The following is a 114,699-nucleotide window of genomic DNA, read 5'->3' on the forward strand; positions in this document are numbered from 1 at the left end:
TTATTTGATATAAATTCAGATTATAAAGTGTCTAGAAAATTTTGAACCAATGGCTTATTGGTTTTATTGGGAACATTCGACCAAATTTAACTTTGACATTTTGTATAAGTAATGATAGCCAGAAACACCCTAACCAGAAATTTTGGCTGTATTTAGAGCCCTGAAGGGAAATTAAAATATTATAATTAATATCAGGTGACGAATATGGAAGATTTCATATTGGATAGTTGTTTTATTACTAACAATAATATACATATAATTATTATAAATTATCATAATTACAAAAAAATATTATAATAATAAAATTGCATAAATTTATATTGATTTTTATAATAATTTATTTGTAATTTTGTAAGAATTCTGATTTGGCTTTCGTTTTTGAGGGGAACAAATAGATCTGCGAAAAATAAAAATATTTTGAATTTCGAAATAAGTCATAATTGAGTTTTTAAATAAAAGAAAGTAATATTAAAGTCGATAAAAACTATCGTCTCACCTAATTTTTCGCAAAAATTGGTTGACATTAAAAAAATAAATATTTGTAGAATTTAGTAGAGGCTTAAATTTGATATGATAGTTTGAAAACATTACTAAAAAAGTATTTTCTACCGTTATACTAAAGATAGGCACTAAGAGTTCTATAATATACTTGTTCTTTGTCTTTGTCGTGTAGGCTAGTCAACACTTTAAAGCCTATTATTACGTCGGAGGAGCTAACGATAGGCCCTATCGGGGATTTCTGGGAACTCATCCTGTTATCGTCACATATCGCGCAACACAAAAAGACAAAAAGTTGTCGAGATTCGGTACAATAAAAACTGTTAGTTGTAACACCTTTTTAATTAAAAAAATAAACCGACAAATTAAGTCTCCTTACTAATTTATAGAAAACGGAACTCTTCTAAAAACTCCAGGAACCGTTTCTATCAAAAGTACAAATTTTTTATACTTATTTTCTTGAATTTAAAAATCAAAAATAATAACTAGAAAATATAATTTTTAAGAAAATTATAAATACAAAAACCATTAATTTATAGAAAACGAAACTCTTCTAAAAACTCCAGGAACCGTTTCTATCAAAAGTACAATAATTTTTTTAACTTACTTTCTTGAATTTAAAAATCAAAAACAATAACTGAAAATTATAAATACATAAAAATAAATATTATTTATGTAAAAATAATTTTGGGGTTTTTTCAGATTTTCTCCCCCTCTACCAAGAGTTATTATACCGAATGTTTAATTTTTTATAGAATGCTTACACAATGTTGAAACAGGAACAAATAGAAAAATTAAACTCCAATTAAATTCGAACATATTTGGTAGATTTCCTCGTATTTAACTCAACTGGTAAAAAAAAATTCTTATCTTATGATTTCGGTTCTATAATAAGTCTAAAATCAGTCAATGCGATCAATCATTTGCAATAAAAATCAAGACATTTATTAATAAACCAAGATAATATCTCTTTCTACGGCAAAAAATGAAAATGCAAATTGATGTTCAAATATGCTCCTTTGTGAGTGAGAACCCAACAAAATAATAGTTGGCTATGATATTTTATCCGTTAATTATAAAATTTAAATATTATGTTTGATTTTTATATTAATATTATGTTTTTAAAGCAGATACTATTTTATACAAATTTTAATGTTATAAAACAGGAAAATGTCCTTGATAAAATGAATCCCTCATAAATCAATTTATGTTTGTTCAAGATCCTTTTTAATATAATATTTCGAGTAAGTAAAGTAGTAGCAGTGATTTTATTTCGAAGTAGTTTGGAGACAGCAGATTTTAATAAATGATTTTTTAAAATTAAAATGATTTTAGAAAATCAAATTAATTATGACAAAAACAGGGATGCGAATCCTTCAAAAAAAAGGATAAGGAAATAAAATTTTGGGAAAGAGTTCGGACCCAGGGTCCGGGTGAACATAAAGAAATATTGACTCAAAATATTTTTTTATACAAACATAATTTACAAGTAAGAAATTTAAAAATTATTTTATAATTTAAATGTTTTATTTAATCGCATAGCCTTAATATCATTTATAATAAAATATTATTAACTAAACTACAAAATATAGGCGTATCCAGGATTTTGCTAAAGGGGGGGCACTAATAGGTGTTTTCCTCCATAAATTTTATTGGAGATCTATAGATCAATTTATAGTAAGCCTTATATAAGATTTTTATAAAAATAATTTTGGTTTTCACTTTTAATTTTTATAAAAATTTTGAATTATAGTTGTTATTTTGAAAAGTTATTAACTTTTACTAATTTTTCTTATGGGGGAGGGTTCCCACCTTTGGTTCAAGATAAACGTATTCCTATAATAAAATATTATTACTACACCATAAAATTTGAAATATTTCACCTTCGATATAATAGATTAAAATAAGTATTAAATGGAAAATCAAAATTTGAGAAATGCGAAGAGAAAAAAAAATGACTCCTAAAAAAAATTTTAATTATTTTTCATGGATTTTATTTTAAAACATTATATTATTTTAAAAAAATTTAAATATCTTTTTTGACACCTAGAACCCTCCATTTTTAAGAAAGACCGTGTCCAGAGTTGAGTCTAACAAAAACACGAGGGTTCAGGGTCCGGGTACCCCTGAGAAAAAAAGTATAAAATAATTGTTAAATTTATATATTATGTTATTTTATATTTTTTTTACTTTTGGTAACATTTAAATCCATTTATAAATAAATAAAATATTTCAAAACATAAATAATGAGAAACAACAGACTTCCGTTACACACCCCGTAAAATTTTCAAAAAATAGTGAGAATGATTTGGCCGATAAAGTAACTCGATTTCATTTTGTTTTTAAATTCATTATAAATGCAGTAGACCATTAAAAATTCGGATTGTGAGTAAATAAAATATTTAAAAAAACCAGTTGTAGAAGAATCGCTGCCAGGGTAGTTAAATAGTGGACACTTTAGCCGATCGTTAGAAACAAGCCGAAAAAGGTGATCATCGTTTGCGAACAAGGAATCGTTGTTTCTAACAAAATTTACGAAGCATTCCAAATCGAACGTAGTCAAAATGTCTAAATAAATGATTAACTCATTAAATTGTTACAAGCTTATTAAAATTGCTAGAATCAAGCAATCGTTCTAGGGGCAAAATATATTCACCCCTTTCATTTTAGAGGACATATCCTTTTCCTTCGTTATCTAGGCGAGAAATAAATGAAACTATTAAATCCTATCTCATGACATGATTGTTATTTCTAATTGATATAATAACGTTTAGGCGTTATTCTAAAAACGCAACCAAAGATCTTTATTGATATTAACAATTTATTTTATCTCCTAAATTAAAAATTATTTTGACTATATTATATATTTGGCATGAATATTAGTGAAATTATTAAGCTACATATGGTTAATAAATGATACAAAATTTACGAATAAAATTTAGAACAAATTATTTTTTAAACATCTTATTAAATCTTTTATTATCTTCTTTTACGTTAAAAATTATTAAGTATATTTATATTTTGTACAAAAATAAAAAGTATAATTATAATGATCTTTTACGGTTAAAAGTAACTTTTTATAAAATTTAAGTTAACTAAAAAATTACATTTTGAATAACCTTTTTTAAAAATGATTGCAGAAAATATAAAGGATATTTACAAAAATATAAGGATATTTTTAAGGTAAAAAAAATCAAAAATAATTAATTTAAGTTTAAAAAAATATACACTTAAATAACCTTAAAATATATTCTTTCAATTTTTTATATTATAATTTCATTTAAAATTTTATTTGACTATTTAACATTTCCCTCTTTTTTAAAAGTTTTTCCTCTCGTTTGTTCCAATTTTTCATTATTCATCCATTGCTATCATTAATCGATCAGATTTCCATTTCAAATATTTCGTCAATTTCAAAAAAATCTTTACATTTATATTTTATGTAATCAAAAAATTTTTTATTTTGTATTTATTTATAATTGAAAATATTTTTAGATCTTTTTTTAAAAATATTTTTTAATTATAATTTAGGTAATATTAATAATTCACTAATATATTATAATAATATTACAAGGTAAGTTATAATAATAGTAAAAAAATATATAATATTAGTAAATCACAATTATATAAAATTATTAATTCTTGCTATTTTTTATTGATTGAGATCCAAGTTCCCTTTTAGCATTAACCTTATAATAGGCAGCAAAATGGCCAAAGTCTATCCTATGATAGTATTCAATTAGGGGGTTTCGGATATTGAAAAAATAAAGCTGAGATAATTATATTTTAAGATGTTTATGGATAATCTTTGGCGTAGGTAAAATCCCTCTTTGGGATCCTCGGTCCTAGGAGAGATCCGTTTTCCCAAACTCTTTAAAGAAGGCCAGGGCATGAGAGCCGAACGACGTTAGAGTCGTGACGATTAATGGTAGGAATGTATAATTGGCAGGAAGAGATGGCGAATATTTAGCTAGTTTATTCGCTTCGGCATCTAGTATGACATCTCTATTTATATTGGAAGGGGCAAGAGGATCGATTAATCAGAAATCCCAGGTTAGGAATTCCTCCCTCTTCCAAGGGATCATAGTCGAACCATCGGGCCGCTTACTATCGGAATTGTAAAGGCCAGTGTTACATTTGAATATTTATTATTGTAAGATATATTTAAAGGTCACCTTATATTTGTATATTATATTATTCCGACATGTAATATTATATTATCGAGGTTAATCAAATTGCATATTATTAGAAGTTAAATTGGATAATTATATAAATGTATATATACCAAAAGAATTACAAATTTATTATCGTTTTTTTTTAAAAACTTTAATCGATATAATATTTGGCGACGAGGTAAAAGGTCGCGCGGTTTTCGGTCAAGTTAAATATTATATAGAATTATAATTTTTTTTTTGTTAAAATAAATAAATAAATTGATTTAGCAATTATGGATAAAAGATAAATGGGCTAAATTTTCTATTGATAGAGGAGAAATTGATTTCATTAGATTAAGTTGCGGCCCTACTGAATCCATAATAAAGAATTAAGAATTCGCGATCAATTAATCGCCGGAGAACTATGTTTACGATACCCAGATACTAAAGACGAAGACCAACCGTGAAACTTAAACAAAATTATAGAATTTATGATAAAGGCACGATGCAGCCTATTTAGATTTCCATGGATTATAGAATTTATGATAAAAAAGGCACTATCAAAATATTGATACAGCCTATTTGGATTTCCGTGATAAAATTTGACACAGCAGGAATTATAGAATTTGACTTATCGTTACCAACATATGTAGAAATTAACATGATCAACAATATAATGATAATGGTAATGTGAATATTGATAAACTATATAGAGTAACCTGGAGTACTCCAATGGTAGTGGTACGTAAAACTTCAGGTGAACTACGATTGAGAATAATTCTACCAACGAATCGCAAAAATCGCTATAGATCTACAAATAAATGATGATAAAATAACAAGCGAAAATAAAACAGTGATAGTGGGAACAATTGGTCGAAAAATTAGAATCGCCATCACAATCCTGGAAAAGGGAAAAAGAAAAAGGAAAAAAAAATAAACGTACAAAACCATATTAAAACACCCCGACCAACTACGCGAAATCAAATCAATAATAACAATTGAACCAAGTCAAAAAGGAAGGCAAACGGGTTATCCAACAAGGGAACTAAAGCCAACAAAAAGATTAATAGACGATCTTTGTTACATTTGAATATTTATTATTGTAAGATATATTTAAAGGTCACCTTATATTTGTATATTATATTATAGCGACATGTAATATTATATTATCGAGGTTAATCAAATTGCATATTATTAGAAGTTAAATTGGATAATTATATAAATGTATATATACCAAAAGAATTACAAATAAAATTATTATCGTTTTTTTTTTAAACTTTAATCGATATAATAGCCAGTAGGTTCGAGAGTTGATGGGATGCCGGCGGATTTTAAGGCCCTGGCAATGGTATCATTACATTTTGAATGCCTAATGAATCTAACTCTACAACGCTTGCAGTGTAGAGAGTGACGGCCTTTGGAGTTGACCGACGTTTGACAAGGGATACAGTGATAAGGCATTACCATATCGCAATTAAGTCTTAGACCTATGGCGTGACGTAGTTTGTCATTGCTTAGGAGCTGGTCAAGGTTTCGCGATGGGAAAGCCTCAAGAAATTCGTATCCACTACCTGCGGAAATGGAGAAGAGTAGAGAATGGTCCTCTGGTGGGCTCCTCGATTTAAGGAATGCAATGGAGTTGCCAACTAGAGGTTTATGCCAATCCTTCTATAGTGCCGACGATGGAGGATCGACTAATGAGAGGGACTTCCATAGATCAATTGTGTAGGAGTAAGGGGAAAGGATGTTTGGTGAGTGTTTGTATGATGGGCTCGCAGGATAGGCGAGAGGATATGAACGCACTAATGGAAAGTAGTGAAAGTGATCTTATGCCAATGCCGCCGGATTTGGTTGGTAAGGTAGCCTGTAATATTTTCGATCTTGATCTGTTCTCCATTTCTTCCTCCTCTAAAAACTTGTGTATTTGTTGTAGAATTTTCATTTCGATATTTTTCGATTTAATACCTTTTTCTTCCAGCGGTTTAATCAAATCACATTTGGTCCTAATTGTTCTTGAAAACATCAATTTGCTTGGTATCATGTTCGTTGTTGGGTGTTTCGATAATTAAACAAAAAAATTTCCAAAGCTGTATAGTCTATTTTCGTGTTGTTTTTAATATTTCTTTTCATATTCATCTTCATAGATATTACCATACGTTTACATTGACCATTGATTGTTGGTGAGAGGAGCAGTGAGTATGTGTTTTATACCATGATCTTCACAAATTTTTTTAAATAGGTAGCTAGTGAAGTTAGTTCCATTATCAATCACTATATTGGTATTCCGAATAAGCTAATCATTAATTATTTTACAGTTGATTCTGTTGTTATATTCTTCATTTTTTAATTATTGGGAATTTGCTATATGCGTCGACAAATACCATACAATTGTTATCTTCGAATTGTGCAAAATCTATGTGTAAACGTTCAAATATTTCTGTTGATGTTCTCCATGGATTTTGTATATTAGGTGGATTATCCGCCCATTTGTTGCATGCATCACAATTTTTCACCTTTTTATCAATTTCTGTGTTAATACTAGGCCACCATAGATAATCTTTAGCTAATAGTTTGGTTTTTCCTGCCCCTAGATGTCCCTTGTATAACTCTTGTAACATCTCGTTTTTCATTTTCCGTGGTAATATGATTATATTATCTTTGAAAAGACAATCTTTCATCAAGTTCAATTTTACCTCCATATTTTTGTACGCTTTGTTTTTTATTATTTCACCACTCCTAATATTATTAATAATTCATTATCAGCACTTGTTTCTTTCATTATTCTTTTTAAATTTATTGGTATCTCCCATAAATCATTATCAACTTTTTCATTATCTATATTTAGTATCATATCTTCTGTATTCATCTGTGGTAATCTTGATAAGCAATCTGGTACGATATTACGTTTACCCGGTCTATGAATTATTGTAGTGTGCTGCCATTGCCAAAATATATATGAGTTGTTTATGGTCTGTGTAGTGTCTTTTTAATAATTATGGAAATATAGAAATCTTTTGTATTGTATTTTTTGTAGTAATAGAATTCTCGCAACTTTATTCTATCTCAAAAATAATCTAATTTTTTGTTATTCAAATTCATATGATAATATATAATAATGAAAATAAACATTTTACAAAAAATACAAAAATAACAAAACAATTCAATACATATCATTTGTCACCAATTTATTGGGTTTCGTTCGTATTCTTTTCGGATAACGATCTTGACTTGTAATTTCTACCTCCCTCTCCTTTAGATTCATCTCATCGTTTTTGCTTATATCCTATTTGTTTACTCTCTCTTCGGTTCTCTCTTCTACTTCGGGTCTCTCTTCTACGTATTCATCAGTTAATATATTTTCGGCTCTTTTCCTTAATTGATCAATATGAGGTATAATCGTTTTACCCTCTATACTTACTTCATATCGTAGTGATCCGAGTATGCTTTTAATAGCTTTTTCCCATTTTTTTCTTTATTATTCTAAATGCGCAACCACACTTAATCATTTATCTCGAATTTTTGAGTGTAGTATTCTAACTTCTTCTTTTTGTTCCCCCGTTCGAATATTTGGTCTAACAATCCTCTAGGTTTAATTTTTAGTAGTATTTCAGTGGGAATTTGTTTAGTTTCTGCCTTGTAGAGAAAAATAACTAGACTGGTTTCTAAATCCCCCTCGTTTCTTTTATTCATGTTCTGTATAAAAGTTCGAACTATACATTCGGTCATGCCGTTTGTCTGATGGTAAGAACTTCCGTGCACTAATTGTATTCCGTTTCTTTCGCAGAAATAATAGATTCTTTTTTGCTGAATTGTAGTCCGTTATCAGAAACGATTATCTTAAGAAATCCGAATCTGGCAAAAATATTTCTTAATATTTTTATCGTGCTTTCGGTTGTAGTACTAGTCATGGGAACTATTTCTGGCCAGCGACTGCTAGCATCTATCACTACCAATCAATAATGATTTTGAAATGTTCCGGCATAATCAATATGTATTTAAGTGTTGCCATATATATCCATGCGCTCGAGGCCTTGAATTTGTACAAAATGTATTTATACTTTAAAATTTTAACGTAAAAGAAGATAATGATTTAATAAAATGTTCAAAAAATATTTTATTAGTAAATTTTGTATCGTCTATTATTGCCTTCCATAAATTTTATGATGGCAGTACAATTTATTCAATTATGACATATACTTGATTATTGCCAAATTTCTGACAAAATATGAGGTAAGACAAGCTTACGACAAGCAAGGACATAAATACGTTCCTCAAATGCATGAAACAAAATACAAACATAATATTATTATAATAATGATAATAAACAATATAACGAATCAAGATTCATGCCAAGATATAACTATAATTAAATTTCAATCAATCATATAGCAAACGCTATCAAAGCAATGATAATAACGAACGTCGATATTCGAACAAAGTGAATACAGTTAATATAGAGGAAATAAAAGAGGAAAATAATGATAAAATAGAAAAAAAGGAATACAATTTATTTAACGTGGATGTAAACAACATGGATGAAGATGATAACACGGCCAATGATGATTACAAAGTTACGGTGTACCTAAATGATGTGCCGACGGTAATGCAAATAGATACAGGGTGAAGATTTACGATAATACCGATTGATATAGCAAGAAAGTGGAAGAAAGATCTTAAATAAATCGGATACAAAATTAATTGGTTATGAATAATAAAAGTAATGAGTACTGTACAAATCAAAGCAAAATCCGAAGAAAATACCAAAATTTTAATTCTTATGTTGCCCAAAGTGACAAGATAGCACTTCTGGGAAGGACCTGTTTTTCGGAATATACTAAACAAATTTATAAATCTAACTGAAAAAGATAATAATGATACGATACAAAATTTGATAAAACAATAAAGAGAAAATCAACAAGAAACCTATAAGTCGTAGCTACGTCAAATTACACTTGAAACAAAATGCAACACCAAAAATCATACCACCAAGGCGTGTTCCGTATAAAAGATTTGATTTAATAACAAAAGAATTGCAAAAATGGATTTATGATAAAATAATTGAACCAGTTGAAGATGTTCGCTGGGCAAGTCTACTTACATCTGTTTTTAAAAATGACGATTAACTTAGATTTTGCGCATATTTTAAAAATAATATAAATCCAGCTTTGGAAGATTTTAAATATCCGATACCATGTTTTAATGATTTAATTTCAAAATTGTCATAAGGCAAGAAATTTACGAAAATTGTTTCAAAAACGCATTCCTGCAAGTACCAATACATTAAGATTCTTGAGATCTACTCACAATGTCTACGCACAAGGGTTACTACAGATTTACAAGAATCCCTTTTGGATTAAAAACTTCGTCAGCTATTTTTCAACAAACCATTGACAATATTTACGGGGATATGAAGGATGTCATATTTTACATCGATGAACTGGTGATGATGATGAGGCTCATTTGAACAATATAAAAAAAGTCTTCGACAAGATATTAAAACATGGAGTTATACCCAATTTTGACAAAAGTATATTTTTTTAAAAAGAAATACGATTCCTAGGGCACGTCATAGATCATAACATCCAAACGGAGACAAAATCAAAGCTATTACAAACATGCCAGAACCGACAACAAAAGAGGAATTAACACTATATTTTTGGGCATGGCTAGTTATTATCGAAAATTTTATGTAACTTTGCAGACTTAGCAGATCCTTTTTATAAAATAGTTAACAAATAAAAATGGGTATGGAAAGATACACATCAGAAAAGCTTTGATGATTTGAAGAAGTTAATAAGTAGTCCGCCAACGCTAAATTTTTACAACTCAGATTTACCTATAAGAATTGCAACTGAAGCGTCGAAAAAATGCCGTATTATTTCATATTGAAGGTGATGATAAAGAAAAACCTATTGCGTTCGCGTCAAGAATTTTATTAAAAGCAGAGACAAATTACACGAATATTGAAAGAGAAGCCTTGTCTATAGTATATGCAATTAAAAAATTTCAAGAATATCTTATTGGAACAAAATTTACAATAATTACAGACCATAAACCACTCGTATATATTTATACAAAAGGACTAAAGGATAACACTTTTGTATCGATGCGACTTTAAAAATGGAATTTGGCAATGGGAGCACACTATTTCACAATAATTCATAGACCGGGTAAACGTAATATAGTACCAGATTGCTTATCAAGATTACCACAGAAGAATACAGAAGATATGATACTAAATAAAGATAATGAAAAAGTTAATAATGATTTATGGGATATACCAATAAATTTAAAAAGAATAATGAAAGAAACAAGTGCTGATGAATTGATGGAAATTATTAATAATAATAGGAGTGGTTAAGCAATAAAAAACAAAACGTACAAAAATATAGAGGTAAAATTGAGCTTGATGAAAGATTGTCTTTTCAAAGATAATATAATCATATTACCACGGAAAATGAGAAACGAGATGTTACAAGAGTTATACAAGGGACATCTAGGGGCAGGAAAAATAAAACTATTAGCTAAAGATTATCTATGGTGGCCTAGTATTAACACAGAAATTTATAAAAAGGTGAAAAATTGTGATGCATGCAACAAATGGGCGGATAATCCACCTAATATACAAAATCCATGGAGAACAGCAACAAAAATATTTGAACGTTTACACATAGATTTTGCACAATTCGAAGATAACAATTGTATGGTATTTGTCGACGCATATAGCAAATTCCCGATAATTAAAAAATGAAGAATATAACAACAGAATCAACTGTAAAAGAATTAATGATTAGCTTATTCGGAATACCAATATAGTGATAGATAATGGAACTAACTTCACTAGCTACCTATTTAAAAAAATTTGTGAAGATCATGGTATAAAACACATACTCACTGCTCCTCTCACCAACAATCTAATGGTCAATGTAAACGTATGGTAATATCTATGAAGATGAATATGAAAAGAAATATTAAAAACAACACGAAAATAGACTATACAGCTTTGAAATTTTTTTTGTTCAATTATCGAAACACCCAACAACGAACATGATACCAAGCAAATTGATGTTTTCAAGAACAATTAGGACCAAATGGGATTTGATTAAACCGCTGGAAGAAAAAGGTATTAAATTGAAAAATATCGATAAATAGAGACATAGAAGTAGGAGATAAAATTTGGTACAAAACGTTCAAAGAAAATATATAAGACAAAGGAATCGTGATACATAAAGATGGGAATTTGTCATACTGGACACAACACTATTATAAGACATTTAGATCAGATAAAGAAAAGATCAACGAACATAATCTCAAATGAAAATTCTACAACAAATACACAAGTTTTTAGAGGAGGAAGAAATGGAGAACAGATCAAGATCGAAAATATTATCAAGATCTAAAAATATTTTCAATTATAAATAAATACAAAATAAAAATTTTTTTGATTACATAAAATATAAATGTAAAGATTTTTTTGAAATTGACGAAATATTTGAAATGGAAATGATCGATTAATGATAGCAATAGACGAATAATGAAAAATTGAAACAAACGAGAGGAAAAACTTTTAAAAAAGAGGGAAATGTTAAATAGAAATTTTAAATGAAATTATAATATAAAAAATTGAAAGAATATATTTTTTTTATTTTAAGGTTATTCAAGTGTATATTTTTTTAAACTTAAATTAATTATTTTTGATTTTTTTTACCTTAAATTTATTCAATTATGACATTTAGATACTTGATTATTGTCAAATTTCCGTCAAAATATGAAGTAAGACAAGCTTACGACAAGCAAAGACAATGAAACAGGATATAAACATTATTTCTATTATGATAACTTAAAGGAAATGATGGCAGCAATAACCTTAAAATATAAAAAATATATTCTTTCAATTTTTTATATTTTAATTTAATTTAAAATTTTATTTGACTATTTAACAAAAATAACAAGTTTTTTAAAAGTAAATTTTTAAAAGGTATGGGAATAGTTTATAAAATATAATACCACCTATGTAAAAAAGTGTTAAACGGGGCTGAGGTTAGGTTATGGTTATAAAAGACAATGTTATACCCAATCATAATAATACTAACCAACCTTGATTATAATCGCTAACTATGACATTTTCGCAAAATAAACATTTGATCACGGTATTATCTTCGATTCGAACTAAGGGATTGTCGGTATCAGTCTTTATTTAAAAAAAATATTTAATATGTTAAGTATAATAATTGAAATAAAGAATTCAAACTAATTATAAGTAGGGATAAAAAAAATTTCTTATTATTTATAATTACTACTACAATTTCAATATCAACACAATAAAATCTTTCTGTTTCTATTTAAAATGATATTTTAAGCATATTTTGTTCTATTTTTATTTCGCTGTTTTTTCCCTTAGTTTTTTAAAAAACCTAATATTGAATATAGACACAATCATAGGCGTAGCCAAGGGCAAAAGAAAATTTCCCATCTCCCTTTCCGAAATATGTCCTTCTTGGCCCCTCCACACCCCTGTTTCCCAAAAATGTATACATATATCTTAGATAATAATTTGAAAGAAAGAATGTAAAAATTAACAATTTTTATAAAACTAATTTATAATTCATACTTTTTTGAAAAAAATCATTTATATATTAAAAAAAGTGATAAACCAAAAATATAAGCCGATTTAATTATATAATATATAAAATTTAATTTTTTATAAATAATGATAAGTTGTTTTTATTAAAATTACCTCCTATCCTATAAAATATTTTCTAGCTATATAGGAGGAAACCAGGCCGAAGGCGGTGCAAAGGATGGCCTAAGGCCTGCCAAAAGGGGGTAGGGAAGTGAAACCCCTCTGAAATTTATTAACCCTCCCCCCTTCCTAGGAAATTTCCGGTTACGCCTATGGGCCTGATAATGATCAATAAATAATATCGATAATTGGCAGGGGCTCTTGTCTTTAAAATGAAAAATTTAGAAATAGCCAAAAAATCTGCTATGCCTTGAAGCGTGAGTTAATTTGCCTTATTTCGCAAGGGAATCAGTGAAAATAAATTATCTATCAACATTAAACAAAAAATAGATGTATATTACCAGATGGTGTTCGATATCCATTTTTTTCCCAAAATGCAATTTTTTTAATATTAACAATAAAAATGTCAAAAAATTTAAATTAAATTATCCTTTATTTGCAAAAGAAAGAATTACTTTTTAACAGTGGCCCCTACACTTTTTGAGCGATGTAGGCAGAATACCCACCTGAAATGTACCCCCCCCCCCCCCCACTTGAAAAAATGATAAACTATTTTAGTAAACCCATAGTCCAATATATTATCTTCCTGATGATCAATTTCATGACAAAAAAATCTTCCAAATTAATTTATATTTAAAAGATTTTTTACTTTTAGATGCTTTTTTAGATTGAAGCTGCTCACTTTTGAAAATTAAATAGTTTTATTTAAACACAAAAGACATTTTGCCCGTAATTTGTTTGATCATTTGGATCAACATTTTTTAGAAGTTTAAAATATTTCTTGTATGATGGAAATGGAAATTCAATTTCTTCATCTATGATATCTAAATCCATAATATCTAAAACTATTTTTTATTATATATCTATAAAACGAATATTAATATGACTTACAAGATTTTCCAAAAAATTTCCAATATAAAAAGGAAAACTTGATGTTTATATTTAAAATGATTAAATGAAAAACCAATATAAACTCGGCTAAATATTTAATAATGGATAAATTTAAATTAAATAAAATTTCATTTTTATTGAATTTTAATTAATAAATATTATTAATATTCAAAAAATAATTTAATTTGTACATTAAATTTAAAGGAGCGGTGGAGCAACGCTTCTCCACTCCAGCCCTAAAAGGAGCTAGCTCCCGCTCCCCAATTTTAAAAAGGAGGGGGGCTCCAGGTGTTTTTGAGAAAATGTGACAACTGATTTTTTTTTTAATGTTATTTTTCTTATGTTATTTTTTTTATGTTATATTTTTTATTATTTTTTTTTCCGGTCATGGGTTACTTTATTTGAATATTTACTGATATGATATGATGTCAAAATGTATTAGCAAATAATTAATTTTTTAAAAATATGTTAATTTTTTTAAAATTAATATATCAATTTTTTATTTTAGATATTTAAAAAAAGTTTTTTCTGCAAAATTTTGTATAAAATATCAACTAAAAAGGCATAAATACGTATTTACAATAGAGAGTAAAAAGACTCAATTAACAATTGATAGCCATTTTGGTACTGATCCCAAAAAACTCATAAGTTGTGCCAAACAGTGGCCCCTACACTTTTTGAGCGATGGAAGCAGAACAACCCCCTGAAAAGTACCCCCCCCCCTCCAATATTTTTTGACCCCCATAAATTTCAAAAATAACTTTTATTGCATAAATTTTTAATATATTAACAACACCAGTGATAAAATAGTGGCAAAATGTAAAAAATATATACTTTAAAAATATTATTTTTAAATTAATAATTTATAAATTAGGGGAAGAGAAAGCGAAAGAATTTAAAATTTCATCAATATTTAATTGTTTAAATAAATTTTTTTCCAGGTAAAATGGTTAAATTATTGAGAAATGGATCTTTCATGTTTTAATTAATTTAATTTTACTCATGACCCTTTCGGCAGTTCTTGAGGTAGTAGGAATGGCTAATAAATATCTATAAAATTGTTAAATTAGAGAAAGCAGAAAAATTTTAAAGTAGACGATATGGTAAAAAAACAAATAGATTCTCCACTGATCAAAATTATCATCAGAAGAAGCTAAATAATGTATTAGTAAAAATATTTTAATTAAATTTATTTACAATTCTCGGAATCTGACAAATTTTTAGATTCTTTAACCTCCAGATCACGTGCAACTATTACATCCCCCGTTTTAACCATCTTATAAATATTTCAAAACTTCAACATTTCTTCAAAAATTTGACTTGAATTTAAATGGTAAAATACACAGATATCCTGGATATCATCTTTAACAATTGACTTTTCCGCTATTCCCTGTAAAAAATGATGCTTAATTTAAAATTTTCATCGATTCATCATTAAATCTTTCATTATATTGCATAATAATCAAATCAAGTGCAGCATAACACTAGTTTTAAAGCTAAAAAAAATATTATATTTAATGATGAAAGTATATATATATTTTGGATTGTAATGTTTGAAGTCTGGAACTTTCAAAATCAAAAGGTAGATTTCTCTCCTTCATAAAATCTTATGTCTTCTTTGAAAAAACATCCAAAAATTCAGTGTTATTATCTATTAGGATTAAAAATAAATTAAAGACAACAATTTAAATTATACTTCTCAAATTTATCAAGCAATCTTTTGCCAATTGAATTTGATTTATTGCAAACCCTATCCTTGGAAATGGTTTGCAATTTTGTACAAGCCAAACTTGTTATCAGCAATATTTTATCCAAAACACAAAGTGTAAAATTTTTCTATTCTAAAGACTATAGCACTAGCCATAGTGGAAGAGGCAGGATCTTCAGAATCCTTTAAATTTGTTAAAGCTGCCCTCAAGGCATCATAAAATAGAAAAAAATTTACAATAGCTTTATAAGACGATAGCCAACTTCTAAAAATATAAAATAAACATTTTAAATCTAAAAAATAAGATAATATTACAGAGTGCCATTCTTGATGCGTAAAAATCGTTGCGATTTTGTCAGAACATTACTCTGACATGATTTGAGCAGCTCATATCTTTTAACACCATTAAAATAAATATAAATCTTGTCTAATATTCCTAAAACATTACGCAGTCCTTTTATTGATTGACATAATTGAACAATGATAAATTTAATCGATGACAATATCACCAAAAAAAGCTGCCTTTGAGGCCTCCTCTATAATCACCTGCACTCCATTGATTCTTCCACTCATGTTTGAGGCGCCATCATAGCTTTGCCCAATTCAAGGTGTAAATTCATGAAGCCAAGTTTGAATATTATATTCTTTTTAATATCGAGACCAGTTGTATTTCCCGTACAATATATGTTCAGTCTTTCAACGGGATTAGGCGTCTCACTATTTCTAACGATAATAGATTTGAATATAAAGCGTTTTTAATCCCTTATTTTTTTTCTCCCATCTTCTTTCTTTATTTTATTGTATATACATTTTGAGTAAGTTCAGAATCTGCAATGAATTTAATAAGGCATTACTTTGCTATTTATTTCAAAGCTTTTCTTTATATTGTTAAAATTAAGCCCACCATGTCTTTTTATAATGTGATCTGTCCATTTATCATCTCTTATATTATGCGATGTGCAATTTTTAATTAAACATTTGTATTTTTTTTAGTTAATATTTTTGGGCATATTTTGAAATTGGAAAAATAATTTATGACAAGAAATCTCGGTTAACAACCTAATTTACTAAACATCGACCAAAATTTTCTAAATTAAATAATAAGTGAGAGGGGGGGGGTCTTATTATTACATTCATAAACCAGAAATCCCTTGTTTATGGATGGATGTACAAAACAATAAAAGAATTAAATTTAAAAATTTTTTTAGAAGTAGTTGCTTCGGACTTCCCCCCCCCCCCGTTGTAGGGTCATTACTTTTTAAAGTGCTCTCATGAATCTAAAAAAATAAATAGATATAGAACACTAAATACTCACGCTTGAAATTTATAAAAAAATTGCCTTTTTGCTTGCATTATCATTGAAAGAGAAAATTCATCATAATTAAATGTGACACAAAGCTTACAAACTTCTTCGGTTTCCACAATAATATCGGGAGAATTTTCTTTCTTTATGAAACGATTGACGGAAACTAGAATTTACATAAACATGCATAATTTAAGGTTGGAATTAGTATTAAGGAAGCTTTTCTTTCTTTCTTTCATTATATTATGTTTTTCTATTCTTTTCTCATTTTATTCGTGATTTGATAACTTTTAAAAAAAAATTACACAATAGGTTGATCCTAGTTGTATATGATAAATGTGATTTCGGAGATCTTAATAATTAAATTATTCTATCTTTTCTTAAATAAAATTGTATTTAATAGAAGTTAAATATTCTAAAGTTGATCAAATTTTGCTTTTTTTTTAGTTTAAAGAATCGTCAAATTGACTCTCATTCTATATCTTATATTTTTTGTGGTGTTATATTCATCATTTGATACCGTCGCAAACGAAGAAATTTTACAATTTTACCCATATCACTGGTGTACCGACATCAATTTATTCCTGCAAAACAACAATTCAGAGTTTTTTAAAATATAAAATTTTGTTCTAATAGCCCCATCTCCGTTTGTGTCTAAATATTTCTAATCAATTTTCATAGTAAGATAAAAAAAATATCTCTAGCCTAAGTGAAGATATACCAAATCGGTTCAGATGGCTATACAAATAGAATTAAAAAAATAATAACAGGCGCTTAGGACCTAAGCAGATTAACTAGATTCAATTAAGTTTCTAAACTTGGTTTGAATAGGTTCGTGTGACTTTCATTATCTAGCCTCGTTGGTTAAAGAGTTGATTTTGAAGTTTAGGGGTTTTAAAAAAGAATAATATAAAATTGTTTTTCATTTAATTAAATAAATGTCGCGAACATGGCCAGTGGTATATATCAGTAAAGATTAAAAATAAAGTTTCATTAGTTTAAAGTACCTGAGCGTATAAATCTTTCACATTCCATGCCTTCGTAGTTCTCCATTTTACAACACAAATCCTTCTCATTCAGTGTCAAATCAATTATAACATCCGTATCATCTTCGGTATGGTTAAGTACTAATGTATATATTTTTTTTAATTAAAAACTATCATAAATAAGTTTGGCAAATTAAAGAGCAGCAATTTTTCTAAAAAATAAAATTGAGCATATCATTTTAAAAAGGTCTCGATTAGTCCCATCCACTTTGACATATGACAATTCTTTTATTTTATGATTTATAATTGAAAAAGGAATGTAGCTTGTCTAGTCACATCTTTCTCATTCTGAAAATAATAAATTTGGAATTTATTTTATCATGTTTATAAACTTTAATATTGTCACTTTTTCCCTATATAAATAATACTAAATAAATTTTACTTTACATAAATTTTTAATTGCAAAAAAGTATTTATCTTTCTTAACACTCAAACAATAAACGATATTTCTATGAAAAGTTAGCTTCAGAAGTATTAAGTTCTTGATGATACATGACAAAATAATTAGATGTTCCCATTCTCAAACATTGGTAGAATGTGAATCTATATTTATAACGTGCATTCTAATTATTATATTAAAAAAAATAATTAAATGACAATTATACAATGAAAGGAAAAACAAATTGATGTATTCAAGTTTCTATAACATATTATCTATCTTTTCAAGTAGAACACCTCTTCTCTATATGTATATCAAGTTACATGGTCTTGAAATAAAACATAGGTGTCAACCCTATCGCACAATCAAAGCGCGATTAAGAGCATCAATATCACATATAATAATTTTAAAAAATTGTCATATTCTTTTGACAATGAGACTAATTTAAGAAAGCGTTGAGATAGCTCAAAACAGCAACAATTTAAACAGGGGAGTAATTTCCCTAGTGAATGGAAGAGTTTATTAGCCTATAGCTAACATGATTATTTTTTCCTTACTAATTTTAGAATTTCTTATTCTACTTTTGTCTAAATTCTTATTTTAATTGAATTTTTGCAATTCCTTGAGAAAGGTAAATAATATGTTATCAAAACGTTAAAATTTATAAATTTGTTTTTATTTTTTCTTCAAGTGCAAAATTGCTATTAAATTATGATTTTTAAATATAATACCATAATGCACATTATAAATATTCTAAATTCACAATTTTGATATTTGATTAAATGTTTATACTAGTTGTATTAATAATAATATTTAAAAAAAAAAAAATTTTTTAAATCTAAACCAGCGAAAAATATATTATGCCTAGTTTATAGTAAGTGCGATTTCCCCAAATGATGTTTGCGTAATTTACAAAAGCAAGAAAATAATAGATATAATTTATAAATACGGGACGAAATGATAAAATTGAGAAAGCTTGTTTAGGTACATTTTTATTAAAGCACTGACGAATCCGCCGTGATTTCTCTAGCGATTATTTCGCATAGCTTTTGCAATTATTATAATGTAGCATTACGCAGAGAAAGCGGGTAATAGTTTGAAAAGTGAAAAAATATAAATTCTTCTATCTTTCAAAAGCGCTATTAATTAATTTAAAGTTAGGATTATAGAAAATAATATTTTAAGCGCGTTTTTAAATCAGGAAGATCTGATTTTGTCAAATATTTGAATTCCATTAAAAATAACTATCTTATCAATTTAGTAATAAACATTTGAGCGCACATTGACAATAACATGAGAGTTATAGGACACATTTCTAGACCTAGACCATAGATACACTATAAGTATTTTAAAAAATGTTTGATTAAACCTATATAAAAGCAAGGTGAGCTCATTTTAGAAAATAAATTCAAATCAGTTTCATATTCTTCTCATGGTGATTCGTGATTACCTTAATGATGGGAATAAGAATATATAAAAATCAAAAGTTGGTTTCACCATAATTCCCCGGAACATCAACGATGGGGAAAGAGGCCCCTACTTTATCTTCGTTATTTTTATAGTGGTTCGAGGACGAATTTGTAGACATTTTGGCTAGAAAAGTAGATAAATCGTCGATAACGAAAGAACATTCGGAATTACTGCTGGAAGAGCAATTTTTCAAGTTATCCCGTACCCACCTAGAAAGCTTTTGAGCATGAAGGTTGTGGGTTTGTAGGTTTTGTCTATAAATGTTATAAAAAAAATAAAATATTCCTTATTATTTTTATTCGTTTTAATTTCTCAATTCCATATAATTATTTATTTTCTTATGAAAAAAAAGGAAAAGTAATAGGGAGGGAGGTTAAACATTCCAGATTCGAATCAAACCTGTCTTAGGCCTAATGGTTATTTACGGGTTTGCTTCGACCGTGCTCTGTGCCTCTCCTACCAGCTGGGTTAAGGCTATTTATGAAATAGATGAATAGGTAAATCGACATGAAAAAAAATGGGTATTACCAATGGCGAAGCTCAAGAATGCGGAATATGGAGAAATGGGTAAGTGGCATTGTCCAGATAAAAATGGAAAGAGGTTATTAAATGAAGAAAATCGATAATAAAAAATATTCAAAAAGTAACGCATTACAGTTACCCTTGTTATATTTTTTACGATAATTTTTTGAGGATATCTTATATTTAAAAGGATTGCAAGCTAAGAGTAACTGTAGGGTTAGGGTTATTAATATAGAAGCTATTTCGACCAAAGTTTTACCGACGGACTGTTTAATAACAGGGTTAAATAATGTCCAATTGCTCACATTTTTTAAATTTAATTTTAAAAAATAAAATATAAACCTTTGACAAGGGGATTGCGAGCTAATGTGAGCTGCGTTGTTCAAGCTATATGAGTTTTGATTGGCAAAACGCTCGTCCAATAAGAGAAGCGCGCCCCAGTCATCTTTGTGCCTTATGGTCAGCCATAAAATCAAAAATCAAGGTTAAAATTTTTTTTTTTAAATATTATATCACATGCAAATTTTAAGCCCCCCCCCCCCCAAGTTTTATTAAATGTAGCATTTAATAAAAATTGCAATCGTTTTAAAATAAAAAGACCTTAGACATCGGCCTAGGGCCTGATTGAGAGCTCTGAAAGCTTGAATTTCCAACCATTCGCTGCCAGTCAGGGATCTGTTCTGTAAAATATAGATTAGAAGAATCAAAGAAAGCATTCGTAAAAATGAGCCAACATTCCATACGCATAAAAAAATTATAACTTTTTTAAAGGCAGAATTGTTGTAATCCTTTACAATATAAAGTATAACAAAAATCTAGAAATAAATCTATGATTAAAGCAAAAGAGAAATAACCAGCCATAATCACAATATATATGAAAAGAACACCAATTATATTATAAGAATTAGAAGAAGAAGGATAAACTGGTGTCTTGACTGAGCATACTTTATTGCCAATTTTGGATTTAAAAAAAGATATCTAATCAAAATAAATCTACGAGTATTTGACATATAACAAAACTTTTGATGTTTATTTAATTCGTTTATTCAATATTTATTAAAGAGAAAAAAAATAAGCCTTTATTAATAATCTATGATATTGTCACAAGAGGAGAGCAAATAGCCTCATATTGAAATTAGTATTTAAACTTGGCTACTTATGTTATAACATAAGTAATCTCATATGGGCAAAGGCATGATGTTAGCTGAGATTTTGCTCTAAAATAATAATGCTAAATTTCACAATTTTCAAGGGCATAGATAAAAAGAGTATACGGCTCTAAAAATTTCTTTATAACCAACTACGCGCATGTAACAATAATCGAGTACTTCTACCACAAACTTATCAGATAAAATGCAAAGTAATCTAAAAAATTATAAAGTTGGACCTACAATTTTGGATTTCTGATGTTTTATCTATTGAGAGAATTTGTACTGTTTTCATTTCGATTTGTACCATCGTCGTTTTTCAGTTATTCAGAGAATACAAATGCAGGGCCAACTTCATGGCACCCCCGCAATATTTAAATTCACAAATAAAAAGTATATAGGTCGACAGAGAATTTTGTATCGCCTTCGTTTCGATTTGTTCCATTATTGTTTTCTAGATATTGACCGTTAAAATTATGAGCAAAAATATAAAATCCAAATTTAAAATTAAGCGATAGAGAATTTTTCCTTCTAAAATATTATTTTTAAAGATAAAAATGAATTTTTTATCGAACTATACACTTTTTATTTGTAAATTCAAATATTGCGGGGCGCTACCGTGAATATCTCAAAAACGATGGTATAAATCGAATTGAAAACGATATAAATCCGCTATCCTATTGATTAACAATCAAAAATTGAGGGGCATATTTCGAGGACCTGATTATGAGGATGTCAAGAAGAAAAGCTAGTAAAATACATTTCATTTCGGTTAAGATTATTAATTTTATATAAATTTCATTGCTTCTTTTTCTTTAATAATTATTTTTTTACAATGATCTATTTGGGCTAAAATTTTGGTATTTTTTAATATAGGATGCTTGGAATATGACTAAAAATGCTTAGAAATTCTCTTTTCTAGCCATTTCCCACTTGATCGGCAATGATGATCGCGTTACGTCAGGTTCGATCGGCTCCATGTTGTGTGTGGATTCGTTAAAATGTGGGCCAAATTTAAGAAACACGTGTAAAAAAAATTATGTATAGGACATTATATAAAAATATGTTTTTTAGGACAGATGCGTTTAGATCGCTATAGAATTTATGGACGATAACAAATATTATCATTTTTAACGCTATTTTCTCCTCTCCCGTTTGTGAGTCTTGTGGAGTGAGATAGGCCATCATTGTATTTGCGCTTCAAAACGACCTTCTTTTCCCTCACGTTGGGGTAAGGAAGACCTATGGAGATGACAAGCCTTGCTAAATGGTCGGCGAAATCGATGCCTTCGCTCACTTTTCCTCGGTATACAGCGAGCAACACGCCACCTTTTTTTTATATAATTATAAATAAAATTACTCTTCTATCCTTCCTTTTATTTTGCCTGTTATTTATTTATGTTTTTTCTTTCATTCTTATTTCTTTTTAATCCCTTTATATATATATTCTATTTTTTTAAACCGAAACATAAAACATCGTATTTTTTTTTATTACGGGGTTATTTTTTGCAAATGTATTTCATTTGTTTATTATTTTTTTTCAATCATTTATTTATTTTTTACTTACTTTTTGAAAATTTCCTAAATACTCTTTCTCCCTCCTTCTGTCCTTTTTCTTACTTTCTTTGATATATTATTTCTTTCTTTTCTCTCTTCCCTTTCTCTATTTTAATGTTAAATATAAAAAAAATTATATAAATTATACCTTGAACTGCTGCTTTTGGTTCAAAATTGATTTTCTGATTACAAGACAACTCTATATATTTTTTTAAACAAGAATTATATATTATTAGTTATAATACTATGATTCTCTTTATTTACAAGCACACATAAAATTCCACATCTTTAACCATTATCCTATTAATCGTCCCGACCCAGGCCCGGATTTTTGTTTTATGTCCGAGCCTATTTTTAACATTTTTTTTGGTTCAGCCTGACTTTGGATCGACTTGCAAGGTTATAACTAGGCCTAAAACGAATTATTTGTTATTTGATATTCGATTCGTATTTTACGAATACGAATAACACAATTATTCGATTCGAAAGGAAAATTATTCGTATTATTCGAAATTATTTATATATAAATATTCGTAATTATTCGCAAATATTTTATTGCAAGTAAAATAAAAAGAAGTAATTAAATTTTTCTAGTGGATATCATTTCGTTTTATTTTATTTCCTATTATCAAATATCAAATCATAACAAGTTATATTTGCTGAAAAAGTTTAATGGAAGAAAAGGAAAAGTTTCAAAGTAAAATATAATCATTTTATTTTGATTGTTTCTCTTTAATCTATGTTATGAACAAGTCAAAACATTTTTATAGAGTGTGCCTCTTTCCCATATTCTCGAGCTCCTGGCAGATAAATAACTAAATTTTTTTGACTAGTTCTTATTATATTAGGAAAATCCTTTTCCCATTTAGTAACCTTATTTTTGGCAAATTTTATGGACAATCTAATTCAGATAGTGCATTATAATATCTTCATCCTCTATTACATTGTCATAATCACCTCTAAAAATTACATTAATAATTAAATAAAGGAAATTTATGCTACTAAAGTATTTTTATATATTAAATAAAATCTATAATGAAATACTTTCTAAAATTTTGTTTTATTTTATATGCAAATATTTAAAATGTAGATATTTTAAATAGATTATAATTTTAAAAATATTTTGTCATAATCACCTTCACCTCTAATTAATAAAATGATATTAATAATAAAAATAAATACATGATTAAATAAAGGAAATTTATGCTACTAAAGTATTTTTAATAAATAAAATCTATAATGAAATACTTTCTAAAATTTTGTTATATTTTATATGCAAATATTTAAAATGTAGATATTTTAAATAGATTATAATTTAAAAAATTTTATTTTGTCATAATCACCTTCACCTCTAACTAATAAAATGATATTAATAATAAAAATAAATACATGATTAAATAAAGGAAATTTATGCTACTAAAGTATTTTTAATAAATAAAATCTATAATGAAATACTTTCTAAAATTTTGTTATATTTTATATGCAAATATTTAAAATGTAGATATTTAAAATAGATTATAATTTTAAAAATTTTATTTTGTCATAATTACCTTCACCTCTAATAAAATGATATTAATAATAAAAATAAATACATGATTAAATAAAAGAAATTTATGCTACTAAAGTATTTTTAATAAATAAAATCTATAATGAAATACTTTCTAAAATTTTGTTCTATTTTATATGCAAATATTTAAAATGTAGATATTTTATATAGATTATAATTTAAAAAATTTTATTTTGTCATAATCCCTTCACCTCTAATAAAATATTAATAATAAAAATCAATACATTATTAAATAAAGAAAATTTATGCTACTAAAATATTTTTAATAAATAAAATCTATAATGAAATATTTTCTAAAATTTTGTTATATTTTATATGTAAATATTTAAAATAAATTTTAAAATGTAGATATTTTATATAGATTATAATTTTAAAAATTTTATTTTGTCATAATCACCTTCACTTCTAATAAAATGATATTAATAATAAAAATAAATACATGATTAAATAAAGGAAATTTATGCTACTAAAGTATTTTTATATAATAAATAAAATCTATAATGAAATACTCTCTAAAATTTGTTATATATTATGCAAATATTTAAAATAAATTTTAAAATGTAGATTATTTTAAAATTTTTATTATATAAAAACTATTTTAAAAAATGTAATTTAACAATTAACATAAAATATAAATTTAAAAAAATATATAAATAATACACTGTACTTTGATTAAAATAGTATTTCCATAAATTTTAAGAATTAATACAAAAATTATATAAATGTTATAACTAAGAATTTATTTTACAAAAATAAATATTATTTAAAACTAATATTATCATATTGCTATTTTTGATTTGAATTTATAAAGTAAGGTCTAATTTTCTCTAAGGTTTTGCTAATTCATAATAGGAATAAAAATAGTAAATTAAAATAATTTTATTTTTTAAAAAAAGACCCCCCCCCCATGCCTATGCCACTGTTTAATTAATTTACTGTTTTTTTCTTTCAGCTTCTAATGTGTCATTAATCTGGAATTTCAGGAAGGATGGTAAACTTGGATTTTATATGATATAATGTTAAAATATATTCAAAGATCAATTAGAAAATCTTGATGGAAGAAGATGTGGTGAAGGACATAGTCAATCCTCAAATAGTTGAAGATCTACATCAATCTCTGATCAAACTGAACATTTTAATGCTAGGAGGAAAAATTCTTTAATATGGAATCATTATCTCCATGATGCTAAAAAAGAAACAGCTAAATGTAAAATATGCAATGTGGAGATAATGTGCAAGAAAAAAACTACGTCAGCACTAATTAATCATAACAAAAGATTTCATCAAAATCAAAATAATACTATTAGAAACTATTTAAATGATATACCCAAAACAAATGCTGATGATGTTAAGCATTATTTATTAAAATTTTTGCTAAAGTCAAATATACCTTTTAAAATTCTCGCCACTCAGGAATTCAAGTCTTTCGTTAGAGCTTTAAATCCTGAAATAAAAAAATGCTCAATACCGTCAATTAAACTATATATGAATGAAATTTTTAATAAAGAATTCAATAAAGTTAAAATAATTTAAAATGCCAAATTAACTTTACAACTGATATATGGACAAGCCCTACTAATATACCATTTTTAGGGTTGACCTGCCACTTTATTGATGAAAAATGGGAGATTAAATCATTGTTATTGGATATAGTTCCATTTACTGATTCGCATTCTGGTGAAAATATTTATAGAGTTTTCTCAAATTATAATATCGACATAAGTAAGATAGCAATTACTTGCGATAATGCTAGCTCTAATTCTACTTTCATAAAAATTCTTCGCATAAAACACCCAAATTGTGAAATTTTACATGTGCGATGTTTTGCATATGAACTCAATTTAGTAGTACAGGAAATAGTTAAGAAAGTAGATAGGCAAGTATCAAAATTAAGAACAATCATAAAGATTATTCGCAATTCTTTTACAAAGACAAATATTATGCAAAATGTGTGCTCCTCCCTACTTCCCCCTATGAAACATTTAAAATTAAAATTAGACACATCCATCAGATGGAATAGCTCTTATTTAATGGTGGAAAGAGCTATTAAAATGAAAAGGGCTATTGATGAAGTTGTGACTCAGATATATGATGATATATCTGATATCGAAGAAAGAAAGAGCGAAGTAATTTAATTTTATTTACTAATTATTATTTTTTATCAGGATGATTGGACTACTTTAATAAACATACAAAACAAATTAAAGACTTTTTTTGATTTTACCGAAGATATATGTGGTGACACATATCCTACCCTAAATCTTGTCATCCCTTTCTATGTTTCTTTAATCGAACATTTAAATTCATTTGATCTCGATTTTATAAACTCTATCAGTGCGATTGAGAAAATAGAAACTTATTATAACAACAAATATTCACACTATAATATCAACAATACTGGATCCTTGACTAAAAATGGAATTTTTTGAGCAACTACGAACTACATATAACATAGACACAAATCTATTAGAAAAATTTAAAGATGTATATAATGATTACAAAATAAAATATAATATCAAATCAACATCAGTTAACCCAATAGTAAGTCGAACATGGATAGAATTTTTAAACAAAATAACATCGCATCAGTATGTGAGGTGGAGACATATCTTAACGAAATAAGAATCAGTTCAAATAAGAGTCCCTTAGAATGGTGAAGATTGCATGGGGTTGTCGAAAATGGCAACTGATATATTGTCAATTCAGGGGTCTTCGGCTTCATGTGAGCGGTTGTTCTCAATAGGAACAAATATGATAATGAAAAATAGAATGTCTTTGAAGGAGGAAACTATTAGAAAGACTTTATGCTTAAAAAATTGGATATTATCAAATTCGGATTTACTATAATTTTATATTTTTGTGTATTATTTTCTATTTTTATAAAATGAGATTATTGTACATTTTTAGAAAATTTTAATAAAATTTGAATATTAGATTGAAGAAATAGTTTAAATATTTTTTTATAAGCAATTCTAATTCTAAAAATCGGATATTTTCGTCAATTTGTTTGGTTAACGTTATATGAAATCATTGGGTTGGTTTTATTTCGTTTATTTTCTATAAATTTTCATATTGTAATGACAATTAGTTTAGAGAATCCTTAAAAGTGTCATCTTTTAACATCTGTAAAATTTTTTTTGCAAAATATTTTATAAGCTTTAGAAAAATTTTCGAATCGAATATTCGACGAATCGAAACGAATAATGATTTTATTATTCGTACGAATACGAATAGAGCAATTATTCGATTCGTTTTTTTGTAGGCCTAGTTATAACTAGGGTTAGCGAAATTTTTTGAAAAAATCAAGTTTAGATTTACATTAAAAAATATCATACATCATAAAAAAATTTTTACCTTACCATAAATCTTGGCAAGTAAAAAGTTAATGCTTCAGGAGACCCGGTCAGGAAATAGTGAAAAAATATATATTGATAAGCCATGAGCTAATTATTTTACCAAATGAAAAGCAGACTGCCAATCAAAAATTCGATGAGATGTGCAACTGTTTTAAAAAAATCTCAGTGAGTCGAAAAGAAAATAATTCATTATTTTATAAAACTAATACTTATATGAATGTCCTCGAATAAAAATGTTAAACCAATTTTAAAATTGTATTTTTTTTTGATTAATAAAATAATTGGTGGTTTTATTATTTTTAATTTTAGCTACTGTTATTTCCCAATTGGGTGTCCTGATGCATTAGCCTAATTAATCGTCGTTCATTCATTAACACATTTAATTTAATATAATCTGTAATTTGTTTAGTATGTCCCAAATATCAAGCATTTTTAAAACTCTCTCTCCTCCTTTTTTATATTTAGTTATTAAATTATATTATAATTATCTTTTAATTACTTTTTCTGCGGATAAATAAATTTTTCATAATAAAATATTATACAAATCAAATAAGCATGATAATCATTTTTAAAATGTTTGGTTATTTGACATAATTTAAAAAAATGATTTATTATGTATATCTAAATTAGTTTATTTAATTATTAAATGGATGCCTACCTGGGTAAACCTGGAAATCGCCATAAAACGGAGAAGAAGAAATTATTATAAGGATATTTATGTGACCCCCATACAGAAAATCAACATTATTATAATACTTTCAATAATATATTTCTTATCCTTTCTTCTAACCCCGTATGTCTCAAATTTAACAAACAATGAGACCGAGTTTAATTTCATGTCTTAACACTAATCTCTTATCTATCATGGTAAAATTCTAAGCTACTTATAACCCTTAATAGAATTATGTTTTCAGGTGAAATAGTTAAAAAAAATGAATGATGGTTTGCAGGACCATTAAATTCAGAGTAGAATCATAGGTAAACAATCAACAGCTTCAGTAGAGAGTATTTTCATCATTTGGAGTGTACTCAAAACTTAGGAATCGTGTGGGAAAATTCTTTCAAACAATTAAATTGAAATACCAATATCGAGGACATGAATAATCCTTGATTGTTAAACTATTATTATTAAAATGATTTTTTACAAACTATTTTTTTTTTAGTGTAAAGACAAACAGATGGCATTACATTAACAACATAATAAAAAAAATTAAATGTTAAATTAAGTTTAATATTTGTATAGGCTTTATATTTAGAATTATACAATAAAATTAACAATTATTTTATACATCATGTAAAAAATTGAAACAATGAAAATCAAAATAAATCAAGTAATTTTTTTTTATCTAATAAGTACCGATAAGAAGTACAATTTAGTATTTTTCATATAAAAATTAAAAATGATTATTAATACATATTTAGTGAATACTTTTTTTAAAAATATTTAAGCTTTTCCCCCCAATTAGTGTTGTTAAAAATCCCGATTTGGGTCTATTTTTAAAAACGGCCCGATTAAGATTTTAGCCAAAATAATATTATTAAGCCTCGAGATCTGGCAAATAGAGGTATAAACCTTGTTGCCACATCTATGAGAAAAATATCCAAGCTTACATAATATTATTTTGGCTAAAATTTTAATCGAGTGGTTTTTATAAATCGAGTTGAATCGGGCTTTTAAGAACACTAGCCCCGATTTATAAATAAGTTGTCACTTCTCTGAAAGAATCTCTTTTATTAATTATAAATTTATCGGAATAATAATACTATCATTCATGATATAAAATGCTTTAATTTTAAAATAGCCGGTCATGCCATTAAAATACTGGAATTGAGGTTAATTTTATTTTGATTGCGAGAAGGGAGTCGAGAGGAAGATTTCCGACTTCATCCTATCATATAAAAGTTATCAATTTTAAATTCCAGTAGACTATAGTGGCTAGAAAATTTCTTCTTTCTTTCTAGCTATTACTGTAATTTAAACTAAAGTTAATGTTACTACCCTATAACAAAACAGTATAGGGTATCAATTCCGCCTTTCAAGAACGAACCAGATGTATTAAAATTGTATGCACTCTTACTAGTATTCTTTAGGGTGCATTCACAGTAGAGCAACAGAGACACGACAAAATACAAATATGTGTAAATACCAATGTCTATTCATAGTGATCTTTTACGACGCGACACGACAATCCCGTTTAGTTTGTCGCATTAAACATAGAAATCAAATTACAAAACCGTTTGTTTTTTCAAAGCGATATAACTACAATATGGCCGAAATAGAAAATTTGCAAGTTTATTTTTGAAATGTTAAAATAATAATGATATATATATATATATATTTTAGAATATTATAAATAAATATTATGTTATTGATATATTTTAAATTTTGTTATGGCTAATAAAGAAGCTTAATCAATTCAATAATGATGCATAGGGTATAAAAATACTTATTTATAGTGGAAATCCATTGCTGCGAAAAATAATATTGAAACAGGTAGAGTACATTAATAAGAAGTATTTTTCTTTTGCAGTAAAGATGGCCAAATCAACATGAAAAAATCTGAGAGATGCTTTATGAGGGAGCATAAACAATCAAAATCTCTCAAGAGTGGGTTAGGGGCTAATCACATTCCCACTTGGCAATTATACGATAACTTGACTTTTCTAATTCCAACCATACAGCTAAGGAAACAGTATACAAACTTGAAAAAAATAAATCCTGTTTTAACTATATTGATGAAGCAAATATTGCTAGGGCAATGTTTGAGCAGATGAGTGGAAATGAAAATTATGAATATGAAGATGGTAAATATACTAATTTTTGTTAAGATATTAATTACATAGATGTTGAAATTATATGTAAAGATTAGTCAAAGTGAATCCACAATTTTAAGGAATGATTGTAATTATATTTTATATAAATAATATTATATATATTTAGCATCACCATCACCTAGCATAGGATCATATATATCTTGCGAGAAATTAAGGGATATTGATCATTCTTACGTTTGAATTAATTCTTTAGTTTTTCCCGAACATTAGGAATATTTTCTTTGTCATCCAACACTTTACCGTATGATAAAAGTCTAGTGATTTTATTGGTTGAATCTCTTTTATGTTTGCTAAATGAAATGGCAAGTTTATTATTATTATTAATTCAAGGAAATTTCTTCAGCTTGGTTGATAGATTTGGTAAATTTAAATCGATTAAAATTTGATTGCATCTTATGATTATTAAATTATTTCAAATGATTTATAATTTTTTATTTTGTCAGGATCATAAACTTTGATATAATAAATATCAGTTTTGCACATTAAACGTGGAATTTTTGATTGTTGCATTGTGTGCTTAGTTCAATTTCAGATCTAATCTAATTTCTATTGGATAATTTATAGGATAGATCAAAATTCTTTTAAAAGTCACTAGAACCAAAAAATGATAACTTTTATATGAAATATGGATCAAGTCCTAAATTTTCTTCCCGACTTCTTTCTCGCAATAGAGATAAATATAAATCAAACTAATTCTAGCATATTACTGGCAATAGCAAGATTAAAGTATCTTATAACATGATAATTTTAATATTCAGATAATTAAAATTAAAAAAAAGAGATATTTTCAAAGAATGGCAACCGACATCTTATACAAAATCGGGGCAAAAATTTTCATGATGTTTTTTTAAAAGAATATAAATTGATAATGTTGAAAAATATATTCTTAAATGACAGTATATTTTTTAAAAAGTATTTGATTATCAAAATATAATATAGGTTTTATATTTAGAATATTAAATAATTTCTCACTAAATTGAGATTTTATACAATTAACAATTATTTTATATATCATGTCAAAAATTCAAATAATGAAAATCAAAATAAATCAAGTAATTTTTTTTATCTAATAAGTAATGATTACAAGTACAATTTAGAATTTTCATATAAAAATTGTCGGTTAAGTATTATAGTGTTCTATTTTGCAGAACGCATTTTTCTGATAAATCAATTCTTAAGTACTATACACTTCCAAACTACAATAGAAATGTTAAAATATAATTTAGAATAATTTATTTGCATTATTACACTGCGATTCTCCTATTTAAAATAAAATAAATATTATTTTTTAATGCTCTCTTAGAAAACTTAAAAAAAATGAATATAAACACTCAGCTCGAGTTATATGAAATGAATAAAGAAATAAACCATCATTGTCCCAGGGTAATCTTTTTCTTCTCCTCCGTTTCTTGGCCCGATCTTCTTCCGGCGGGTAAATTACACCTATTTTGGCGCTACCGGGAAAGCTATCCAAACCGCAGCTAACTGCATACTTATTCAAAATAGAGTCCAAGCTTTGAGGACTGGCTTTAAGATTCCTATAAGAACCAGATGATTTTTGACCTGTATGCATATAGCCGTCGATTTTCATGTCGCTTAAAAAATGAAAAAAAAAAATTATTTCATATTTTAACCAAAAAAAATGATGATATAATTTTAATTAAAAAGAGACAAAATAAAATAAAGAAAAATAAAATTTTTATTGCATTTTTAGAGAAATTTAAAATCAATAAAAAAAAATATATACCTCTCTTATAAAATGATATAAAGGTACAAGTAAAAAACCTAAAATGATATAAAGGTACAAGTAAAAAACCTATTATTGTCATTAGTGTCACTGACCAAATCTGAAAAGGTGTCTCTTGGTTCCACAAAAATAGATTTAACTTTTGTGAGTTCGGTCCACAACCCAGTGTTTTTCCATCTATCTATCAACTTATCCAGGAGTGCATAGGAAGGGAAAAAACACAATATACCGCCTTGCGTCATCTTGGAATGGTCTAAATAATTTTAAATTATAATGTACCTGTCAATAATATTTTCTACAAATTTAATTTTTTTTATCAAGAAAGAGATTTTTAATAAATTATATATTTTTGAGAGAATAAATAGATACCTAGAGTTCCTTCAAATATTCTGAGCAGTAACTGCCCCAATTCGTCTTGAAATACTAGGCTTTGACAGGCCTTGTATACTACCTTCAGTGATTTCCCAGTTAAGGTGGAGCCCAAGCTCCTTATCCATATCCTTTCGGCTGGGATCACGTGGCAAGCCTCGTAGGTATAATCGAAAGCGAGCCCCAGCTCGGTCGTGAAGCTGTGGATGGGAGATAGGGTTCCTTTTTAAATATTAAATACTATTTTTTAGATTATGATTTTAACGGATATCCAAAAATTATATTTTTTCTGCCTACGTTAAGCTATGAATTCTTTTTTAAAAATTGATCCATATTTAAATAAAAACAAAGATTATGTTAATTTTTTTTCTATATCTTTTGGTTTGTTTTAATTTTTTACAAATTTTATATATTAATTATAAATAGATAATAATAATAATTGATAAATGAAATCTCTGATTTTTTTTCGATAGAGAAAGTGATATATCAAAATGGTGGGGTATAAAAAAGGTTATTTAATTAAGATAATAATAATATATCTAATTTGAATCATAGAAAATTTCAAAAAAAATATACAACATATTTTTTTAAATTTTTTATATGGTAATTTTATATTAATTTATTTTACAAAGTGATATTTTTATAACTATTCTTTCATTAATAAGACATGATCATAAACATTAAAATTAATGGAGCATCTTCTAACGGCTAATTGAGGTTTAAAGGATCCCTGTGGTCTGGGTTTAAAATATGACCACCGCTCGACAGGTTTAAAGGTCACCTAGAGAAGGAAGGGCATCCGATTATAAAAAATATCGCTCCAAAATCCCTAATGATTACCAGGTGTGGAAGGGGGGGGGATAACCCAAAATATCCCGTGGACCCTTCAACCGTCTACAACAAAAAGGATGAAAAACCTGGCGGAACCACGATCACTAAAACAAGACATATGAAGGCCATAAACGACAGAGTAGTGTTGTTAATTTGCTTGGTCGTAAAATTTACGACCCTTTTATGTGCTCAGGCCGACCCGGGGTCCAGACTCGGGGTTCAGACCCGGGGTCGTGTCGTGTAACGATTTAATAAACAAGTTGATAATTAAATATTTTTTTATTGTAATAATAATAATCACTGATAGAGGGCGGGTCTAAGGTCTTAGGGGGTCAGGAATAATTTATCAAAACAATATGGGTAAAATATAATCTAAATATTTTTAGATTGAAAGTAATCATTTTTTATCTTGATGGGTATGACTTGGTTTTGGAGGTGGATGGAGGGGGGTGGGAGGAAGGGGGGGGGGTGTGAAAAATAATATTTTTTGATATGGAAAAAAAAATATTTTTTTGTAATAATAATAATGATCACTCATACAGGGCGGGTATAGGTCTTGGGGGGTCAGGTATATTTTTATTAACACAAAATATCGATATGGGTAGTGTTGTTTAATTGGTTGGTTATGTAAATCCCAAACCCGAGGTTTGGGTCTAATAAAATCACTGCGATCTACATTAGCAATATTTATATAAGAAATAAGCCAGCATTAACTCGAACCTTATAAATAATGTTGTTTCAAATATTTTAATTAAAAATTATTTATCAATAATATCGAACTTAAATAGGAAAATCCTGCAAGCAACTCAGCTTATGACTAAAAAATTTTTAATCGGGGCCACTTACTTAGGGCTTGGAAATAATTAAAATGAATTATTATGTAGGTTTGCTCATAGATTATTTCTATACCATCCTGATCTTAGTTCAGAATTAGATACGAACTTTCTGACCGGATTTATTTAATTTCATCAACTAGAATATGAATATTTAATAATATATTTAATTAAAATATAATTTTTATTTTCGGGTTTTTAATAATAAAATTAAGTATCTGTAGCTAATTATTTTAATAAAATACCCTATTTTCTTATGTGATAAAAAAAGTAAATTATATATAAAAACATATTTGTTTTCAATTATAATTTTATTCGTATTCGTAAATATCATCATCATTGTCATCGCTTTTCTTATTAAGTATAATATAATTATAATAACCATATTAAAACTGAAACAGAAAATAAATTATAAAAATGAAATCAGATAATTACTAATTATCTATTAAATTAGTTTTTCAAACTTCAAAGATATGTATGATATAGATCGAATTTCCTTTTCGATATGTCATATAGTATGTGAGTTAAACCCCGGGTCTGTGCTCGGGGTTCGTGCTCAGAGCTGGTTTGGTCGATTATTTAGACCCAAACCCCGGGTCTGGGTTTTACACAACCAACCAATTAACAACACTACGTATGTGAGTTAAAGAGGCTGTGAAATATATTAATCAAAAAACTAGTAATTGCCTCAATTATATATGGATCTTGTTTTGTGTTGTAAATGTTAGATTTAATTTGCATTGGATTTTGTTGTACTTTATATTTAATTTGCATAAAGAATTCTTGTGGATTTATTGTTATAACGCGTGATAAAAATATTATATTTGAATAGTTATGATTATTAGTTATAAGAAGATTGAAAAAGAGTATAAAAAGGCCAATTTTTACCATACAAAGGATCTTTTTTTAATTATTAACTTTTTTGTATTTTATGTTTATTTTACTTTATTTTCTTTTTTTATGATTTTTACTATTATAATTTTGTTAATTTGATGATGTTATAATTTTGAATAAAGAATTAAAGTGGATTTTATGATTTCGTGATTCCTAATTATTATTAATTTCCTTTTTATATATATATTTGTTTTCTATTTTTATATTTAGGTTTTGATGCACAATGACAATCGCCTCATTGTGACAATGGTGTTGGAGAGCGGAGGAGACCGGCCCTTTACAACTTTCAGTCTAATGCAAATCACGCATTGTGACCGGTGGGACAACAAGGAGATGTGTCAAACTGTATTCAAATACAAAAAAAAAATTCCAGAAGAACGTAAGAAAAATATGTAAATAAAGGTGAAAAGGAAAAATTATGTTGTTAAGATTATGTTTAGGTAGAATATAAAATCTAAAATTAAAAACAAAGAATTATATAGGTAACATTCATAGTAGATATGATATAAAGAAGTTTGTGTTTAGTTATTTAAAGGTGATAATTAGGAATTTTATATTTAGAAGTTACTGGTAAACTAAAACCATTTGAATTTTGAAACTAATAGAGACTATGATATTTTAGATTTTAGAATTATTATCAATTGATCACTAGAAATAACTTTGACAAAGAAATAGAAACATAAATTGCGAAAGTTAATATTTAACTAATAGGTTGCTGAGATATAATAATTAAAAAATTCGGTGAATAAGATTAGAATATAACTTTATTGTTAGGAAATAGTTGATTAAATTCTTATTGAAGATTTACGTTTAACTTTTATTTTAAGGGCTGCGAGAGATAAAACAGCCGCAAGGATTAATGTGAATGTAGTATATTAGGTTGTAGATTAACCAAAAATCTTCATAAAGAGAAACGGCTTTCATCATTAGAAAATTTATGCCGCAATCGAGCTCAATTAGAGATCGGATTTTTATTTTTTTTGAATCATAAATAAGATTTGAGATCAATTATGCAACATTATTATAATAATAACAGAAAGAAAAACATGCTTTAGAAATATACATATCAGTTTTCAACAACGGTTGTGCGAAAAATTGTAATGATTAGAGTTCATAAGTTCTTCAAAGACGTGGGGTGAAAACCATAGTGATTAGAGTTAATAGGTTGTTCATAAACGTTAGTATGAAAACTTTTATGATTAGATGTCATTGATTTCTCGACAACGTATGTATGAAAAGAGATTTATATATTTCAGCAGTTTTTTTTTTAAAGACTTGAGTGTCAAAGAGTACATGAGGAAATAATTTTTTTAAAAGATAGATTTTGATATATATTTTAGAATAGAATTTTTAGATATAAATTTAGTATAGACATAGCTGAAAAGAAGATGAGGATCAATAGCTAAAGGATGAGTACAAGTAAATTTTTCAATGAAAATATGGGTCTAGGCTTCATTAAGGGGAGAGGGGTGATAGAATTTGATATATTTATATAATTTATTATAGATATTTTTGCTACGTTTTATAAATTTAAGATTTAGTATAATTTAAGCCAGTTATTAAAGGCAGAATAATGTAGACATTAGGATGAAGTTGGTATATTTATATATTTTATTAGTATATTTGTATTAGGTAGTTTATATTTGAGAATAAATATAAAAAAGTGATAAAATATTTCAGAAGTTATTTAAATAGATTATTTTAGGTAGAAGTAGATTAGAGGTGATTACCCGATATCTCAGCAAGGGCAAACTGTTGTAGAAGACCCGGAAGTCTAAAAGATAGATACGATTACAAGAATTAGAGGCAACAATCAATCGATTACCAGAGAAAGTAGAAAACAAGCGAAGTGATAAAAAGAGGGCCAAGACGTTATGCTGCAATCGTTAATCGCGGACCAATAATAGCCAATTATTACCGAGACTTGAGTCTAAGATACGGAAATCGACAATCATAGGAACAAGAATTCGTGAAAACCATAGTTTATCGTAGACCAATCAATTGTTTATAGAGATAAAGAGCTAATCGTGGATTACCAGAGAATGATAGAAAACAAGCTACGATGAAACTGGATGTCATCGATAATCGTTCATCAAGCGTGGATCGTGGAAAACAGGCGTGTATCAAGTTCGTCAGTGGTCTACAGACATAAAAAGCTGATCATTTCCCAGGGTGACAAGCGACAGAAGATAGAATCCAAAAATTTCAAGCGACAATCGGATACAAACGGTCGTTCGAAACTAAGAATACTAGACAAGAGTCAGCCTTCGTTAGAACTTAGAAGACAGCAAAGATTAAGAAGAATAAGTCGAGATCGAAAGAAGATAGATCATTTGCAGAATGTTGGGTCTAATTTAAGTAGGGAGGTGTTGTAAATGTTAGATTTAATTTGCATAAAGAATTCTTTTGGATTTTGTTGTACTTTATATTTAATTTGCATAAATTCTTGTGGATTTATTGTTATAACTAAAAATATTATATTTGAATAGTTATGATTATTAGTTATAAGAAGATTGAAAAAGAGTATAAAAAGGCCAATTTTTACCATACAAAGGATCTTTTTTTAATTATTAACTTTTTTGTATTTTATGTTTATTTTATTTTATTTTCTTTTTTTATGATTTTTACTATTATAATTTTGTTAATTTGATAATGTTATAATTTTGAATAAAGAATTAAAGTGGATTTTATGATTTCGTGATTCCTAATTATTATTAATTTCCTTTTTATATATATATTTGTTTTCTATTTTTATATTAAGGTTTTGATAATCGCCTCATTGTGACAATTTATTTGGTTTGAAGAACGCTTTGAAAAATAATTATTTAAGTTAAATTACAGGAAGTTTTTAAAAAATAACAATTAATAGTAAATTTTATTTTATTTTTGCAATAAAAATTTTTATATTTGAAGGGGTTTTATTTTTGATAAAATCGTCAACATATTTTTTTAATATTAATAATAAATTAATAAACATTCATTGTTATTTTTTTGCGCATTCTGTTTATAAAAGTGTGCGATAATCTCTTAAGAATCTGTTTTTAGTGAATTTGGTGATATTGACTTGACAGTTAACATCGCCGTAAACGTAAACTGATTTCTGATAAATAAGTAAATTTTAGTATTTCTAATAAGAAATCTTCGATTTATTAATGTTAAATATTGTTTAAAATATTTAAATTTCATAATATATTTGTTTATTATTTATTACATATATAGATTAATGTTACATTTTACTATAAAAATATTTTATATACTTTTAGAATTGCAATAGAATTGAATATAAACTATAACTGATCATTATAATATATTTAAATAAATGACATAAAAATTAGATATGATATCGAATCGGTAATCGGTCGATAACAATTTAATATCGGGAATATCGGATCGGATAGGCCTCCAAAAAGTGATATCGGTACACACCTACTTAAAACCCAAATTTATTAGTTATACCTTTAAAACCCGTGGTGATCTTGGATAGTTGACATCCCTTTAAAAATTATGACATATATAATATTGGGAATATAACTTTAATATAATAAAGAAAAACTTTTTATTGGCCATTTCATCACAAATTATAAATTTACATTTCTTTTTATTATTTATACATGCATGAATGACGTTGAATTTTTATATTGGTCCACATTTAATTACAATATCAATATGTGTTAAAATAAAATTTTACTTTTTTCCGCCATGCATGGGTTACTCTTTTTGAATATTTACTGATATTTTTATTTTACCATAAAAATTTTTGATCAAAAGAAAGTCCCCAAAAATGGTAATTTAGAATGAATAAGATAAGAATAAGATTTAATTTAAGATTAGAAAATGGAATTTTTTTTTTACTTTTCATTTATCCGAGCCCCAGGTGTAATTCATAGGTGGGTCTGAACCCCGGGTCTGTGCTCGGGGTTCGTGCTCAGAGCTGGTTTGGTCGATTATTTAGACCCAAACCCCGGGTCTGGGTTTTACACAACCAACCAATTAACAACACTAGGTAAGAGTTGCGAAGTGAAATGCAGGGAGTATGAAGAGAAGAGAGTAAGAAGTGGTTGATGCACCGCATAGAAAGCATATAGATGTGTGTTGAAGAGACTAGATGGAAAGGTATTGGCGAAAAGAATGATTGACAAGACAAATGATATGTATACATTTTTCTGGCAAGGGTATAATAATGGTAAAGCGGATGTTGGCATATTTGTTGGAGAGAATTGTGTAAACAAAGTAATAGAAGTAGGAAAGCTAGGTAGCCAGATAATGAGGGCTCTGAGGGGTGCATGGAGAAAGTTTCGGCAAGAGAAATCAGGAAGGGGAGAGGATTTTGGTTATGCTATGGATATGATTGGTAATACAATGCTTAAGAAGGAAGCAGAGAAGCTGGTGACTTGCAAATCAAGTAGTGCTAAAAGTGCGGTTGATTATTTGTTAGTGAGATGTAATAGGTGTATAGTAAAAAATGTGAAAGTGATACCAGGGGAGGAATGTGTTTAGCAGCACTGACGATTTTACTTTCAAAGGCGTCAGAATCGCTAAAAGAAAGTTTGCGTCAAGCTGAAGGTTTGGAAATTGAAGTAGGAGAGTGCTAGACGTTAATTCAATATGACGTTGGCGATAAGAAAAGCGAAGCTTGCACAAGCATCTGGGGTAAATGACAAATGGGAAGCTAAGAGGGCCTGGTTGAAGATAACTGAGTGTAATAGAATCAATTAACCTCAAAGGGAATGATTCATTGTATTCAAATATATTGTTAATTGTGATGATGATTAATTGATGTATTTAGATTTATTTGTAAAAGATATATAAACTCAAGTACAAAATATATCAAGACAGTTAAAAATATAATAAATTGTACATGTCACTGAGGACGTACGTTGATGGACAAAAGGCCCGTCTAGATAAAAGGAGACATAGTGATGGAATTCGGAGGTAGCGAAAGCTGTGGGCGAGAAACGGAGGCGTTACAAAACAGAATAATAGGAAAGAGAATAGTGATAAGATATACAAGGAGGCGAAGGGAAATTAAAAGAAATTAATAGCGAAAATGCAAGAAGATCAAGGCTGGGATTTTCTAAAGATATGGAGTGCACGGAAGGGAGAAGAAATATGTTCAACATTGAAAAGTAGATGGCAAAAAGGAGACAGGGCGTTGTAGACGTTAAATGTCTGTAAAATGGTGATCGATAGTAGCTGAATTAAGCACATCTGAAAGACCTACATGGAAAAATTTTTGAATGTAGAGAATGAGTGAGATAACGAATTTAGTTGTGCAAAGGTAGAAGGTCCAGGCTGAAGGTTTGGCAAGGATAAAATTACTAACGTTTAAAAAAGATGAAAAAAGGTAAAGTAGTGGGTTTAAAGAAAATGTTTAGGGGGGTTCTGATGACCTGGAGATCGAATGGCTAATAAATTAATGCAATCTAATTGTCATATAAAGAACTGTTCTTGAGGATTGGCGAAGAAGTGTGTAATTATACCAGTATACAAAGGGAAAGGTGATCCATTAGATTTGGGTCTTATAGAGCTATTAAACTCTTGTAACATGCTATGAAGGCATTTGAGAGAATGCTAGAGAAGCGGTTAAGGGAACAAACGAAATTGATGAAATGCAGTTTGGTTTTGTTTTTCGCAGACACAACAGAAATTTTTGTGAAGGGTAAAATACAAGAGGAATATCTTGCAGGAATATCTTGCAAGGGAAAAAAAACTGTATTCTTTACTGACTTAGAGAAAGAATTTGACAGGGTGCCGCTTGAAGTTACTTGATAGGCCTTGAGAAAATCATGTATGAAAGAATTTTTGGTTATGGGAGTGATGGCAATGTATTTAGAAATACAAATTGCGGTGCGGACGGATGATGAAGATAGTGAAAGCTTTGAAGTTGAGATCCGGGATCCATGATGAGTCCATTAATATTTAGCTTAGTAATTGATGCGATGGCTAGAGAGATGCGTGAAGGACTTCCGTGGGAGATCTTATATGCGGATAACTTTGTATTGTTGGCAAATAACAAGAAAGAATTGAGGGATAAAATTATTGGATGGAAGATGGCTATGGAAACAAAGGGTCTGAAAATGAATGTAGAAAAAACAAATTGATAATTGGTGAGGACAAATTGCAGGTGGAGGAATCCGATTAGTAAAAAGAGTTGCAAGAAATTTAATACTACCAGATGCCAGAAATGGGTCCATAAAAGATATAGTGAGGGAAAAGGAAACCTGATGATAGCAAGTGAGACTTTTATTTGTAGAACATGCGTGAAAGGGGTACATAATAATAATAATGTAGAAACTGGTGGTTTAGATATTGGCAACGGGTCAACCCTAAGAAAAGTGGAAAGGTTTTGTTATTTGGATGGCATGCTAAACACAGATGGAAGTGTATATTCTGTTTCTATTGCAAGAGTTAGACAAATGTGGAAGAAGTTCAGAGTTGTCATCTATTCTAACAAATAAAAATGTCCCTCTGAAGTTAAAGGGAAAAGTTTAAGTAAGCTCTATGAGGAGTTGTATAGTTAAGCAATGGAAGTGGCTTCCTAGGCCAAATTGGAAAGAACAGAAATAAGGGCGATTAGATGGATGTGTGGGGTATTTCTGAGCGCGGGCAAGGGATTGCGAACAAAGATGGGAATAAAAGTGATTGGAGAGGTAATGAGAAGAAATAGACTGACATGGTTTGATCAGGTGGACTGGATAAAGGGAGCCACTTGATAAAAGTATCGGGATCAAAACCTAGAGGAAGGCCTAAGATGACGTTAAAGGTGATAGCGGCGGATATGAGAAATGGGATTTCATCTTGAAAGATTTTTCATCATGAAAATTATCTTATAAAAGGTTTTTTACAAAAAATTATTAGATAAAATTTAATCAAAAATCTTTCTTCTTTAAATAAAATCTTCAGATTTTTGCTCGAAAAATTTTTGAAGATTTTTTTCAAACTCTTATTATTTTATTATAAAATAGAATATTATGCTAAAAAATAAAATAGCCCATAATTTTATTTTAAAATAAGTTTATATAATTAATTAACACGTTCTAGCAGAATATTATCTTCATGAAAAACAGAAATAGATTAAAGGCTTCTACAGCAGGAAAATTAGTAAGAGTGTATCATAATTTATGATTGATTAAAAATATTAAAGAAAATAATGATATTGAATATGAATCGGAACAAGACTCTGCCACGGAGGGTGAAACATGTGTGAATATTGCCCCAAACAGACCAATTTCTTTCAGAAGAAGAAGTCGAACTAGGAAATGTTAGTAAAATATTAGCGACTTCTCTTAATGGGCAAGGTGGGCAAAATGCATTCCACCAACTTGAGGTCGAAATTTGATTGTTTCTTATGGAAGTTACAACTTTCCACATATTATGGCTATTAAATATACCGCTTTTGTTTCTGAAATTTACTATATTACTCAAAATATTTTGATTATCACCACCTTATAAAATACCCAATTCTTGTATTATATTACATGCTTCATCAAATTCAGTATTAGTAAGATGCTCCCCTTGATATTGGGGGTCCAATAAATAAGCAGCATTGTGAGCACATGTATTTAGATCAGTTTTTCTCTTTTCAAACATAACCTTAATTTTTTTTCTTGAGATGGAGAAAATATAGAATCATGGCATGATTGTATTATGTGTTTTTCCAAATTAAGCATCTCGTTTTTTACTTGGGCCAAAGTACATTTATCCCCTTGCACTTTCAACAATGAGGTAGCTAAAAATTTTAAATTTTTCGTTCAAAATTCTTCGTTTAATATATTATTGGTAATTCTATGGGACAAATATCACAAACAGCTTCTTCAACAACTGATGCTTTTAGAGCTTTCTTGCATATTTGAATTTGCTCCATACATTTTATTGACGATGCCCATCTTGTTATTGTACTTAATGTAGATGGTATGCCATGAAGATTCTTATTACGGGAAAATACTGCAGCTGGTATGTGTTTATTCTTGAAAAATTTAACAATTTTTTTAATTATTGAAATATGGTCACTGAAGGCGTTCAATCGTTCAAAATCGTGAAAGAATAACTGCAATGTATGCGCTGCACAACCATAACATTGTATATGATTATAAAAATTCAGATTTTAGAATTCTCCAGGCTGCTTTCATGTTAGCGGCATTATCAGTAACTAAAGAATAGACTTTTACCGGATTCAATTCATGAATTACATTTTTAAATTCCTGGGCAATATAATCTGCCGTATGGCGATTTTCCTCAGTATTTAGAAATTTGTAGAACACTGGAACAGGCGTCATCACCATAAAATTAATAATACTCTCGTTTCTAATGTTGCTCAAGCCATCTGATACAATTGATAAGTAAGGAGCTTTATCTATTATATCTGCAACTCTCACCTCCATATCACCTGACGCTTTGTCTAGAAGATATCCAGCCAGCTGCCTTCTCCTGGGTAATGTGTAAATAGGACGTATTTTTTTTAAAAAATTCTTGGATGTAGGGATTTTCAGTGATGTGGAAAGGTAAATTGCTCGCATATACAGCCTTTGCAAACAATTGATCCAGCTCATTTTTTTCTTTGGGATTAATTCTATCTATGAAACCGGTTATACAAGATTGAGATTTATATTTAATCGCCTTGCTTGTAGATTGATTAGAAATAATGGAATCAAATTCTCCTGAGTCACAAGACAAAATATTGTTCATTTGATAATCATTCTCACTAATTTCACCCAATTCTTCATTAGAGTTAGACTTAGATAGAAGTATTACAAATTACATTTGTGATATTTTTTGTAGAGGTTGATATTTTGGAATTTGAATAAAATTTTTCCTTAATTATAACAGGGCACATAGTACAGCTGCTTAATAAATGTTTGACCATTCTATCAACGTGGGTGATATAGGACATCTTGCAAAACTTGAACACCGCTTTAACTGATTTACCATCGCGTACTTCTTGAAAATGTTTCCAAACATGATGCTTTGGTTTGACCATAATCCCTAATATATTAAAATTTAACAAAAAATGATTTTGATTATTGTAAAGTTAATCAATCTTAACTATTTTATAATTATCGACCAATTATTCCAATAATTTCTTAATATTATAAATATAATATAATATATATAACTTTTTACCAGAATTGAATAATATTCCGTAAATCTGACCAGAACAATTAAAATGAAAATTAATTTTAAAAACCAAATATAGCAAGTGTAAGTAAAACAAATGAGAATTAATTTAATTTATGCTCGGCTAAATATTAATTAAAATTTAAATTTATTAAAAAATAAGAATGAAAAAATTATATTATGATTATAATAAATCGGGTATTTTTATTTTTTTTAAGAAAAATGAATTGAAAAAAATAAAGAAGGCGAGAAACGGCAATGATTAGGCAAAAAAATAACTAAAAATATTACTATATTTAGAAAAATTACATATTTTTATTTTAACAATAAAAAAATTCTTTTGTTTTTAACAATTCATGATACAAATAATTTTTTAAATAATTGTAACCTAATAAGATTGATAAACATGCTTTTAATGCATACTAGTTAATTATATCAAAATATTTATTCGCCATTAATATTTTAGAGTATTTGACCGTATTTGACCGGTCAAATACTCTTCCGGTCAATTGACCGAATTTGACCGGTCAATTGACCGACATGCCAACCCTGGAAAAAAGTAATCATGAATAAGATTATTTTGATCCCAAAATTTAAACATGTAAACAAAAGTAAATCCTTGCATGTGGCCAAAAAAAGTTTAAATAAAACCAGAAGTGATTATGATGGAATGAACGTTGGGAACAAGGTCAGACATGGCCACCGCAGGGTTCATGCACCACAGATTGAAAGTGTATAACCAATTGGCAGTCGTTTTGGCTCGATTTTTGTTCATTCTCAATGGAAGCATTTCTTTACTTAGGACTAATCTAAATGGCCATTTATAATATTTATTTATTTTTTTTAAATAAAAGATTATTAATGAATTAAAAAATTTCTGTCGTTCTTTTTTGTGAAATTTTTTTATATAGGTATATGGTAATTAATTTAAAGAAGGTTAAAGATTCCGTTAATTGATAATTTTGATTCTTCTTCAAAATCGTTTCTAACACAAACCCTTTTTTTTTCTTCTTTTTTTCTTTCGGGCATTTTATTGTCTTAATTCCCGTTAAAAACGGACATGTTTTCATAAGATCCCAGAAAATTTTGAAACATGCTCTGGAATTACGGATCCTGCTTTTTAGAGATATCTTTGTTAAGGGGATAGCAGAAAATGGTCAACTTTCTAAACATTTTGAATCAAATCTTCTTTCTAAAAATAATATTTCCAGGACTCAGGATTAGTTGATCTTTTTTAAGTTTATCGGACAATGTCAGATGCCTGAAAAAAATAATAAGGCTCTAATATAGTGGCAGCATAATTTACCGTAAAACTTTCCATTTGTTTGTGACAACTTTCTTATTGTTTAACAATTTTATCAAAATATTTTTACAATAATTACGGTAAGCTAAAATTTTATAAGAAATCTGTTACAAATATTTGGAAATGTTTTACAACAAATCCTTTTAATACTTTGGATAGTATACTTAAGATTCTTATCATGTCTACCAAATAAAGAAGAAGAAAATGTGAAAAAAATTTTAAATGATTAAAGATAAAAATAAATAAATAAACATAAAGTAGGAAATAAATTAAAAAATACCTATAATCTTCGAAATATTTCATGTGATCTTTGTACAAGTATTGCAGCGTTATAATCAAATTTTCAAATAATTTCAGGTATTTCGGTTCACCGCCACCTATAGCGTCGTCATTACCATATTCTTCAAGATTTTTTGTTTCGTCATTTTGCATTGGCTCGGGTTCAGCCGAGGCGGGAGCTTTCTTTTCCGTTTGTTCCTTAATTTTGGCGAAGCTGGACTGAAATTTACAACAAACAGTAAATATATTAATCTGATAATTTTAAAAGTTTTAAGACCCTTTAAAAAAATAATCTAGAAATGGAAACCAAAATTGGGCGCGTGCTAAATTGAATGACATAAATAATATAAAATAGTTAGTCAAATTGAAGGCCATTTGATTGTGGCATATTAATAAACTTCTTATTTCGTTTTTTTTTGCATTGGATATATTATTATTTAATACTTGAATGAAGTTATATAAAATAGTATATTTTTAATGAAAAAGATTTTTTGAAGAGAAAATTTATTTAAAATAGATGAAACTATTAAGATATTTCAATATAATAATATTGTATTGTTTATAATAATAAACTTATTTATAAATACAAATTATAAATAAAAAAGATTTGATGGGGTATAATCCCCATATAGCTTCCTAATTTTATGGTGATATTTTTAATTATTTCTTTTAAATATTAATTTCGGTTAAATTTTAAAGATTTGTTTAAAATGAAAACTGTTTATAAAGCGACCAGCTCAAGAAGATTAAATAATAAAATTAAAGATGTTATAAAAAAAAGATATTTAAAAATTTGAAATAATAACAAAATTATAACCATAATAACAAATTCAAAAAATAAAAGCTCTAAGGCCGCGTCCTAGTGGCATAATACTAAATAGGAGGTTATTAAATATCGATTAAATAGTCCCAAAAGCAAAAGAAAATATTTAAAATAAAAAAAACGAAAAAAAAAAAATTAATAAAATATAAAACAATAAAATATGAAAAATAACAATGCCATCAAATACTTAAAACAAGCCAAAATAGTGTGTCCTTATTGAAAAACTTTTTAGCTTATACTAAAAAACAATTAAATATTCAAATTAACTCAACATAGAACACAGCCTAAATACTTGTAAAAGAAATCCAATAATTATTATATAAATTGTTAAAAATTTATTTAAATTTGATTAGATATCGATTGGTATATTAATAGTTTCATAATTTGGTAAATATATAATTTTAGTTGAAGGGTCATTCCACGTCAAATCGACCAAAAAAACGAGATTTTCGGACGACTATCTTTAAAATGAACGAAACTTGGCATGATAGTTATCTATTTTGTATATTTTAGTAAATTCAAAATTTTAGAATGCTAGTTCAACCAGATCCAAGGATATACGCCTTCAAAGTCGAAAATCGCGCAATGTGTGATTTCATAAAATCTTGTTTCTTTAAAAAAATACTTAAGATAGTGTTATAAACTATTTGATAAAAAATCTCTATAGTCATTTTTGTTTTTTTAATTTTATTTAAATTTTTATTATTTATATAAATAAAAAAAGGTAATATAGCTGGCGTTATATTCATAAATCATTATAATATAATATTTTTAATTAAAATGTTAATTGTATTGGGATTAAAATTAAAAAATCAATTATGATGTTCTGGGGCGATATGTAAGCAGGCAGCCCATAATATGATTATTATTAGGAGGCAATATTGTAAAATAAACATATTTTAAAATTTTATATTCAAACTATTATAAAAACATATTTCTTATTTATATCGTATTCCATTTTATGCTTATTAATATAAATTCCCGAGGAGATAATTTGTAGGTATATCCTTTCACAGTTGTGGATCTACTAACGTTATTTTTTTGACCAATCAATTTAACAAAAAGCCAAGTAAAATATATTAATGCTCTGACAGATCAGCTGCGCAATATAAAAACAGAAAAAAATAATAAATCTGTGTTATCATGAATCAGATTTTGGTGTAGCAACTGATTGGCATTTTTCAGCTACATCCCATGTAAAAGGTCCATGTGATGGCCTTGGTGGAACATTAAAAAGATTAGCAGCACGTTCAAACCTTCAGCGCACCAGTTCTGGCACATTTTAACACCAATTGATTTATATCAATTTGCAAAACAAAACATGCCATCAGTAAATTTTATATATATAACCAATGAATAATAAAATTTGGAAGAGATTAAACTACGAGAAAGATTTAATTTAGCTCGCCCCATTCCAGGAACTTGGGAAATACATTCTGTATTTCCTTTGAGTTTAAGCAAACTTAAATCAAAAATATATTCATGTGCAGAAGACTTTCAAATTAACAATATCTCAAATGCCGATAATTTGTCATTTGCCGATATTAAAGATTTGTAACATGTTTGACGATTTTTGGTGGTTAGTTACAGTACATAAAAAGAATAAAATTACTAAGGAGATATATATATTTCCTTTTTACACCCCCATCCATCCTTCTTTTACCCCACAATTGAGGAAAAGATATGGTTGCCCCTTAATCAAATAATACCGTTAGTAGATCGACGACCTACAAATTATCGCCTCAGGAAATTCTATTTATAAACGTAAAATGGGATAATATTAAAACAAGAGATATTTTTTTTTATATAAAAAATTTTAAAATGTTTATTTTAAAATATAGCGTCCTAACAAATAACCATATTATGGGTTGTTTCCTTACTTATTGCCCCAGGGCATCTTATTGGTTATATTCAATCGATTTTTAAAATTTTAATACCAATATAATACATATATTTATTAAATATATTATATTATAAAAAAAATTTTAACAAAAGGCCATCTATATTATCTTTTTTATTTATAAAAATACTAAAAATTTTAATAAAATTAAAACAAAAATGGCTGAGATTTTTTATTAAATAGTTTTATATAAAAATAAACATTTTTAGAGAATATCAACACCCCACCCTTCCTAACAATGTTAATTTTTTATTTTTACCGGTTAATTTTTTTTGATATTTTCCAATGAAGGGCTATAAAATAATATATAATTTGTAACTCGATCTTAAGTATTTAAAAAAAAAAACAAGATTTAATGAAATCACGCATTGCGAGATTTTCGACTTTGAAGGTGTATATTTTTAGATCTGGTTAAGCTGGCGCTTCAAAATTTGAATTTTATTAACATTTACAACATAAATAACTAACATGTCAAGTTTCACTCATTTTTGAGATGGTCGGCCGAAATCACTGGTCGATTTGTTATGGAAATCCAGACATGTAAATTAACATTTTTATTTCTATTATAATTATTATAATTTGAAAATTATTTAGTCAATCATTATGTTGATCATACATATGTCGACTGTAGTAACCGTTTGGCATTATCCTTAAATTAATGATAATTAATCAGCTGATTCAGTTCTATCTACAAGCGCGTGCTGAAGAAAATCAGCTAGGCATTGAGGCGCGAATTAATTTGTTTTCCGTTCTCTCCAAGATTGAGATATAGTTTCAAAAAAAAACCCCGAGACTGAAATGATAATTTTGGTTAATAACTCGGTTTCATCGTTTTTAAATTCGGCTAAAAATAGAACTACCAACAATAATAAATACAGACTTTGAGGGGTAATGAAAATGTTATATTGTTTAGTTCTTGGATTAGCTAATTACTAAGCAAGTACCATATTTTATCTAGCGCTCTTTTAAAATATATATTAATACCGCATATATGGAAACCCTTTTAACCTTAACCCTAACACAATGGCTTCATTAAAATATTGTTGGGGTAGTTAATATCAAAAAACATCTAAAATATAATATTCGAATTGTAAGAAACAGTGAACTTATTATCGTCCATATATCCAAACTCTCTGAGCTACAGCAGCTATTTAAGAAAATTATTTTTGTAGCATTAATTTACCAAATAAAATATAATTTTCATTTAAATGAGTTCATCTTTTGTCAAATCAGACTATCTATATCACTAAATTTCTGAATTTTAAGATTACATGTAGCAATTTTAAAAAACCATAATCGTGCTGAAAGTTTCTGGTCCTATATTGATATGATTTAAGACGGCCAGCATGGGTTGACCTGAGTAACTTTGGGCTGCTGAATCAAAATTTCGCTCTAAAAAATATATAATTTGAATTATGAGCATAAATTACTATTTCTCAATTTAAATTTTTCGTGGTATTATTATAATGAATATACTTCAAATAAGTGGGAGGAGGAGAGGGGGGGTTGACGAAAATTTTAACTATGGTAGTAAAAATCTGACCGATTTAAATTAGTCGGACCCTTACAAAATCTCTTTTAATGTCTGGACTGAAATTGGCAGATAAAATTACTAACCTCTAGATAATTTCTAAACTCAATCTGAATAGTCAGCCATTGATTATGGAGCGGTCTAAACCGGTTCAGTTGCATCTTACATTTTCTTATGTTGTATCAATTCTAAGAGCACCAAAAAAAAACAAACCGTTTTTCTTGTCAATAAATGGCACCTCTCTCCATTTTTCTCCGCTACCCATTTCCTTAGCGCTTTCGACGTCCTCGTCCAAATGGTCTTTCATATCGGACATCCATTCGTAAACTGTACGTAACTTATAAATATTTGTGAGAAAATTCAAAATATAGGATTTAATACAAAATGAAATCAAACTTTATTTGTGCCTATTTTTCCACAAAACGTAATTGGGATTATCAATGGTTCGTGTAAGATTTAGATAAAAACTTTTATATAAAAAAAAAGATATGAACTCTTGATTCACAGTTTTTACAAATTGGCTCGCCTAAACAACAAGAGTGAGCAGTGCCATTAGTATAGATTTAGTAATTATGTTTCTACCGTCACCGTTCAAGCAAAATCTTTGATTGTGATTTGCCAATGACAAACATTATATGAGTATTATAAGCAACAACCATTCAGGTGACCATAAATAAAATAGTAGGCACTTTAATTACTTACCGTGGAAGCTAAAAGTTGGCACTCCTTTTCACAGTCTTTCCATCTTACATCTAAATATATTTAAAAAATTAATTTTTTTTAAATAAAAATATATAAAATTTGAACAAGATGAACTGAACAAAAAATTTAAATAAATAAATTTTGTCATTATTAAACAAGTTTATATTATATTATAGATGATGAGTAAGGCTATACGTTGATCAGATGATATTTGATCATAAGTAACTTGATCTGTCACGTGATAAAGTTACATAAGACTTGGGGTAAATAATTTTTTTTGCTTAGTGGCGCAAGTGAACATCTGCATATTAAGAATCACTGCCTTTCAAAATGGGGATTTTTAGGAATAAGTCAATCGATTTACGATAAAAGTGGTTCATAAAATTAAAACCCTACTTTAAATTTTAAAAGGTATATGAAATGAGTTATTTAAATGAACCTCGTAAGAATTCACAGACTTGGTAAATACTTTCGTGTTCCCATGTCAGGCTGGCTGACTCCCTAGCTACGTCTTCAATATTATGGGCTTCGTCAAAAATAAGAATTTGGTTTTTGAGGTTTAAGGATGGAATCTGATTTATTGATTTGTTTTGATTTTTTATCTTTTCTCCATTTCTGATTTCTCTCTCTCTTTTTCTTATTATTACATTCTTTTTATTATTCCCATAAATAGCGTATTTTGAGACTAATTAAAATGTAAGGAGTCTAAACTTGTATGATAGTATTAGAATGGAAACTTAATTTTTTTCTTCCTTCCTTTCTTTCTAGATATTATAAAAATCAATGTGCATATTGTGTACCGAATTTCTGACACCTTTATCCAAAATGTAATTGTAGGGGCAAAATATGATATCCGAATCCTCGATGAGACTTCTAGTGGCGAAATACGGGCATAACTTTATGTATGATAGATTTTTATAAAAAAATACATACACTTAAAATGAAACAAATATGAAAAAAAAGGATTAATATAATCAAGTGAACCTTAATTGTTTTTAAAAAAAATGTAAGTAAAAGGGCTGGGCCACACAACTTTTTTAAAATGTATTTATAAGCTAGGCCTGAAGTTTGAAAAACCTTTAAAGCATATAACATAAAAATTATCAAGCCGGGCTAGACAATTTGTACAATATTAAAAATTAATGAGCCAGGCCAAATAACCCCGATCAAGAATTTCAAAGTGCCAGGCTTAGGGCCAACGGAGAGAAGAAATCCCCCCCCCGTAGTATAATTTTTCCAAAAAATATAAAAGGGTTTAGGCGCCAAGCCAGCGGTGGGGGAGAAGGTAGAAAATCTCCCTCACCTACCCTGTAGCAAAATTTTTGAAAAAAATATAAAAGGGCTTCATGAATTTTGAATTGCTAAGCATTCTATTTCAAATATGTTATATTCTTTTCTAACTATTAGCAAAAAGTTAAAATTAATTTAATATTTATTTCTTTCTTTTATATTAATATTTATTCTCGGGAAAATTTAAAATTTATTTTCTTACACTTTTTAAACATCAACCAAAATAAATTATAATTAATTTACTTCTATTAATAACTATAATTAAAATTTTCCTAGAGTATATGAATTCAAATATCCAATCAGACAGAATAAGCTGAATATAATTATTTTTGAGACTTCTTGTATTATAGGGAAAAAAACTGCAAAGCCTGCACGAAAAGATGGAGCCTTCGACATCAAGTCGTTATAGCATTTTTTGGATCTAGAAAAGCCTAAATGCCCTTGGAGAAATATCAGAATCACCTGAAACAGATATTTTACCTGAAGCTGATACATTTTTAGATTTATATAACTACCGATTTTTTTTTTTGGAATTTATTAATAATTTATTACACAACAATTTTATGCAATATTTTTCAAAAAAATGTATTTGGCTGAAATTATGAGAATCGAGAATATTATTATATTAGATTAGAAAATGAGATAATATCGACCATGAATTTCTCGAGATCTATGTGATTGTTGAGGTCAAAGAGAAATTATATGATTTTGAGATTCACAGCCTCGACTATACCGACAAACAAATCGTTCCAATATTTACGTGGACTCAATTAAGGATTACTATAAAATAATCGTTTTTACTCCATTTTTGGATTTAATTTTGATTCAAATAAATAAACGATTTGTGATTTATCAAATGACTCTACCAAATTTACAAATACTATATCTTATAACTCCTTTAACAAATCTTGATATTGAAAAATTTAATTTTATTCATAGGATATAAATGTAAAGGCCGATTAATTTCAGAATTTAAATGGTAAGAAAGATTCATTTTTGTAGATAATTCTCCGAGAAATACAGTGGAAACATTGCATACTTTAAAATATATTTTATAAGTTTTCCAAATATATTAAAATTACTGTATATTTTAACAATGATAACAATTAGTACAAGTACAAATGAGTGAACCTTTTCTTCATTACAGAAAATAGAAACCTATGTCAAAGTAAGACATCTTAAAATTGACTGAATAGACTAGCTTGACTCATCTAAATCTAATCCCCAGCACAGAATAAATTAATAAAAAATTGACGCAATTGCAAAGAAAATTAAATTTTTATTTATGAATGATATTTTGATCAGGGACCCAAGAAACGAATATCGGTTCGGTTCAGGATCGAATAAAAATAACGGTTAGGTTTAAGTTCGGTTCGTAAAAAATAAAAATATCGGTTCGGTTCAAACTATAAAAACCGGTTTGAACACTTTTAGATTTAAGCCTACATCTGAATTATGTATAGGAAAGAATATATTTTATTTATTTTATCATTTAAATAAAAAACACATACATAAAACATTCATTTTTATTAGCACCCATTAAAATAAAATTTAATTTATAAATATAACAAATAAATATCAATAATTAATATTATTATGAACAATATTTTTCACTTTATTTACTTAAAATTTTTTTATTAAGCCGCACAATAATATATTTTCAAGATTCGTATCACTCATATTACATATATAATGAGATTGTATAAATTTAATTGTTGATATAAGATATTTTTAAAACATACCTTAAATCTAGATATAGGCATTACAAAAAGGCATTGTTGTTTAAAAGTTGTCCTTTTTAAGTTTAATTTTTTTAGTATGATTGATATCGGTTTTGTCCTTAGCTTCTTGCAGGCTGTACAAGCTTTAATAATATTAGAAACTGAGAATTTTTTTATTGCATGATCTACCACATAAGGTATGAGAAGCACATCTTATATTCATAATATTATATTAAGAAGCATTAAGATTGATTGTTAATTCATCAGGTACATTTGTGAAACTAGTAAAACATCATTCAAATTATCTATATTTTGTATTTGTTCTTCTTCATCATTTTCAAACATTTGATTGTCATCATCACTATTCTCCATAAATAATTTTACCATCTTAATAAGATTTACCCCATTGTAAATTGTTATAGAGTATATTTGTGATGTTTTGATTTTTTTAATCATTTAATATTTTTATTAAAAGGATTTATAAATTTTCTGCAGTGGGCCATTCAAAAATTAATTTCATTACTAGTGTTCTCAGAACAATTTTTGTTTTTTGAATATACTGAAGATTAATCCCAATAATGGACCTGTCTAGACGAGTAACACATTCAATTTTTAGAGATAACTTACCATTTATTTCTTTTATTATATTTTGCAGAGTATTTGAGGCTAATTAGGCAACATTATATTGAATATTTTGAGATTAATTTTAATATTACCCATGCCTTCTAATTAATGTTGTTAAATTACCTTAAGCCTCTAAATTGAGTCTCAACTTAAAGATTGATTGGAATATTTTTAGTTAAAAACATGTCTATGCTGTTTTATGGTTGACTAAAGTTAGGTCGTTTAACAACACGACTTCAAATATAGGATCAAGAATTTTTTTAAAACCGCTATCATCGATTAATTTGAATGGTCTGCCATTAAAAGTGACTAACTCAGTACAAACATCGATTATTATTTTTTTTATTTAGTTTTACTGATATTGTTTGTTCTTTTAATGCTTCTTCTATCGTATGTTGGCTTGATGACATCTTAAACTTTTTTATTTAATTAGGCTTTTGTTGTGATATTTTGTTAATTTTATCGAATAGAGGGTGGTTTCTTTTTATGTGACTCTCAAGATTTGTTTCATGATGGCCTTTCATATTATTTGACTATCAGTAATATTACATTTTGATGTGTCATTTATAATACAATATGTAAATAATTTATATATTGGATTTAAATTTTCTCTAGACAATATAATTTATAAGCTTAAAATATTTAAAAAATGTTGCAAAATGACAATATACTAAAGTTTATAAAAATTATGAATGACACTTATCAATCAAATGTGATTGAAAATATCTTTAAAACAATTCGAATATAATTAAAATTTTTGCAATATACTAGTAATAACTTACACTTTATTTTATAAACATAAAATCATGATGCTCAAACAGGTTCAGATACATTTTAACGGTTCGGTTCAGGTTAGATTTTTTTTAGCGGTTTAGGTTTCGTTTAGGTTCGATAAAAAATAAAGGTTATTAGATGTTTAATGGTTCGGTTTGGATCCCTGATTTTGATTAACTCTTAACATCATTGTAAAATGTTTAATTTTATATTTTATTGTGATTTACATACCGATTTATATAGCTATAATATTTTTTTTACCGTATTATATTCGTTCTTCATTTATAATTTTCCAATATTTTTTTATTTGTGTTCGAATGGAAATTATTATATTTTCCAATATGATTGATTCTAATTTTAGTTCTAATAATTTATAATGGTCCAAAAAAATTATTTCATTAAACCCAGATAAAAACTTCCATGGACGGTGTATTTGTACTTATCGACTAGTCTTCTTATTTGTACAGTTAAATAATTTTTTTAACCCAATTTTTTCTGCCAAAACGTGTCAACTCTTCGATATCCCATACGGGGTTTTGCGCGGCAAAATCAAACACCTCTGCTTGCCTCTTTGGCCTCAATAGGTTTTTGTAGTATTGGCAACCTACCTATATATATAACCATAATTTTAAAAATACAAAAAAAATTTGTTTTAAATAATAATCGTTGGCTGTTTATTATAGTGTTCTACATTCATTTTGTTTGCAAAATGTTTTTTTATCTCGATAAACTAATTCTTCGTTACTATATTCTTCCATATCAACATTAAAAAAACTAAAATATAATTTAGAAAGTCTTGCATTTGTATTAATACATTGTGATTTCCAATTTAAAATACAACTTTTTCAAAAATGCTCAACTAAAAATTTAAAATAAATGGATATAAAACACCATAACACTCAACCGGTAATAAAGAATACAATTGTAGTGCTTAATTTCTAAATATAAATTTGACTTTCAAAAATTATAATTAATTGACAGAATGATAAATTATGGCAATTATTTGCAAAGAAACTACTTATTTATATTTAAAGCTTTTTTAAAATATTTTTTCTCTTCCCTCCATTTTCTGAATTCAAGATCAATTTTTACAAAAAAAATCAAAATAAACAAAATATACTCTTACGTGAAAGCCCTTGATAAGATTAATACACCTATCATTCTTATCCCTCTGTTTAGCAACTTCTGGATGAACGCAAGTGAAATCTCTACTAGATAAAATGGTCATTCTATTAAAATTAACATAAATTTTTTAATAATTCTATTATATGTAATTATTCTCTTTCTCTCTAACAAATAGTTTAATTGGCGTGTGTAATAAAAGCCAGCAGCATAAAATGAATGCTCAGTTTGACGTAGTTGCTTTGCAATAAATAATAAAGCTTTTAGATGTTTAGGGTCATTATGCCAATTTACTCTAAAATATGGGTAAGGTTAGGGAGAACAATGGGACTGAAATGGGGGGAGGGCATATGATCCTCTAAGGTTAATTCTAAAAATAATAGTGAATATATTTGTTTTATATAATTAAATTAAACAATCCTTTATAAGAATAAATAAAAAAAATTCTACTTTTGGCGAAGAAAGGGATATTATATAATTATTGGGAAATGATATTTTATCAATTTTCGGCAAATTGCTTACCATTGTCAAATTAAAGATTAAGATAGTGTGAAAATAAAATTACTAATTTTTAAATGAAGTGTAATTTACTTTAATTTTAATCAGGGCAGTAGCCAGGAATTTTCAGCTAGGGTGCCACTATTTTTTAAAAATAAAACAAATAATTAAGCATTCGTAGAAATTTTTTAATATTCATTTTTATTAAAAATTTATTAATGTAATATGAATACAAAATAATAGTATAATATAATACGACGATTTTTATTTTTAAATTTTAACATAAATGAATTAAAGGATAAATTTTATGTTACTTTTTTCATAATCAATACTAAATCTTGCTTACGTTGATCTTTCATCGACTCTCGAATGCTCGATAGAACTCTCTTTATTGTAGAGAAAGAGGCCACACAAGAAGTCGTTGGTACCCTAATGATGATGGCTGCTGAGTAGCATTTATATAATTCTTTAAATGCATGATGATATTTTTTTATACATAATATTTAGAATATTTCAAAATTATGTGTTTCTTTAACTTCTGCAGCTAATAATCCTTTAGCGATTTTCATTTCATGATGTAACGCTTCCATATTTAAGTTTAATAATGATTCTAATCGGGCCATTTTATTTGATATAAAATAATCAGGGTCAAAGGGGGACAATGTATTAAAACATGATAGAAGATTATAGTCATCTTGTGTAAATCTATCTAAAAAACGATCAACACAAACAAAGTAATCAATAATTTCATAATTCCTTCTTAAAGAACTCCAAAAGGAGTCTTTTTCACAACCAAATTGTAATTTGGTTTTGACTAAAAAATCTTGAAAATTTATAGACGTTTTACGTACCCTTGATGATTTGTGGGGAGTGAGATTAAATCTTAAGTTTTTCAGCCTTAATTATAATCAAATTAAAAGAATTATCGCTTCTTTTATTTTTTAATATATTGATAACATAATTTTTAGCATCCAGTAGATTACTAACTGACTGTAGATACTTATTCAGTGGATCTATTGTTATTATGCCTCATAAATTATAATGGCTAATATAACGTAATATATATTGACGCATTGAGATAAAAGACCAGAGGCTCGACTGAATCATGAGTGGAAACCTCTGAATTAAGAGTCTACTAGAAAAGTAAAATAATACTTCACCAATAGTCTGAAAAGTCTCATAAATGATGCGAGATATTTTTAAATGACCAGTCCACCTCTGGTCTAAAAGTCTCTTAAAACATGACCTGTATATTTACAGAATACTCTAAAATGTCTGAAAAATTATACAATACATTAGATAAATTTTAAAAAAACTAGAAATGATAACAATATTATACCAATTTTGAACCTCAGGATGAAACTTGTGGTTGTAGCATATAAAAGGAACTTTTTTATTAAATTTTTTTTGAAGGATTTTCACTCCTCCATTTTGATCAGACACGTCTGCACCATCATATACCTGACTTATTATATTCGTTGAATTAATAATGCAATCAGTAATGCTTGTAGAAAGACACTGTAAATTAATAATTCGTATTAAATTTTCTTGAATTTCTCCAGAATAAAATGTAGCGAATAATTATGCTCGGGTTTTTACATCTGATGTATCTTTTGCCTCATCAATAAGACAAAAAATAGGCACTCGTTTTGTTATATTTATCTGAGATATTTAAAGCACCATATCTTCCATAATAGATATTACTTCCTTTTGAATCTGGGATGTATATTGAGCATTTTTGGGTATTTCATAATTTTATTTAATCCAAGATCTTTTTGGATGGTGTATGAAACATTGCTATAAATAGTCCAGAAGAATAAATTATGTTTTCATTTTTTGCAGCATCCGTAATTTTTTTTGAACCAATCCCAAGAAAAGGTAGCTCCTGTATGCTATATTAATTTAAGATAGTAAAAATTATATTATCATCATTTTTAAAAAACTTCAATGCACAGTTATAAAAATAAAATAAAACAATGATGAAAATACTATTTAAAAGAATATTAAAATTATAATTGACATCTATATCTATATTCTATATAAAAATATATAATTATAAGAGAAATTAAAAAAATAATTTAAAATAATATATTGAGGTATGGTCGGGGCTTAATGACCCATGTATGGATATGCAGTTGAATCAAATTTCAATTGATATTCTTTGTCGGAGGTAAAAGCCTACTTTTGGATCACCTGTGACTAAACGTAACCTTATTATGGTTAATTTATTGGCTTACCAAAATTGTTGTTATCTCAGTATTTTCTTCATCTAAAATTCACCGCTGTTTTAAATAATTGATTATATTATAATAATAATATTATGATAGAGCCATAATAAATAAAATAATTATCATTGAAATAAGCACAATTTAAACGTGATTAAGCGCCTATATAATGTTATATACAAACACACATGAAAACGATAAATATGAATGAATGATGACTTATTATTGGATAAAAATAAAATAGAATAGAAAGAGTTTACAAACTAGACATGTTTTTTGAATAAATATTTAAAATTTATTTTTAAAATATAAAAATAATATATTATAAAAAAAAATTTAATTGGGGGGGGGGAATTTATGGGGGCCAAAGATTTTTTCTGGGGGCCAGGTTTGGGGGTCCAAAAATTTTTTGGGTAGGAGGGGCTTCCCCACCCCAGTGGCTATGGCCCTGATTTTAATATAAACATCAAAATAATTTGAGCATAATTGTCATCTTTATATAACGTTACTTGTTAATATAGATATATATATAAATCCAATCTATACTAACAAATATTAATTTACCAAACTTCAGGAGTATACTATAATAATATCAATATTATAAAATCTATCAAATCAATGAGTATTAAAAACTCAATTTAATATATTATTTACATTTTAACTATAATATAAATAAATTATGATATTGACTATCTCAACAATATTATTAAGAAAGTAAAGTTATACAAATATAGTTAATCTTTCAATGATAGAAAAATACCGTAAGTGTTATGAAATTTCTAAATTAAGCTTTGATATTTATTAAATTAACCAGATATATTTATTGGTAAATATAAAAAGTTTGAAAATTAAATATTACAAATTTTATGAGAATTATTGTAAAGATTGTCTAAATTAAAGCAAAATTGCCCGAAATACTCTATTTCATATTTTATTATATATTTAAGGCATACAATAATCAAAATTTTATTTAATTAATATTTAAATAATATAAACTTGTTTTTAAATTATAATATATCCTAAAACTTTTATAAAAATTAAAATAATTTGTTGTCTCTAAAAAATGTTTATAAAATTCTTCAGTAATAATGTATATAAATTTGCAAATATAGTTTAGCATAAAATAAGAACTGAAAAAAACCAGCTAAAAATATTAAAGGGTGCTTTTGTAGTACTAACTTAAACATCCAGGGATCTAAACCGAAACGAATATCGGTTCGGTTCAGGTTTGGATAAAAATAACGGTTCAAGGTTCAGGTTCGGTTCATAAAAAATAAAAATATCGGCTAGGTTCGAATCTCTAAAAACCAGTTTGAACACTTTTGTATTCAAACCTGCATTAGAATTATGTATAATAATTTTTTTTTTATCATTAAAATAAAAACACTTACATAAAACCTTCATTTTTGTTAATTGCACATTATAAAATAATATTTAATTTATAAATGTAACAAATAAATATCAATGATTTATTTTAATGAGAACAATATTTAACTTTATTTACTTAAAAAGTTTTAATTAAGCCGCACAATGAATATATTTTCAAGATTCGTCTCACTCAAATTACATTTATAAGGAGATAGTAAAAATTTAATTGGTGAGAAACATCTTTCTCCATACTAACAGGGGTAGCCGGCACTGCCAGTATGATATCAGACAATTTGTATTTGTTCTTCTTCATCATTTTCAGACATTTGATTGTCATCATTACTATCCTTCATAAATAATTACACCTTAATAAGATTTACCCTATTGTCAGTTGTTATAGTGTATTTTGTGATGTTTTGATTTCATAATCATTTAATACTTTTATTAAAAGGAGATAAATTATTTCTTTTATTGCTAGTGTTCTCAGAACAATTTTTGCATTAATATACTGATTAATCCCAACAATGGACTTGTCTATACGAGTAACACAGTCAATTTTTAGAGATAATAACTTACCATTTATTTCATTGATTATATTTTGCCGAATATTTAAGGCTAATTCTGCAACATTAGATTTAATATTTTGGGAATTAATTTTAATAATAACCATGCCTTCTAATATAGGATCAATAATTTATTCTGAACCGATATTCGTTTCGGTTTGGATCCATCATGAGTAGGACTTTAATAATTTATTTTTTTATTCTGTTTGGTAAGTTTAAAGGGGAAAAGAATTATTGGTAAAAACTGTCAAAATTAAAATCATGCCAGAATGGAGTTATGTAGAAGTTATAACTTTCTGGTTTATTTTAATGTTTATTGCCTTCTATTAATTCTTTAATCAATTTCACCAGCCACAAAAAAAACCGAATTACAAACCAAATACAAACTATGATATCACGTCTTAAGCGTAAAGTCAGCCAAGGATCTTATGTCAATAATTAGTGCATATTTCATATTTTTTAGTACTTCCATGCGTTAGATAGAGTTTTAAAAAAAACATTATTGACAAAATAAATAAAAAATGCAAAGATTGGCATCATTTTAGTAAGAAAATTATAAAAACAATCAACAATATCATGCCTAGTGTTGTTAAACGGTTCATTTAGAGCCGATTTTTAAAAAGGGCTAACTCAATATTTTAGCCTGAAAAATTTTACCTAAGAGTCGAGATTTCGCTAATAGATGTCTAAATTGTGCCATCTATGAGCAAAATTAAAAAATAAATACAAAAATATCTAATTAGTTTAACAATATAAATTATATTATTAAATTTATAAATTAATTTTAACAAATTTTAAAAATCGTTATTTTCATTACTATTATAATTTTTAATTAATTTGTGGAAGATTATTCATAATAATCTTTGTTTTTAGTTGTTATAAATTTGCGAATTTAATTTATTTCAAAATCAAAATGTTCTCCAGCCATTGTGTTTCATATGAAATATAAGTTTACTTTATATTATTGTAGGACGTTTTCCTGAGCTCACTGATGATTTGATTTATCTGTTTGTGGGTACGGGTACTGTAAATTATTTTGGGTATCCTGTTCACGGCAAACATAATTAATTTTATTTAAAAAAGAATAGCAAATCGATTATATTTAAGATTTTAGGGTTTGTATATTATATATCAGATAATACAGCCCTGTCAGAAACCCAGTTCGTAGGATAAAAAATCTCCGAGTGAGGTTCAGGTTTAAAAACGTGAAAAATTTAAGTCTTGGCCAGATTTAAAATTTAAAAATCTACACCAATATATATATGTAGGGGTTTTTTTCAGTCAAAGAGTAATGATATTCTTTTAAATCAGAATATCATTCAAAAAGAAAAAAAAAGAAGGATGGTGTGACTATGCAAGGTGACACTATATAATTGTAAAACTATCATTTCCGTTGAAAATAAATAAGAATTGTAAGATAAGGGGTTATTTTATAATTACTAGGGATGTGCCAATTTTCAAATTTTTCGCCAGTTCAATATTTCTGATATTCATACATACATAACTAATACTAATACGATATTTGGAGTTATTTTATATACCCCCATAGCAATGTTATAAAAAAATTAATAAATTTTCTAAACAATAACTATATACTGTAGACATAACAAAAAATTGAAACATTTTGAAATTTTTCATGACTAAGGTAATATTTGGTGCATTATCACAAATGATTACATGTTTTTGGGTTTTCCTATTCCTCAATTAACCTCTCATTTAAAATATTGCAATGTTTATGACTGAATGTGATTTGTTTAATATTAAATAAAATACTTTTCTTGCTGGTTGCTGCCAATATTATAACAAAAATATAACCAAAAACAATAAAAATATTGAATTGTATGATGTTGGCCCCAATATCTTATATATAACATCGACACAGCCCTAATAATTTATATTTTAGAAGTTGTAATACACTTTGTTTGTATGGTCTAAAACTTGATCAAGCCAATCAACATCAATCATTAAAAAATAAATTGAAAATGTTAGATATCAAACCCTGAGTCTTATTTTCACATAAAAAATATGGGTGAGGTATGGTAAGGGGTAGTAAGGGTCAATAGTCTGGTTGCCTTGCACTAAGTCTCTTGCCCAATCATTTTAGCATACCATTATAAAGTTATAAATGCTAAATAAATTGAACTTTTTAAAAGAACTAGCAAAAAATATATAAGATTGCATTTTTTTTAAAAAAAAACAATGAAAAGTGAAAGAAAAAATAGAAAACCAATATTATAAACAAATTATTTCATTTTCCTAGTTATTTTTATTAAAATTAGAATTAATTCTCTATTTTTTATAAATTAAATTAAAGTAAATGGAACCCAAAAATAATTTATTAAAAAAGCAAAACAAAAACTAAGATAAGATAAAATATTAAATAGTTACTAATTTATTTTTGGTTCCAGGTCTAAATGGAGATTTTGCAAGACCTTAAAGAACAAGTTGAGATAATGTTCTTTTGGCCAGAACCAGAATGGAGCTAGAAATGGCCTTGAACATTTGCAATTATTTTGAAATAAATAATGAAATATATTTTAAATATTTTTTAAAAATATATATATTTTATAAAATGCATATTTACAAAATTTACCTATTAATACTTTTCTTATTGCTGGACATTTGAGTGGTTTTCATCAGTAAATCTTTTATATATTGATTGCCATTCTCATATTTTGAATTATTTATTTTTTCAGGGCTCAAATCATCATATTTTATGTCCATTTTTCTTATTTTATGAGGCTGATAATTAAAATATTTTGATGATTTTGATAACCATTCATCTGAAAGATTGATTGAATTCTTATCAATATTGATAAGAGGTTGGATTATATTCTTTATATATATATATTAAAATGTATCAATCAATAATTATATATTTTAATATATATGAATCAGTTATATTGGTTAGATATAAAAATTAAAATAAATGATCTTAAAAAACGTATCTACTTATAATTTAATTTTTTAATTATAATGCACATTAAACTTGAGTAGATGGTTGGCTCTTGATAAAATCTTCATCAGAATCTGCAAACGTTTATTTATTATATGTAATAAAAAAATATTACTCCTTCTTTCTTCTAATAAATTAATTGTATAATTTTTCTTTTCTTGCATATATTTTAATTTTTTATTTGAAATATCAGAGTTCGGCAAATTATTTTGAAGGATTTTATCTTTTTATTTAAATATAGTTAAATATGTTTTTTTTAAATAAACATTTCATATCTCTTTGCCATGCTAAGGTAGCACACAATAAAGATAAAGTTTTGCCAGTGCCAGTTGGACTTTCCAATATGGCATATTTTTTGTTCTGAAGTGATTTTATGATCTTACAAAATATTATTTTAAGACAATCGATAAAAGAAAAACTTTCTCCATATAAGCTATTTGACAGGGATAAGGGGCATAAGGAAAAAACACCTTAACTCCACTTATCTTAAGTTCAGAATTTTTACATTTCGACATTAATTTTAAATTTTAAAAAATAATAAATGGATGCCTGCTAATTATTATTTTATCTAATAAAATCCTAACACCAATGATATATTATTGCCTACACTCAGAGTTGGGCAGTACCGCGAATACTTGTATCTAAGATACAAGATCCTTTTGTATCTTTACTCGGTATCTTATTGACATTTTTAAGAAGATACTAGTATCTGTATCTAAGATCCTTTATTTTGAAAAGTATCTTGTATCTTTTTCATTTTCTTTAAAAAGATACAGATACAGATTCTTTTTAATATTCATGTTTAAAACATTTACATATCACACAATGTTACTTTATTTTCTTCATGAAATCTTGTATTATTTTCTTTATTTTTTCCCGCTATATTTTAAATATATTGATAACCAAAATTAGTTGGAAGTTTTACAGGTCACAAAGATTGATAGATTAAAAATAACAACACCAAAACTAAATAAGATAAGGATATATTTTATATGCAATATTTTTTAATTTGTAGAATGTTTAACAATCATAGTAGTGAAGATGAAATTATGGAGATAGGTTCTCTGAATCAAATCCAAATCTTAAAATTCTAGATTGAAAAAGAACAAGGTACAAGCTGAATGTCAAAATTGCACAAGTAAAAAAGTTATTACAGGCTCAACAAACTCCTCTACAAACTTTGTTAATTAAACATATTAAAGTATATTATACATTTTTATTTTATAATTATTAACATAATAACCTATACTTAAGTCGCTCTTAGATAATTGTTATTAAAAATTTTTATAGAAGATAGTTGAATATCAAATTAAAATCATTTTGGATATATATTTTTTCGGGATGTATCGATACCACTTTTTTGGAGGCCGATCCTATATTCCCGATATTAAATTGATATCGGTCGATTACCGATCAGATATCATATCTAATGATATATTCTGTAAAGATACCAATGGTTTTGATTTATAATATACTTTTTATTAGTATAACGTCCATAATTTAACTATACCATAACCATAACTTATGTCATTTAAATATATTATAATGATCAGTTATAGTTTATATTCAATTCAATTGCAATTCTATAAAAATATAAAATATTTTTATTGTTAAATTACTTTTATATAATAAGTAAGTAATAACATTTCACTTTTATATAATAAGTATTATCATTAATCTATATATATAATAAGTAATAAACAATTATATTATGAAATTTGAAATAAATATTTAAAATAATATTTAACATTAATATATCGAAGATTTCTTTTTAGAAATACCAATATTTCAAATTTATCAGAGGTCAGCTTGCGGCGATAGTATCTGTCAATATACTAAAAACAGATTCTGAAGAAAATTTCTATAATAAACAGAATTAACAAAAAAATAACAATATGGCAAAATGTTTATTAATTATTTATTATTATTAAAAAAATATACATAAAAATGTATTACGATTTTATATTTATAAAAATAAATGATCTTAGATATAATTTTTTTTTTAAATTTTATAACATTTTATTTTTGTTAAAGAAGCCATTTTATATCGGATCAAATTTTATAATATTGGCCGATAACATATATTTAAAAGGGTGAAGTCGGCCCGATCCGATATAAAATATCGGCACATCCCTAATATATTTTATATATAATTATTTTAGCAAGTTCTTATTAGAGGAAATATTTAAGCTACACTTGATATATAACATTAGATAATTTTAAAAGGCTCTTAGTAAAATAATTATAATAAAGTAGAATTTAACTTTATTAGTTACTTTTATTTATTTATGATATAAGTAAAATTATATTACAGCATTTATTTACAAAATTTAATAAATTTAAAATGCATTAAAGAAAATTGTTATGTATTTAATAATTATAATATAATGTTATACATTATTTTGATATTTTTTATATATAATTAATAATTTTGCAAGGAATATATAAAAAAATTTGAAAAGAGATCTAAATGATATTTATATATATGATATTACAAATGCAAGAATTAATAAGTCATATTAGAAAATAAACTAATTTAAAAAATACATTAATATCACAAACAAGTAATGATAAATACTTATTAAAGATAATGAATAAAATAAAACTAGTATATTTTTTTAGAGACGCCATTTAGCCATATACTCCGAATATAAGCTATATTTAAAACAACACAGAAAATAACCTGCAAATTCTAATAAAACATTTGATTTAATTTTTTTTTCTTATTTGCAAATTTTCAACTTCCATTAAATATATTACTCTTCCTTCCCTGTTTAAGCTATTAATGGGCAAAAACTAATATTAAAATCCCTGTTTATTATAATTAATTCATTAATAAATATTTTATTAATTATTGCAAATATTCATTCTTATATGTGTATGCTATGTTCTTCACAAATAAATAATAAAAACTGTATTTTATAAACTATTCTAATTTAATTGGTAATGATAATTTAAAAGTATCTTGTATTTAAAATACTCTAATTTAGTAAAAGATACAAGTATCTTTTATCTTGTATATTTTTGATATTTTGAAAAAGATACTAGTATCTGTATCCAAGATTCATTTTTTTATTAAGAATCTGTATCTGTATCTAGATTCTTTTTCTGGAGGACCTGCCCAACTCTGCCTACACTTAACAGGCTTTCTAGGTCAATCATCGTCATAAACAGGAGCGGACTGGCCAGTAAGCCTAGTTGTTGGCTAATAGACGACTAACTAATAGTTATAGTTGAAATATTTGACTAAAAGCTTTAGTTATTAATTTTGTCAATAGTCGACCAAGACTAAAATAATTAATTTTATTTATTTTTATTATATTTATTTATATAATTTTAAAAAACATACAAAATATTAGATTTGGTGTCAACTGGGAGCTAAAAATAAATAAATATTAAATTTGGCGCTAACCAGGCGCTAAAAATAAATAAATTAGAAATATAAAAAGAATATAATATATATAAATTCTAAGCAATTCCCCGAAATTAGCCGACTAATTTATTTGCTAAAGTTTGTAGTCTATCTCCTTGACTACGACTATGAAGAAGTCGACTAATTAACAACAATACTGGTGGAAAAATGTCCAACGAGGCCTAGAGGCTTTTAAAATTTGTAGACCTTTAGGAAAAAAATTTTGGGTTTAGGAAGAAAAATTTAAAATTGGTATAGAATCTTAATATGTATTTATACAAAATAGTTTTTAAATATTATAAATTATTAACTATTAAAACATTCAGGTGGAATTATAAGCACTATTGGTGCTATAAATAAATTATTTAAATGTTTAGCCATCAATAGTCGAATAATCAGACCATTTCCCTATTTTCCTTAGTTGTTAAAATGTTAATTCAATAGAAATTAAATGAGAAGACAGTTATTGGTATAATTATTGTCTTATAATAAATAGACGTAAGTAAATATTTAATTAATTTATATAAATATATATGTTAGCGGCAAAGTTTTTTACGGCAATGTGTTATTTTTCAACTTTAAATCAAGTTTAAAAACATTTTACCTGAAATGTAATCCACCAAGTTTGGAATACCTACCCTAAGAATTTCATGCAATTTTGCCATGAACCTTTAAATTGAACTTATTATAATATATATTAGTTTTCCATACAATTTTTCTAAAAATAATAAATTATTCAAAAGTTAACGATAATCTATAACTCATAAGATAGGTATTCTAAGCTGGAATACATTTCCGGTTAAATCAGCTTTTAAATTTAAAAAAACGCCTTAAAACACATTACCGCTAACATATACATGCAATATTTATAGTTTATATACAGAAAATAGAATTTTGTTTTAATAAATTAGATGAAATTCTTACTAACATCTACACCCATGACTGTGTCAATATAAGAATAGAATAATAATTTCAAAGATAATATATTAACACATAGAAGGCAGAGGAAACTTTAGAAGAAAACTTTATTATAAATAATTTATATCCTCCTTTTTACAATTTTCAATACTATATATATTGTTATTTTTATAAATATTTACATTATTAGTTAACCTTGCCCAATATTATTATATTATTATATTAAAATAATAAATATATATGTATAATCATTATAACCATTCTAATTGACGAATATTATAATTCATAATGTATAAATAGAATATTACAATATATTTATACGTTACTACAATTATTATTACATATATATAACATAAATATCTAATGAGAATGGACAGAAATGAAAAGAATAAACAATACAAACAAAACCAAACTCCTTAAAAATAATTATTTTTATATTAAATATATATGAATGAAATATAACAGAAACATGTAGGCCAGGCTCTAAGCCCGGATACATGGGTCGAGCCGTATAATTTTTTAAAAATATACCCGACTAGGCCTAAAAAAAATTTTAAATAAATAACCGGCCAGGTCTCTGATATATATAAATATATTATATAAGATAAGATAGATTTATATATAAAATATGAAGTTTCTTTCATATTCATTTTAATTTTTCCATAAAAATAAAATATTTTTGATTTTGCAAAACATTTATTTTAATTTAAAATAAAAATTACTTAATAGTCCTAAAAACCTTTTCCTCTCCCTGATTTAAAATACTGGTTGGTTGGATTATTTTTGCATGTGCATTAAATATTAAGAAAATTTATAACCTCATCTCCCTAGCTAAAATGAACCATATTTGTTAAATTCATATAACATTACCCAATGTAAATATTTAAGGTTTCTTGCGCTGGAGTAGGGAGTTTATAGCTAACGGCCTAATTTTTTTGAAAAATTTAGAAATAATTGGGTCTCTATCAATCAGAGTTGTTAGAAGATACTTTTTAAATGGATCTAGATACAGTTACATAGTCTAAATATTTATCTAGATACAGATACAGCTTCTAAAAGATTATCTTGATACAGATACAATCTAAAATGTATCTAGGTAGAGATACATTTTTTATTATACTCTTAGATAAGGTTTGAAATTAGGATTCTATTGTGAAAATTCATGAAATGATCTAAAATATTTATTGACTCGATATCACATTTATCAAAATATAACTAAAATAATGATTTTTAGATATTAATATAATATATGATTAATATAAATAATTATTATATATCATTAATAAAATAATATAATATAGATTAAATTATTATAAATAATTATTAGATTTCAGTAATAAAATATTTTCAAAATTTTGATTTAAGACATCCTCGTTTATCTGTAAAGACATTTTTAGCACTAAAAAGTCTTTAAACAGGGGCGCTGGAAGGGATTGTGGTGTTATATTTAATGAATAATATTTTTATATCAGGATATTGTTTAAAAATACTAAAATCTCGGCATTCATTTTTGAAAAAACTATTTAAAATTTGTTGATTATCAGAATTTAAATCAATAACAATCATATCTCCTGCTGTGGGATACTGAAAAAAATCGGATATTAAATTATTGGCTTTTTTTTCACAGGTTAATTTGCACTCATTTGAAGACTTTGATTCCTCAACTAATCTTTGTATTAATTGTTTTTTTTTATTAAAATTTTCATCCATTTGCAACCATGTCCAATCTAGTTTAAAAAAAGGATGAAGCATATTTGCCAAAATATTTTCATCTATTGTCCCAATGAACCTAGAATTATTAAATACTGATTAATTTATTATTAATTTACCTATCTTCAATTCCTTTAAGTAAGGCATTTAAGAGTGGTAAACAAAATTTCAGGTTAATTTGTTTAAAATTTTTCAATTTAATAATGAGCTGGGAAATATGTTTACCGGCGATAGGCACTCCAACAATCTGTTGTTGTGTATATTAAAGATGGTTCTATTAGACTTTTAATAATTTCTTTCTTTTCATTCTCCCATCTTTGGAAAATTCTAGCAACCACTGTCTGTCTGCAAATTATATTTTTTTGTAGAGCTAATGTTTTGATCATTTTTATAAATGATGGATTTGCAACAATTGAAAATGACTGAATGCTATCTATAATAAAATCAGATATTAAATCATCTAAAATGCTTTGGGTTAAAGTCTGAGGTCTCTTGAAAAAAAATCAATGGACGATGAGCCTAGTCCAATATTTTCTTTAATAGATTTTTTCTCCTTCCCCTTTTTTATTTGGATTAAGAGTGTATGATGTTTTCTCTTAAAATTTAATAAAATTGTAAACATTTATTTGGTATCTATACTCTTAAATGTTTTACAATGTTGCAAGTTGAGGTAATGCTAACTGAAATTTTCATATTTTTTGGACATGGCAAACATTTTACTAACAGAGATTTGTTTTCTTTATTTTGAGATATTATTTAAAAATATGGTCTATAAATTTGCCATTGAATGTCGTCATTTTCGTCATCAATATTAATCTTAAAAATAAATATAATAGAATAAAATAAAATACCAATTCCATTGCAATTAAAAATGGCAAATTCCTTGAGATGGATTGTAATATCAGAATTTGCTTGTTATTGATAACTCGGTCATAATATTTAATTAATATTTATATATTCTTTTTTATATATAAGTTTTAATATTTTATATATATATATAATTTTTTAATATATAAATTAATATTAATTTATATGCTCATATGAAATAAAATAAATTTTACACTCAAGTATTTTTATTTATAATATAAAAAAGCGTTAAATAAAAGTATATCAAAATGTATCTTAAAAAGTATCTATAAACAGATACAGATACCTCTAAAATAATATCTAGATACAGATACAGATACAGATACTTTAATCAAAAATTTAACTAGATATAGATACCACATTTTTAACCACATTTTTATATCTAGATACTTTAACAACTCTGCTATCAATATATTTACAAACAAGAAACTTTAGCATTTTAACTGCCTGGTAAATGGTTGAAGATTTTAAATTTTCTTTAAATTCGATAAATTTCCTCTAAATATATATGAAAGCTACAAATTATGATTTGATTCATCAGAGTGATTACACATGAAAAATTTATTCAAGATTCTATGAAAGAAAGTTGCAATGATGGAGAACCTGTAACCAAGCAATACAAAATGTAAGCAATGTTTGATATGTCCATATGAGACGTTATAGCGATATAATTTCATTTATCTGCATATACCAATTTATATATAGTATACGAATATCTTATCATTTTATCTTTTCCACAAGTGAGTTGCGAACAAACTTTCAGAAAATTAAAAATATACTGCTAGCAAATATTAAGCAGAATTATCTAGAAGCCTTTTTAATGATGTCAGTTGGAAATTTTTTTTGGGAAAAATCTAATTAAGTAAAATTCTTGATTATTCGCGCTTTGTTTACCATTAATGATTAAATTGTTAAGCCAACTTAGAAAGAATAACGGCACAACTTCACCGAATTCCTTTCTTTCCAAGTGCTCAAACGCGGTTTAGAAGCAAATGTTTCTAGTTTCTTGTAGTATTAATTTTATATCATTTAGAAATTTTAATATATTGGGATCTATACTGATATATGAAATAGGACATACATGCAGTTATAAACCATACATTCTAATTTTCTTTTCCAATTTTGAAAATGTACGACTATTATATACTTTCCAAGTGCTCAAACTCTGTTTAGAAGCTAATGTTTATAGTTTCTTATAGTGTTAATTTTATATCATTTAGAAATTTTAATATATTGGGATCTATACTGATATATGAAATAGGACATACATGCAGTGATAAACCATACATTCTAATTTTCTTTTCCAATTTTGAAAATGTACGACTATTATATATTTTGGACTATAAAATCAGGTACATGTTAAAAACTGAATCTAATAGTTGCTAGCATTCATAATTTTAGAAATTAAAGATTTTAGCAATATAAAAAGAAAATTATTTTTATTTTATCTCACTCCTATGCTCCACATTATTAAGGTTAAACATTTTGCGGTAGATGCGAGATTTAATCAAATGCTATCGGTTTCGAGTCCTGCTCAATGATATATTATTATTGGACCAAGCTTACTATATACTTATTTTTCTTTAAAAATATTTTATCATATTTTATTATAAAAATATACCAGAGCTTTTATTTAATTCTTATAAATATTTCATTTTTTTATTTAAATATTTTGTCAACTTTCTAGTCATCTTTAGAAGAAATTTGCGTATTCATTGTCATATAACTTTTAATTTTGTGTATTCATTGTCATTTTTTTTGTTAATTTAGCAAGTCATCATTATCATAAAAAAAACTAATATATTTTATTTTTATGATTAGGAAAGATTATTAATAAATCTTTATTTATTCAGAAGGGAGCAATAGTTTAAAAGAGGGAAAAATGAAGATTATGAAATTATTATTTTTAAATTAGTGAATTCTTAGATTATAAAAATATTATTATTCGGCTTATTTAAAACCCAAAAATCATTGTAAAAAATAAATAAAAGATTTCTTATGTTGTGTATATTAATTTTTGCATATTTTGTGGTCTCGAGTTCTCGTGGGTTGTTTATATTTCTATATTGGTGGCCAAGATGTAGTGTAATATTTTTTTTATTTGATTTTGAAAACTAATTAGTAGGAAGAGTGTTGTATATACGGAATAATGTTGGAAAACGAATTAGTAAGAAGAGCGTTATATATACGGAATAACGTTGGAAAACTAATTAGTAGGAAAAGCGTTGTATATACGGAGTTACGTTAAAAACTAATTAGTAGGGACGTTGTATATAGAGAATAACGTTGAGAATTTGTGTAACGCGTAGGTTTTTTTTTTAATAGGGGAGGTATACCGTGCGGCCGAATTACACAGAAGTGCTTACCGTTTTTGCCGAAATTAGAAACAAGTCTTGTACGGAAGTGCTGCCCAAGTTTTTATCTGCTACACGGAATTCCCAAATTTTTGTCATATAGACTTATTACACGGAAGTGCTGCCCAAATTTTTGTCTGTTATACGGAATTCCCCAAAAATTTTGTCATATTGACATATTACACGGATGTGCTGCCCAAATCTTTGTCATATATAGACCTGTTACATTGAATTTCTTCCCATTTATTTTTAAAGTTTATTCCACGGTAGTGTTGCTCAAATTTTTGTCATATATAGACCTATCGTACATAAGTGTTGTTTTTTTTACCCCTCAAATAAATATATTTTAAGAAAAAACCATCGTATATATATAAAATTTAAAGACAAATTGTGGATGTATATGTGCATCATCGGACTATTTACACTATTGATATTATCTTATCTGCTGACGTTATATATAACCTAAATATCTCTTTTGAAGTTGTTCATAAACTTTTTATAGAGTGGTGATGAGATGTTGAGTTTAAAATTTGTGAAATACTGGGAAATACATTATATTATTTTTGGGCGTTGATTGTGTTACTAATATGGGCATATAGTTTAATCCTGGGAAGTAGGATTAGGAGAAGCCAAGTGTGAGGATAAAGGGGCAAACTTTGACAATCGAAGGACACAATGGAGAGGAAGATATGATGGGCCGAGTAACATGGTTACCGGTGCAGGAATTAAATAAAGGGTAGACTGATAGTGAAAAGGATTAAATAGGAATGAAAAGAAAAATAACACGGAGAATGGAAATCTATAGAGGACCTGAATATAATCAAATGTTGGTGCCATATAGTGGTTCAAGAGAAAATTCACAAGGAAGAAGAATGTAAATAAGACGAGATCTTGAATCTCGCGGAAGAGGGAATGTTAATTTAAATTTTTATAATTGCGGAAGACAAGGACATATGGTCCGGGATTTTTGGGAAACTAAATGTTTTGAATGTGGGAAATCTGGACATATACTCCCGTATTGTCCGGATAAACGAGAAAAGTTGCGATGTGCGGGTTGCGGAATATTTGGACACAATAAAGAGGAATGTAATATTGGAAATTATGATACCAGAGGGGGGTTTCCACAGAGAGGAATGGACGAAATACTTCGAAAGTGCGAACTATTGAGGGTGAGAGAAGCAAAATAATCATTGTACCTAATGTACGAGAGAGTGTGGGAATATGATACTATATGATAGCGAAGAAAATAAGGGGTCAAGGCGAGGAGATTGTAAGAGACGGGCAAAGTGTGTTCTCATGAAAAAATAAAAATAATGGGATGTGTAAATATGATAAAGAGGGAATAATATGAATAATAAAGTTAGAAAGAAATCAAAATGTTTTGTATCAAATATTCAAATAAGTTCTTATGTAATTTACAAATTCCATTCAATGACTTAATATAGTAATCATTATTTGCTTATATTTTATTAATATATATCAGCAAGTTTATTAATCGATTCTTTTAAAAGGATCGAATCCCGATCACGATCTTTTCAAAAAGAAAGGATCGAAATATACACGATTTTTTAAAGAAAAAGGAAAATTTCTGATGAAAATTTATGCTCGATGAAAAAAAAATTGACTTATATATAATTAAATATAGTGCAGGGATTCAAACCGAAACAAATATCGGTTCGGTTCAGGTTCAGGTTCGGATAAAAATAACGGTTCAGGTTCGGTTCGAACCTCTAAAAACCGGTTTGAACATTTTTGTATTCAAATCTACATTCGAATTATGTATAGGGAGGTATATTTATTTTATTTCATCATTAAAATAAAAAACATATATAAAACCTTCATTTTTATTAATTGCAGATTATAAAATTATATTTAAATTATAAATCATACAAATAAATATCAATGATTAATTTTAATATAAACAATATTTAACTTTATTTATAAAAAAATTTTATTAGGCCGCACAATTAATATAATTTCAAGATTCGTCTCACTCAAATTACATCTATAAAGAGATAGTATAAATTTAATTGTTGAAAAACATCTTTCCACACAAACTTGGGTAGCTGGCACTGCCAGTATGATCAAACAATTTACATAATTCTGGGTATCGATTACTCTGATTTCTCTAATAGTTTAAAGTTTTATTTAACCTAGGTTCATTATAAAAAATAACTATAATATTTATTTCTTTGATTATATTTTACCAAATACATAAGGCTTATTCTGCAACATTAGATTAAATATTTTGAGAATTAATTTTAATTTTTCCCACGGCTTCTAATAAGGATCAAGAATTTTTTTAAAACCGCTACCATCGATTAATTTGAATGGTCTGCCATAAAAAGTGACCAACTCAGTACAATCATCGATTATTTTTTTTTAATTAAGTTTTACTGATATTGTTTGTTCTTTTAATGTTTCTTCTATCGTCTGTTGGCTTGATGACATCTTAAACTTTTTTCATTCTATTAGGCTTTTGTTGTGATATTTTGTTAATTTTATCAAATTCTAGATGGTAGTTTTTTTGTGACGCTCAAGATTTATGGCCTTTCATATTTATTTAACAATCAGTAATATTACATTTTGACGTGTCATTTATAATACTATATATAAATAATTTATATATTGGATTTAATTTTCTCTAGACATTATAATTTAGCTTAAAATATTTAAAAAATGCTGTAAAATGGCAATATACTAAAGTTTATAAAAATTATGACTGACACTTATCAATCAAATGTGATTGTTAATAATCTTTAAAACAATTCGAATATAATTAAAATTTTTGCAATATATTAGTAATATAGGGTAAATTATTTTTAAAAAAAACAAACAATTAAAATAAAATAAAATAACAATATGTTTTTTTATTTTTGCACAACCCTCAAAAAATAAATGTCAATCAAATATATAATATATAACAAAACAGATTTAAAAAATACATACGGTAATTTTTTTGCATTTACAATTTTTATATAATTTAATTTTTTTTATAAGATACATACGGTAATTTTTTTGCATTTACAATTTTTATATAACTTAATTTTTTTTATAAAATAGAGTTTAATATTTTTTTCAAATGTTTAATATACGACAAATTTTATCTAGTAATACAAATTCATTTACATTAAATCCTGATCCTGTTTTATCTAATTCAAATTCAATACCTAATATTACAAATAATTTCCATATGATCAATTCTTCCTCTGTAAGTGGTGATTCTATTACTGATCCAACATCGGCTATTCCAAGAAGAAAATATACTAACTGGAATAAGGAAAAAATTGATATAGTAAAAAAATTATTATCGGTACCCGAGAGAGAGCGAATGAAAATGACAGATATTGCTAAATATATAGATATGTCGTTATCGTCTGTTAATAAATTAAGGCGAGAAACGTTTCCCGAAATCATCGGAGATCCTTTGAAAGAATATGTAATTGGAAAGAGAGGCAGAAAAAATAAAGACACCTTCGATGTAGAAAGAAAAATAATCGATCTTTTAATGGCGAACAATACATTCACTATTAAAGATATAATAGACAATTTACCTCCGAGATTTCCAAAAAACGAAGGAACTATACGGAAATATATTAAAAAAATAGGATGGTCAAAAAAACGTGCAGGAAAAGAGCCAGATAGGAGAAACACATCCGGCACAATCAATATACGCCAAATTTATTGTATAAAAGTATTAAATATAGCCAAAGAAAAATTATTCTTCTTAGACGAGACAGGCATAAATTTGCACGTTGTACCTGTTTATGCCTGGGCCCCATATAATGTTACGCCAAGTGTTAAAGTCCCACCATCTAAGGGTAAGAATATAAGTAATTATGCACTATGGGAATCGATGGTGTGATACTTTATCGCATCATTGAAGGACCTTATAATAGCCTTTTATTTAGAGATTATGAATGCACTAATTAATATTCTACCGAGTGATGCAGTTATTGTTATGGACAATGCATTCATCCATAAAAGCCACCTCATTGATTGTTTTAGAGCGCGAATAGAATATTTGCCACCCTATTCGCCGCAACTAAACCCGATAGAAAATTTTTTTGGAGTGTTAAAAAACAAATATAGGTGGATCAATCCCCGACCAAATACTCGAAACGAAATAATTAATAATGTAACATCAATTCTTAATGAATTTACAATTCCTTGATTTTTCAAATTATTATAATAAAATGCATCAATTTTTGGAGATTGGTTATCGAGGACAACCAATGAATTAAGGTAAATTTATAAAAATATAATTTATATTGAAGTATATTTTAAAGGAATTTAGAAAAAGGAGAATATATATATAAAGAAAAAACGAAAATTAAAATATCCAATTTTTGATGTATTTTTTAAATCTGTTTTGTTATATATTAAATATTTGATTGTCATTTATTTTTTGAGGGTTGTGCAAAAATAAAAAAACATATTGTTATTTTATTTTAATTGTTTGTTTTTTTTTTAATAATTTACCCTATAACTTACATAAAAATCATGAGGCTCGAACCGGTTTAGAGGCATTTAGAGTTCGGTTCAGGTTCGGTTTGGATCCCTGATATATTGTATATTTATTGTAAAAAAAGAATACAACAATAATAATATATTTATATATAATCGAAATTAGCCTTCAATAATAAAATAAATTTTAAATTTTTATCAGACATCTACGTCTTTCATTAAGAACATGTTTAGCTTTACGAAACAAGCACTCCACAGGAGCTCTGGTGGCATATTCAATAAATAATTTTTACAAAGAAAATATCAATTTCAATAATGCAAATAAATATTTGAATAAGCATATGCATGTAATTGCTCAGGTTTTCCAAGGGTAATTAACCTTCCTTTTATCAAAGGGTTTTGCAGCAGATTTATAAAAGGCCAATTAAGCTTAAATTTTCTGGTGAATTATTGCTGCTAATATTCTACTGTCCTCATAGAGTTAAGGAAACCTTGAAATGATAATTAATATTATTAAAAGAGTTGGAGAAAAGTTAAAAGTCTCATTTATATCTGTCAATTTTTATAACTGTATGATCGTCTAGATCTATATATAGGATATTAGTAAAAACCTAAAATAATTTATCATATTTTTAATTCAATAAATAAAACTTGTAGGTTGTAAATTAAATTCGTAATTTGTCTTAATAAAATTTATGGGGAAAATATAAACTATGATGGATGATGCTAAAATATGATGGAGATAAAAATTTTTAAACATAATATATTTTATTTGATCTCTCTCATTAGTCACAACGCGGGAAATTTACTACTAGAAAAGCAATTGAAAAACAATTTTTTATTTTTATTAGTCAAACCATACAAAAAATTAAGTTTATAAATAGCGGAATTATATAGAATTAAAAAATTCACATCCAGTGTGTCACATAAATTAATATTAATTGATAAGAAAATTACGAATGCAAGTTTTGATTTCTTTCAAGTTTTGTAAAACTAATTTTGGCTTTCCTTTTTAAAATCAATTCCTTTGTATCAAAATTTCCTGAGCTAAATGATATTTTAAATAAATTTTCAAAACTTAAATTTTTTTTTTTAAAAAGAAAAAATTTTTTATCAAAAAATTGATATAAATAAAATATTAAAAATTTTCTTTCTCTTTTATTTATTAAAAAAATCAGCATTTTTTTTTGTTTCCCTAATCTTGTAAACGTAAAATTACACAATACATTTTCATGATTTCTCCTTATTTATTAAAGAAATAAACAATTTTATATTTTGTGCCGCAATGTGAAAATTTTTTAAATAACAAAAAAAAATATACCAAAAATATATCATAAGAGCATGGTTTTTTATTTAAAAAAAATAAACAATTTTAGTTTTCTTCAACATATAATATATTTTTTTTAAGGTACTAATATAAAATATAATAACACAATAAAAGAATTACCTCATTAAAATAGTGCAAAAATTGGTAATTTCCTCTATTCGCCAAAATAAATTATTGCTTTTTAAACAACTTATATTATGTTATTATTTAATCATTAATTATATTCCAATTTATGAATCACTTCTTTTTTTTATATATCTTATTTTTTAATATATTAATAATACATTTAAGGTATAACAATATGTCAATATAAATTTAACGTATTAGTGCGTTTTTAAAAAATCATTTAAATCAAAGTATTTAAGTAAAATAACCTTGTTACTATAAATAAATCAACTATATTATTATTCCACTCTCTAAGGAAAGCATCCTAAGGCTCTTCTGAGTTAAGAAACGATGTTGAAGGCGTTAAAAATAGTTATATATTATGTTATTATCAGCACTATAATGGAAGAAGTTAGCTATATCAGGTGGCCTCCATAGTTGGTTATATCACGATATACGAAGTCTCTTGTCGTTGCTAAATCGTTTTCATAGCTCTGCTCAAGATTGGGATCATTGTTTGATTTTTAAATACTTTATCTAAAGGTCCCTTAATAGTTTAGTTCTTTCCAAATTATAATTATATATCTATTTGAGCACTTGTAACATAATTCTGCCATCAGACTCTGCTCTAAATTGTTTGACATTATTTGTATTTATTCAAATGATTTTACCAATTATGATATTGTGTGGCGGTATCTCTTTTCTCTACTTCAATTTTTTCACTCTTTATTTCTAAAGTCTTTTTACATGCCTCCATGCATGGAACAATAATGTTTGTGTGAGGGTCACTGGTTAGTGATATATCTCTAGGCTTCATCATAAAGTTAGTGTGCGTCTAGATTGACTTTCATAAGCACATGGATCCTTGATGACTCTGTTAAGCAAATTCTATCAAAAATCGATCCATCCATTTCACTGAACTAATAATTTTAAAGGAAATTCAGAGATTTAGATATAATATATCTATCATTTTAACCAAAATTTTGTTACAATATGATACTTTTCTAGCACCCTTATTGTTACTAGAAGAATTTGAATTGACATTATAATTTTTTGCCGTTGGACTCTAGGTAGAATCATAACAGACAGCGTTGCGTCATGCTTTGGGTGTAGCTTTACTTGGGTTTTCAAGGCTGGTTTACATTTAAGCTTTGGTATAAGGTCAGCCTTCGATTTCGCAATTTTGTTTTTCAAGCATTCCTATATGTGTTCTGAATGTGTAAAACCATACTTGTCGACAGTTTATTATCACCGTCCACTACTATAGCTTCGAGTGCATGTGTCTCGTCTTCAAAATAGACCATCATAGCAGTTAGCTTAAGTTTATCTTTCGTTGTTATCCCAACATTGCTATTCGCCGTGGCAGTATTGTATATCTTGTGTCTGTATCCACTTGAATTGTGGGTGTGATTGGTATGTTATATGTGCTATCGTTATCCTCTATATTATTCACGTCCAGACTTAGTTGTCTGTACTCATTGTTTTCAATTTGTATCATTCTTACCATCAATTATTTCCTCTATATCCATGGTGTTCGTAATGTTTAAATGAGGGGGGGGGGGGTTAATATTTATTCCTATAAGATTTATTCGTGTTTTTATTGTAGTGAGATTGATTTGTGTTATAAGTATCGTTATTATAGTAATTGAGCCTTAGAAATAATCTTGATAGGAATTAATAAATTAAAATATTATAAATTTCGGTTATTAAATAGTAATATGTTTAAATTTTATATAAAGCGCATTCATTAAATTAATTCTGATATATTTAACTTATTCATATACAAATTATACTTTTATTTTTAGCTTCTTTTCGTTCTATAACTTAACCTTTTGATTTTATATTCTAATTTTAGTTTTGTAAAAATATATAAATACAAGATTAAAAAAGTAATAAAGCGAGATGAATTATATTTAGAAAAACCATTATTAATTTCCTATATTTACATGGTGCCTCGGATAATGATCGGAAAACCATATTTTGAGAAAAATTTTTACCTGGGAATAAAACATATGGTAAAGATATTTTTTAAGTCTCGTAACAGAAAGTATGGCAATTTAGAAACTAATTTCTTTTTAGAACTTTTCACTTACAAACTTATCGTAACAGAAAGTATGATAATTTATAAACTAATTTCTTTTTAGAACTTTTATTTATATCATAAAAAGAATCAATAATTTTATAAAACAAAAATTTCACAATGAATTCATTTTACCAAAAAAAAACAATGATCATATCTTTTATAATAACTCTTTTTTTTACCAATCAGATGTCTATAATTCATCTGATTGACATTTGGAGTTTATCTATATATATATATATATCTATTTTTTTACATACTAAGACATGTCACCCCTTTATGGTCAGTGACACTCCTTTAACAAAAACGATGGCGATAATATAAAACAGATTTTACAAAAAATTATTATACTACAATAAAAATCTTTATAAGAAATTACTATACTACAATAATAATGAAAAAAAATTTTACACCTTCTTTCCTTCGCTATCTGAGCTACATTAACAGTAGATCCTCCCATAGTTCTTCCTCCTGATCAGTTGCTGCCAGCATATCAGTCGCTACCGTCAACGGGTTGGATTCAGCTGCTGCAGGCGCTACTGGACCCATCGTACTCGCTGCTCGATGCTGCTCCATCACCGTCCGAATATTTATGTGATCCATTCTTCTGATACTGGCCTCTTGGTTCACTAACCTTGCCGGCGTAAGCTGAGAATTATCTTTTCTTGTTCCGCTGATTACACTATCGACAAATTCTCTGGCCAATCTTTTGGTCATTCCCGGTTGTGTGCCCCAAATATTCGTGTTTTGTGTCCCCAACGGTACCCAATTCTTTTTAAACAGCGTCGGACATTGATTCTTCAAATGCGTCTCGGACTGGCAATTGAAACATCTCCTTTTCTTAACAAGTAAATTGCTTGAGGTGGACGGATTCTCCATTGGGCGAATATCCACATTATTATTCAAATCCATAACCTTAGGGATCAACGTGATCTGAAGATAGTGGTCCTGGAGATGTATTAATTTGTGTTGGGTTTGCAAGGTTTTTTTATCAGGCAACATTTTAAAGAAGAGGAAAAATAATCTTATTCAAAAGGGCAAACTAATTTATGTTTTTTTTTTTCTTTCTTTGTTTCACAATTGGGGAAAAAATATTATAACCAATATTTATTCTTTATTTTTCCTTTTGTCTTTCACACAACTCAGGATTTTAACAACAAATAATACAAATACTAAGAAAAAATATTATAACCAATATTTATTCTTTATCTTTTCTTTTGTCTTTCACAACAACTCAGGATTTTAACAACAAATAATATAAATACTTATTGATCACAAATCCCAACCTATTTTCTACAATTTGTAATTTTTATTTATTTTCCTTTCCTAACTTATAACCATACTCACATCAAAGTGAACCGTTCGTGAAAACAAAAAAGAACATAACTTTCTTTTTCTTTTTCCACTGACCATTCATCACAAAAATTTACATTTTTTTTTATTAACCTTTTCTTTACTTTCCTTGAAAACAAAAAAAAACAACTGCTCGGTATATAACATAATCATAAACGATTCCCTCGTTATACCATTTAATAACTTATATTATACTCCTATCACTAGGATACTCGAGTATATAAAATAATTAATAAATTAATAAAATACTTTCCTCCGATGGACTTTAATACCATTTAACCGAAAGCATAAATTACCAAAACACCCCCCAGTTGTTCAGTATACAACTAATTCATTAAGTTATATAATTTTGTTTTGTACTCCACTAATTTTATTAATTACATGATTATTTAAATAACCGAAGGAATCTCTTCCTTCAAGGGAAACCAAAAAAAATTGTCTTTGCCCTTCAATACCCTGAGACTCAATTATAATCCCGTATAATTATAGGATGTTGAGTTCTCCCTCCGAAATATAAAAATCCCTTTATTTTCCAGGCTTTTCAAGGTTTCAATTAAGCATCTGGATTCCATTAACACTTAATCCCAAAGAGCCTATCCCTATCTTTATGATAGTATCATACTCCCAATACTACGTAAGTATCGTTATCAGAGTATCCCAAAGGAATCAATATTTTCATTATTCACATTTAACATATTATGACATATTACTACAATAAATTTCATTATTCATCTTTAACACATTATGCTATATGATTCCTATAATCTAAGATTCTGGAAAAATAATCAGATAAGATTAATATTTAAGCATTTTCATATTATCTTTATCCTTTCTTACTTTCTCCTAACCTTACGTGATCATTATGTCTGATTACCGTAATTCCATTTATTAGCAAAATTTCATTTAATCTGGAACCAAGGTTTTCTACTATACGACCTTTTTCCCATTTCTTCCCTTTGTTATCAAACAAACGGGCCCATATAATTCTTCCCACAGGATATTTTATTACAATCTTATCAACCGAAGGTACACCAGTTCCATCTTTGGATTTTAAGAAATCCAACGGCATTCTGGTCCTTCTTCCCAAAAATAACTCCACCGGAGTAATTCCCTCTCGGTTTCTGGAATTATTATAATATAAATGGGCCATCCAAACATCATTACTTTCTTGTTTGGCCTTTTTAATCCAATTTTTCACGATAGCTACCATTCTCTCCGCCTGTCCATTGGAACTGGGATGATATGGTGGAGCTAATACGTGTTTAATTTCCATCGCATTACAAAAATCTTTGAAACCTTCACTTACAAAGGCCGGACCTCCATCAGACACTATTGTCTTTGGAATCCCAAATCTAGCCCATAACCTTTGTAACAATTTGATAACAATTCTAGTGGTTAACCCATGAACCTCTTCATATTCAATCCACTTAGAATATGCATCAACAACTAAAAAATACGACATCTTGTTTAAGTCAAAGAAATCCACGTGAACACGCTCCCACGGCTTTTCAGGTCTTGGCCAATAACTGCCTATTTCCTTCCGGGGCATAACGGCACACGAATTACAAGGAATACAACTCCTTGTAATCTTTTCAATATCATCACTCATTCCAGGCCACCACTCACGAGCCCAAGATTTCATTTTATCCCGACCCTGATGTCCTGCATGCAACAATCGTACAATTTTACTCCGTAATTTCAACGGAATCACGGCTCTATTACCCCGTATCAAACAATCATCCACTATGGACAATTCCTTTTCAATTTTTTTATAAACTTTACTATTATTTTTCCACGGTTCTTGTCCCGTCAAAAATAATTTCACTCGACCCAATTCCTTATCCCCTAAGGTATTGCTTTTAAGATCCTCCCAATTCGTAGGACCACCCTTTAACATATGTGATAAAGAACAAATTAATACCCTGTCTTCATTCACCATTATACTTTTGTTACCGTCAAGATCCCCTTCACTGGATCCTAACCTAGATAAAATATCAGGCAAACAATTTTCCTTGCCCCTGCGATATCTGATTTCCACATTAAAACTTCCCACCAGTAACAACCAACGTTGCAACCTGGGAGACAGCATTAACTCTTTATTATCTTTTTTAAATAAATGAATTAACGGCTTATGATCCGTGTAAATTATAAATCTTTTACCGATCAAATATTCCCGACATTTGGTTAATCCAAAGATAACCGCTAGGGCTTCTTGTTCAATAACCGAATATCTAGTTTCCACTTCCCTGAAAACTCTCGAAAAAAATATGATGGGTCTTTCCACACCATCCATTAAATGTAACAATGCACCTCCAACCCCCTTGTTGGATGCATCAACTGCCAATATGATCTCCAAATCATTATTAAAACATACCAAAATCGGTTCCTCACCAATTTTTCCTTTTAAAATATCAAAAGCATTTTTCTGTTCAATTTTCCACACAAAATGAACACCTTTCTTTAATAAACCATACAATGGAGATGCCAATTTTGCAAAATCTTCCACAAACCGATGATAATAATTTACCATTCCCAAAAATGATTGCAACTCCGCTTTATTGGTTGGCGGATTCATATTCGTTATATTTTTTAAATTTTTTTCCAGAGGTTTCACCTCCATTCCATTTATGCGATGTCCTAAGTAGATAACTTCCGTTACCCCAAGAACACTCTTTTCCTTGCTGGCCCTCAGACCCTTATCACGAATCCGCTTGAAAACTTCTTCCAAACGTTGATTATGTTGCTCTGGTGTTATACCAGTCACCAACACATCATCCATATAATACTAACTCCTTCTAGGCCCTGGAAAACTGATGCCATAGTGCGCTGAAATATCGGCGCTGACACACTTAATCCAAACGGTAGCCTACAAAAGGCAAATAATCCTTTCGGAGTCGTTATGGTAAATAATTTATGAATTTCTTCTTTCAAAGGCAATTGCAAATAAGCCGAAGAAAAATCAACCTTGGAAAAATACTTGGCACCTTTTAAACTGGCCAAAATTTCCTCAATCCTAGGCAATGGATATTTTACCTCCACTACCCATCTATTTAACGTTACACGGAAATCAGCACATAGCCTTAACTTTCCATTCGATTTTCTAACAGGTACCAATGGTGTGGCCCACTCACTATATTCCACAGGAATAATGATGCCATCTCTAACCCATTGATCCAATTCTTCATCGATTTCCCTTTTCCACTCAAAAGGAACTCTTCGACAAGCCAAAAAGATGGGTGAAAAACCCTCTTTCAGTTTAACGTCTACATGATAATCATTTAAACGCCCTAATTTTTCTATAAAAATTATACCATATTTTCTAACCAAAACAGGTATAGCCAGATCGATCTTTTTTAATCCATCGATTTCAATTTCCATACATTGATCCCTATCAATTTTACCATTTATTTCTGTATGATCAGAACTGATCCCTACTCTTTCAGGAGTTTCAATAAAATTATTATTACCGACAATCCTATTTTCATCATTCAATAATTTATATATCCCTTCTTTCTGAAGTTCATCTCGGATATTATCCGCCATTAAATCTCCTTTATCACTAGCTAATCCGCTATCAATAATAAATAAATTCCAATAATTATTATAGGGTCCAATTGTGGTAATCCAATCCCACCCCATAATAGTTTCCACTGCTTTTCCCACTATCCATAAATCTAAACTTATGATAGTATCATTAAAAACCACATACCATTGAGTTTTACCCAAAACCTCAATTTCAGAACCATCGAACTGTTTTAAACACATATTATCCTTAATAATCACGCCATTAGGCCAATATTTATAAAAATTTTCACAAGACATTATCGAAATGCTCGCACCAGTGTCAAATAGCATATCAATATACCTGCAGTCAATTCTCAAGTTAACCCTAGGACATTGACCCAGTCTATTTATTCCATCAGTCCTTAAAATTTCACAAGTTTTAAGGGGCTGATCGCTATATATTCCCTCTGAAATATGCATTTTATTAAAATTTAAATTTCCTCCTAAATTCAACTCAGAATTTTGAGGCTTTTTACTAATATAACTATATTTTTTTATAATATCCCGAGGATATTTCTCCCATTTAAAATTATCAAAATTTTTCCTATTTGTATATTTCATATCCCATTTAAAAGCATTATTTTTCATTATATTCACATTAAAACTATAATCAACCGTTTTAACCCTATCTTCATGATAACAAACATTTTCATTAAAACCATTAAAATTATGAGAATCCCATCTCTTTTTATTATTATAATATACTTTCTTAAAATTTTTATTTCCCTGTATTCTAACTGCTATATGATTACATTTGCTATCATATAGTCAGTGTAAATCACAATTTATAGCTATATGTCCCGTCTCTTTACATTTAAAACATAAACGAGACCCATCCAAATTCGATTTCAACGAATCAACTTTATTTACATCTAGGTGTGAAATCTTCCTTACATTGGAATTTTCTCCACTAGATTTTTGCAATGGAAAACCCATTCTAAAATTCTGTTCCTTTACAATACAGGTTTTGGCATAATGACCCTTGTAACCGCACCGATTACAAATTATGTCAGCAATAATTTTTGGAAAACTCTTTCCATTCGAAATAATTCTATCACCGAATTGTTTCTTATCCCCTTGATTATTCATACTAATCAACCTGGATACATCACTATAAATATCTTTAATAGATTCTTTTATATCTTTTAATTCCTGGAGGATAACCACTGATCTCTCCATAAATTCCAAACGATCATCAATATTATCTTTCATCGTTTCAACCATTCCTGGTTTGCCGTTCTTGATTTCATTTAAAATTCCATTTAAACTACTTTCCAAGTCCGAAATTCTTTTAAAACAATTAACCGACACCAAAGTGTCCTTTTTCCAATTACCATATACCTTGGTCGCAACCAAAGTACATTTTCCACATAAAAATTTCAAAAGTATATATATTGAATATAGAATTATTATTAATCCTAATGTAACTAAGTGATGACCTATATCCAATTCATTAAGGTTCTGATACAAGATTTTATAACCCATATCCTTAAAGACGGCAATTTTATTAATAAAAGTAGGCTCAGAATACTTATCGAAATATACAACCATCGCATATTACAAATTTCTACTTTAAAATTACGTTACTACAAAAAGACAAAAATATTTTTCCAAACTACTTTGTTAATTAAAATTCACAAAAAAAATTAAACCACAAAAACGTTATTATTGCGTTGTGTCCTAAGGTAACCTATAATATGTAAAATAAAAAAAATTTTATTTTTTTACCTTAAAATAATGAATACCCTTGAATTTCCAGGTTCGAATAATCCTGGGAGAACGGTCAACAATTTTTAAGTCTCGTAACAGAAAGTATGGCAATTTAGAAACTAATTTCTTTTTAGAACTTTTCACTTACAAACTTATCGTAACAGAAAGTATGATAATTTATAAACTAATTTCTTTTTAGAACTTTTATTTATATCATAAAAAGAATCATAATAATTTTATAAAACAAAAATTTCACAATGAATTCATTTTACCAAAAAAAAACAATGATCATATCTTTTTTAAAAAAAAATAAATTATCATAATTTTTATTATCTTTTTTCATTACACAATAATAACTCTTTTTTTTACCAATCAGATGTCTATAATTCATCTGATTGACATTTGGAGTTTATCCATATATATATATATATCTATTTTTTACATACTAAGACAGATATATTGATATGATTTTATAATTCTACTCCATTTATGAAACACACTTTAGGTATGCAACTCAATGTGATGACCAATATCTAACTAATGTGATGACCAATGACCAATATCTAACTCAATGTGTTGACCAATATGTAACCCAATGTGATGACCAATATATAACCATGTGGTGACCAAGAACCAATATGGAAGTTGGACAATAGGCTATGAATTCTATATAGTGAAACCAATGATGATTTACAAATATTCTATATCCACATAGGAAGACAATTTATTATAAATTAAAATTTTATTCCAAGATAAAGTCATAACTTATGGTATAAAATAACTTAATAAAATAACTTAAACGTAAATCAATCATAGTGGACCTATTTGAATACCTAAAAAGCCTTAAAAAATATTTATTTAATAATGAATTAACAATTGAATTTCTTAAGGAACTACCTATTGATATTTTTCGTATTTTTGATTTCTGGGATATTGACCAAATATGGGAATTAACTGAATTACCTAAAGATGAATTCTTAGGTATAATTGAAAATATTTTAAAGATAGGCTATTTTTATTTCAATTCCATGATCATTATAAAAATCATATTGACAAAATTCAGTCTAAAAAAAGTTATAATTCCTAATGATATAGGTTATTATAATGATAAGAGAAATCATAATTATAATAAAGGTATTTATAATGATTATAAACCTAATAAATATTTTAAAAACAATTTAGACAAAATTATGTTAAAAGATATTATAATAATTGTAATAGAAATAGAAATTACATTAATAATAATTTTAGATATTAAGAAAATAGTAATTGTAGAGACAATAATAATTATAACACTAACAACTTTAGAGGTCATAACTATAAATCCTATGATAAGGAAAATAATTCATAATAAAAATTATAATGATTAACACATTCGTAATAAAAATAATTAAGGAATATATTCATAATAAAAATTATAATGATGAACACATTTGTAATAAAAATTATGATAATAAAAATTTTTACTCTAAAAGTAAAACTTGTAATAAAATTATGAAAATAAAAGATAATATGAGATTTACTATTAAAAATTTTGAGATGATAACCTCATTAGAAGAACTTATTAGTGAAGAAATTAAGGATGCCAATGTTAAAAAAGAAAATAAAACTATAATTTCATCTATATCAAAATGTGATTGAAACATTTGAATTAAAAGATATAAATTATATGATTTAATTTAAAGAAATATTTGTGATTAAAGAAGTTAACGATACAAATATTAAAGAAAATTATAAAATTAAAAAAATAAGTATTACTAAATGTGATAAAAGATTTTTGAAACTTAAAGCTTTGAAGATAAAAAAAGTATCATAAAGAGAAGTTATGTAAAAACTAAACATCTTCATTTTAGAAAAATATTTAAAGATGTGATGAGATCATTTTCTAAATATCTGAGGCTTAAGAAATTATTTTTTACTAAAAGCAATCTTTCGAAGAATTATTATTTTAAAACACTTTTTAAATTAAAAAACAAGGGTATTAAATTCAAAACTTTTTTTAAAGAGAGGGAAATGTGCATAATATTTATTTGCATACTTTAACCTCATGGATTGAAAACATTAATATATAAATAAAAATTATTTAACACTAAAACGCAAAAAATTGAATTAAACACTAAAACGCAAAAAATGAATTAAACACTAAAACGCAAAAAATGAATTAACACTAAAACGCAACGATTATTCAATTTATCCAACTTGATTCACATTCAACACATTATTCCATATTCTATATATTAATTCATACATTATTCCGATTATTCAATTATTCTTAATATCCAATTTGATCAATTATTATTCCTAATTATTCATGATTTACTGATGATAATAACAATTTTGAAAATTGATAATAATAACGACTGAGTACTAAAAGCAAGCTACATGAAAATATCACGATTTATGAAGACAACTTACGATAAGGATGTCAAGCTTACTATTTAAATAAACCAACGTGCAAACAAAGATTTGAACAAACCGACGTACAAACACAATAAACGATTTGGACAAGCCAACGATTACAATAACTTATGCAACAACTTGACAACCAAAACGAAACCATTTGGACCACAAGCTCTCTGTGACAGTTAGATAAAAATATGGGAAGGCCTTTTAGAAGAGGGAGAATGTTATATAATAGGAATTAATAAGTTAAAATATTATATATTTTGGTTATAAAATAGTAATATGTTTAAATTTTATATAACGCACATTCATTAGATTTATTCTGATATATTTAACTTATTCAAATTATACAAATTATACTTTTATTTTTAGTTTTTATTTTCGTTTTATAACTTAACCTTTTGATTTTATATACTAATTTTAGTTTTGTAAAAATATATAAATACAAGATTAAAAAAGTAATAAAGCGAGATGAATTATATTTAGGAAAACTATAATTAATTTTCTTATCTTTTCTTAAACTATAGCTGTTTCGGATGTTTAATCTGTAATTGTCGTGACATGGATAATTGTATTGATTGTAACCTCTGCTATTATCACAACTTCGATAACTATTTTGATGATAGTAATAACGATATTAACGGCGGTTCTCATTGTAATTGTGGTTGGTAACAATGAGATTGTCGTAACGCTCATCGTAATGATTGTCCTAATGGTTGTTGTAGATATCATCGTAAAGGTTGTTGTAGCGATTTTCGTAACGGTTGTTGCAGCGCAGTTGTCATAACGGTTGTTTCAGGGCAGTTGTCATTAAAGAGCAAGCTGCTTATTGTTTGTTTTTTTTCCTCATTATTTTTATTATTTCTCATACCATGTATGTGCTTTATTTCCACATCCAACTGGTGATGATTCACCTAAATATATTAAATGTATGGCCTCGACTTTAGTAATAATTTTGAGATAACTTACTCCCATAATTTCTTTCTCTAGTCCTAAGTTATAGGCGGCTTCTACAGTCATGGTATTTTTAACTCCTTTCCTCACATCTTTTGAACTTGTAGCTACCCTGACTTTTTTGCTGATATGTTAAATTCCAATAAATGCAGCCTAGATTTAATTTGGCTATTCGCATGACCCATGCCGTATACGTCTCGTCTCTGCTTTGAATGGCAGCATAAAATTTGGCGAGCTTGGCATTCTCGGTCTTAGAGTTATAATTTAAATTTTACTAGAAGAGTGATGGGGTCCACATGGTCCTTCCGTGAAATTGCTCCAATGTTAATGAATTTAATGGCAAGCTTTCAAGTAATAAATAGTCTTTTCCATGCTGGAAATCTGGTATAGAGAAAGTTTTGTACTTTACCAATGTATGCATTGTCATCGCTGCTGTATTATGGAAAGTCGAACTTAATAAATTCTGCCAAAATAATAAAATTGTTTTTTTGCATCGATTTTTGTCGAATTAGTATTTAGAATATCCTGACCTCCCTGAATGATTACTGATGATGTTCTTATTTATAATATTAGTTCTTATTATGTCTCACTTTGTAATTAAAATTTCACTAATAAAATAATTGGAAGGCGTCGTAATTATTGTGATTTATTTTATAAAAAGTTAATTGATTATATTCATAGGCGTAGCCAGGATTTTCCTAAGGGGGGGGGGAATTAAAGAATTACTGGCGGCCCGCTTTTGCCCGGCCTTCGCCCGGCTTACCTTAGTCTATATATAGTCATAAAATATTTTTACAGGATAGGAGGTTAATTTTAATGAAAAAAACAAGCCTGGAACAATATGAAATATATTTTTATTAATTTGTATAAAATATAATAAATTACTTGTATATACATTAATATAAAAGCATGGTAATAATTTATTCCAAACAAGTATAAGAAATTTATTTATAAAAAGTAAGTAGACATATAGTTGATATTCCTCTATTATTAGAATTGGTTACAAAATACTAGGTAAAATTCCACTTTTACAGAAATATTTAACAGTTAGAGAATATATTACAGTTAATATTTTAACAAATTTTACTAATCAATTCTCTTGATAATAAATATAGCAACAATTTGCATTCAATTATTTAATTCCATCTATTTATTTTAAATAAAAAATGATATTAAAAATTAATCTTCATATTATTTATCCCACAATGTCTTTAAAAGATATTTTCTGATGTCCTTATCAATATTTTAGAGTTTTCTGTAAAATATATAATTCGGTAAAAATTACTTGATTGTCATATATTGATAAATAGATATACTGTAAATCTACGACATATAATATTCCACTGTTTATATTGTACTTTAATTTTTTTATTTAATTTATGATTTAATTTTATCAATAGTTTTATAATTATATTTTAATTTTATTAAGAATAAGATAAATAAATTAAAATTACTCACTTTATAAAAAATTATATTTGAATTTTATGGATCTATATTAATAATTATAATTCATTTCACTTGCCTTAAGACTTATTTTTGGCTTATATTCCACTTCTTAAAAAACATTTTTGGTTCACTTTTTTTATATATAAGTGCTTTTTTCCATTAATGTATAAATTATGATGAATAGTTTTATAAAATAATATCAACTTTTACATTCTTTCTTTCAAATTATTGTTTAAGATATATGTATACATTTTTGGAGGTCAGGGAGTGGGGGGGGGGAGGAGGACTAAGGGGGATATTTTTTATTAGCTTAAAATGATATTCACAAAAAGTGATAAATTTCTGAAGGGGGGGATTTCCCCTTGCCCCCCCCCGGCTATGCCTATGATTATATTAGAATTGAAGGATTTTTATATGTAAATTTACTGATTAGAGTAGGCGAAAGTAAATTGTAAAAAGATTTAAAAAAAAGAAAAGTTTAATAAATTGATATGTAAATTTTAGTGTTTAAAGCTATAAATAGTGAGATCTATTATGTAATAATTAGGAAAGGAAAAGTGCTATAACTTAGACTTTATACTTTATATTTTTTTATATTTTTACTTTTATTTATTTTATTCTATAATAATTATGGAGTATTTATATATTTTATTCTATAATAATTATGGAGTATTTATATATTTGAATAAATTAATTTGCTGTCCATATTTCTTGATCTTAATAATTAAATTAATTTGTAGTAATTTTTTCTAATTCAAAACGTCGAATTTTACAGATTTATTAAAGCGAAAATTGAATATTTGGATATCAACTTGGTCTCTAGAAATTGGTAATTTCCTCTATTCGGGAAAATTAATAATTACATTTTAAACAACTCATATTACGTTTTTATTTATTATAAAATACATTATTGATAGAAAATTTCATTTTATTTAATATAATTACATTTATTATATCATGTTCCGGTATATACATATATTATATTTTTTTAATAGATTAATAATACATCTTTAGGATGTATAATATAAAGTCCAGAAAACAAATTAAAGCTCAGTCGCAAGATGATTTGCTGCTATTCGATCAACAGAAAAGAAATAATTTTCTAAACATGATCTTGAATGGAAGTGTAGATGAATGCTGGAGCCTTTTCAAAAAAGATATTACAGATTCTTATAATAGGCTACCAAATATAAATATTAATTCAAAGAGTGAATGGTCAAACAGACAATAGAAAAAATTAGTCAGCTTAGAGAAGGTAACAACCTGCAGCGTCTACATGTCAGTATTTTCATTGGATGCAAACCCCCTTCAAAAAATTTTGCCTACACCCCCCCCCCCCAAAAAAAAAATTACTGCCGCCGCGGCGGTGTCTCTTTATCATTATTTTTACCTTTTGATACTCTTTTCAAAGAATTTATAAAGGATAACTTAAATTAATCTATCTCTACTACCAACTATCGATATTTTATGAATATAAAGAATTTATTTTTTAGAAAATAAATTCAATTAAAACCTCCATTATTTACAATTAATTTATTATTATGGCATTATGAGCTTGCTGAAATATCTAAACCTTTTAAATTACATTTAAAAGGATATTTTATTTGGTAAACAATGTGAATGATTGTTTGCAATATATAGATTTGGTCGATGAATTGTATTATAATAATACTATAATAAAAGTATTAATTTTTACAGCAATCAATTTTGTCCTATTTCATCTCAAAATTTAATAGATAACCCCCCAAAAAATTTATCCTACCCCCATTAAAGCAGCTTACCTCATACCCCCTCAAAAAAATAGGATGCAAACTGTTCCTACCCCTCCCGCTCATGTAGAAGCTGACAACCTGAATAAAGAATTGTGGAAAGATGTAAAAAATTGTTGAGGAGCGATAGAAGGAGATACATTGCAAAAAAAACCTTTAAAATTGATAAGGATATGAAAGAAAATTGAATCTATGATGCTTATAAAAAATTGAAATATTTTAGTAAACCGTACAGCTTCAAGAAACTTCCCTATCTAGTTTTAGCAAATGGAAAGCAAATCTTTGACCAAGAAGAACAAATAGCACTATGGCTAGACTATTATACAGGGGCGTCGCTAGCCTTTACAATCTCAGGGGGCTCAACTAAAAAAAATTTATTGGGGCTTCGCCCCCCCCATACTCCCCAATTTGCGGGTCTTCGGCCGGGTTTTAAATTAATATATTATACTTTTTTAAAATTTATAAAATAATATTTTTTAATACAAAATCTATTTATTACAGTATAAAATATTTTCGATTGTTGATATAAAAAAATTTTGCGTCTAAAGAATTATAAATGATAAAAAAGGTTAATTAATTCATATATATGCCTCAATTGATAATGGTTTTTGAAAACTACATAATCTATATTATAATTTTCCGATGTCCTCACTAAGTCATCGTGACGTCATGTCATCGCTACCATGTCATCGCTACCATGTCATCGCTACGTCATGTCATCGCTACGTCATGTCATCGCTACGTCATGTCATCGCTACGTCATGTCATCGCTACGTCATGTCATCGCTACGTCATGTCATCGCTACGTCATGTCATCGCTACGTCATGTCATCGGTACGTATTTATTTTTATTATTTTTTGTTGATTTTATTTTATTTTATTCATACAGATGAATGGAATTGATGGTGTACACCAGGGACGAAGCCTCCATAGAAGCAAGGGAAGCATTGCTTCCCTTGAAATTTTTTTTACAAAATTCTTAGGTAAACTTAATATAATCTTTATACTATGCTAAAAAAAATAAAATTACTTCCTTAAAATAATTAATATATTTTTTATAACGTTAAAAAGATTTATAATATTTTACTACGATAAAAAGTTTACGTTAAAAAATTTACTATTATTTTTACTACGTTCAAAAATTTACTATTATTTTTACTACGTAAAAAAATTTACTATTATATTTACTATGTTAAAAAATGATGGAAGCAAATTTAATATTGCTTATTTTCCTATAATAAATATACTAATAAATCATGATTCATACGATATTTTTTTGGTGTAAATTTTTTATTACGTTAAAAAAAATATACAAGAGAGAAGCAAATCTAATATTGCTTATTTTTTCAATAAATAAATAGAAAATCATGTTATGATATTGTTTAATTTTACGATTAAAAAATAAGCATTGGGGAAGCAAATAAAAAATTGCTTATTCTTTTATAAAAGAAAAATAAATTTTTTATATTCAATTTTTTTTCTTACTTTTTTAAAAAAAAATTTTTTTTCTTTAAATTAATGTTTAATAATTGTAATTGTATTATTGAAAATTTATTAATATTATCATTTAGCTCAAGAAATTTTGATACCAAAAAATTAATTATTGAAAAAGGAAGACCAAAGCCAATTTTAAGAAATTTAAAAAAAGAAATAAAATCTTGCATTCGTAATTTTTCTATCGATAAATATGAATGGCTTATATTGTTGGTCATACTTATTATTCCCAAAGGAAAAATATGTTTGGAATGATAGAGGATTTTCGGATATGAATAATTTTTCAGGCAGTTAAACGACATGAAGAATCAACAGCTCATTTGCAGTCGATGATTCGATTAAAAACATTTGGCGAAATTCGTATTGAAAATATGAAAGATTAGATGCGCAAAATATCAATCGAACAGCATAATTCGAAAGTTAAATCAAATAGAGAAATATTAAAAATTTTAATCAATTCTATATGTTTTCTTGGAGTTCAGCAGCTCGCATTCCGTGGTGATGATGAATCACCTAATTCAGTAAATAGAGGAAATTATATTGAATTAATTTATTTGCTCGCGGAAGAAAATTTGTTATTAAAACATCATTTAGAAAATAGTACAATTGGACTATCAAGTGATATCCAAAATGATTTAATTAATTCCATTTCATATGTCTTACACCAAAAAATATTAGATGAATTGGAAGAAAGGAATTTATAACAATAATATTAGATGAAACAATTGATATAAATAATAAATCCCAACTGGCTGTAGTTCTTCGATATGTTTTAAATAACGGGACATTATATGAAAGATTTATTGAATTCTTTGATGTTACAATGCATCGTGATGCTAATTCTTTATCAAAATTTGTCATTAAATTTTTGAATGATAAGAAAATTATGGAAAAATTGATAGGTCAAAGTTACGATGGCGCAGCTGTTATGTCAGGTGATTCACATGGACTGCAAGCAAAAATTAGAGACTTAAATCCTTCTGCACTTTATATTCATTGTTTTGCCCACAAGTTAAATCTTATATTATCAAAATCTTGCAGCAAAATTAAAGAATGTAAGGTTTTTTTTGCAACTTTATCTGGTTTAGCCAGTTTTTTTAGTACATCATCTAAGCGTACAGCAGAATTTGATAAATATGTTTAAAAAAGATTACCACGAGTAGCCCCAACAAGATGGGAATACAATGGTCGGCTGGTTCAAACAGTTTTCAATTATTTGAAGGATCTAGTCGTTTTTTTGAAAGTATGATTGATGAAGAATCTGATATTGTTTGGGATAATGATGTTCTAATAACATCTCATGGCTATTTAAATATATTAAATGATGCAAATTTTCTAATTTTGTTATATTTTTTTCAAGAAGTTTTTCCAGAATCTGATTTATTATTTGATATACTTCAAACTAAAATTAACGATGTATCATATTGTCTTAAAAGTATTAACGATTTCAGAAATTTAGTTAAATCTAACATAGAAAACTTTGATGATTTTTGGAGAAATTTAAATGTAAAGGAAAATATTGAAGACAATTTAGTTAGAAATGTAATAGATCCGGATTGCCTAATACAAGAGAATTTTATAAAAATTTGATAATTAAAATAATAGATACTATAATCAATGAAATTGATTTTCGGTTTGATACATTAAAAAATATCAAATTCGTCGAATTGTTAGATATTAGTAAATTTCAAATATTTAATCAAAATTTCCCAAAATATTTATTAGACAATTTAAATGACACTTATTCTCAATTTTTCGACTTACACAAGCTGGAAACCGAATTAAAGGTAGTGTTTCGTGACGATGAATTTAGAAAGAGAAAAAATGTTTATGAAATACTTGAATTTTTAATTAATACCGATTTGATGAAAAGTTTTAAAGAGTTTTTTAAATTATGCAAATTCATTTTAACTTTGGCTAAAACAACAGCAAGTGCAGAACGGGGGTTTTCATCTTTAAAAATAATCAAATCTTATTGTAGAAACAGAATGAGTCAAAATCGATTATCGAATCTAGCTTTGATTTCTATTGAAAAAAAATTATTGAAAAATTTAAAATCTAGTAATAACTTTTATAATTCAGTACTTGATCATTTTACTCAAAAACAAAGACGAATTCCGCTTATTTATAAATCTTAATTTTTTATGGTTTGACTAATAAATAAAATAAAAATTTTTTTGATTGCTTCCCTTGTAGTAAACTTGACGCCTCGTCACTGGTGTACACATACCTAACATGGATTGAGAGATAAACAATATTCCCTCAAATTTGTAAATATGAATGAAACTTTTTATTTCACTTAATCCTTTCTTTATTTTTTAGATTACCTTATCAATTTTTATCTCATATTCAATTACACATTAATGAAATCTTTTTATACTCATATTTTTCTTTCATAACCAATAATTAAGAAGATAACCAAGTATATTCAAATATTTAAATATTCTTATCCTAACCTATTTATAATCTCCAATCCTTATAAATAACTCTTACTTTATTTTTTTCCCCTCCCTTAATGAATTTATTTATCACTAAATTTTATTATCTCATTCTTTTCTCTCTATCTCTATTATCTATTAACCATGACGCCTCGTCACTGGTGTACACATACCTAACATGGATTGAGAGATAAACAATATTCCCTCAAATTTGTAAATATGAAAAACTTTTTATTTCACTTAATGCTTTCTTTATTTTTTAGATTACCTTATCAATTTTTATCTCATATTATCAATTACACATTAATGAAATCTTTTTATACTCATATTTTTCTTTCATAACCAATAATTAAGAAGATAGCCAAGTATATTTAAATATTTAAATATTCTTATCCTAACCTATTTATAATCTCCAATCCTTATAAATAACTCTTACTTTATTTTTTTCCCCTCCCTTAATGAATTTATTTATCACTAAATTTTATTATCTCATTCTTTTCTTTCTATCTCTATTATCTATTAACCACTATTTCTCAAAACCTTATCAATTCCTTTAATTTAATTTTTATTATTTATATAATATAATAATTTATACCTTCTTTTTTCTCCCCTTTTTAATCTTATTTTTTAATTACCTTACAATTAATTAACCTTAATCTTAATAACATTACATTCATCATGTTATTTTTTAACTTTTAGAATATCATAATAGGCTTGATAAGTCCCCTAAATAATTTTTTTGATGATAGCCCTCCAACTAGTGTTGTTAAATGGTTGGTTTTTTACGACCCACAACCCGAGCCGAAGTCGTAGAAATCTGCTCAACCCTGAGCCAGGGTTGAAAAATCGACCACGACCCAACCCGACCCAATGAGACTGTTGAGCCGACCCATTTGGTCAGCTTGCTGGGTCGGCTTGTTGGGTCGGCTTGCGTTAAAATTTGTCATAACCGTCATTTTTAAGTTTTTTCAAATTTATTTGAAGCAAATAGGTAAAAATATATATTGTAAACATGTTAAATTAAATATTCAGTGAATATGTACCTTAGAAAAATGACAATTGTCATAATCGTCATCTTTAAAATTTTTCGAATTTTTTTGAAGCAAATAGGTAAAAATATATATTGTAAACATGTTAAATTAAATTTTCAGTGAATATGTACCTTAGAAAAGTGACAATTGTCATAATTTTTCGAATTTTTTTGAAGCAGGTAAAAATATATATTGTAAACATGTTAAATTAAATTTTCAGTGAATATGTACCTTAAAAAAGTGACAATTGTCATAATCGTCATTTTTAAGTTTTTTCTAAATTTTTTTGAAGCAAATAGGTAAAAATATATGCTGTGAACATGTTAAATCAAATTTTCAATGAATATGTACCTTAGAAAAATGACAATTGTCATAATCGTCATTATTAAGTTTTTTCGAATTTTTTAAAATTAAATAGATAAAAAATATTGTTAAGGATGTTAAAAAATTTCAAATAATTTTTTATAGCCGGGCATAGGCAGGCGGGAGAAAACTCGCCCAATGCTGACCTTTAATTTAAACATCTATTAGAAAAATATAGAGGTTTAGGCAATATTTTTCTTAAAATATTGGCCGTGATAAAAATCGGCTCAAATCGAGCCGTTTAACAACACTATCGCTAATATTTTTAGAATCTTAAACTGACGATTACTAGAACAATAGTTATTGCTCTTTAAATATAAGTAATATGATTTGAATCCCATATTATACCAAATATATCGACGTTCTATATTTGTAGAGCTTCATTTGGGTAAATTCAGAAAATGAGAAAAATATTAAACTTTATTTGAAAGAAATATTTATCGATCAATTTAATTTAAAATTTTTTAAAATATTAACAAAATTTGGTTTTTAAAATCAAAATGCAAGTGAAGCAAATATAACAGTTATAATTTATATATAAAAATTGAATAATTTTGGTTATATTTTGGACATATAAAAATAAAGATCTTAAGGTGATTACGAAGCAAAAAAAATATAAAAACAAATCTTGATCTTTGGAATCCAATTAAAAGTTCGGATAGTTTTACGACATAACCGAAGATATAATTTAGAAAGTGGTCAATTTGTAAAAATTAATATTACTAAATTACTAAAAAAAACGCCGAATATTTTGCGTTTTTAAATATTAAAAACGAAAAATAACATTAACATAATATATATGGGAAATGTGTCATAAATGGCCATGTTTGAAGACTAGCCACCACCTTTTAACTATTATCTTTTCGACCGATTTCTCCCAAAATTTGTCAAAATGTGTATTTTATGATATGTACTTTACCTATTGAATAGAGCAATCCAATAAAAAAAAAATTTAAATAAGCTGTTTTAGTACTTCTTTCCTCGTTACACATTTTTTTGTTTGGTGAAAAAATTACTAATTTAGATTAATGTTATTTTATATAAATATTATCCTTAGGCATTCAGCATTATACGCACAAAAAATTATGGTTTCAAGTTTTATTTAATAGGCATATGTATTGACTGGCCAAAATTCTATATTCATATAGAAATGAAAAGCTCGCTTTAAACATATTTGGTACAAAATCAAATGATGAACAAATTAAACTGGCAAATGATGATATATTCATTAATAAAAGATAAACATTATTAATATCTACTAAATTTAATATTCCTAAGAAAACCTTAAAGGCGAAGAGTGGATTAATTGTCTGCAATTTGAAAACTGGGCTCATACTCAATGTACGAATAACAATGATTTATTTGTTTGTTATGTATGTAAATAGTGATACGATTGTTTCATTTATAAATTAATAAAATGGTTTTCATTATTGTTAATAATTCCCTAAATAATTTAATACATCATGAATGATAAAATTATTGAAAACAGTTAAGATAATAATTCATAAATTCAAAATAAATAGTGATTAATTGAAATAAGAATTTTTAATAAAAAGATAATTAAGATATAAATTAATAAAGTATCATTAAATGAATATTGATAAATTTAGATGTTAATACTAATTGCATTATTAAATTTTTATATGCCTAAAAAATGAAGAAATATATAAGATACGTTTTTTGCAATCATTTCATATAATTCTTAAATAATTTATTATGGCCAGTAAACAATGTATTGACTGGCTAGAAAAACACTGTCACAAAACTTCATCTTCTACCTCATAAACTATTATAGAGCTTTTATTAAATTTTATTTTAAAGAATCTTATAATACTTTTTTTCAAAAAAGCTTAAATATATATTTAACAATATATGATTATTTCAGGGATGTGAACCCGGACCCTAACCCTGAACCCTCGTATTTTGGCTGAACCCGACATTTTAAAAAGTGAAGGGTTCAAGGGTTCAGGGTACTATAAAAAAAATTTTAAGTAAAAATATAAATTTTTATAATTTTATTAAATTTTTTCGTAGAATCATTTATTTTATATTCGTTTTCTTTCATTTTTTTTCCTGGACTTCATTTTATTTTATTTAGAGATTTATGCCATATATTTAAAACTATTATTGATAAAGCAAGGGATGTTGTAAAATATTTAAGAACTCCCACAATTGTAAGAATATTAAAATCTATGAAAAGGCAAATGGCAATATTAGATTGCACAACAAGTTGGTCCTCTATTTGTATGATGTTAGAGCGATTAATAAGTTTGAAAGATTTCTGTAATGATTTTATTATAGGAGCATGTGAAGCCATTTGTCAGAAGATGATTGGAATCAAATAAAAGACCTTACTAGTGTGTTGGTTCCTTTAAAAATAACTAGATTAAGATTGCAAGCAGAACAGTTATGTTTATCGGATTTTTATGGCATATGGATAAGATGTCGATTAGAGTTAGAAATATTTACAAGTTCTTTTTCTTATGAAATATTAGAAAATATGAAAATTAGAGATCAACAATATTTACAAAATAGTGTTGTATATGCTTCAATATATTTAGACCCTCGATATCAAGTTTTATTAAGTATTGAGCAAAAATAAATTGCTATAGACCATCTTGAGGATTTATGGCGTTGTAGCGATAACAATGATAATGATAGCAATATTGATGATCTGGAAATTTTATTATTAGACAGAGAAAAAAAAATGAAATTATCATCAGATAGAAAGGAGCAAAAAATATCTATTGTATCTTTAATAGAAAACTCAGAAGTTAAGAGAAATATTTACAAAATAGTGTTGAATATATCGTTACATAATAAATATATATAAAATAATTATATATATTTAATTTTGATAAATAGGAATATAGAATAATTAAGGCTAGGCTTAGTGTTGTGTAACGTCTCCTAAATCCCTACATTTTGTCTAATTAGTTATAGGCGATTTTTCGGTTAGGCCTAATTAGGTATAGTTGATTTTTAAGCTAATATCACTACTTATAAATGTCGGGCAATTTTATACAAACTTATGGAGAGACTTTAATTTATAATAATTTTTTTATAATTTTTCAAAATATTTTTATGTAAATAAAAATTTTAAGAAATTCAATATAAAATTTTCTAAAATTTATAGGGTTTAGCCTTTAATATATATAGATTTTCATTATAAATTATTAAATATAAAATTTTTTTGGCGATCGATGAAATTCCCAGGGTAGATTCTCTTCAGAATAGATCTGATTAATCAAATTTATCAAAGAAATAAAAAACACGCACTAAAATCAGATCAGAGAGCTACAGGCCTGGTCTTAAACCTGATTCGAATGCCTGGGCCGAGAATTTTATTTTTTAAAAATACATGGGTTGGGCTAAAAAAAAAATTTAAATACCCGGGCCGGGCCATATATTTTATAAAAATCATTTTTATAATTTTAACAGGCAGAATTTTTTAAGATTTTTATTTCCTTCCATTTCGTCGAAATCAAAAAATAAAAATGTTTTAATAATATATTAAATAGAATAACAAAATTTTTAAATCTTTTCTATTCTTAAAAAAACAAGCCAGATGCCGTCATATAAATTCTCGGAACACCCATGAATAAAAAAGGGAAAAAATAATCTTAAGTAGTCTATTTATAAAAGTCTACAATTTTTGGATAATAAAAGAATGTTTATAATTTGTTATTTTTCCATTATTTGTTATTTGATTTATGCATATAATTTTTATTTTTTATTTATGAAAATAATAAAGATATGATAATGTGCCTTATATATTTTGCATTTGTAAATTTTTACTTATAAAATATAAGAGCCTACTTGCGATAAATGAATAATTTTAAATATATCATTTTTAAATTAAAATAGTTATATTTCTAAAAAGAAAGGGGGGGGGGGGTTTTATAGATAAAAAAATTTTAATTCCTAATTAGTAGTATCTCTGAAGATCTAAATGTTTTCCCAATTTTTTCTATGATATTCATTCTTAAGTATGAATATTTGGATTTTGCATAAGTCATCCACACAATTACCAAAGAAAAAAAATCAATTAAAAATTATAATTTATAATAATGCATTAGTGGTCGAAAGCAGGCGCGTACGCAGGAATTTGGTCGGGGGGGGGGGGATAATAAATTTTTTTAAGAAATATTATTGTTATTTAAAAATATCAAGCATAAATTTATTAGGACTAATAACTATTTCTAATACACAATTTTTAATTATATGAATTATAAAAAAATTATATATATAAACCGACACATAAAAAACTATAAAATAAATGTGAATTAAAAAATATAAGGTGAATATAACCACCATATGAATCACTTAAATGCCCCAAAATAGAAATTTGAATTTTTTAGCCTTTAAAATTTATATATAAAGTAAAATTTTTAATGTTGGAAATATAAATATCAATACACAAAAAGTTTCTTAGGAATAATTGTATTTTGTATTATATTTACAGTGTAAAATCCAATCTTCGTTGGAATTGAGCTAATTTTTCAATTACTCATCCTTGCTTGGCGTCAAATGCTTATATTTAAAAGATCCAAACCATTCAATCCAATTTCAGAAGTTGTACTTCTTAGGTATGTTTTCAGAGAACTGCAGGCCCGGTTCCCGGGTCGGACCTATTTTAATTTTACAAATACACCCGGGCCGGGCCTGATTTTTTTTAAAAAAAATTATCCGGGCTCGGCTATATTTTTTAAACCAAATATTTTAGCTATAAAAATCAAAAATAGATATAATTTCTTTAAAAAAAACCCCGGGCCGGGCCGAAAAAAAAATTTGAAAAGAAATCCAGGCCGTGCCCTGCAAATTGTATTTCTTCAGGGCTCTGTTATTCTTCTTAAAAAAGAGAATGTTCTCCTATAGTTTACTAATGGGAAGAGTTGCTAATATATATAATCATTTTAATACATTGGGAATAAAATCTAAAATGTGTTTGAAATTATACAAAGCATCCATAGTATTTTTTGGGACTATATCTTAGTTAATCTTTTAAACATCGTTATTCAGCTAATGAGGCATCAAACAAATATTATTTTTTTTCTATCACCATCTGAAAAAGATTGGGAAGGCTTTTGTGGAAGTAATATCTGCAGATTGATAAGTGCTGCATGATGAATTAAAAACCATTCATTTATTTGGATTATAGTTTTATAATACTTTTCTACTGATCTTATACTAATGTTTTGACGATGAGCTTGCCTTGCAAATCGAGTGAGACAAATATTAAACACATATAGCTCTCCTTTTGAGTCAACGATAACATATAAAATTGAAATTCTTCATCAACATTAGCCCTAATTTCCTTGAGTTCTAATAAAATGCTCTCCGCTATTCTCATCTTCTTAATCAAGTCAATGTCATGTTTTTGAAAAGTGTTACATAAAATAGTTGTATAATTAAATAATACATTCTAATGAGAAAAAAAAAATTGAAATAAGTATTGAATCCAATAATTTTCTTGCTTCTGAGGAAATATTTCTTTTAGGCCATTGTGATATTTCAGAAATAGCATTAATAATCGGTTCGCGGAGACTCCATCTCGTTGGACAAGCTTGCACTTTCTTTCTCCCTGTTGGACAAGGAGTAACAGAAAACTTATTATTTGACTAGAAATATGAAAATGGTAGATAAATATTACACCACTAGAAATTTGAAAATAATAGGTAAATATTACGCCAATGAAAACTGGAAATCGAAATTAATTGATAAATAACTTAATAGATGAATGTGATAACAAATATAAACATTAATATTTTTGAAAAATATATCCGGCATCTGCATTTTTTGGCTTTGGGGGGGGGGGGGTTTGTCCCCCTGTTCCCCCCCCCGCTGCGTACGCCAATAGTAGAAAGTAGTAGTCTACTCATTTTTACGACTTGAGTTCCGAACTTGAGTCGTGAACTTGAGTTTTGATCTTGAGTCATGAACTCGAGTTATGAACTTGAGTCGTGAACTAGTCATAAACTTGAGTCGTGAACTCAACAGGTTATCTTAAATTTTATGATACTCGATTACTTATATTAGTATTGTTAATTGGTTGGTTGTGTAATACCCAGACCTGGCGCTTGGCTCTAAAATTAGACTAAATCTGCTATGAGCACGAAGCCCATGTATCTTAAGTTATTTCTTATTGAACTTATTAGTTAAATATATGGTTATTTATTACAGATAAATCGATAGATAATTAAAAGACCTATTGAATATGCAACAATTCAAGCGCCACTCTTTGAGTGAAGCTATTTCTACGTAAACGGAAATTTCAATAACATGAATAGAAAAAATAATTCCTAAAATTATATTTTGAAATAAAGAGGTTGCTCGTAGCATAAACTCCTTCCTACAAAAATTTTTTTTATTTATTTGATTTTTTCATTGTAATTATAAAATTTAACTCATATGATTTATAAAGATTTAAATAAATAAAATAAAATAAAAATAATTTCAAAGCGGAGTTGAAAAAATAAAATAAATAAAACAATGAATTAGATGCAAAAAAATTTAAAAAATCCCCCACTCCTTAATTAGGTGGCAGATAGGCGATTTGGTTTTTTATTTTATTATAAAATTAATTTCTTTTTTTTTATTTAAGATTTTTTGAAATATTAAATAATTTTTTATAAAAAAATGTATAATATTGCCTACAAATTTTTAAAGGAAATGGATGGAAATGGAAGTTAAATTTAGGGGGGGGCTAAATATTTAGATGAAATGTAGTTTTATTTCATCAAATCGAAAAATAAATAACAGGAGTTCATAAATTCTTGGTTTTTAAAAAAAATATATCAATTAAACATTTTAAACCTCAGAATTTGTCTCTTAATTACCTCAATTTAAATCAGGAAGAGCTTAGGCAAAATTATATGAGATAATTTCCATATATAACGTTTTTTTCAAACGGTTTTGGGAAATGTTACTAGAAATCTCTTTATTTCCAAACAGGATTAATTTTAGAATTGATTTTTTTCCATTCATGTTATCAAAATTTCTGTTAAAAAGAATTTAAAAATCTTAAAACTTAATTTGGTAATCTAGCAGATATTTTTCTCTTAATATTGTACAAAGTTAAAAATAAAATGTTAAGATCCAGACTAAACTTGAGTCGTGAACTAGTCATAAACTTGAGTCGTGATCTCGAGTTATGGTAAACTCGAGTTATGAACTCGAGTCGTGAACTCGAGTTATGAATTTGAATCGTGAACTCAACAGGTTATCTTAAATTTTATGAAACTTGATTACTTATATAGTGTTGTTAATTGGTTGGTTGGCTCTAAAAATCTGCTATGAGCACTAACCCCGATCACAGATCCGTGGTTCAGGCCCATATATTTTAATTTAAGTTATTTCTTATTGAACTTATTATAGTATATAAATATATGGTTATTAGAGATAAATCGATTGATAATTAAAATACCTATTGAATAGTCAAAAAGTCAAGCGCCACTTCTCAATGAGTGAAGTTATTTCTACGTAGGTCAGGAATAATTTTATCAAAATCAAATATTGATATGATAATGGATGGGTATCAAATAAATTTAGTTTTAACTACCTTTATATGGTGTATATTAATTTGACCGGGAATAAAAAATAAATATGGTTACTCATATTTGTTCATGAAAATTTTTTTTTAGTATTGCACTTAATGGGCATGTCTGGATCTTAACATTTTATTTTTAACTTTGTACAATATTAAGAGAAAAATATCTGCTAGATTACCAAATTAAGTTTTAAGATTTTTAAATTCTTTTTAACGGAAATTTTGATAACATGAATGGAAAAAATCAATTCCTAAAATTAATCCTGTTTGGAAATAAAGAGGTTTCTAGTAACATTTCCCCTAAATTTAACTTCCATTTCCATCTCCTTTAAAAATTTGTAGGCAATATTATACATTTTTTTATAAAAATTATTTAATATTTCAAAAAATCTTAAATAAAAAAAAAGAAATTAATTTTATAATAAAATAAAAAACCAAATCGCCTATCTGGCACCTAATTAAGGAGTGGGGGATTTTTTAAATTTATTTGTATCTAATTCATTGTTTTATTTATTTTATTTTTTCAACTCCGCTTTGAAATTATTTTTATTTTATTTATTTAAATCTTTAAAAATCATATGAGTTAAATTTTATAATTACAATAAAAAATCAAATAAATAAAAAAAATTTTTGTAGGAAGGAGTTTATGCTACGAGCAACCTCTTTATTTCAAAATATAATTTTAGGAATTATTTTTTCTATTCATGTTATTAAAATTTCCGTTTACGTAGAAATAGCTTCACTCAAAAAGTGGCGCTTGAATTGTTGCATATTCAATAGGTCTTTAATTATCTATCGATTTATCTGTAATAAATAACCATATATTTAACTAATAAGTTCAATAAGAAATAAGTTAAGATACATGGGCCTCGTGCTCATATCAGATTTAGTCTAATTTTAGAGCCAAGCGCCAGGTCTGGGTATTACACAACCAACCAATTAACAATACTAATATAAGTAATCGAGTTTCATAAAATTTAAGATAACCTGTTGAGTTCACGACTCAAGTTTATGACTAGTTCACGACTCAAGTTCATAACTCGAGTTCATGACTCAAGATCAAAACTCAAGTTCATTACTCAAGATCAAAAGTTCATGACTCAAGATAAAAACTCAAGTTCACGACTCAAGTTCGGAACTCGAGTCGTAAAAATGAGTCGACTAATCGACTCAAAACTCGACTTGAGTTTTGAGTCTAGTTATTGCGACTTCGATTCGGAGTCGTAGTCGGGTGAACTCTACTTTTTAACAACACTAGTAGAAAGTATTTAGGGGGTTTAGCAAGGCCCGCTAACACTCGCTTTAACAACATGATATGTAAACAAAATATTTGTAAAACTCAGAAATTATGAAAAATAATTTAAAATTTGTCAAGAATTATATCCATGATCTTAAATCAAATAATAATTAAAATCTTGTGTTTCAAATCAAATTTGATATAAAAAATTTATAGTATTTACATATTACTTTATATTTTTATAAGATTAGGAAAAATATATGTATCTAAATGTCTTAAATTTAAAAATGCGTTCCTTGCACAATTTGCCTTGTATTTTCCTATTATCTACCAATTCTTTAAAAAGTTTCAAATGATATACCACATATCTAATACCAAATATTATAAAGTTCAAGTTGAAAAAAAAGAATAAAATATAATAGCAGTATCAATATTAGAGGTTTAGAAATATTTTTCTAATTATAAAAACTTTTTACTAGTCTGAAAATAAGTATAATTTTTTTTATATTTCTAGATTTTTAAGGGTGGAGTCAAAAAGTAATGAAAGAAAAAATTTCTTACTGAATCCAAATATTTTATAACATCTTTCCAATATCAAATTTTTTTAAATAGGCTTAAAACAGATTTAAATAAAATTTTCCTCATTGGAATAAAATATAATTGCAGTGATACCTTATTACTAGATCCAATGGTTTTAGAAAATCTTTAAATATCCAAAACTTTTTACAAGACTTTAAACATAAATAAAATGTTTTTTTAATTTTTACATTTCAAGCGTGGTGTTAAAAAAAATGGCAATAGAAATTTCTTTATAAAGATAAAATTTTAGAACTTTATAATATTAAAAACCACTAAGATTAAAAAAAAGTTTTAAAAAAACTTAAAGATGACGATTATGACAATTGTTACTTTTCTAAGGTACATTTTCACTGAAAATTTAATTTAACATTTACAATATATTTACCTATTTGCTTCAAAAAAATTCGACAAAACTTAAAAATGTCGATTATGACAATTCTCACTTTTCTAAGGTACATATTCATTGAAAATTTAATTTAACATGTTTACAATATATATTTTTACCTATTTGCTTCAAAAAAATTCGAAAAAACTTAAAAATGACGATTATGACAATTGTCACTTTTCTAAGGTACATATTCACTGAAAATTTAATTTAACATGTTTATAATATATATTTTTACCTATTTGCTTCAAAAAAATTCGAAAAAACTTAAAAATGACGATTATGACAATTGTCACTTTTCTAAGGTACATATTCACTGAAAATTTAATTTAACATGATTACAATATATATTTTTACCTATTTGCTTCAAAAAATTCGAAAAAACTTAAAATGACGATTATGACAAATTTTAACGCAAGCCGACCCAACAAGCCGACCCAGCAAGCCGACTCATCGGGTCAGCCAAATGGGTCGGCTCATGAGGCCCATTGGGTCGGGTCGGGTCTTATCTATGTCTAAATGGGTTCGCTCGGGTTTAAGTTTGTTTTTTTCGGCTCAAACCTTGCTGGTTTTCGGCCAAGCCGACCCGACCCAGCAATTTAACAACACTACCTCCAACTACTAGAAATATGCATTTAATATTGACCCATCTACCGGTTTTACATTATTTTAATGTTTGTTTAATTTCAACAATAGTTTATTTATATTTTTGCCTGATTTCCTTATTTGTCTAGGCTAACCCTAATTCCTCACATTGCTACAAAACATGATTAATCTTTTATTAAAGATAAGCAAAGAAAATAATGACGATTAAACAAACGCCTTAACCGTTCTAGAGTTACTGGTAGACAAAATAATAAAGAACTAGGCTTATCTTATGTTTTATATCTATGTTTATTTTATTTTCACCCAGTTCTCCAAATTATATTTCTATCACCACTACCACAATCCCTATGCCATTTCCACCTATTTTTTAACAAATATAAACATTTTTATTTAACACTAAATTTTATTATCTCATTCTTTTCTTTCTATCTCTATTATCTATTAACCACTATTTCTCAAAACCTAATGAATTCCTTTAATTTATTTTTATAATATAATAATTTATACCTTCTTTTTCTCCTCTTTTTTAATCTTATTTTTTAATTACCTTACAATTAATTAACCTTAATCTTAATAACATTACATTTATCATGTTAATTTTTAACTTTAGAATATCATAATAGGCTTGATAAGTCCCCCAAATAATTTTTTTGATGATAGCCCTCCAACTATATGCTTCTAATATTGACCCATCTACCGGTTTTACATTATTTTAATGTTTGTTTAATTTCAACAATAGTTTATTGATATTTTTGCCTGATTTCTTTATTTGTCTAAGCTAACCTTAATCCCTCACATTGCTACAAAACATGATGAATCTATTATTAAAGATAAAAGAAAATAATGACAATTAAACAAACGCCTTACCCGTTCTAGAGATACTGGTAGACAAAATAATATAGAACTACGCTTGAAATGAACTCATCTGGAGGTTTATTTTGTTTTTTTTATCTTGTTTTATATCTATGTTTATTTTATTTTCACCCATTTCTCCAAATGATATTTCTATCACCAGTACCACAATCCCTATGCCACCTCCGCCTATTTTTTAACAAATATAAACATTTAATTCTGTACTATCATTCACTTTACTAGGAGTTAATATAAATATTACTTTCGATTCTCTGAGAAACTTTCCTGAATATTTAGAGAAATGTTCAAACTTGAATGTACAGTACGGCCAATTTCATGAACTTTATTAATGGAAAAATATGCAGTATTTCTGTCGTGGCCTTTATAATAATACTTACGACCGTTTTATGGTTGAGTTAACATTGTCGTTCATGATTCTATTTTAGAAGGGGATACCAATTCTGACATTGACAGAAATATCGTTTTGCGTGTTCAAACTTGAATGTACAGTACAGCCAATTTCATCAACTTTATTAATGGAAAAATATGCAGTAGTTCTGTCGTGGCCTTTATAACAATACTTACGACCGTTTTATGGTTTAGTTAACATTGTCGTTCATGATTCTATTTTAGAGGGGGATACTAATGCTGACATTGACAGAAATATCGTTTTGCGTTCATAGGCATATCATCTTTATCAGTACGTATTATGTTTTGTACAGTGCTTTGGTAATCCGTCATTACTTTCATCTACAACCCTAAATGATATAAAATTATACATTAATTATTTCCTCTCCAGACGACCGCCCAGATTTATTTTGTCACTTTTTCCATCAAAAATTAAAATGTCAACAAGGATTTGCTCTTAATTTTATCAAATACATAATAAATATTCCTCATTATTTTTTAAAAAAATTATCCTAAATTTATATGTCAATAAAAAAAAATATCTTAAAAAATATATAAATAATTTGCATATAAGTTTCATTAGTGTTTAATGGCATTTTTGTAATTTAAATAGACAGCATTTTTTTTTACTTAACATAAAAAAATATATACCCCTTATCAAATTCTTTGACAAATAATTTCAGAAATGCAATACATACATTAAATTTATCTGAAAAACAACAATAACCTTATATAATAAACAACATATTTTTTAGATATAATTTTAATTGATTATTAAAAAAAAGTATAAGAGTCGGTTATTTTTATTTTATTTGTCATGATTCTCTAATAAGTGGTTGCCCAGGCCTTCCCAGTTTCCCTTAATACGGAATTTACATGTTTTTTTTTCCATATTAGACTAATTGGTAAATCAGATATTTCCCGTTCATGTGATGATATTTAAAATTTAACTATCTCCGAGGCGGGAAAAAATTTTCAAAATTTTAATGGGTAGGACTGGGCTTGGAACTTCAAAAATATTAGCTTGCACCTGACTTGGGAATATCTTTTCAAATTATTAAGGGTTGAGCTGGGCTTGATAAACTTTTTTAAAATTATAAGATCTTGGATGCTTCCTAATATTATGAGCTTTAACCTGGCATGACATCTATCGTAAAAAATGAATAAAAATCTCATTCCCCGTCATTTTTGATGGGCTTTCTACTAGCAATGTTTTATAGAATAGAACTAATAAGAAAAAATTTATAGACCTTACCAAATCAACAATTCTTGAAGAAGAGAATATAAATAACCAATCCAAATCATAAAACTATATGGTGGTTAGAGCTTCCTCTTAGATGACATGATGGAAACTAGATAAGTAATCGAGAAAATTATTGTATGATATTAAATTTCTAAAAGATTATCTTCCATTTTTAATGATATATAAACGACTACACAGTTGACCATTATTGATTATCTAAAATATGCGATCATATGCTCTCAGCCGCTTAGTAATAATCTTAAATTACACACAAATAATAGATGCTGGTTAATTTGCAGTCCTAGCCATGACACTCACGATGGTAACCCATATCAGAATTTATTCTGTTAGATATATTGATAAAACAGAAACACTAAAAACCTTTAGAATAAATTATGCTAATATATTGAAGCCTTGAGTTATTTACACGGCAAAAATACCATATTAGATATGAAACCTTTTGTAACTACAAAATAAGAACCAGAGTGATATCATGAAATTAATTAGGATTTTATATATTATTGTCGAACCATCTCTATTGGTATATTATATTTTAAAATAATTGTAGTTTGTAATAATATTAAAAATATATTCGTATTAAAAATTTAACTCAAATCTATATTCCGAAGAAGAAGAAAATAGCTTCTTAAAAACACGTAAAAAAAGAGGAGAAAAGATATCTAATTTATTACATCTATTGTGGGATGAATAAATAATACGCTTAATTTTAATTATATTGTAAATTAATAGATGGCGTTAAATATTTGTAAGCAAATTGTTACTTATTTATTATCAAAAGCATTTATTAGTAAAGTTTTAAAAATATTAACTGTAATATATTATATAACTGTCAGCTAAGTCTGTAAAAGTGGCATTTTACTTAATATTTTATAAAAAATTATATATAATAGAGGATTATAAACTATATGTCTACTTACATAAATAAATTTCTTATACTTATTTGGATTTGGACCTTGAAAATAATTTTAGGAAGAGACATGATATTTAAATTTAAAAATAAATAAAATAGTTGATTGGTGATTTTAAACTCGGCTAAAATATTAAATTATTAATTTTCAATTAATAAATGATTATATTTATTTTATTAGGGTTATATAATAATTTAAATAATAAAAGTTAATTAAGCTTCAATGCTAAATTAATATATAGTGAAGTGGTATTGTTATATTTTTAGCATATAATTTGATTGCAAGCTGACAGGGTTATATGTAATAATCTAATCTAATAATTAAAATAGTATTCATTTAATAAAAATTTAGATAGTCTTATTAATTTTTTAATAAAATTAAATCTATATATTACTCAATAGAATTATAAAAGATATTATTCAGAGGGCAATTAAAAACATTTATTTTTAGCTCAAGGGGATATTAAGGAGGCATTAAAAGAATTTTTTGCTTCAGGGGGCTT

At 26.8% G+C, this 114,699-nt stretch overlaps 1 protein-coding gene across 1 annotated transcript; it reads right to left on the reverse strand.

Annotated features, from left to right (window-relative positions):
* Window positions 1-337: 337 nt before the first annotated feature.
* On the reverse strand, window positions 338-65,159 carry LOC135923234 (Fanconi anemia group J protein-like). Its single transcript, XM_065457881.1, has 28 exons — window positions 65,064-65,159; window positions 64,911-65,022; window positions 64,678-64,718; window positions 64,282-64,523; window positions 62,644-62,733; window positions 57,039-57,141; window positions 56,398-56,520; window positions 52,304-52,399; window positions 51,943-52,075; window positions 51,504-51,553; window positions 51,015-51,138; window positions 50,562-50,662; window positions 46,549-46,766; window positions 45,617-45,774; window positions 33,294-33,515; window positions 32,994-33,177; window positions 32,546-32,772; window positions 23,568-23,618; window positions 22,998-23,191; window positions 21,315-21,394; window positions 21,057-21,167; window positions 20,220-20,446; window positions 18,305-18,424; window positions 17,402-17,463; window positions 12,750-12,843; window positions 2,911-3,066; window positions 650-834; window positions 338-397 (listed from the first exon to the last, which is right to left on the reverse strand). The coding sequence occupies exons 1-28, from the start codon at window positions 65,157-65,159 to the stop codon at window positions 338-340; spliced, it is 3,660 nt and encodes a 1,219-aa protein (XP_065313953.1).
* Between the last annotated feature and the right edge of the window lie 49,540 nt (window positions 65,160-114,699).

The sequence above is a fragment of the Gordionus sp. m RMFG-2023 genome, chromosome 1 (assembly GCF_954871325.1).
Source record: "Gordionus sp. m RMFG-2023 chromosome 1, tfGorSpeb1-WG-v2, whole genome shotgun sequence".
Taxonomy (NCBI): domain Eukaryota; kingdom Metazoa; phylum Nematomorpha; class Gordioida; order Chordodea; family Parachordodidae; genus Gordionus; species Gordionus sp. m RMFG-2023.

Bases quoted from the DNA above. Each gene is read 5' to 3' on its own strand.
- LOC135923234 (XM_065457881.1), bottom strand. From the start codon at position 65,159: ATGTCGAAATGTAAAAATTCTGAACTTAAGATAAGTGGAGTTAAGGTG. The intron at 32,773-32,993 runs GTTTTTTACTTG...TCATTTTTTAAG, and splicing joins GACACTAATGACAATAATAG to CGACATGAAAATCGACGGCT. The intron at 17,464-18,304 runs GTACTTTAAACT...TGTAAATTCTAG, and splicing joins TGAAAGATTTATACGCTCAG to TTTCCGTCAATCGTTTCATA.